Genomic DNA, 122,662 nt, shown 5'->3' on the forward strand with positions numbered 1-122,662 from the left:
AACCCCCTCACCTAATGAACATGCTGTGTGTAATGACAGCACAGCCGTTTGGTATTTCAAAAGTGTTGATAGTAATACTATCAAATAGGCTACAACTTCTATCGTACAACAATGATGATGCAACAGGTGGTAGTATCTACCCAAACAGGACCTGTATGGTATCCACAGCTGAGTCCAGTATAGACACTGGTCCAGAATAATAAGATTTTAATCGGAATTGCATCTCATGCACTTACTGTATAAACACACAAAATCCCTCTAGCATATACACAAGGAACCTACTTTGGGGTAGAGTGGGAAAAGTGAAGCAACTGGGTCAAAGGATTTTGCTGAATGGGTTCCACGAAGCTTCCATCACATGATGCACCACGATAATCGCGCCAGTGAGCTTTCCTATGGCAAAAGTCATGTACTATGAACATATATACGTTCTAATCACCTAGCTAAAACATGCAATTGGACCACTTGAACACCTTGATTAAATACAAAAGAATTTTTCAGTTATATCTCTTGCGTTTGTTTTTTGGGAAGACATTATGGAATAGTGCTACGTGTGGCGTCAGACTCACTCACATGAACTCACATGAACAGTTTGTTATGATGTGTGTTTGTTAATTATAATGTCACATTAGTTTGCTTTTGGTTGTTATGGGTCACGGGGGATTGGGGTGCTGAGTGTGGATTTGGACTCGCTCCTTGAGCTTAGGCTGTGTATTTTCACCTGTTGAGAGTGGGCTGGGGAGTTGCCTCCCCTTTGTTTTTCTTCCGGTTTGTTCGATAGGATGAGATGAAATGATAGTGGTGTAAAGTGGCTTTTGCTAGAAATTTCCAGAACTGTATAATAGGTATATTAGGAATGGTTGTTGAGATGTATGACGGGACTACTGTGGATTTACCCTCGTCTGTCTGCTAGCATCGACGTTTCAAGACATATATCTCAAATGGCCTCGTCTACATTGAACTTCCAACAGCCCTGTGGTCTGGCTGAAATGTTTGGGAGTTTCATACTCTGATTTAAGGCTTATGATATTGATGGTATATTTACTCGAATATCCACAATCTGATGCAAAGGATGGAGTCATTTTCAGAATTGAAATATCCACGGTATTCTTGATAGACTGTATAATTGTGCTGAGCCCCTTTCAGCTCCAATACTCACCTAATTACATTTTAAGAACGACGATGGTCCTCATAATATCTTTACGCCCAGGGTGAACATCGTTACATCTTTAGATTCTGTCAGTCCAGATTTGAGGAGGTCATTTTGAGGTGATGATGTTGTACTGACCATGCAAGATATACTCACGAATTATTGACAGGTGAAGCTCCTCCATTTTGTATCCCTTGTGATAAGAGAATTAAGCATCCCTTGCTTGGCTGTATCGATTTTTCAACTACATGTATTTCAAAGTTTCATCCATACAGGATCTTTTTAAAGTAAATTCGGTTTTAATTCTTGTTTGTTTTTAAAAAAAATAAATGAAATGAAATTGCTTCATTACACAAATTTGATCAATATTTTGTATATGATAACAAGTTTTATGTAATCGGTGGGAAAATTGAAAGCTTGGGTTGTTTGTGGCTGTATCCATGAAGGGGTTGACGTACTGTAGAATTATTGGCCCCTTGACAATATTGTAACTCGATTTCATTCAAGGTATTTTATCGACCACTGTTTTTAAAAGAAGAATAGTTGTCATTATATTTTTGGATCAAATTCCTAACTATCGCCAGCGACTAAAGGGATGATGTAAATCCAGCTAGGGTCCATGCAGGAAGCAAATGTACTGTATGTCTCCATAGTCCCAAGTATGGTGATCTACCTTCAGTGGATGGTAATCTATATCCCGTTTTCATACTGTATTGTCCTGAATAGTACTATTATTTTAAGGTTAAGTTGTGGTTTTAAAATCTATAGTGTGATATTCTAGTTGCTTTATGGTCCTTTGTCGACAGATTTTACAATCAAACTTTATTTATGATCAACATATGACTTGTTTTAGTTACATTATGGTTGGAATATTGCTGACGTAACTATAACCCACTCACTCACTCACTCACATATCCTTAGATTCAATATAGACATCACTACATCTTGAACCTCACCATACCCTTAGATTTGCCGTCTTTACAACACTGGACATCCTGACTGATATGTTTATGATTGACTTTTCGAACTACAGAATAAACATTTCGTATGGTGACTTTTCTGTGACCTCATTATATTTCTAGATTCAAGTTATACGTTCATGGAAGACTTGATTGTCTAAACCTGGACAACTCATTTTATAACATTCAGATGACGAGCAAGGTTTGATGCTGATAAACGCTTTTTCTAAATATTCAAGATGAATTTTCTACCACCCTAATTGTTTCTCTAAATATTCCAAATTCTTCTAGTATTACAAAGGTGTAGTAAACAAACACGTTATGCTCATGTCAGTATTTATTTCCCAATAATGCCCGGTAATGATTCGCCCTTTGCAAGATACTTGCTAAGATCAATCTCTGTCAGCTGGTAGCCACCTCCTTCCTTGGCCATAATCTCGTTGATGTTGTCAAAGTAGTGGTTGATGGACGTCCCACCTCCAGCACCGCCTGTTGTGAACACGAACAAAAGAGCTAACTGGTCGTCGATGACGAAGAAGGTGGGGTTGCCACTGTCACCGCCGATCTTGCGTTCATAGTAGTCGTGTCTGATGGAGGTGGTTAGAGGAACATGTAACCCTGCATTAGTGGAGGAGTAATAGTAGAAGTCGTCCACGAGAGCCTTCTCCTCCTGGTCTGTGCTCACGGCTGGAATGTGCGTACTGTAAGGCACGCGGAAGCTGGTCAGGTTTCTGGGCATCACTTTAGCGAAGGAAATGGTGTTGGGGACGTCACTGTCCAGTTCACCCACCACGATGTCCTGGCCATAGAATGAGTGGAGACTGGGTCCAGATACTGTCTGGGTCTTCACGACACGGCGATCAACTACGTTGTTGTTTTGGTCAACAAACCTGATAGTGGAATTGACCTTGATGCTGTAGTGCCTAGCCCATAGGGCGTGTCTTGGAGAAACCAGAGTTCCAGCCTTCCTGTTGGCCAGGTTGCTGTTCCAGGGAGAGATGGAGGTCAGGTCAAGGTCATAGGCCCAGCAGTCCGGGTTGCGGACGTACACTTTGTTGGCATGATCCTGTACAGTGTACACCTTCTTGGCATCAGCTACAGAGATGTTTTTGGCCTTGACTGCCCTCAGCCTGTCATCGATACCATTTGTTATGGCACCAAAAAGACCAAGCTCAAAATGGGACGGTGGAGTCTGAGTTGGGTGCGTTCTCTTGGTGCAGTTCTCACCGTTGCCGACCACGTGGATGTGGTACTCACAGTAGGCGAGTATATACTCACATCTGAAGCCAAATATAATGTTGAAATGTATCAAAATTAAACCATTTTAGTATATAACAAGTTGGATTGCATATCTACAATGGATATATCTGTAATTCAAGGTAACTATGAACAACGGGAATCATCATCGGGATATATCTTAGAACTGAAACCTCAGATCCTGGTACCTGTACAGAGCTAGAATCATTATTGGGATGTATCTTAGAATTGAAGCACAGATTCTGGTACCTATGCAGAGCTTGAATCATCATCGGGATGTATCTTATAATTCAAACCTCAGATTCTGGTACCTGTGCAGAGCTAGAATCATCATCGGAATATATCTGAGAATTGAAACCAGACTGCGGTACCTATGCAGAGCTTGAATCATCATCGGGATGTATCTGAGAATTGAAACCACAGATTCGGGTACCTGTACAGAGCTAGAATCATCATCGGGATGTATCTTAGAATTGAACCACAGATTCTGGTACCTGTACAGAGCTAGAGTCATTATCGGAATATATCTGAGAATTTGAACCACAGATTCTGGTACCTGTGCAGAGCTAGAGTCATCATCAGGATATATCTGAGAATTGAAACCAGACTGCGGTACCTATGCAGAGCTTGAATCATAATCGGGATGTATCTTATAATTCAAACCTCAGATTCTGGTACCTGTGCAGAGCTAGAATCATCATCGGAATATATCTGAGAATTGAAACCAGACTGCGGTACCTATGCAGAGCTTGAATCATCATCGGGATGTATCTGAGAATTGAAACCACAGATTCGGGTACCTGTACAGAGCTAGAATCATCATCGGAATATATCTGAGAATTGAAACCACAGATTCTGGTACCTGTGCAGAGCTAGAGTCATTATCGGAATATATCTGAGAATTGAACCACAGATTCTGGTACCTGTGCAGAGCTAGAATCATTATCGGGATGTATCTTAGAATTTGAACCACAGATTCTGGTACCTGTACAGAGCTAGAATCATTATTGGGATGTATCTTAGAATTGAAGCACAGATTCTGGTACCTGTACAGAGCTAGAATCATTATCGGTATTAATATCTGATAATTAGTGCCACAGATTCTGGTACCTGTGCAGAGCTAGAGTCATCATCAGGATATATCTGAGAATTGAACTACAGATTCTGGTACCTGTGCAGAGCTAGAATCATTATCGGGAGAAATCTTAGAATTGAACCACAGATTCTGGCGCTGTTTGGTGAAACAATCCAAGACCATTACGTTTTGGCCGATACTTACGCGCCATGATACTTCTTGCCGTCACTGCCACAAAAGATCTCGTTATCGGCGAAATGTCTTTGGCAGGTACTGTTCATCGTTTTCTCGCAATACGCTACAGTATGATTTGATAGAGCGCCATCTGCAAGTGATTGCATGCTTTATGTAAACATAGAAAAATTGGATCATGTTCTCGTTAATCATGTATACCAGTTCAAATTTCCCGAATTTTCTTGAAGATTCGTGTTTGGCTTAGATGAACAGTTTTGATTTCGAGTAATGAGAATAAACAAATTAAATTGATTTCTAAAATGGTGTGTTCTTTACCAAGGATAAGGAGAAATGTCTATGTTAGAGACGTACAGATGTTTGAAAGGGAAACAGAAAACGTTTTAACCCTAATGCTCATTGATAGCATCAGAGTTTTTTCCGATCAGTCTCCTCTGTGCATACAATTGAGAAGACAACCGGTCTATTTTAAAGCCGGCATGTCTATATTAGCAAAGATATTTTTTACGTTAAAGCTTCATATAATTCATTGAAAAGAGGGAAACTAATTATTATTGTATATTTTGATATTTGTTGTTTGATTTTAAAATCTGGATCAAATTTTGGATGTAGATCGTAATTTTTGCTTCGTAATCCACTATTTACAACATTTAGATAAAATCAAATCAAGCTGACCTGGTTTTAATAAGAGTGCAAGGTCTAAGATAAGAAAAGGTTTCATTATTTGACGTCGGAATTAAAATTCAGGGTAGCGGAAGATGGGAAACACAGAATAATAGGCGAACAACCTGTTGCTATATTCTTCTAAATACATAATTTGTCCCATATGATATCTTAGCCACTTCACAATACACATGAAGATTATGTAGGTTAATCGTGACAAGATAAACAAAACATTCTACAACTTCTCACAAAGGAAAAGATGATTAAAATTGACTAGATAAAACACACTCATTTCGTTCAAGAGGAGTGGAGGTTCACAAACCTGACAGCGTCGCACCAATGACAACAAAGGCGACGACTACAAGAGACATCATCGTGAACAGTTCTCCAGATGTTGTGTTCCAGACCAAGACAAGACCGCTTCTCCTCTGACGTGCCACCAACTGATTTGGTTTTTATACTACTGTCCACATTTGGTGACACAGGTGTCTGTTTTCCCACTTTCGGCTACAATCAGAAATTGCTTCGTGGTTTCATATACACCACCCGCAAGGCCAGACATTTAGGTTAAGAAACTTTGAATATGTATATCCGTACATTGTTATCTTAACACCGCCTTTGAACCACGTATTTTATACTGGGCTCTACCATTTGTGACGCTGGTGCCAAATGATCACTATAAGCCACATTCAGACCTACTTTTGCTGTTCTTTTTTTTCAATTTAAGTCTTTTATAATTATTTTCCCATTTTCATGTATAACAAAATAAATACTAGCCACATAAAGAAACTGTGCATTGTCAAAATATTATCCCAGTTGATAAGTACGATAACAATGTCAAAGGTACATATAAACGTTAATGGAGGGATCATGAGACCATATCAAGTCGGGGGAATTTCAATTGAAAAGTTAATCACAATGACGTCACGAGTCCACAAGCGGGACAGGGGTCAAACGACCATGTCACAAGCTCAATAACGGGTATGTCCACCATCGGCATTGAGAACAGCAGTGCATCAACGACGCATAGAGCCTATCAAACGTGCAAGGAAGGCTTGTGGGATCGTGTCACGCCATATTATCTCAAGTTCTGTTGCAAGGTCAAGGACGTTATCTGGCGGATGAGGAAGACAGCGTAGACGTCGAACCATCTCGTCCCAAACATGCTCTATCGGGGAGAGATCTGGTGAATTCGCAGGCCAAGGCAGTAAGTCAACGTTGTGGTGTTGCAAGAAATCCATAGCAACCCTTGCCGTAAGAGGGAGGGCATTGTCCTGTTGGAATGTTAACTCAGGGCCATGACGTTGCAGAAAAGGCATTGCCACAGGTCGAAGAATCTGATCCCTGTAGCCCACACCAGTTAAGTTGCCCTGAACAATCACCAAAGGAGTTCTTTGGCTTGCTGTTATTCATCCCAAAATCATCGCGGAACCACCACCAAAGCGATTCCTCTCCAAGACACAGGCCTTTGCATAACGTTCTCCCACGCGTCTATAGGCACGTTGACGTCCATCACAATGGGAAATATTAAACCGGGACTCATCTGTAAAAACAACATTTCTTCACCAAAACAAGGCTCCGCGGACATGATTTCGGCACCACATTCGGCGAGCTTGTCGATGACGTTGTGTTACGATAGGCCGTATAGCGTGACGTCGTGGTCTGATCCCGTGATGACGTACACGTTGTCGAACTGTGTTGGCGTGGATACGGCGAAGTCCTGGGATGGTTCGGGCAGTCATCACTGCAGTCTAAAACCTGTGTCGAAGATGTGTCACCCTTATCCATCTGTCCTGTCTTGGCGTTGTTACACGTGGACGTCCAGAACGTGGCCGATCGATGACGTCATTTGTGTTCTGGTAGCGTCTCACCAGTGCAGAAATGGTGTTCCGGTGGCAGTGGAAATGTGCAGCCACTTGTCGTTGAGACATTCCCCCACGGACCAGCCCAATTGCCTCATGACGTTGTGCAGACGTAAGCCTTGGCATGCTATGCGTTTGAATAGCCGTTTAATTTTTTGAACGATCGCAAGGGCAGGGGTTGAGCTTTCCAAAGTGACAGTATTATGTGGCATTCATTTGCTCTGTTTCTCTTTCCCAGAATGCACGTGCAACAACGTATTGCACGTCTCAAGGACGAACCCACTGACGTCACGGAACGTGGCACGTGCATACATGCTGGATACATGTCACTAATCTCTGAGTTTAAATCCTTATGTGTCTACACAGGTTTGATAAATTTAGATTTTAAATTTTTGTATGCACAGTTTCTTTATGTGCCTAGTATAGCATAAACAGTAACATATATAACAATACATAACAGCGTTTGTGGAGCATGGTCGCATTTTAAGTGAGGTTTTTCAATTATGATGTACAAATAGCACTAGGTACATACAACATGGATGGCACAAATAAAGTGCCAACAGATGGCACAAAATTTGTTATACAAATTATAATATGTTATAATTATTCTTTTGACTTGCAGTGATGTACAGAGAATACCGATAGTTGTGTAGAGTATTTGCCAGTTTCAAGTTTCAAAAAGGAAAAATATTTTTGGGATAATATACCCCTGGGGAAGATTTGTTCAAGTCTCTGCAAACAAAATATGAAATGATAAACAGAAATTAGAGAAACTTGAGAATTGACAATTCTGAAAATAATACCTTGTTTGGCAATAATACTGATCAATGGATTGTTATGTTTCCCTTCAAATCCAAGAATAGCTTTTTCATTTGTGAAACAAATTCTTCCTACAGTTACAGTATTTAACCAATCCGACAAGTGACTCCAGAATCTTTCTGAATGTTCACATTCACAAAACAGATGAATCACTGTTTCAGGTTCAGCTTCACATAATGTATACAATGGAGAGTCTACACATGTAATCTTACGTAAATTTGTGTTTGTAAAAAGAATGTAATGTACAGGTTTGACTGACTGACTGACTGAGTTTTGGTTTTACGCCGCTTTTAGCAATATTCCAGCAACATCACGGCGGGGGACACCAGAAATGGGCTTCACACATTGTACCCATTGGGGATTCGAACCCGGGTCCTCGGCGTGACGAGCCAACGCTTTAACCACTAGGCTACCCCACCGCCCCTGTACAGGTTTGAACTGAAACCAGTTCTAGTTGACACTCTGTGTATACAAAATTGAAATCTTGAAACTGATAAATTTCGACATTTTTCTTTTTCGGTTTAATCAAATAAATTTACAAGTATATTAAACAGTGGTAAACAGTTCACGTGCAAACCTTGACTTTGGCGCCTATAAAGATGAAAAATACAAAATGCACGTGTGAAAAGCTCATTCATGTGGTCATTCGGTGCATGTTTGAACTGAACACGCACATTGAATGTGAGCTGGAAAAACAAATCAAACTTTTCATTTTAATCTTTGTTTGGTAATGCCAAGCCTTTCAAATCAAGAACATCAACGTGCTAAGGGGGAGGATTGATGCTGGTCAGTCTGTGGTCGCTGTTGCAAGAACCTTTAATTGCTCACAACATACAAGTTTTAATCTTAGGATAAGACTGCATCAAAACCGGAACTGTTGCCGACCACCGGGGAAGCCGGGGGCGTCACGTGTCACGTCACTCCGGGAAGATCAAGCAGTACGATTATGTCATCATCGGAACAAATTTGCTACTGGAACTTCCACAGGTAGGAAGATGTTTGGTGGAAGGATAATTGCACAAACTGTCAGATATCGATCGCTTGCCTGCTGCTGGACTCCGCGCCCGAGGACACCATAATGGACCAAGTTTAACGCCTCTTCGTCGCCGCAACCGACTGGTGTGGGCCCAAGACACATAAGGTTCAATTAAAGACAGTGGAATTCGGTTGTCTTCAGCCACGAATCTCGATTCACATTGAGATTTGCCGACGGCAGGGTCCGAGTGTACCGCAGGCGAGATGAACGTCACGCTCTAGTCTGCGTCTGTGAAGTGGACAGATTTGGTGGCGGAGCGTAATTGTATGGGGTTCATTTTGCGCACAGGGAACAAAAATACTGCCCAGTACAAGCATTAGATTTTGCAATCCGTCCTGCTTCCATTTATTCAGAGACATGGACTGACGTTCCAACAACAGAACGCTTGACTGCATACGGCTGTTCTTACACAGAATTTTCTACGAAATGCCGGTATTCAAGTTCTGGATTGGCCGTCGCGTAGCCCCGACCTCAATTGGGACGAGCTGGGTCGACGTGTTCGTCTGCAAGTCTCAATCCACCACAGACGTTGCAAGATCTCAAGAACAACGTCACCTTGTAGAGCAATTGCGACGTCTTCCTCGGGGTGTGTCTACTAACGTTCTAAGATCAACGAGGAGACGTTATGTGGCTGTAAGAGACGCTAGAGGAGGCCACAACCCTTACTGAAAGAATCAGTCGAATTGTTCTCCGCGCTATGAACTTCATTTTGAAGGGTACCTTGACATCATAAACGTCATCGTTGTTAAAGAGTTTCGGCGAGTCTCTTTGTATTGTGTCCCTTTGATGTCTAGATGTTCTAAACTTATTGTCTTAAATATAATATTTAAAACCTAGTCCAAAAAATCCCGAGTGTCAAGTTTTCAGTTTTGCTCAGTATATTTGCAGGACACTATCTATGGAATGTTTGGAATAAGATAACGTTGAAAATCTATTTATATGGCCGTTCAGGGTTTTTTTGTTTTTGTTTTGCTGCCCTTTGTACAACAAGTGCAAGTCTTAGAGCTGGTAGTCATACTCTGACCCACATTTGTTGTTTCTTCAAAACTATTCCCTACATTTACAGAACATTAATTTTGAACATAGACTGAAGATAATTTGCTCACGATGTCAGTCACTGGATTGTCTGGTCCGGACGCGATTATTTACACACCGTCGTCATATACCTGGGATAGTGCTGAGGGCATGAAATATTGATTGGATAAAGGTACACCGTAGGCAGCATTACAGTGTCGTGGAGTAATATGACCTGGAACAGACAAACCAAGGGCTGACAGTGTGAGCACCAACGTATACACACAGTTGGGTTGAGCGTTGTTGGCCTTTCAAGTGCTATGAAGTTACGAAGACCTGGCATTCCCAGGGAAACGAATCGAACATGAATCTATTTTAAACAGTATTTCATATATATCAGCTTGTAAACAAGCTTCAGGACCACTAGCCTCTTGGCTCTTGGTGCGAGGAACTGACGGAATTGTTTGTTTTTCGTCCGTGCCACTTCCTTCACATAAAAATCAAGATGCTTATAACGAACTTCGGTTAAAACGAGCGAGTGAGTTTAGTTTTACGCCGCTTTTAGCAATATTCAAGCTATATCACGGTGGGGACACCAGAAATGGGCTTCACATATTGTACCCATGTGGGGAATCGAACCCGGGTCTTCGGCGTGACGAACGAACGCTTTAACCACTACGCTACCCCACCGCCCCCGGTTAAAACGAACTAAAGTTAGTGGTCCATTTGAGCTCGTCATAACCGTAGTTTACTTTACTGTAAAGTAAACGTTGGCCAGCATAATAGTTCTAAAACATGTATTGCGATTTAGGCCTTCAAGAAATGACTCGAGGACTCACAATCCAGATATGTTGACATAGAGGTATGATTGTTTGGTTTTGCGAAGTTTTTGTTTGCTTGTTGTTTAACACCGCAATCAGCAACGTTCCAGCTATATGGTGACGGTTAGTAAATAATCATGCCTGACCAGACAATGCAGTGATCAACAGCATGAGCATGGATGGGATACAATGACTTGTGTCAAGTTAGCAAGCCTGACCACCCGATCCCTTAAGACGCCTCTACGTCAAGCATTCGTGGGTGAAGACTAATTTTAATCCTGATCTTCACGGGTCGGTTTTGCGAGGTCATCGATGGTAGAGAAATTACTGCATCCTGTAAATAGACGCGCCTTGGTTGGCAAAAGAGATGGTTGATATTCCAAGCATTAATTTTAACTGTGAATGTCCAACGCCAGTTTATTCAGTTCAAAAATGTAATAGGAAACAAACTTCACCATTAACTTATAATATTTTAACGAAAACATGTTTAACAAGTAGTACGCATTTTATGTGTTATTCGGGAAACGAAGTTTCTAAGTTGTCCATACTTTTTTCTTTGTTGCTAATGTGAAATAATAAAATGTTGACTTTTTCCCTGCTGCAGCAAAAAAATCTATCTATCGTCGGCGATTGACAGGATGATATAAATCCAGGTAAGGTCAGTGTCCCCATGGTCTCTAGTATGGTGATCTACCTTCAGTTGATGGCGATCTATAGACCGTCTGTATATTGCATTGTGAACTATGAACGTCATCATATGTTAAATTTTATATCACCAAACATTTTGTATGGTGATTTTTCTGTGATCTCATTATGTTGTTAGATTCAGGTTATACGTGTGGATTCATGAAAGTCTTGATTATCTAAACGAGACAACCCCTCTTATAGCATTCAGACGACGTTTACTAATTTGGTAAAACCTACGAGCACGGTTTGATGCTTTTTCACGTTTTCTATATATTCAAGATGGATTTTCTATCACCATGATTGTTCCCTCTGAATATACATTCTTCTGGTGTGACAAACGTATAGGACCCGTGAAGTCCCGGGTTAGAATTGATCTTCAGTAACCCATGCTTGTCGTTAGAGGGGACTAACGTTATCGGGTGGTCAAGTCAGGTGTCATCGGCTCCCAATTGCGTAGATGCGGCGTAAAACTAAACTCACTCACTTACAAAGGTGTAGTAAACAAACACGTTATGCTAATGTCAAGATTTATTTCCCAATAATGCCCGGTAATGATTCGCCCTTTGCAAGATACTTGCTAAGATCAATCTCCGTCAGCTGGTAGCCACCTCCTTCCTTGGCCATGATCTCGTTGATGTTGTCAAAGTAGTGGTTGATGGACGTCCCACCTCCAGCACCGCCTGTTGTGAACACGAACAAAAGAGCTAACTGGTCGTCGATGACGAAGAAAGTGGGGTTGCCACTGTCACCGCTGATCTTGCTTTCATAGTAGTCGTGTCTGATGGAGGTGGTTAGAGGAACATGTAGCCCTGCATTAGTGGAGGAGTAATAGTAGAAGTCGTCCACGAGAGCCTTCTCCTCCTGGTCTGTGCTCACGGCTGGTATGTGCGTACTGTAAGGCACGCGGAAGCTGGTCAGGTTTCTGGGCATCACTTTAGAGAAGGAAATGGTGTTGGGGACGTCACTGTCCAGTTCACCCACCACGATGTCCTGGCCATAGAATGAGCTGTGGCTAGGTCCAGATACTGTCTGGGTCTTCACGACACGGCGATCAACTACGTTGTTGTTTTGGTCAACAAACCTGATAGTGGAATTGACCTTGATGCTGTAGTGCCTAGCCCATAGGGCGTGTCTTGGAGAAACCAGAGTTCCAGCCTTCCTGTTGGCCAGGTTGCTGTTCCAGGGAGAGATGGAGGTCAGGTCAAGGTCATAGGCCCAGCAGTCCGGGTTGCGGACGTACACTTTGTTGGCATGATCCTGTACAGTGTACACCTTCTTGGCATCAGCTACAGAAATGTTTTTGGCCTTGACTGCCCTCAGCCTGTCATCGATACCATTTGTTATGGCACCAAAAAGACCAAGCTCAAAATGGGACGGTGGAGTCTGAGTTGGGTGCGTTCTCTTGGTGCAGTTCTCACCGTAGCCCACCACGTGGATGTGGTACTCACAAAGGGCGAGTATATACTCACATCTGAAGCCAAATATAATATTGAAATGTATCAAGTGTAATGAAATCATTGTTATCATGTAACAAGTTGGATTGCATATCTACGATGGATATACTAGTATCCGTAATTCAAGGTAACTATGCACAACTTGAATCATCATCGGGATATATCTTAGAACTGAAACCACAGATTCGGGTACCTGGGCAGAACTAGAATCATTATCAGGATATATCTTAGAATCGAAACCACAGATTCTGGTACCTATGCAGAGCTAGAATCGTCATCGGGATGTATCTTAGAATCGAAACCACAGATTCGGGTACCTGTGCAGAGCTAGAATCATTATCGGGATATATCTTAGAATCGAAACCACAGATTCGGGTACCTGTACAGAGCTAGAATCATTATAGGGATATATCTTAGAATCGAAACCACAGATTCTGGTGACTATGCAGAGCTGGAATCATCATCGGAATATATCTGAGAATTGAAACCACAGATTCTGGTACCTGTACAGAGCTAGAATCATTATAGGGATATATCTTAGAATTGAAACCGCAGATTCTGGTACCTGTACAGAGCTAGAATCATTATCGGAATATATCTGAGAATTGAAACCACAGATTCTGGTGACTATGCAGAGCTGGAATCATTATCGGAATATATCTGAGAATTGAAACCACAGATTCTGGCGCGGTTAATCCAAGACCATTACGTTTTGGAAACAGTGGTTCTTTTTTAGGCCGATACTTACATGCTATGATACTTCTTGCCGTCATTGCCACAAAAGATCTCGTTATCGGCGATATGTCTTTGGCAGGTACTGTTCATCGTCTTCTCGCAATACGCTACAGTATGATTTGTTAGAGCGCCATCTGCAAGTGAGTGCATGATTTATGTAAACATAAAAAAAAATGGGATCATGTTCTCGTTAATCATTTATGTATCAGCTCAAAATTCCCCACTTTTCTTGAAGATTTGTATTTGGCTTTGATGATCGGTTTTGATTCATCTGATTTCTATAAGGTTATGTTCTTTACCAAGGATAAGGAGAAATGTCTAGGTTAGAGACGTACAGATGTTTGAAAGGGAAACGTTTTAACCCTAATGCTCATGGATAGCATCAGTCTCCTTTGTGTATACAATTGAACAGGAAATCGGTCTATTTCAAAGCCGCCATGTCTATATTAGCAAAGATATTACTTACTTTATAGCTTCATATTTAATTAATTGAAAAGAGGGAAACTAATTATTATTGTATCGCTGTGTTGTTTGATTTTAACATTTGGACCAAATTTTGGATGAAGATCGTAGCGTTTGCTTCGTAATCCACTATTTACAACATTTAGACAAAATAAGATCAAGCTGACCTGGTTTTAATGAGAATGCATGGTCTAAGATAAGAAAACGTTTCATTATTTGACGTCCGAATGAAAATTCAGGGTAGCGGGAGATGGGAAACACAGAATAATATACGAACAGCCTGTTGTTATATTTGTCTGAATACATAAGCACATAATTTGTCCCATATTATATCTTAGCCACTTCACACTACACATGAAGATTATGTAGGTTAATCGTGACAAGATAAACCAAAAATTCTACAACTTCTCACAAAGGAAAAGGAGATTAAAATTGACTAGATAAAATACACTCATTTCGTTCAAGAGGAGTGGAGGTTCACAAACCTGACAGCGTCGCACCAATGACAACAAAGGCGACGACTACAAGAGACATCATCGTGAACAGTTCCCCAGATGTTGTGTTCCAGACCAAGACAAGACCGCTTCTCCTATGACGTGCCACCAACTGATTTGGTTTTTATACTACTGTCCACATTTGGTGACACAGGTGTCTGTTTTCCCACTTTCATCTACAATCAGAAATTGCTTCGTGGTTTCATATACACCACTCGCACGGCCAGACATTTAGGTTAAGAAACTTTGAATATGTTTATCCGTACATTGTTATCTTAACACTGCCTTCCACATATTTTATACTGCGTTCTACACTTTTTGGACACTTGTGCCAAATGATCACTATAAGCCACATTCAGACCTACTTTTGCTGTTTCTTGATCATTATTAATAATACATACACCCAGCGAAAAAGAAAACCTGACACTGATAAATTTCGACATTTTTTTCTTTTTCTGTTTAATCAAATAGCTTAACAAGTATATTAAACAGTGGTAAACAGTGTGAATGCTTTAATTTCGTCAAATTGTAAGTTCACGTGTCAACCTTGAATTTGGCGCCTATAAAGATGAAAAACACAAAATGCACGTGTGAAAAGCAAATTCGTGTGGTAATTCGGCGCAACCGACTGGTGTGGGACCAAGACACATAAGGTTCAATTAAAGACAGTGGAATTCGTTTGTGTTCAGCGACAAATCTCGATTCACTTTGAGATTTGCCGACGGCAGGGTCCGAGTGTACCGCAGGCAAGATGAACGTCACGCTCAAGTCTGCGTCCGTGAAGTGGACAGATTTGGGGCGGAGCGTAATGGTATAGGGTTCGTTTTGCGCACACGGACGTTCACCCGTTGTTGTCGTTCGAGGGAACAAAATGCTGCCCAGTACAGGAATTAGATTTTGCAATCCGTCCTGCTTCCATTTATTCAGAGACATGGCCCTGGACTGACGTTCCAACAGACAACGCTTCACCGCATACGGCTATTCTTATACAGAATTTTCCACTAAATGCAGGTACTTAAGTTCTGGATTGGCCGTCGCGTAGCCCCGACCTCAATCCTATCGAACACGTCTGGGACGAACTGGATCGACGTGTTCGTCAGCAAGTCAATCCACCACAGACGTTGCAAGATCTTCAACGTCACCTTGTAGAGCAAATTCCTCGTGGTGTGTTTAGGCCTACTAACGTTCTAAGATCCATACAGAGACGTTGTGTGGCTATAAGAGACACTAGAGGGGGCCCAGCCCTTACTGTAAACCTCAATCGAATTGTTCTCCACGCTGTGAACTTCATTTTGGAGGGTACCTTGACATCATGAACGTCATCGTTGTTAAAGAGTTTCGGCGATATTTGTTTTTTGTTTTCCTTTGATGTCAAGATGTTATGTGGACAGCATAATAAAATTATTGTCTTAAACCTAATATTAAAAGCCTAGTCCAAAAAATCCCGAGTGTCAAGTTTTCAGTTTTGCTCAGTATATTTGCAGGACACTATCTATGGAATGTTTGGAATAAGATAACGTTGAAAATCTATTTATATGGCCGTTCAGGTTTTTTTGGGTTTTTTAGCTGCCCTTTGTACAACAGGTGCATGTCTTCCAACTGATAGTCATACTCTGACCCACATTTGTTGTTTCTTGAAAACTATTCTCTACGTTTACAGAACATTAATTTTGAACATAGGCTGGAGGTAAGTTGCTCATGACGTCAGTCACTGGATTGTCTGGTCCAGACTCGATTATTTACACATTGCCGTCATATAGCTGGTATATTGCTGAGAGCATGAAATATTGATTGAATGAAAGTACACCGTAGTTGGCGGTGGAGTAATAAGCCCTGGAACAGACAAACCAAGGGTTGACAGTGTGAGCACCCAGATATGCAAACAGTTGGGTTGGGCGGTTTTGGCCTTTCAAGTTGTATGTAGTTACGACGACCTGACGTTCCCATGGAAGCTAATCGAACATGAAACTATTTTAAACAGTATTATATATATATCAGCTTGTAAACAAGCTTCAGGACCACTAGCCTATTAGCTCTTGGTGCGAGGAACTGACGGTCGTTTGTTTTCCGTGCCATTTCCTTCACATTACAGTCGAGATGCTTATAACGAACTTCGGTTAAAACGAACTAAAGTTAGTGGTCCATTTGAGCTCGTCATAACCGTAGGTTACTGTACTGTAAATTAAACGTTGGCCAGCATAATAGTTCTAAAACATGTATTGCGATTTAGGCCTTCAAGAAATGACTCATGGACTCACATTTCAGATTTGTGAACACAGAGGTATGATTGTTTGGTTTTGCGATGTTTTTGTTTGTTTGTTGTTTAACACCGCAATCAGCAACATTCCAGCTATATGGAGACGGTTAGTAAATAATCAGATAGGATACAACATATGAGCGTGTAAACAAGTTTCAGGTGTTGAATTCCACTAGCCTATCAGCTCTTGGTGCCAGGAAACTTTGAGAAGGAGAACATTTTCGATATCGAAAAGTCCAGAGTAGCAGAGGTCTTCAATCCTGCGCAAACCACACTTGGCCATGTTTAGTCGCTTCAGTTGTGATTGTTATTGAGACATATACTATTCACTTTGCTAAGGATCATCATTGATTCAACAGAAAACTATGATGTGGGGTCTAATTTGGTTTAAATATCTTAGCTTATTGTAAGCATGGATCCTAGGTTTCAGTGTGTCACTGCATCTTGTGGATCCCATACCTGCTATTGACGGGTGTTGTGTACTTGTCAATGACTCGTTCCATGATTTGCAAAATGGTTGATTGGTGCCATGAAATCCATTTTTTATGGTTACTCGTGTATCAAGTGCATATGGTTAGATTAAAGTGGCTGTTTGCCTAAAGAGGGGTTGTCATACCATTATTTATCTAGTTTAAAATGGATACAATTTCAAATTATAAAAATATGTTTAAGTAAAGTTGTGTCCTTTTATGATCCTTAGCAAATTGTGTGTAGTATATATCAGTCACAGACCTTATCTGCCCAATGCCAAGCATATTGCACCTACCTATTGACTGGCTTGTTAGTAAACAGGGTCTGTGTGAGACTGATGCCGTCGATGATACGGTCAGAGGGTGGGGTCAGGCCAGCCAGCTCCACCAGAGTGGTGAACAGGTCCATGAGGGACCCCAGCTGATGGGACACCTGGTGTTGGGGGGGGACATCAGTGTTACGTAACCATACAAACACTGTGTGATGCATTTCAAAAAGACTGACTGACTGAGTTTGGTTTTACACCGCTTTTAGCAATATTCCAGCAACATCACGGCGGGGGACACCAGAAATGGGCTTCACACATTGTACCCATGTGGGGAATCGAACCCGGGTCTTCGGCGTGACGAGCGAACGCTTTAACCACTAGGCTACTCCACCGCCCCTCAAACGAAATGTGCACATCAAAATTAGAATAGGCAATTTTTAGATTGATAGGGACAGGAAACTTTCTGCATGTTTTTTTTTTGGACTGAAGACATCATTACTTTATGAGAAATGTTATCATTACCCGTTCCATGAGGTAATTGTCAAATGTAACCGTAAATTCGGACTTTTTGATTTGAACCATGAACTCGGCCACTCTAAACTGACCCTCGTCCTAAACAACCATTATGCCACCTAACGCACATTTTACACGTGCTTTCCATGGATGTCATTGTACGCATGCAAATTTTCACAATAAAAAGACAAAACATTTTCAAATATTAAGATGGTCAGACGACAGCTCAGCATCCAAGACAGAGGAAGGGCAATAGGTTGGCCTGAAGATGGTCAATCCCAAAGAAGTGTTGCTAGGCCACTAACTGTAAGCCAGAGTGTTATCGGGATATTATGGCAGAGGTTCAGGACAACAAATGTTGTCCAGAATCGTCCCCGTTCCGGAAGACCTCGATCAACAACAGCCCGTGATGATCGCTACTTGATGATTATGGCTTTGCGACAGCGATTTGTGACCGCAAGACATCTTCGGGATCAGCTGAGAGTTGGCCGTGGCACCAACATATCCGATCAGACAGTTTGAAATCGTCTACATGTCCGGGGTTTGCGTACTCGACGTCCTGCAGTCAGACCACCACTACTTGAGCGGCTGAGAAGAGCTCGCCGAGATTGGTGCCGACGGCATGTTCGTTGGAACCGTGGTCAGTGGGCACAATCTTTTTTGATGAATCCCGCCTCACACTCCAGTATAATGATGGTCGTGCCCGTGTTTATCGTCGTCAACGAGAGAGGTATGCTGACGTCAACGTTGCCCAACGTTTACCATTCGGAGGCGAAGTGTGATGGTCTCAAGCGGGTATCTCAGTGCACCAACAGAACTGCTCTCTACATCGTCAATGGGAATTTGACCGGTCTTCGATATCTCAACGAGATTATCCAACCTCTGGTAATGCCACTTCTTCGTCAACTTGGACCAGGGGCCTGGTTCCAGGATGATAACGCTAGACCGCATCGTGCCAGGGTGGTGACAGACTTTCTGCAGCAGCAGAACGTTCAGCACATGGTGTAGCCTGCTTATTCACCCGACTTGTCACCAATTGAGCATGCCTGGGATGAGCTAGGACGAAGAATTCGAGCTTTGGCTTTGTGTGAACTCTGATTTTAGGGTACTTGACTTCGATGGATTGTGGAATAAAGTCGTGCCTTATCAATTCACTTTTTGTTTTCGTTTCTTAAGAGCTTGAGGTTTTGTTTTTGTCATTGGTTGTCACCATTTTATTTCCATATCTTATACTTATATTCCAAAATACTTGTGACCCTTTGACTTCTTTTGAGGAGTATAATTTTAAAATACATGTATGTAGATATATTCACTAAGAAACAGTTAGCAACAGGAGTGAGTGAGTTAGTGAGTATGCTTACGCCGCTTTTAGCGATATTCCAGCAATATTTTGGCGGGGGACACCAGACACAGTCGCTTGATTATTGGAGTTTGTTCTGTTCGGTTACATACATATACTATCTTTTTTAGTAGTATAGTATACTTCACTTATAAACTGATGGATAAAAATTGTTTGTTTTCGTCCGTGCCACTTCCTTTACATTACAGTCGAGATGCTTATAACGAACTTCGGTTAAAACGAACTAAAGTTAGTGGTCCCTTTGATTTGTCATAACCGTAGTTTACTTTACTGTAAATTAAACGTTGGCCAGCATAATAGTTCTAAAACATGTATTGCGATTTAGGCCTTCAAAAATGTCTCACGAACTCACAATCCAGATATGTAGACATAGAGGTATGATTGTTTGGTTTTGCGATGTTTTTGTTTGCTTGTTGTTTAACGCCGCAATTAGCAACATTCCAGCTATATGGCGGCAGTCTGCAAATGATCGAGTCTGGACCAGACAATCCAGTGATCAACAGCATGAGCATGGATGGGATACAATGACGTGTGTTAAGTCTGACCACCCGATCCCCTTAGGCGCATCTTACGACATGCATAGACCAATTCTAATCCTGATCTTAACAGGTCGGTTTTGCGAGGTCATCGATAGTAGAGCAATTTCTGCATCCTGTAAATAAACGTGCCTTGGTTGGCAAAAGAGGTGGTTGATATTCTGAGCATTAATTTTAACTGTGAACTTCCAACGCCAGCGGAGAACCATGGCAGGCAATGGTCGAAAGCATCGGGTGTAGTCAAGCAACAATCCTACGACAATTTTCTCGCAACCGACAAAGTGGACCCATGAAAAACGTTTCTATTAGCACAAAATGCACACAAAACACGTTTAATGAACTTCTTGGGTTTCACAAAATACCTCTAAGGGCACAACACTTGTTAACAACCTTGTCCATCTGCATAAACCTCGCCACAAGCGAAAAACATGCTCACAATGAAACGCTCGCTATTCTTCACATAGAATAATGAAAGCCTCCATTTTAGTTCTCTACGATTGATTTCAGCGATCCCCGAAGTTGGTCATGAGCAAGTTAGACTTTGGATCTTAACTTTACGATCGACTTGGGTAAGATCGGTTAGTGGAACGGCATGCCGATCGTAACGTCACGCTAAGATTGGGAATTTTGGGTTAGTGGAACTGCACCCAGATCCGCGGCGCACTTGAATGAAGGCCATTGAGATGAGGTGATTTACCAGTAAATATACTTAGTCTACATTTCAATTCAGATGTGGCATTTCATATTTAGCTTAATAAGCTGGCTAAATATCCTGCCCTGACCTGCCCCGCCCCTCCTGCATACCCCAGGTCAAGACATGTGGCATCATGGTCGATTCGTATTTGTAACGAGTAATTTTACAGAATAAATCAGTCCGTGTGTCTTGAACTCTTATCAGGTTCAGGCTGGAAAGAGGTCGGGTCACAAAACACCAAAGCCTTTTTGTTTCGGTGCTAATTCTAACATGGGGGAAAATTATACTTTTGTGAACGCTGAAAGTGTATCTACACCAGGGGCGAATATAGCTTTTTGAGAAAAGGGGGTGCACACTTTAGTTTCCCCGGGGCTCGGCATCTCTTGGCCAGGAATTTAGGCAGTCCCAAATGACATGGGCACCCCAATACGTGATGAACTCGTTAGCAGCACAGTGAGGTGAGGTGTAATCTGGTTTAACGTCGTACTTAAGAATAGTTCGCTCATATGACGACATGCATGGGTGTGTATGTGCGGCTGCTTGTACTATCCCAGACTGAAGCTGGTTTTATAGTGCCAGCTCACTTAGATACCATGCCGCAGTTAAGCATGAATACCCCACTCAGACACATTAATACTAAATCAGAGCCGACCTGTCCTGGTTTTATCCATTAATGCCGAACGCCAGGCAGGGACCAAAAAGTACCATATTATAACGTCTATTGGTATGACGCGGACGGGATTGAACCTCCAACCTTCCGCAGCAGGGCCTAGATTTTCGAAGCTCTCTTAGCGCTAAGATGAATCGTAAGTTAATGTTAATGTATGGCACTTACGACTATCTTAGCGCTAAGAGAGCTTCGAAAATCTAGGCCCAGCACGGTAATCCCGTGACCAACGCAGTTTACCCAGTGAACGAAGCTGGACTATTTCCCCATACAGACGAATGTTGTGTGTGCCTCACGTTACAAATTCATACGCCAGTATGAAAGCCTTCCAGAGGGGCTGTTTGACGTGCCCAGAATATTACGGTTTGGTCGACAATGGGGAAAGCCAGGGCGAAAAGTGTGATGGAAAGGGGAGAGTGGTGACCAATCAAAGACCTCATGATTCAGTTAAAAAAAAAAATAGACAACAAACACCACCATTAACTTACAGTGATTAACCCAAACATGTTCAACAAGTAGTACACATTTTATGTTATTCTGGAAATGATTTTTTTCTTTATTAAGCTGCCCATACTATTTTCTTTGTTGCAAATGTGAAATAATAAAATGTTCCTTGCTGCTGGGCAAATCATGTCAGCTGCGACAAAAATGTAATTATTAAAAGATGGGACTTTATTGCAAAGAATCAACTACCTGGTCAACCAGATAGACAGTTCCATGTACCAGCGCTATCTACGATCCTAGGACCAGAGGACACCCAGGACTTATCCTTGTGTCCTGTCAGAGCCTTGAAGATATATCTTCAAAAGACTAAAACAAGGAGAAGAAAGTTCAAGCGCCTATTCATCCCTTTGTCGACGGAGACATCAGTGGAAGTCTCAAGAACGACAATATCATTTTGGATGAGAACCGTTATACTAAGAGCCTATAAAGCAGCAGGATTAGAACCTCCAAGAGCTTCCAACCCACACGAAGTCAGAGCACTTGCGTCAACACTGGCTCTGCATGGAAATTGCTCTATATCATCAATTATGGAGGGCTGCTTCTGGAAGTCGGATATGGTGTTTGCCAACCACTACCTCCGAGACATAGCCACCGAAGACGTCTCTGGCATTCACCAGTTTGGGCCTCTTGTTGTAGCACAACAACTAACGGTTCCTCAAAGGCGCTGAGTTGGAAATCTCACCCTTTATCACGTTGACTTGTTGATAACTTTTACTTTGGAAAAAGTTCTAGTTTGAAAGTCCATGCGCACAGTCTAGACTAGGCTAGCATGAGTGATTAAGACTCTGTACGGGTAAAGATCTTACCTGTACGTAAAGGGGTCGCAACTCATTTATGATAAAGATCTTATCATAATCTATGGGTTGTTATAGATAACTAGTAAAAGAAGATACTAGTATATCTTAAGCCACATGAATCTAGAAGATTCACTTGTCTGAGAGAGAAGTAAGACAAGATTGTGGTCCCCCTGAGTTATAACGGAAGTTGGAAGAATAGGATCTAGGAAATGCCAGTTACGCAGTTCCCATGGGGATACAGGACGTATCTATGGACAGCTGTTGAATCCAGGAAGTGGCTTGACCCACCACCAATCCGTAGGATTCTATAAGCAAAAGATCATGAGTCAGGATAAGGAAAAATATGTAATTTTTAAGTAAAATTGATATTTTATACTTATCCTGACTCATGAGGAGAAGCCCTCCCAACCTCCCCGCTGGAAACACTTCGGATTTCACAGTAGATCCAGGTGCATGGGCAGAAAAATCAGGAGAGAGTGACAAGTAAGGCTGGTCACATGACTGTTTGCACGGGAAAAGGGAGGTAACTCGTGGGTGAGTGTATTTTTACGTCCGCTTCGGGAACTACAAAGGATTCAAGTGTTCCACTACCATTCGCAAGGGAAAGGGAGATAAGCAAAAGATCATGAGTCAGGATAAGTATGGGGACCACCATCTTGTCTTACTTCTCTCTCAGACAAGTGAATCTTGTAGATTCATGTGGCTTAAGATCTTCTTTTTTTACTAGTTATCTATAACAACCCATAGATTATGATAAATGAGTTGCGACCCCTTTACGTACAGGTAGGATCTTTACCCGTACAGAGTCTTAATCACTCATTCTAGCCTAGTCTAAACGGTGCGCATGGACGGTGCCCCGTGTCGAATCTAGTTCGTCCAAAGTCCAGCGCATGTATCTCAGACATACGAGCTGCCGTGGCTAGGGCAAGCAGGAACAGAGTTTTCTGCGTGAGTAGCTCGAAGGTAGTCTGCTCTCGAGGTTCGTAGGTATCGCTCATGAGATGACGTAGAATTACATTCAGATCCCAGGCTGGTGCTCTGAATTTCTTTTGCTGGTCCTCAAGTTTAAAAGATCGCAGCAGAGCTTGTAATTCTGGTACTTTCGTCAATTTGATGCCTGACTTCATAGTGATGACTGTACTAATGGCTGCCAGATATGTAGATAATGTTGAACCTTTCAGATGTCTTGTATATCTAAGGTGACATAGATATTCCGCCACTTGAGGATGCGATGCTTCCATAGCCGTGAAGCCTTTCTGCCTTGCATTTTGCTCAAATTTCTGCCATTTGTCGTCATACAAATTGCGAGTAGATATGCGTAACGCTAGGGTTACTGCTTTCGCTGCTCTGGTGGAGTATCCTCTTTTTTCAGACAGGTTTTGATACGGTCCACACGTGTAGCTGGAACAATGTTGGGTTCCTGTGGACTTGCTTGGTGTGCGGATGTCTGAGTAGGTTCGGCCATTCTGGTAGTTTGAGGGTTGGACTTCCGAGATCTTCTATTAGGTCTAGGAACCAGACTCTCGCCGTCCAATAGGGCGCGACCAAAGTCAGTTGTAACGCTTGTGTCAGTTTGATCTTCAACAGTACTTTCGGTAGTAAAATCGGAGGTGGAGAGCGTAAGCGTTTAGTCCTTCCCATGATATGCTCAGTGCATCTGTTGCCCTGGCTTGGGGGTCTGGTACTGGTGAAACAAACGTCTGTAGTTGTTTGTTGAACCTCGTGGCGAACAGGTCTATGCATGGGGATCCTATTTCCCTTATGATGAGCCGCATCCATTCCGTGGGTGATGGGTGCAGTGGTCGGGAAAGAGCGTCTGCTAGTACGTTCTTGGCTCCCGATATGTGACACGCCTTTATCCAGATATTTGCCTTCTCTGTGATGTTGAACAACTGGAATGTGAGCTGCAATAGGCTTGGTGATCTCGTTGATCCTTGCCGATTTATGGAGAATGCCACTGTAGAGTTGTCCGTGTGGATCATCAGCATTCAGTTGCTCAGCGAACTCGACCATAGTTGTACAGTGTTGATCACAGCTTTCATTTCTAGCAGATTGATGTGAAGATGCTGTTCTGCATTTGACCACTTCCCTGATGCAACTTGGTTGTTGAGATGTGCACCCCATCCCTGTAGCGATGCATCTGCGTAAAGATGTGTGTTGAAAACCGGCTCTTGTACATAGGTCCCTCCGCAGACATTCGACCTGTGAGTCCACCAAAGTAGGTACACTTTGAGATGTTCTGGTAGCGAGATAGGGTCGCTGCTGTCCAGATGTTTTGCCAGGAATCGTTGCAATGGTCGTAGTTGTAACCTTCCTGTGCGAGTCAAGTCTTGTGCTGAGGTAAGTAGACCGAGTAGACATTGCCATGTTCGTAGTGTTAACGGAGAGATGACTGCTTGAGGAATCATGGCTTGTATCTTGACCAAACGATCTTCTGGGATCACAATTCGATTCTGTGTTGTGATAATCTTATCCCCAGAAATTGCAGATCTTGTTTTGGTTCCAACTGGGACTTCATCAGGTTCACTAGCCATCCTAGTTGCGTGAGCAACTTGATTGTGAAGTTCAGCTGAGTTGATCTGCTTGTTGATGCGTCTTGATTGCATTGTCTAGGCAAAATGCACTGCAAAGTCTCCGCTGATGCATCAGTTGGCTTCGTTACACATGTAAATAGTCCCGGGGCCGAGGAAATTCCAAAGGGAAAATACCCTTCATTTCTGCAACAGGCAAACAAGGGACGTAACTCTATCTTGACTTCATGATAATTATAGCCAAATACCATACACAGTGTAAATTTGATAAATAGGATCTAATATAAGGATATCTGCTTTACACGGGACTCCAGTGCTCGCCCAAACGGGCAGAATATCTATGTCACCTTAGATATACAATATACAAGACATCTGAAAGGTTCAACATTATCTACATATCTGGCAGCCATTAGTACAGTCATCACTATGAGTCAGGCATCAAATTGACGAAAGTACCAGAATTACTAGCTCTGCTGCGATCTTTTAAACTGGAGGACCAGCAGAATTCAGAGCACCAGCCTTTGGATCTGAATGTAATTCTACGTCATCTCATGAGCGATGCCTACGAACCTCGAGAGCAGACAACCTTCGAGCTACTCACGCAGAAAACTCTGTTCCTGCTTGCCCTAGCCACGGCAGCTCGTATGTTTGAGATACATGCGCTGGACTTGGACGAACTAGATTCGACATGGGGCACCGTGGTGCAGTACATCTAGGACTTAGATGGGACTTTATTGCAAAGAATCAACTACCTGGTCAACCAGATAGACAGTTGCATGTGCCAGCGCTATCTACGATCCTCGGACCAGAGGACACCCAGGACTTATCCTTGTGTCCTGTCAGAGTCTTGAAGATATATCTTCAAAAGACTAAAACAAGGAGAAGAAAATTCACGTCTCAAGTCTCAAGAACGACCATATCGATCTGGATGAGCGCCGTTATACTAAGAGCCAACAAAGCAGCAGGATTAGAGCCTCCAAGAGCCTCCAACCAACATGAAGTCAGAGCACTGGCGTCAACACTGGCTCTGCTTGGAAATTGCTCTATATCATCGATCATGGAGGGCTGTTTCTGGAAGTCAGATACGGTGTTTGCCAACCACTACCTCCGAGACATAGCCACCGAAGACATGTTTGGGCCTCATGTTGTAGCACAACAACTAACAGATCCTCAAAGGCGCTGAGTTGAAATCTCACCCTTTATCACGTTGACTTGTTGGTAACTTTTACTATGGAAAAAGTTCTAGTTTGAAAGTCCATGCGCACAGTCTAGACTAGGCTAGCATGAGTGATTAAGACTCTGTACGGGTAAAGATCTTACCTGTACGTAAAGGGGTCGCAACTCATTTATGATAGAGATCTTATCATAATCGATGAATTGTTGTAGATAACTAGTAAAAAAAGAAGATACAAGTATATCTTAAGCCACATGAATCTACAAGATTCACTTGTCTGAGAGAGAAGTAAGACAAGATGGTGGTCCCCCCGAGTTACAACGGAAGTTGGAAGAATAGGATCTAGGAAATGCCGTTACGCAGTTCCCATGGGGGGGGATACAGGACGTATCTATGGACAGCTGTTGAATCCACAAAGTGGCTTGACCCACCACCAATCGGTAGGATTCTATAAGCAAAAGATCAGGAGTCAGGATAAGGAAAAATATGTAATTTTTAAGTAAAATTGATATTTTATACTAATCCTGACTCATGAGGAGAAGCCCTCCCAACCTCCCCGCTGGAAACATTCCGGATCTCACAGTAGATCCAGGTGCATGGGCAGAAAAATCAGGAGAGAGTGACAAGTAAGGCTGGTCACATGACTGTTTGCGCAGGAAAGGGAGGTAACTCGTGGGTGAGTGTATTTTTACTTCCGCGGGAACTACAAAGGATTCAAGTGTTCCACTACCATTCGCAAAGGGAAAGGAGATACGCAAAAGATCATGAGTCAGGATAAGGAAAAATAACACTCTTAACCATGCAATGTTTATTATAAAAAAAACAGGTCAGCCTGATCACTCTCCTATATTTAGAGGAAAATTTGTTTCTGTATCAAAACTGCAAATATAAATGTGTCTTTAATACGATAATATGTGACACATGATACAGTTGTTAAGCAAACAACTTATGTTTCTTAGGTGTTAAAAAAACCATAATCGAAGCATACAAAGGTCAGACAATGTGAAAAGACAACCTAACTCTCGTAAACAATGTATACCTTTTGTTTTTATTAAATACATCACATTAATCACTTCAACATGATAGGAGGGTGGAGCACCCACCCAGTAGCACAGGGTAGTTCTAACAACAGCCATACGTCACACATTTACACAACTTTCTCCATCAGGCAGAGGCACTCAGACTCATCCACCAGCACTTCAGCTGCATAATCAGGTGGTAAATATTGCCCTGTAGTCGTACAGTGTCGTTGTCATGTAATCGTTTCAAATTTTATTTAAATCACATATCTTATCTAATATCGTGAGGGTTTTCAAAACCTGATGTAAAATCTGCTGTTTTAGACAACATCTGTGGTAGTCAAGCCCATTAACTTAGTATTCTTGGGGAACTCTTATTTCTGACAGAGACAGAATATTCCTTTGGTCACTGCTTCAAGACATATGAAAAAACACATTTCAGAAAGAAAGCAGCCAAATAATAAGTGTCTTTCCATAACACACTTTCTCCAGCCATAAACATTGTCCTGGTCCGATGTACAAAACAACCTTAGACTTAAGGTTGTGCCAAGTCTAATCGGCACAAAACAACCTTAGACTTACGATTGTGCTAAGTCTATCGTAAGTCTCTGTAGAGGTATGTGACTTTTGATTACCTTAGCGCTAAGGTTGTTTTGTATAATGGCACCCTGCTACTTATGAGTAAAATCTGAGGTAAAATGATGTTTTTCTTGTTATTGTAGAAGTAAATCCATGTTTTGTTCTTTATTGTTGTTCACAGTACATATATTCTGATTTCTTATAGTTAAGATTGTCTTAACAGTGACATCAAAGATTATTTTTTCAAATCCGATATATTTTTATCAAAATGTTTTTTTAATATGTGCTGTATGATTTTCTGTGAGAAGGTAGATGCCATTTTAGGTTATACCCAAATGGACTAACACCGGAGTTGACCGCAAAGCCAGTGGGGAAAAAAAATCATTAATTCTACAATTCCTGAAAAGTGACTACAATCTGATGACTTGTCTGTAACCATGGTAACAAATATACATGACAACTATGACACAGGCTTTGAAAATCAAAGCCAGCTTATGCGGCACAAACTTGCAGAATGATTTCAGAAGTCTTCAACACTTCATATGGTAAGTCTTGTACGGGATCACGGTCACGTTTCAATTTATACAAGACAGGGACCCTTCAGTGGGTTCAGCTGTGACAGGATGTCTCTAACCAAGGTAGACAACTCCAGGAGATCCACCTGGCTAGCTGGCTGCCTTCTCTGGTTTTTCGGGGGTCTCAGAGTCTTTATTGTCACGTTCTTTGTTCCAGCTCTCTAGACCTTTGGGCAACGCTGTGTCCTCTTCAAATGACCCTGACCACAGATAAAACAGGACTAGGTTAAAATCTTAAAGGGTGGTGGGGTAGTAGTGGTGGTCAGATTAATTGAAATCGAAGATTGGTCGCAGTGATTAAACAACCAAGCAATCGATCATGTTTTTTCATAATCGAACGCAAACAATTCTGGAACATTTCTTGGCATTTATAATATTTTTCACAAGGCTGGTTTTGTCTGTCATTAACTTTACATTTCATAATCACTACAAGCTCGTTCCATGTCATGATTGAATTTATCTTAAAGACTTCAAGAAATTTATGTTCCTAACATACTAGTCATCCTTTAAAGATGTGAAATTTACAAATGCATTTTGTGCAATTTGCAAAAAAAAAGAAGAAGGCCTACATGTTTTTTCTTCTTCTTTTTCATTAACAAAAATAACCAGGAAAATTTCACAAATGACGCTAACCAATTATTTTTGATGATTGATCGGTTGTAATGAACCAATCATCAATTATGAGATTTTAACCAATTCCCAACACTATGGGGTAGCCCAGTGGTTAAAGCTTTTGCTCATCATGCTGAAGTTGGTTGGTTTGTTGTCTAACGACGATTTGTTGTTTTCCCTGCCCCATGTCTAATTACACCTCGACATTGCAATGTTGCCGAAGATGTGTACTTTAATTAATTCGCTATTCCGTTAGAACGTAGCATGTGACGAGAATATGATTTGGTTGGTTGGTTGTTAGACGCCGCACTCAGCAATATTCCAGCTGTATGGTGGCGGTCTGTAAATAATCTAGTCTGGATCAGACAACCCAGTGATCAACAGCATGAGCATCGATCTGCGTAATCGGGATAGGATGACATGTGTCAACCAAGTCAGCGAGCCTGACTACCTGATCCCCTTAGTCGCCACTTACGACAAGTGTGGGTTGCTGAAGACCAATTTTAAGCCAGATCTTCACAGGATCAGGATTTGGGTGTGTCAGGATTGTTCCCAACACACTCACCTGTTCCCTCCACAAACTCTTCATATGTTGACTTCTCAGCAAATGGACGAGCTCCAAGCAGTTCCACCATATCATCTTTGTCCAGTTTTTCTTTGGCAAGAAGCCGAAGAGCAACCTGTGAAGAACATTATCAAATAGTACAAAACTTGACAGCAACAACCTGAGTTACTCATATTGAACCCTAAAATGACTAATGCATGCAGTTTGAACTCCACCTAATGTTTCATTTTTAATTCATAAATTTCAGCCATTCATAAAATCAATACATGACTGAATATGAATTTATGAATACAAGGAGACAGAGTTAGGTTTAACACTACTTTTAACAGCATTCCAGTTACATTATGGCATGGCAGCTTACTGTAGGAGGAAAATCACGAGTCATTTAGGTCTTTGACGTTACCACTTTGGAGTAAGAGTAGCATCTGAGTGAGTGTCTGAGTTCAGCTTCAAGCTGCTTTTACCAATATTCCAGAATTATCACAGTGGGAGACACCAGAAATGGGCTTGACACATTGTACCCATGTGGGTAATCGAACCCAGGTCTTAGGTGTGACGAGCAAACACTTTAACCACCAGGCTACCCCACTGCTCCTTCAGATCTGAATTCACCTGGCTAAGTAATGTCTTGAAAACATGCAAAAGAACTGTTTTCCTGTTAACATCAATGGCAGAATGATGGGAACATTCAAATCTCCTTTTCCCAACACAAGAAATAACCTGATTGGTTTTCAAAGAACAAAACTGACCCTCCATTTACTGAACCTACCTTCTCTACTTCTGCTTTGTGCTTTGTCAGCAATTCTAGCGTCCGCTTGTAAGCATCCTGTACGATGTTTCGGACTTCTTCGTCAATGATCTGAGCTGTCTGTTCACTGTAAGGCTTGTCAAACACCATCTCTCCCTGGTTGGGCATCTGGAAGGACAACTGACCGACCTTCTCGTTCATACCGAACTGGACCACCTGCAACAGAAAGGTATCTTTGGTATGATTTAAACATAAGACAGGACGGAAGGATATGCGTTGAAGTGAACATCATGGTAGTTAAACCATGGCTTCAAGTGGATCTCTCACCACTTCCACATCTACAGTGTTAATGTTGGCAGGGGTGGAAATAACCCATTGCCTGATGTCCGAGTCCAGTGCTTTTTCTGTCGGGCAAGCAAATTTGTATATCACACTGTACCGGTGTCCAGTTGACTTTCCAATGTTAATTATGTTGTTTATTTATAAAAATCAACAAGAAAATGTCCGGTATTGTGGAAAAATTATCAGGGCAAGTGATTTTACATGTGCCACTGTTTCGGAGTACACTAGCAATTTTAAAGTTATTCCACCCCTGTGTTGGATGTGTGCATCCTGCATGTCCAGGTTCCATTGTCTCATTTCAATGTGACCCGTGAAGATTCGGGTTAGAATGGGTCTAGCAACCCATGCTTGTCATAAGAGGGGACTTACGGGATTGGGTGGTCAGACTCGCTGACTTTCTTGATCCATGTCATCATAATTCATATCCCAATTGTGTACATCGGTGCTCATGGTGTTGATCACTGGATTGTCTGGTCCAGATTTGATTACTTACAGACTGTCGCCATATAGCCGGAATATTGCTGAGTGCGACATTAAACAACAAACCAACCAACCAATCATTTCAAAGCTCACTTAAGCTAACCATGCTAAATGCACCCTTCTTGATTGTTCAGCCTGGCTTTGTCCAAACCAAAAATTACAGAAAGACTCTACAATCATGAAAAACAATGCCTTCTTTCAGCAAACCATGAACTAATAATGAAACTGGGAACTCTTGTTATGGTACATAATTTGTCTACTGCTATATGACTGAAGTCAGAAGATCACTAATACTGAACCACCATAGATCAATAACTGATGAACAATATCTGACGATTTTTCAAAACCTTGTAATCATGGCAATTGGACTAAATACTGTTAAATACTGTAGAAAGTATGACAAGATATACCTGTGCATATGCATTCTGTGTGACCTTCCTCAAGTCATCCTGGGCACCTGTTGTGATCCTGTTGAAGAAGATATGTTCCGAAACTCGGCCACCAAGGGTCATGCACATTCTGTCCAGCAGCTGGGGAACACAATGGAAAATGTCTCATGTCTGATGTACAGTGAACATAAATTTCAGCTTTACAACAATACATACTGGTCAAAATTGGTTAGGAATGTCTGATTTTATATTACTATAGTTAATCTGTTATGGCAGTTCAGGCGTTCCTCCATTTCTTTTGAGTAGCATATCAACACCATATTTGGTGTTAAGCAGTTAGACAGTAAAATTGGACTTGATGTGAAAACATACCACACAGTGCTTTACAATAACACCTCTAGGTAACACATATATACACTGCAGTACTACTACTACTACTACTACTACTTTTAGTATGCGAGACTACTACTACTACTACTACTTCTTCTTCTAGTAAGAGACTACTACTACTACTACTACTACTACTACTACAACAACTACTACAACTACTACTTCTTCTAGTACAAGAGACTACTACTACTACTTCTTCTAGTACAAGAGACTACTACTACTACTACTACTACTACAACTACTACTACTACTACTACTTCTTCTAGTACAAGAGACTACTACTACTACTACTACTACTACTACTACTACAACTACTACAACTACTACTACTTCTAGTACAAGAGACTACTACTACTACTACTACTACTACTACTACTACTACTACTACTACTACTTCTAGTACAAGAGACTACTACTACTACAACTACTACTACTACACTACTACTACTACTACAACTACTACTACTACTTCTAGTACAAGAGGCTGGTAATGTTTCTGTCGAACTAGCTCAGCTGATAACAGCTCCTATGTCAACATCACTATCCACTAAAAATGATGCATACAACCCAGTTTCAGAAGAAACATCAAGAACATCAACATGACCCATCTGTGACAAATGTAATCTGAGAGACACCTACCTGTTCTTTAGTGTACAAGTATTGTTCCTTGGGAAGATACTGTGCATAGCCGAGTCCCTTGCCGCGGGGGATGATGGACACTTTAAGGAGAGGGTCAGCATGCTCCAGGTACCACCCAGCTACTGCATGACCTGCCTCGTGGTACGCCACAGTCTTCTTCTCTTCCGGCTGTAGAACCTGGGTCTTCTTCTCCAAACCTACATGGGAAACCACAATAGAACATGCTGCTGTTCTGAAAACCTGATATGTAAATGTAAGGGCTGAATTTTTGCCTTGCTTTAATTTTAGCAAATTTGTTAAAGGTCTAATTCCAGTCTCTTTTGATAACCGACTAGAAACTTGAAACCCAGATCAAGTTTGTTTACAAGAGACTACTACTACTACTACTACTACTATTACACTACTACTACTTCTTCTAGTACAAGAGACTACTACTACTACTACTACAGGGGCAGACAACTCTAAATCAAAGTGAACGAATCTGGTACTTCCTGTATTTTGAGCTGCGCATTTATGAACGGAAGTCAGTTACTAAACTATCGATAGTCACACATACTATCGATGCATCGATAGTTTTTCGTTTCTACCATCGATTAATTGCTATCAGGGACTCAACAATTGCAATCCATCAATAGTTCGATGCATCATTACAGCCCTATTATTAACAGCCCATGCGAAGTACTGCCATACAACACTGTACAGTCACCGTCATTTATTTGACATCCGGAGTATTATCAACTGAACTACCTGTAATGGGGTTGAGCAGGACGTAAGACTTGTGTAAATCTCAGACTGAAACATTGCAGTGAAAGTAGCATGATGAGGGACTCTGAGAAACCTCTTCACAAACCTGCCACAACTCTCTCAATGGCCTGCTCGAAATGCATTATGTTGATTTCAGTGTTCAGATCTCTTGCTGCTATCAAGGCTGCCTCGTTACAAACATTTGCTATGTCAGCACCTACAAAACAACAGGGAAACATGATACTGACAATAATATAACATGTGTACAGCATACAGGGCAATATACATGCTATAATCAAAACGCACATTCTTGCAAGTAGCGTCATAACATGGAACAAAATCAAACAGACAAAACCGCTATACATACAATGACCAATGTCTCATGCCATCGGACCTATCAAAGATAATCAGGGTATGAAATGGACTTCAACCTTCCATGCTTGTTACACAAGGCAAAACTATGCTTGAGGACCTAAAGGCAGATCCAGGATCGGGTGGTCAGGCTTAACTGACTTGGTTGACAATGTCATCAGTTCCCAACGGCGCAGATCGATGTTCATGATGTTGATCACTGGATTGTCTGGTCCAGACTTCGCTTATTTACAGACTGCCAGCCATATAGCTGGAATAGTGCTGAGTGAAGCGTAAAATAAACTCACTCACTCACTCATGCCATCAGACTTTATCAACCACATAATCAGTTATGAAATGAACCTAAACCTTCAGATGGCTCTTACAACAAGCAAAACAATGCTGAGGACCTAAATTCAGATCCAGGATTAAAATGCTCTTCTAGGACTGACTGACTGACCTTTTGGTTTCCAGCTTTTAGTAATATTCCAGCAACATCACTGAGGGGAATACCAGAAATGGGCTGCTCTTCTGGAAGACCTTGGTGATAGTTGTCATGAGCCAAATGTTCATTTTGTATCTCTGTTCTTGTTTTGTTTGTTGCATAATGCTGCACTCAACAATATTCCAGCTATGGGAACGCATTTGGTAAATAACTGAATCTGGATCAGACAATCCAGTGATCAACAGCATGAGCATCGATCTACTCAACTGGGATACTAAGACATGTATCAAACACGTAAGCAAGCCTGACCACCCGATACTGTTAGTTGCCTCTTACGACAAGCATAAGTTGCTGAAGACCAATTCTAACCCGGATCTTTAATATAGTCCATTGATGATAGTTTTTAGTACAGTATAACTGTTTAACTTCTTCAAGTCCAAGTACGGCTGAAATGCTGCTGATGGGATGAAGACTTTAACTCACTAACACACACTACGATTGAAACCATACCTGAAAACCCTGGTGTCAATGCTGCCATTTTCCGGGCAAGTTCTTCCTTGTCTACCTGTGTCTTCAGGGGTTTTAAATGCACTTTAAAAATTGATGCTCTGAAAATAGAAATCAATCAAAGATGAAAACAGAAAACTGGTCCTACTCAGCACACTTATTTTTGACATACAGTGGAAGGTGCATGAAAGTTACATGGAATATAACGACGTTGCGCATGTGTGTGTATGTGTGACTGTTTGTACTAGCCCAGACTTAAGTTGTTTTATAGTGCTAACTCACTGATACCATGCCACAGTTAAGCATGATTACAACACTCAGACACATTATACTGACTCGAGCTGACCAGTCAGTGTTGTACCCATTAATGCCAAAAGCAATATTTTAACATCTTTTGGTATGACACAGCCGGGATCGAACTCGAGCTGACAGTCTTCTGCACTACACCACAGAGGTGGTCAGGAACTCTTAGGACTCTTAGGTGGTGGTGGAATTGGGTTTAACGTCGTAAGTCTATGGAAATGACAACAAGTGTCGAATCTTAGGTTTTGGTGGAATTGGTCTGTATGTGTATGTGCGGCTGCTTGTACTAGCCCAGACTGAAGCAGGTTTTATAGTGCTAGCCCACTGAGACACCATGCCGCAGTGAAACATGAATACCCCAATCAGACACATTATGCTGACTCCGAGCCGACCAGTCCTTGTTGTACCCATTAATGCCGAGCACCAGGCAGGGACCAACAAGTACCATATTTTAACGTCTTTTGGTATGCCGCGGTCGGGGATCGAACCCGCGACCTTCCGCACTCCGGGCGGACGCTCTAACCACTACACCACGGAGGCGGTCCTTAGGACTCTTAGGACTATGTTGAATGTTTGCTGATATTTGTTGGTATTTTGTGTAAAACTTAATACTAAAAATTCAGTAACAACAGTGTTTCAATCATCAGCTTAGAGCATGAAGTGGGGAAGATGCCAGTCTGAAAAAGCCTTGAGACTTACCTCCCTTTGATGTCTGGAGCCGGTACAAAGATCTGCCTATCAAATCTGCCAGGCCGTAAGAGTGCACCATCTAGAATATCTACTCTGTTTGTCGCCGCTAACACAACGACACCACTTTGTGTGTTGAAACCTGAGAAGCAGAGAAAAAACATGGACAACTTTAGTCAACCATACTTCCATCAAACCTTGGGTGAAATCAGGAAATCAGCAAAACAATGTTCAAATGAATATGACATTTTTTCCATAAAATGTATTGACAAAACAAAAAGACAAGTACAATCTCAACATCTTGATCTCCTTGAGAATTTGTTTCCATTTCTTGAAAACCACAATCTCAATCAGGTCTGAATAATAAAAGCATCAAAATATCGAGAGCAAGTAGTTTTGACCAATGCTGACCATTTCCCTTAAATTCTGTAAATTTGTAAATTGCTGTAAATTGAACAACACAGGTGGCCACATACCATCCATCTCCACCAGGAGTTGGTTGAGTGTATTTTCCTGCTCACTGTGCCCACCAATACTGCGACCTCCTCGCTTCCGTCCCACAGCGTCAATCTCGTCAATAAACAGAATACATGGAGCATTCTTCCTGGCCATGGAAAACATGTCTCGCACCTGCAAGCAAAACAAACTGCAATTCACCAAGAGAGTAAAAATGCTGAAATTCAAAATTTATAAATGATTCATCCACTCATCCCAGCTTCAGCCTACATACGAGGTTGTTCCAGGTGGATTTCCTCAATAGAGAGTCTTTGTCTAGGCTCCCAAATTCCCAGTATGACTGAGTTTGGAATTCAAGCCAGCATACTTGATGTCTTGAATACCTATATAATCAGTAATGGCCAACTTCTTATTGTGTGAATATTATCACATCCTGTCTTTCCTGAGAGCAATGGCAACTCCAACCAAAAGGGCGAACAACTGATGGCACATTTGAGTTCTGTGGCGGTTTTCCTTTCGCTAAGATTGAAATGTCCAAATTGAGCTGTCAAAGAAATGAAGCCCAAATGTATTAGAAATACATCTGGCCTTTCTGTTTTGTCTTACCCTGGAGGGACCAACGCCAACGAACATCTCGAGGAACTCGGATCCTGACACGGTGATGAAAGGCACATTGGCCTCCCCTGCTGTAGCCTTGGCTAGGAGGGTCTTGCCTGTACCTGGGGGCCTGTCAGTATGGCTCCCTTAGGGATCTTGGCTCCAAGGTCAATGTACTGCTGAGGATTCTTGAGGAAATTGACAAACTCCATTATCTCCACCTTGGCCTCTTCACAACCAGCTACATCCCTGAAAATAAATAAACAGTCTTTTTGTGTAGCTTAAATCTCTAAAATCTCCCTAAGTCCAGTCATGAGTTTTAGCTGCTAGTATGAAGCTTGAGCTTAGTAAAATTTATACAAACCTGTAGAGGTTATGAATTCTTTGAAGAAAGTACTCATTGGGGTACATATAAGCACTAAACTGTCCATTTTAAAAATCTACGACAGTTGTAACTATATTTTAATAAAAATATTTACAAAACAAAAAACACTTTTTTGTCTTGTGAGACCACCCCTACAGGACCCCCGAGGGGCCCCCTACCGGCAAGAGCAGATAACTCTAGCCAACAACCTCGCACCTCACTTTTCATGCTGAACGTATCAGACAGAATGAGGGGAGGCGGGTGGGAGAGAAAGAAAGAGGAATAAGCCTTTGTGTACGTAACCCATACAAATCGAAGACACAATCCATCTAGATAAAGTTAGTGTAGTAGCCAAATGACCGGCCTTGCCACCGCCATAGCAACAGAATAACTGTGCTGAGATGCTGTTCTTTTGATATACGCTTTAAGAGTCTTGCGTATGTCTTACAGGTGCGATTGGTGCTTTGTGTTACCAGACGAAGCAGGCAGCATAAAGGCGGGAAGATCAATAGGTGCCACCAAAAAAGCCATTTTCCAACTCAATAGTTGTAGAGACAAAATCAGACATATCGTAAAAGAGATGGCTGGAGAGCCAGCCTAAGACGATGGACAAATCCCATGGGAGACTTATCCGTCGGACGGCCGGACACACTCTGTCCACACCTGTTTTAGCAACGCTGGACCAAAGGGTGTTGTCCCAAAAGAGCACCCTCGGCAGGAATGTGGAAGGCTGAAATAGCCGTGGAAAAGCCTCGGATAGTAGACGCGGCTAGGCCGGCTTCTAACCGAGACTGTAAAAACTCCAACACCTCAACTACAGTCGAAGAAAAGGGATCAAGTATCCCTCTGTTTCCACACCAGCACGCATAACGGGCCCATCTATCCTCATACTGTACGTTAGTCGAATCCCTCTGCGAAGCCAGAATTGTGTCTGCAACTGGTGCAGGAATTCCACGCGCTTGGAGGCGACTCTGGACAGTGGACAAGCCACCCACTGAATCCTGGGATCCGGGTGTGGCTGGCCCTTCCGGGATAGAAGGTCCGGCCGCATTGGTAATAGTACAGGTGGCTGCATGAGCGACCGGAAACCAGCACTGAGATGACCACAGAGGTGCAAGAAGCACAAGTAGTCGCGCTGGTTGGGTGGCTAGCTGTGATAGGACCCTGGAGATCAGGGGTATCGGTGGGAAAGCCCACAGAACCCTGTCCATGCTGGAAGGCATCGGAGGCGATTGCTCACGGATCCGTGAGCCGTGAGCAAAACATCGGAGTCTGGTTCGTCACCCCAGAGGCAAACAGATCCACCTGGAATGACCAAAACAACTGGGAGATAATCCCGAATATCTCCCAGTCGAGTAACCACTCGTGAGGGGCTCGGATACGACGCGAGAGCGCATCTGCTCGTACGTTGTCCTCCCCCGGGAGATAAACGGCCATAACCTGTATGTTTAACTGATCGCACACAGTAGAAACTGCCACGCCTCCTGAAGGAGTGACGGAGCCACCGTACCGCCCTACTTCAGGATGTAGGACATCGCCATTTGATTGTCCATTTCTAGAAGAACCACACGGTTCCGAACCGGCTCCACGAAGCATTCGAACACCAACCGAACCGCTCTCAATTCTAGCACATTGATGTGCAGGGTCGCCTCGTTTTCGGACCAAAGGCCGGAAGCTGTGAGGTCGCCCTTTGGAAATGTGGTCCTGAGACAGAGAGACTAAACCCTGCTGTGTCTCGAATCTTGCCTGCAAGAAAACCAGACCTTGTGTTGGAACCAGCTCTGATTACTTGAGGTTGATAATCCAACCCAACTTGGTGAGAATATCCATCACTGCCTGTGTGGCATCCCGACTCAAGTGGGTGGCGAGTGCCCTGAGAAGCCAGTCGTCCAGGTACGGGTAACAAAAGTTGCCCTTTGCCCTGGCGACTTGAGCCGGCACTAACATGAGTTTTGTGAACACCCTTGGCGCCGTCGAGATGCCGAAGGGGAGTACACGAAAGTTGATAGCACCTCCCGTCAAAGGAAGACCAGAGGTATTTCCTGAACTTGGGGTGCATCGGTACGTGGAGGTAAGCGCCCTTGAGGTCGATTAACGTGAGCCAATCCCCTGGCTCCACAGATGAGATCACTGAGCGCAGTGTCTCCATCTTGAAGGATGGTACCTCCATCAAATTGTTCAGGCCCTTTAGATTGAGAATGGGCCTGAACCCTCTGTCCTTTTCGGTAACCAGGAAATGCTTGAGTCAGGGCTTTGAGTCCTTAAACTGGCTAACCGCCTCCGCGGCCTCCCTGACTACTGTCAAAGCCCCCAGGAAAAAGGTCGAACCCATCCTGAAGGGCAGAGAGAGTAGTGCCTGCTGTGTAGCCGGAGAGGACCTGGCAACCGACAGGCATAGCCTACGGAGGCTCATGACTGCACTCATCATCTGGCTTGCGCACGACTGTATGGCGTCGAGTGCCAGATGTGAGTGCACCTCCGTAAGCTGCCTCACTAACGAAGACGACGACACGGCGGCGCCCACGTCCTCCGTGTCAACCAGCTTCCTCTGCAGGGCCGAGAGGTAGGCCGAGTGAACGGTAACCCTAAGCTGCTGCACGGCATTGCAGAATCAGAATCAGATTGTGCTGAAGTTGAGGGAATAGGGGAAGGAGGTTTTTCCGCTGTCTTGGCCCGCCTACCCCCGGCCCCATTAGCAGACGAAGAAGAACTCTTCTTGCCTTTAGTGGATTTAGAGGGTGGGTCCTTAGCCCATATGTCCCACGCCCCCACCAGCAAATTAGTGTAAAACAAGTAGTCGGCAGAATGACGCTTGCTAGCCCTGGGGAAGACTCAGAAACGTGTTTTTTGTTTTGTAAATATTTTTATTAAAATATAGTTACAACTGTCGTAGGTTTTGAAAATGGACATTTTAGTGTTTATATGTACCCCAAGGAGGACTTCTTCTGAAAAAGAATCTGTCCAGTCATCTCATGCAGGAGCAGATCCAGGATTTCGGGGGTGCACATATATCATGAAGTCCAAAGGTTAGGGAGAAAAACCATGGACATTTTTTCCATGGGAAAGGGGGTGGGGTGGGGTGGGGTGAGTTGTGTGTGTATGCACACCCCCACACCCCCCCTTTGGATCCGCCCCTGTAAGATGAGCTAATAATACTTAAATCAACAGCAACTGATGATGAGAGCAATATCCTGGCTAGCAGACCAAACATTATTCGACACTGACAGGTATCTTACAATCACAGACTGTGAACATCTGTAATTGCGTGTTATGAGATCCATTTGAAAAAATAAGGGACCAGTCATAATTTATAGCTAGGGGGGATTATGATGATTTTTATAGAGAAGCATGTACAATGTGAATGCCCCCCCCCCCCCAATTTATGTACAAAGTAACACACACTAACACGTCATGTATAAAATGTTCATGGACATACAACAATATGTTAACATGTACTTTGTACTCACTTGAATTTGACACCAATGTCTTCTTTCATGATTTTAGCTGTTGTCTGACCAAAGCCAAATATCCCCCCTCCTCCTCTTCGAGTCCCACCCTGACCACCCTGCAAAAAGAATATTCAAAGTTAGAAAAGACATAAAACTTTGAACAAGTACACACGGTCCGACATAACTGTGATGTTTACACTACATTCCTCCATCTGTCATGCTTGTGTCATCACTCAGCGATATTTTTTAACCAAATGATAACTAGAGCTGTGACGATATATTGTAGTATCGATAATCGTGATACTTTTTCTGACAATAAATATATCGATACTTTTTTTCGTATCGTGATATGTATCGTTGTGAATTTTCACTAGAAATTGACGGTTATGTCAAAATTTACACTGTTACTTGTTATCAAAATACACATTTTTAAAGAAAATAACTAAAGATAGCATATCGTGATACCCATCGTATCGAATCGTATCTTTCCAAGATATCGCGATACGTATCGTATCGTGAAATTTCTGTATCGTCACACCTCTAATGATAACCTGCTTGCTGTGAGAGAGAACCCAACAAGGCCACATCCCTGAGACCATCTACCCTACACTTAAGGCCAAAGAAAAAATGTTGTGGTTCCGATTACACCACTTTAAAATTTAGGGTAGGTAGGTAGGAATTCTTTTTTTTTTCACATTGTTTTTTAAAAGTAAAGTATGAACAAATAACACATTTATCAATGTGCAATTGTTTATTCAATCAAGCTTGCGGCCATCATGTCGACTTTCTCTATCAGAATGACCAATGTCCGTTGGTGCCAGCAAAATACAATGGTATCTGAAAGCTTATTTTATTCATACCTATTAAAAAAACTAGGGTCGGCACCAGAATTCAAGGGTCGGTCGGGTAATCAGATCCACAACATTTTTTTTTTTAGGCCTTATGTCTGGAAGTGGTATGGATCACAGAGTATCTATGTACTGCTCTTTTACTTCCGAGAGTTATACATGGCTTAATTCATCTGACCATTTGACCAAGGATCATAACTGGGTCCAAGCCATTATCAATGGATCCTGACACAAGTAAGGGACATAACTCAGCAAAACGTAATACCTTCTTTTCTGTAAGAAATCTGTACTCCAGTTAAAGGAATAATAATGTAAGGCCTCATGCTTCACTCTCTCCTGATTTTGCGAGCCCAACACTTGAATTTACAGGGAAATCCAAAGTGTTATGTGGGGAGGATGGGAGGCTAACCTCATGAGTCAGGATAAGTATAAAATATCAATTTTACTCAGAAAATTACATATTTTTCCTTATCCTGACTCATGCTCTCTTTGCTTGTAGAATCCAATCGGAGAGGTGGTGGGTAAACAGAATACTTTGGATTAATTAGTGATTTAAGTAAGTGATATTGTAATAACTTCATGGAACTTCATAAGGCATTGAGACTTAGGATATTTCCTTATAATAATCCATAGATATATACACTATAAGTGGGGTATTACCTTACTAATATACTGATATATCAATATATATATATAAACTGCTACTCTAACGTAGCTGTACACTGAATATAACTCAGTATGAGCTTAAGGTTGAATAACCTAAGCTAAATATGTACATAGCCCTAGAACTCCATGGAGTTATAAGCTAGTGAATATATGTATCATATATCTAATAATCTTCGTGGGGGGTGAATATTAACCCTCACGAGGGACTGTCAATTGCTGGCGAGGACCAAAGGACCGAAATGATGAATGCCAGAGACGCCCCTCGGTGGTGATATCTCTGAGATAGTGATTAGCAAACACCATGTTAGATTTCCAAAAGCATCCTTCCATAATTGTATTCAATGAACAGTTACCATGAAGGGCGAGGGTGGATGCCAATGCCCTGATTTCATGGGGATTTGATGCTGTTGGAGGGTCCAGTCCTGCTGCCTTATAGCGCGCAGTAAAATGACAGTTCTTATCCATATTGATATGGTGGTACGAGAGACTTCTGTCTGATTTGTAGGCGATATAACGGGATGAACAATCTTCTGAGCGATCTTCGCCTTTGTTTTGGAAACGACGTAAATAGATTATGAGAGCCTCGTGACTGGGCATAGAGATAAGTCCAATGTATCTTGAGATCCAAGAATTGAGGATAAGCGCGGGATGTGAAATAACCTGTCTGGTTGACCTGGTAGTTGATTTTTAGCGATGAAATCCCATCTTAATCCCAGGTGCTGTCTTTGATTTTCATCAAACTGTATCCTCTCATAATCTAGAGCATGAATTTCAGATATTCTGGCTGCCGTGGCTAGCGATAACAGGAAGACTGTTTTCTGTGAGAGAAATTCAAACGTTGTTGATTCCAATGGTTCGTAATCCTCACTTGTGAGGTGTCGTGAAACTACATTCAGATCCCAAGCTAGTGGAATTTCCGCTTTGGTCCTCCAATCGAAAGCACGTAGTAAGGCCAGTAACTCTGGTGTTCTTGTTAATTTAACACCCGCTCTCATAGAAATCACAGAACTAAGCGCCGCAAGATATGTTGACAATGTCGAGCCTTTTAAATGTTTGTTTTGCCGTAAGTAACACAAATAGTCTGCCACTTGAGGATGCGTGAAGCATCTCTCGCTGTAAAACCCTTGTTTGTTGCATAATTTTCGAAACTTTGCCACTTGTCATCGCATACAAGTTACGTTGAGTATCGTGAAGGCAAGCGTGACCGCTTTTGCCGCCCTGGTAGAATATCCTCTCTTGTTTAAACACATTTTAATACAGTCCATACATTGAAGTTTGAATACTTCTGGGTTTCTGTGCACCTGTTTGGTGTGAGGATGTATTAACAGGTTTGGCGCGCTTGGGTAGTTCTAGTGCCGGTTGACCGATATCTTGTATTATAATGGAAACCACGCTCTGGCCGCCAATAGGGGCGACCAAAGTGAGTTGTAGGCTCTGCGTTTGGTTGATTTTCTGTAATAATTAGAGGTATTATTGCTGGGCGGAGGAAGCTGCGACGCGCGTGAGGCCTTCCATGAAATGCTAGAGGCGTCTGTTGCCCATGCTTGTGGGTCTGGCACTGGTGACACGTAATGTCGGTAGTTGATTGTTGAACCTTGTGGCTAATAGATCTACTAGCTCCTATTTGCTTGATTATCTGTGCAAATATCTCTGTATTGAGCATCCATTCTGTCGGACGGTAGATGTGGTGGCGAGAGAGTGCGTCTGCTAGTATATTCCTGGCTCCGGGGGAATGTGGCATGCTTTGACATGTAGATTTAGATCTTGGATTAATTCGAACAGTTGAAAGGTTAAATTCAAAAGGTTCGGCGATCTCGTTGAGCCTTGTCTGTTCACATAAAACGCCACTGTCGAAGTTGTCGGTATGTATCATCAGGTGCGCATTCTGTAGAATGTTGCTCCAATGTCTTATGGCGCTGATTACAGCTTTCATCTCTAATGCGCTTATGTGGAGTTTGCTTTCTAGCTGAGTCCATAACCCTGATGCCGTCCGGTTGGAGAGATGAGCTCCCCAACCTTGGAGCGGCACGCGCCTACATATAGATGGGTCTTGAATTCCTGCTCTGCTAAACAAATCCCTTCGCAGACATTCATTTCTTTGTCCACCATAATAGATGAGGTCTGAGATGTATCGGTAGACTGAATGGTTGTAGGTCGTCGAGATGTGTATTGATCGAAGACCTGTAACGGACGTAACTGTAATCTGCCTATGACTGTCAAGTCTTGGGCTGATGTTAGAAGACCCTAGTAAGCTCTGCCATTGTCAGTGGTAGCGGTGACAGTAGAGCTGGTGGAATGATCTGTTGGATCTTGAGCCAACGGTCTTCTAATACGACTATACCTCGGTTGAGATTGGTGATAAATCGGATTCCTAGGAATTGCAGATCTTGGCGATGGTACTAGGTCCGACTTGTGTAAGTTTACTAACCATCCCAGCTGTGTTAGTAGCTTTATGATGTAGTTTAACTGTAGTTTGAGATGCTGTGGATCTTGATCTACTTGTATCCCGTCGTCGAGGAAGAACGCACTCGCGTTAGCCCTTGACGATGTAGATAGATAACAATCGGTTTCGTTATCCTCGTGGAATAACCATGGGGCTGATGCTATTCGAATGGGGAGTACTTTCCACTGGTAATGTAACCCGCCTAGCGTAAACCCGAAGGTATTTCCTGGATTCGGGATGTATTGGGATGTGCAGATAAGCATCTTGTAGATCTATACTGCCCATGTAGTCCATGGGGCTAATCATCTACCGTCAGAAGCTGCGGTAGATGTATCATAGTGAACCTGGGTGGTTTGTTTAAGTAAGTCTTGTTGAATAAGCTCATGTTGTAAATGAGTCTGTATTTCTCCTTGGAGTTCTTCTTGGGTACTAGGAAAACTGGGGAGTAGAAACCTGGTTCGATGTTTCCTTGCTCTATTACTTCTATGGCCTGCTTGGTTAGGAGTAATGTAACATACTCTCTTAACTTTAGTAGTTGTTGTGCCTCTACCTCGAACTTGTGAGGGTTGACTGTTAGTGGAGGCTTGGCCTGTAGTGGGATCACTAAATCAGCGTTGAAGAATGTTGGAGACATAGGTGTCTTGAAAGTATTCCCCAGTTTTCCCAGTGTAGTTGAAGACGTCCACCCACTTGTGACGGTTGTACTGGAACGGCTGGGGTGGAAGACTCCAGTCGTTCGAACCTGTCTTTCAGCGTTTATAGTTGAAGGGGAACCTCTGGGTGTCCTGCCCTCGCCCCTGACCCTCTCTCTATAGTTGCCATATGGGCGACGATTTAAAAGAATCTCTTCCCCTGGAACTGGCAATCTTCCTGTCTCTAGCTCTTTGTAGGCCCGTGAATTTAGATCTCCCTGAGTATCTTTGTGAAGTCTGTCGAATGACACTGGCTAAGCGTGTCCATCGATTTAATCATCAGGACTTCTCTAGAATCCTTGGTGACTTCTTTGGAGACTGTGTCTATTCCTCCGTCAAATATGGATGGGGAAGACCACGGGCTGTATATAGTGGAGCTGTAAAGTTCTCACCCCAGTTGCAGGAAGCTAGGAGGCCTTGACGACGAGCTAAGGTCAGTGCTGCTGAGACAGGCGTCAGATGATCTGTTAAAACTGCTGGTCCTTCTTTTGCATCAGTAGGGCCGAGTAAATCATTCTGTCATCTTCAGAGGTCGTGTTCGAAATCTGGAGATAAGTGTCTCATTTATTGTTCTAGATCTATTTAGACCCGAAGAACATACGCCTCGTCATGGTTTCTATCTGAACCAATTTCCGATCATCAATCTTGTAGTACTTGTTCTTGGCATCGGAGATCAGCTTATAGTTCTCATCGATGTCTTGGCGCTTTGAAGAAGGGTTCCATATTATCGTGGAGAACTTCTTGGCTGAAATTTGGCAGATGTGGCGTCTGAACCTTTGTTGGCTTTGTTAAATGCTGTATCTAGGTTCTGAGGTACCGCCGCAATCGAATTCGATTGGGGGTAGTGTAATAGCATCTGCGCGTCATCTTCTTTCATCAGATAAGTCTAAGCCTTATTGCCACTCTTGGAAGGTGATGAGAGATCTAGATTATTGACCATCCAATATCTTATCTCTGCATCTGAAATAATTCCTCCATCATCTTCCATTCCATCATCATAGATAAGAGGTTGTTGCTCTTCTGATGTAGGGCTGTGTGGCTCTATCTCTATATCGTTTGACGCTTGTGGAGATCTAGTTGTAGGCTTATGTGCAGACCTGTGAGGTGATCGGCGTGGTGATCGGTGAGGTGATCGTCTTGGTGATCTATATCGATAGGTTGACCTTCTTGGCGATCTATGAGGGGACTGATAGCCCAGCGAAGCTCTTGTGTAGTCCCTTGCTGATCTTTTAGATGAAGACGATCTGGGTTCAGGTGTCGCCAGCGAGCACGCCAGCGAAGCCATTATCGTCGGTCCTGGGGGAGCGATGATATGACCTTCGCCGAAGGCTTCATGCGTGTGGTCTGGTGATCAGATTCCATATCTGAGTATGGCGCCGAAGAAGGTGATGATTCTTCCCGCCATGCGAAGGCCTTCGAAGGCTGTACATCTGGGTCCGCCGTCGAGGTGGTCTGTGACTTCCCTTCGCGAAGGCTGCATTGTCGTGGCTGCTACGTTGACAGATGGTGCCCTGGGGGTGCTGTCTCACGTTGGAGCCTTCGCGAAACTTCGGACCCTGGGATGGCTGCTTCTCCAGTCTATAGTGGCCTTCCATCATAATCATGATCTGTTTCATAAGATCGTTTGGGATGATCTGCGGCGTAGTAGATGGTGCCCTTTCTGCTGTGTTAGCGGTGGGGCCCTCAGCGATCTCGTCTGACATCAGTGTAGAGGCATCAGGCTGCTTGTTGATCTCTGCTGGCGTCACTGTCGCTGTCACTGGTAAGCTTCTTTGTATGTATGTCGGGTATGATGATCGGCTGGTCATCGAGGCCCAATTCTGCTGCTGGAAGCGATCTCGCCTGAGAAAGTTCTCGATGACCGTAGATTTCCCTTTGGAGGAAGACGCTGCCCTGGGGGTACCGAAGTCTGCGTTGAAGAAGACGTTGAGGCCCTCTTGGACTTTGTCTGCGATGACTGGATGTCTGGAGAGGCGGTCGCTTCTTAGAGGTGACGGACTGCATCCCACGTCCCTCTTCCGATGGGGTCTCAAGCAGAACACCAGGCGGGGAGGGATCACTCGACAGCAGTTGACTGGATGGGCAATCCGGCGTATCGGCCATGTCTACACCTAGTTTGCGTGACCTATCTGCAACACGTCTCAAGACGCAAAGATGGTATTTATCAAAGGCAGAATTGGTTAAATTTATGCAGTAACTGCAAGCGTGAGTCAAAGCGCACAAAGCGTGAGTACAACTAGGGCATACCACATGCGGATCCGCAGCGAAAAGCGTAATCTACAAATAGTACAGTTTTTCATCAATGTAAAACTAGCTGAACAATCCACGAACTCACGTGAATAAACAGTAGAAATACGATTAATTATTAGCGCCAAATAACTGAAGGATACTAGCTATACCTTTATAGTAAACTATAAAAGGTAACTAACTAAGAAAAACCAAAGGATATAGTGTGTAAGGAGACACAGGCGCTCTCACATCCTGCTCACTGGGCGAAGAAGGAGAGAGTGAAGCATGAGGCCAGAGGGTGGCGACACCTGTTCCCGCGCTCACGGCAGGGGAGGTAACTCGTGGGTGAGTACCAATTAGTGATTTTACATTGAAGGGAGCTTCAATTAAGGAGATACAAGTGTTCCACTATGTTCGCAAGAGGAAGGGGACAAGCAAGCAAAAGAGCATGAGTCAGGATAAGGAAAAATAAGCAAAGCTTTCACTATGTCTGTATCATGATTTTGTAATATATTACCTGAAACATGTTTGATGAACGTCTTATGAGCCATATTAAAATGGCGATGGGGAGAATGATGTTCAGTGCAGAATATGCAACGGATGCTCTGAAATACAAAGAATGCTGATCTATACAGCTGCCAGAACATAAGTACATTCATACATTATCATACTTATAATGTACCCAGTCCATACTGGTATGTGCGTGAATGAAAATGAAAAAGACTACTTACATTTCTGTTTCTGTTTTATAAACAACATTGACAAAGTTGGATGGTTCAATATTCATTTCTAGCTGTGCATTCTCCAGGTTCCTTTCAAAGGCTTCAACACTGCCTATGTTGAACCATATCATACTCTGCAACAAAAGAAAGGCAACATATCATACTCATTCTGTCAGGATGGGGCTTACATGTAAGTCAGCAAGAAAAGCTAGATGAAAACCACATTGCTCTGTAAACCTATAGTTCATCTTTTAAGATAGTTTATGTTACACGTTATTCTTCTGTATGCATATGTAACTGTGAAACTAGATACAGTAGAGATGTGAGTGAGTGAGTGAGTATGGTTTTACGCCGCTTTTAGCAATATTAGAGCAATATCATGGCGGGGGACACCAGAAATGGGCTTCACACATTGTACCCATGTGGGGAATCTAACCAGGGTCTTCAGCGTGATGAGCGGACGCCTTAACTATTAGGCAACCCCAATGCCCCCAGTAAAGATGTGCCATGTGCTTTAATTTGTTTGTTGTTTTATGGCACAAGTAATATTCCAAACCAGTGGATAAACAAACCAGTGGTTGATGTTATGAGCAAGGTGAGAAGCAATCAACCTGACCACCCAATCCACCAGTTTGCCTGTTAGAACAAGTTTCTGTAGACAGGAAAGTTGTCACATAAGGAGATTCACAGAATGACGAGGAATGACTTACACTCTACCATTGCAATGATATTTACTTATTTGAACTGTATTGATTGGGTAGAGGTAAGAATACATAATGGCAGGTCTCTCAAGATACAGCAAAACCTTTCAAGTCTGGAAACTGATAATCTGGAAAATTCTGGACAGAATTTTGTCTTGGCACTATTAATGGTAGTTACAGAACATTACTACTTACCAATAATTGTTTGTCAGGAATAGGCCAATGGAAATGGCAATTCAGAACTGATGTTTCACTGTTTACATCAAATCACAGTCAAGCATACCGATAAGGCTCTGGAATTGTACACTGTGTGTAGCTGCAGTTCAACTCACCGATCCATCTACTTGTGTGCCCGGAATCAGCTTGATCCTCACCCACTTCTTATTGACTACTTCTAACTTTTCAACCTTGAAACACAAATTATATATCAATTAATGCAATGGTTGACACTGGAAAACCTCATCCTGATGTTCAGCTGGCATTCTTGGTACTGATTAAATATGCATCTTAAAACCATACAAATCGAGTCAATTTTGTTTTCAGATATCAAGTGAGCGAGAGAGTGACTTAGTTTCAAGCCACTTTTAGTTTTAGCGATATTCCAACAATAACAAGGCAGGGGACAACAGAAATAGGCTTCACACATTGTATCCATGTGGGGAATCGAACCTGGGGCGTCGAGCGAACCCTTTAACCACTAGGCTACCCCACTGCCCTTTCAGAGATCAAGACAAAGAGAACAAACTCTGTAGAAACTAAAACTGTTTCAAGAATAGTGACGGGAAATCATATACCCCTTCATTATTGCTGTATTGTGTAAAGAAATCTGAAATATACAGAAGAAAATATGGACCTACAAGTACATCTTCTTTGTAGGAGGCATTTATAAAACTAAGTTCATGTTGGTCGGAAGATACCTACTAAAGGCGGTAAATTGTAAACATTGCAGGACACCATACACAGTACCTTGACAACCACAACTAATCATGATCATATTTTTTAACACAACCCACTATGATCCAGATACCATGGTTACTACATGTACAACAGTTGCTTTACAATCATGACGGTAAGAGGCGACTAACAGGATCGGGTGGTCAGGCTCGCTGACTTGGTTGACACATGTCGATCTGTGCAATTGGGAACCGATGACATGTGTCAACCAAGTTAGCAAGCCAGACCACTCCTTCCTGTTAGTCGCCTCTTAGGACAAGCATGGGTTACGGATCACAACTAATCATGATGATATTCAAGATTGAACACTATCCATAATAATCCCATTACCGTGGTTACGTGTAAATGGAGGCACTACTTACACTTCCCCTTGAGAGGTAGTTGGAGACAAACTCCTTCCACGTGATCTCCTTATACTGCGTCTGGTACAGTCCAATCAGTCCTACAATACTGACACCAGTGATGAGGCCAATCAGCAGTCTGGTGTTGGGGTCATTGGGGTCACCAAACGGGCTCCTCCCCCTGTTAAAGTACACATACACCAAGTCAAAGTGAGTGAGTGAGTTGGGTTTGAGACCTGCTAAAGTGTCTCAGTTGTCAGTTTCATCAAAATGTGTTAATGGACTGTTTACTGTTTAGGAAACAGGATGCAGGTTTTAGATGTTTATTACGCGTCGACAGGTTGTTCTAAAGATATAAATCTCACCTATCAGACTCATTTAACTTTATTGCACTTATATATGGCAGCTTTTGATAGTCCAGACTAATGCTAGTTTTATAGTGCTAGCCCACTGAGATACCATGGCAGTCTAAAATGACACAGAAAATACACTCAAAGGTCCTCAGCGTGATGAGCTGACATTTTAACTATTAGGCTACCCCACTGCCCCTCTTGCTTTAAAATACAGGTGTCATTGATAAATATAAAGATTAACATTTAACACTAACTAACTTCCTGTATACAGATACATTACTTACTTTCCAATTTGAAAAGAAAACTCTACTCTTTTTTCTGATCCTTGTGACGGCTGTGAAAACCCAGATTTGGGAGGAGGGGGTTCTGAAGGTTTGACTGGCTCTGAAATGGACAACCATACTTAGTAAGACTACCACCATGGCAAACACGCCTGTAACGAACTGATGTATATATAGCAAACAGTCTTTTGGGTTGTGGCCACTTTCTGTAGTCGAATAAGGGATTTTATAACTAGTCCCCAATGAACACAACACAAGCCCATTCTAAAACTATGGTAATCCTGAACATGACGAATAATATAGTAATCTATGTAACTGCATATAGCTTTCATGCTACTAACTTATCTACAAATTTCACACCTTTAGGTTTGGTCGGCTGTTCTTTCCCTGCTGCTTTCTTGCCTCCTGGAAAGTATTTCTCAAATCCTTTTGGCACATTCTGATGAAATACAGACCATTCACGCAGTAAGGGACCTATATGTTGATGACTAGCTAACCGTGTGAATAAATGAAGATTCCTTTGCATCTGAAACAGAATAAGAATGGTTTACCAAGAATACAATCTACACTGATCCATTATTAATATTAATTAGCATTTAGTTTTGTTTGATGCTTAACACTTCTAATGATGCACATAACAATATTCCATCTAAATGACAGTGGAACGTACATGACCAATAGACTCGACCAGATGATCCATAGAGTCAGTGTATGCTGACCAAGTCACCAAGCCTGACCATTTAATCCATAACCTCTGACCCATAAATGACCACGGTAGAACAGGTCTTCAGCAACCCATGCTTGTCGTAAGAGGCATCTGAGAGGATTGGGTGGTCAGGCTCGCTGACTTGTTTGATGCATGTCATCATATGCCAACTGCTTAGCTCAGTGCTCATGATATCAATCCTCAGGATCCTTGGACTGTCTGATCAAGACTTGAATATTTACAGACCACTGTCATATGGCTGGAAATTACTGACAGTGGTGGTAAACAACAAACAACAATACACATTAAATCCACTCTTAAGACGAGCAGTTGCTAGGGAGCTTTTCTAATAATGAAATCCACATAGTGCATATTAGCAAGGTTAGGCCATCATCATCATCAGGAAACTGATGCATTCATACTATTTAAATAATGTAAATCATGAAATTAATGCAAGCATTTTAGTAATGCAAAAAATTCGTCTGTACTCTTCTCGCATTATTATAATGATGCATTTCAGTCTGACCACAGGGCTCCAGATAAGGGCCGTGTTGGCGTATGTACGGATTAAAAATATGCACGATACGGTAGGAAATAATTTAGAAAACGTAGCATATACGCACTACAGCAATGGTGCACGGTCTTAGAATCATTTATAGACGTATTTATCTGAAAAAGTATTGTATTTTGTTTATTTACCTGTTTACACAAGAGTAGCAATGTTGTGGTGCATATATGAAACGAAACACAAGATTACTGATACTCCATTAATTTCCATTCAGTACTCTAAATGTACTCTTATTGTTTTCCAGTACTCCTAGGCCTAAAAAAAAGAAGCTTGTGGTTCCGATTTCCCGACCGACCCTAAATATTCCCGTCGAGCCTAACAATTTTACTCACCACATAATAAATTAAATTTATTTTCTGACACATGAGTAATGTAAAAATATTTTGCAAAAAAACCCAAAAACCTACCTACCTACCCTAGTTCTGAAATGTAGGAAATCGGAACCACAACATTTTTTTTTTGCCCTATATTAAAAAAAATAAGGAGTACGTATTCCTGATCATGAAAAATTATTTGGAGCCCTGGACCATGTCTACTTTTGAGAACTTAATGATAGACAGAAAACGTAAATCTCTTGCCATCTGTATTGTCTTCAGGTTAGCATTCATCATAACAAGACAGATTATAACAACAATTTAGACATCTCTCATAAATCCATTGACGAATGAGCGCTAATTTCCAAGACACCACTTTATATCCATTGAACTTATTCATCGGCAAATTATGTAACAATAGAGGAAGTGTTGACACTACACATTACACCAATACAGGTCACTTCCTCATTACAGGTATCTCAAGTCACATGTAATTATCATTGGTTACAATCAGTGGTCATTGCTTAAAGTCACTCAAGCACATCAGCCAGATCGGACCTTCTCCAACCATGCAGGATCATTTCGCGATCTTTGCTCACCTTTTAATTCGGATTACGTTTATATATGTTGTAAAGAGTAGTAGCAAGCAATCACGTGATCAAAACATGGCAGCGTAATCAAAACATCGCCAGCCCATTTCCATTCATTGCTTAACAAGCTCAATTCAGGTTTTTTTGTAAATAACAAGTGTGACAAAGAAATGAACAACATCAAAGATTCAGAGTGTCACATTTTATCATCAACACAGATTCCCGATCTCGCATTAATTTTGTGACACATTTTAGACTACACCCTCGCACTCGCATTAAATTTGTGATGAATTTATTTCATGATTTACAATATACATACTTTTGAAAATCAGCAATCAACTTTATGTGTAATAGAATAATAGGAACATCCCTATCATATATTGTGAAATCACAAATGAAATTATTATTTGTTTTCAGTTTTAAACCATGTTAACATGTCTAACTTCTTTCCAATGAACAATTTTCTCTCTTCACTTAATGAAATGATATAAACTGGATAAATCTGGTGAAAGTATAAGTTACCATTGTTTATTTGGTGACTTAACCCCCTGCATTTCCAACAGTAGTGGTAATACTCTGCTTGTCATTCTAATTTTGATTACGATGTAATTGTATTCATTATAACTTATGTATTAACATGAAATTAGCTGGATAACAACTTCTTGTTTATTGCATAGAGCGACGTTTCGGTGTTGATTCTTAAACTGATTTCAAGCAAAAAGTCACTTTTAACTCAACCCAACAAAAGTACTAGAATCTGTACTTTACAAAGAAAGTGTAATCCCAAATATAACATATGTTATAAATGTTAATATGGTTAATATCGTGATTATAATCACTCTGCAAGTTTGTAAAGTATTTCATCATCCACGATGACAGAGCATTTAAGACAGTGCCAATCAGTGAATTTATCTAACTTCACTAGTCCCTACATTGATGCAAAATAACTTCAAAATACCGTTACCTTGGTCATATATTGGATAAGTAGCAATGTCAATAGTTTTAGCAAATTGCAGCGCTTACATAATCATGATATTGATAATAAGGAAACGGTGCTCTTCCAGTCACAGTGTCGTGAAGTAAAGAACGAGAATAATACGGAATACACATCTTGCAATAAATCTGAATACTCAATTAAATATTTAGGAACTAACATGGCCTGTTTCTGCAGCTGATGCACGTTTGTTTGTACATTGATCTGGTAATGCAGAGAAGAAAACTTCACAGAACTGAACAAATGCCTGCAAGGTCATCACCACTTACTTCTTGAAATGAACAATTAGAGGTCACAAGTCTTTGAAGAATTCTTTGCCCCTTCCTGGCAATTGAAACATATCTGTATGCCATTTTCCAGGGCGATTGAGTGTAATCATACAGTGTCAGACTTTGGGTAAATATGCCGAGCTTCTGGCATTACGAAAACAGCAAGGTGCTCTTACTTGAGCCTAGCTTCCGGTAGTTTCGTATTCTACTGTTACGTTGCAAAAAATGTTCTCTGTACAGAAGATGCATTCACATGTCAATGTGCGTCTCTGTACTGTATATGTACTAAATAATTTTGATAGCATGTGTCACTTATGTGGTTTGAAAATTACATTTAATTATGCCAAAATATCACTAAGAATGTGAAAATATCACTCTGGCTGTAAACTTCCGGTTTGTTTCTCAGCACGTGTAGTAAATAGGCCTAGTGACTGGGCAGCTGTGAATTTGGATGTGAAAACTGTTGTCATTTCTCAATACCTATGTACAATGAATCGCAGGAAGCCAAACGAAAATAAGTCAAGGAAGAACAAGCTTGGTTTTCTCAATGACCACACCTTAGATTATTACAGAAGAGTATTTGAAACACTGACAGATATCGATGGAGAGGAGAAAGGTGTGTGTTTTGGCATGCTGACAGGTCCACAGCGTGTTTAACGAAATCAGTTAACAACAATCCAGTCACTATGCAACTCCTGGAGTATGTCGTCAAGTCCATGACTTTATTTGTTACTGGGACAAAGGGGAACTAATAATATAACTAATTTGTGCACAAGCGGTAATTTTGGGATAAATGGACTTGGTCACGTACACCTTGGTACACTTTCGTTTTACACATGTGTCTAACTTAATTTTGTGATTATGGGTCACAGAGGGTGCGTGTGAAATCGTCCCAGCTACAAAATGCCCCAGTAAATTTGGTCAAATTGCCCCGGATTTTTGGTCACATTGCCCCAGGGGTTGTCAAAATGCCCCAATTTATTCAAAATGATTAAATATATTACCATAAATGCATAATTTTTGTCAGCTTCGATATTATAATCTTTTTATGATGTTATATAGTAATATTTCTGATAAACTGTTCCCTTTGTAAACATATCCGTGAAGATCCGGGTTAGAATATTGATCTTCAGTGAGTGAGTTTAGTTTTACGCCGCACTCAGCAATATTACAGTTATATGGCGGTCTGTAAATAATCGAGTCTGGACCAGACAATCCAGTGATCAACAGCATGAGCATTGATCTGCGCAATTGGGAACCAATGACATTGTGTCAGCGAGCCTGACCACCCGATCCCGTTTGTCGATCCTTATGACAAGCATAGTCGCCTTTTGTGGCAAGCATGGGTTGCTGAAGACCTAATTTACCCCGGATCTTCACGGGTCTTGATCTTCAGTAACCCAGGCTTGTCGTAAGAGGTGACAAACAGGATCAGGTGGTCAGGCTCGCTGACTTGGTTGACACATGTCATCGGTTCCCAATTGCATAAATCGCTGCTCATGCTGTTGATCACTGGATTATTATCATGATTATTTCATAAAATCAGGGCAAGTGGAAAATTAGTCAGGACAAGTTACTTTCTTAAAGTCACTTGCGCTGTGGCAAGTGACTTTAAACAAAAATTTTGAACCCCTATGAATGGTGATGATTGCTGACGTGGTTTGCCTCTTGGGTTGAGGGTGGTCTTGATGGTTTTGTTGACTAGGTTGCCTGGATACTGATTAAGGCTTATGAAGACATGACAAATGCATTCAAAGTCTGCTTCAAGTGCTTGGCTTGTGGAGCTGATGTTCTTTGCTCTCCTGGCTGTTTGCGATTATTCATCTCTTAACTTTTGTCTATCCTGTTTCTATCCGTCTTCAAAAGTGTTCCTCTTCATCATACCAGCTTCTAAATGCCACTCAAAAAGATGAGGCGTAAGACTTGGTAATTGAAATTTATGTATGCTAACCTGATTTAAAGAAATCTGTCATATATTTCAGATCTGTTCCTCAACAATGTCTTCTCCCAAATGGAATCAGAGGCGATTAAAGTTTCCCAGAACCAAACAGTCAGTCGATTTATTGAGAGATTTCTAGAGCATGCTAAACCGCACCATATCCGACAACTACTGTCAGCACTAAGCGAGGACTGGAGTACTGTGTCAACAGACAGGTTTGCCAGCCATGTGTTACAGAATATTATTGCTCTGTCTCCAAAATGTGTCCACCAAGGGGGAGACAACTCAGACACTGAGGAGGAGAAATCTGTGAAAGAAATGCTGTTGGAGTTTTGTGAATATGCAAGTGAAAACCTTGAGACAATGTTGACGGATACCTATGCTAGCCATATTTTAAGAGTGTTGCTGGAAGTCTTGGGAGGTGTGGATGTCTCAACTGATATTATCAGAAGTCGGATGTCTCAAGCTCAGGCTAAAGGTGTGTGTGCAGTTTATGAAACATGTAAAATGAATAACGGATGTAACAAATATATTTACAGTAATACTATTTCATTCTTCTCCTTCCTGTCAGTTTTAGATTAATGAATGCATAAGGTAAATTATTGTGAAAAATTGTTTTCAGAATACTTGTGTACTCCCCCGTCTCATTTAAATCAAATCTTTTTCACTCTCTGATAGTGATACTTCTGCAACATATCTATTTTAAGGTTAAAAGAACCCGGTCCACAACTAACTAAACTGTAAGAGGAGTCTTCCTCTTTTATTCATGGGGGCGGTGTGGTATTCTAGTGGTTAAAGCATTCACTCATCACCGAAGACCCGGGTTCGATTCCCCACATGGGTACAGTGTGTGAAGCCCATTTCTGGTGTCGCCCGCCATGTTATTGCTGGAATATTGCTAAAACAGGGTAAAACTAAACTCAATCACTTAATATTTCATTCATTAAAACCTTCACACTATGACATAAGTAAGACAGGAGCGGTGGGGTAGCCTAGTGGTTAAAGCATTCGCCCGTCACGCCGAAGACCCGGGTTTCGATTCCCCACATTTGTAAAACATGTGAAGCCTATTTCTGGTCATCCTCGATAATCTCCAGGGTATAAGTTACGATCACTCTCCACTATACCCTGGATGCATCCACGGCTTGGCCCGATGATTTTATTACCTCCCTTTGCTGTTTTTTTATCCAATCAGGTGTCTACGCTGGAAAGTTGAGCGAACCAATCACAACTCACTTTCGCTTCTTAAATTATCTAACCGTTTAAACTTGGCAACACAATTGATGCAGAGGTAATCTGAAAGAGGTAGAAGGAGTTCTTTCATATATTTTTAAAGTTTCAGATCTGTCAATTTGTCTGTATGATTTCCCCAAAAATCTGAGTGGCACTGCGAACAAACCTTCGCGGCTGCGACCGCTATCTTTGTTTGACACTGGCAAGCTCGGATGTAACGGCAGCTTAACTGATTGGCTACTGTGAGAATGCGGAGCCAGCAAAGGGAGGTAATATAATTATCGGGCCAAGCCGTGGATGCATCCAGGGTATAGTGGAGAGTGATCGTAACGTATGTCCTGGAGATTATCGAGGATGATTTCTGATATCCCCCAAAGTAATATTGCTGGAATATTGCTAAAAAGTAAAAGCAGCGCAAAATTAAACTCACTCACTCATAACTAAGACACTTTCTATAGACAAGTTAACCCTTTATTCTGATCTCCTTGTATGCTGTCTTAATCTTTCTTAGAAATTTAAATTTTACCCAATTATACTACAAAGGACATTTTATCACATCTTTTGCTGCCACAGATGAGAAAATTTGGCCAAAGAAAACCAATCCTCCTGAAGAATATGGTCCATGGTTTAAGAAGATTTTCAAGAAAGTATTCTCACTTTGTGATTATTCAGGTAAGATTACAAGCTTCTGCTTTCATGGAACCTACTTCTTATATATTGTAGTCATGATCAGAGTGGTGGGGTGGCCTAGTGGTTACAGTGTTTGCTCTTTCATGCTGATGGCCTGGGTTCAGTTCTCAACTTGAGAATATTGCTTCAAAAGGTGGTAAACCACTCACTCACTCACTCAGGATCATCATACAGTAATGTATGTGACTAAGCAGGATATGAAATACTGTAAGAGATAAGTAAGGACTAACTTGGTTCTTTCAGGAAGCTAGTTCTGTTGAAAGAAAATGGAGGTGGGGAAGGACGTCTTCATGATAGGCAGGGGTCTTACATATTCATCATATATTTGCTTGGTATTAAATATCTTTATCTCATGAGAATCAGTTAGTTTACTCGTCTTTGATTCCACTCTGTGAGAACTCTACTTGCTGATCAGAAATGAAAGGGTGCCTTAAATATCCATAGCCAGGTAACAATACAGTCAGGTCTTGTTTAGCTGACATTTTCCGTTGCACAGCAAATTGTCAGATTAACGAGAATGTTAGATTATCAAATTTTGAGTACAGATCAGCATTGAGAAAGTCACCTGTCAACATGCTTGCACCATACACTGTATTGACAGCTGTGGAAATTACTGCAATTGATTTCTCGGTATCGGTGACAAGATCAGTGGTCACTGATAGGGCTTCCACGGGTACTCGAGTACTCGAGCACGGGTCTGGTTCAGCTGGACCCGAGTCTCATTAATCCGACAGTCCTGCGTTCCGACTTAGACAGGCTCAATTAACAACCAACTGTCGGAATCACACATTAATAAGTCCTGTTAACCCGACATTGAGATTAGCAACGCGTGTGATCAATTACCCGTGAATACACTGCCACATGTCACACGTGAGGAACAATGAGGATTATGAACACAGTGAGTTACACAATTCACTAATCGTTACAAACTGTAAGTGAAGGCAGGCAATCTCTTCAGGAAGTCCTCGCTGACTACAATCCTTGTGACAATTTTAATTGTGATGAAACTAGCTTATTCTACAAAACTGAGCCAAAATCGACTTTGAGTACTGTTGCAGTTTCTGGTAAGAAACAGCCTAAAGATCGTGTCATCTTAATGCTGACTGTAAATGCAACTGGCACCGAAAAGCTGAAACCGTTTGTCATTCACCAGTTCAATCGGCCAAGATGTTTTTGTCATTGGTATGTCAACAAACAAGCATGGATGACATTGTTAATTTCCTGAATTGGTTTGTGAACTTGATGTCAAATGAGATTGCAGAGACGCCGATTCTATGTTAGATAATCACCCTTCCATGCTAGAGTGACTACAGAGGATGTAACTTGTCACTTCTGACGTATAAGCGCTTTATCTAATAGCGCCAGATTGTCAAAAAGACAACTAAAATTAGATTTGATAGTTCCTATATTTTATCTCACCATTTTGAACTACTACTTCCTTCTGGACCCTGCTTTCGATTACCCCTCTCTCAAAACAAACAGAGCTCGACAGTCTTTCATACCACCCAGTATTCGAGAATTTAGAAGCTTCAACACTGATGTGACCTTCTGTGGAGGGGTTGTTAGGTCTTCATGCAGAAATGTACTGGAGTAAAAGACCTGAATGAGGTTGTTAATCAAATCAGAATGATGTATTACAGATCACCTGAAGGACGCCAGTTCTAGTCCAGTATTCCAGACCATCCTACTCATCTTAAAACAGAGAGACCCAGAGTCCTGTCGCAAATATGTCAAGAAGATTTTGAAGAAGAGTGGACTAACCCAGCCAAAAGAGGAGGAAGAAAGTGGAAAGGAGGAAGAAGCAGAAGTCATGTAAGAAATGTAGCATGACATTTTTTATCAAAGATTAGGTTTTCTTATCAGCATCTCTTTCAAATGGACCAAAATTGACTTGTTTCAGTCATCCCCTCTCATCTGAAGTTTAGTCATGTAGCTCTGTCTTGTGATAACTGCTAAGGTCATCCATTCTTTCATGTGTGTATCTCATCATGAAACACTGCCTCAGAGATTGCATGGGGGCAGAAGAAAATGTTTGAAAATAATTATACAAAACTCAGTCTTTTTGTACAACCACCAGAGTGGAAAGCTTATGAACCATGTGGATGATGTCTGACATTGAAATTCGTCTCATTTGCTGCAGTTGTTTTGAGAGTTTGAAATATGTTACAATTTGAGGGTTGATGGCAGAAATAGGGAAAATGTATTTATGAAATGGAATTTGATTAATTTTATTTTCAGAGTGAGCCAGTGTAGGATTACGAAAAAAAGTGGAATTTATTAACCATGTTAAGATGATTACAATCTTGGAGATGAGCAATACACTGGAAGATGCAGACAGCTTTACAAGTCAACACATGTTGAACTTTCACCAAACATAAACAACCATTGTGGTTTGTTTTATCCAACTAAATCTTTATGTCTAGGAGGAGATCACCTTATCTATAAACCTAAGTTGATAATAACATGACAATCATCCTTTTCTTGGATATGTTAAGATGATATATAATAAACTCACAATGAATCCCACATGGGTTTCATCAGGTTATTTTCTTGGACAGTATGTTAAGATGAATGACAGAATATGAAATCATGATAATTATTGCTGCATTTTCTGAAAAAGATATCTCTTAAAAAAAATGATGTAAATTATATTAACAAGAAGTACTTTCAATGAGTTTATGATTCTCATTCATTCAGAACCGCGTCATACCAAAAGACGTTAAAATATGGTACTTGTTGGTCCCTGCCTGGCGTTCGGCATTAATGGGTACAACAAGGACTGGTCGGCTCGGAGTCAGTATAATGTGTCTGAGTGGGGTATTCATGCTTCACTGCGGCATGGTATCTCAGTGGGCTAGCACTATAAAACCAGCTTAAGTCTGGGCTAGTACAAGCAGCCGCACATACACATACACGTGCATGCACGTCGTCATATGAGCGAAATATTCTCAAGCACGACGTTAAACCCAATTTCACCTAACCTCATTCATTCAGACAAAATTTAAGACAGCTCTAATCTTCTCAGGTTACCTGCATTAGTGCGGAATGAAGTGGGGGCCTACTTGGTGCAGCAGATTGTGGCTGTGAGTCTGGGAGATGAAGGTGAAGGCAAGGTGTACAAGGTCATATTCAAGGGGAGACTACTCAACTATGCTGTTGACAGAGCAGCCAACTACATTCTGCAGACACTGATTGACAAAGTCACTGACAAGGAACTGGTAATGGAACTTTATACATATTTTGGTCACATGACATGTTTTCGTCAATTTAACACTCATAGTTTTGAAATATCAGTACATGTTTGATGTTTACCACTGTATACAGAACTATGCTACACATATATTCAACAAGGTTAACACAGTACTATCAAAATGTGGTTACAGTGCTAATTAGGATTTAGACGTGTAAGGTCACTTTTAGCAATATTCAGCGATATCAGGTCAGGGGACACCACAAATGGGCTTCACACATTGTACCCATGTGGGCAATTAAACCATGGTATTTCTATGAAAACATGGGTAATACATTAATTCTCACATGTTTTATAAAGTTAGCATAATACACATGCAAGTGTAATAATTTCTTCATTACCCATTATTTCTTGAAAAAAATGTACTGATCACAAAATGCTGTCTCAGAAAACCACAATTGTCATGTGACGTCAACAATCTTCTGCTGATATCATTTTTAGAGTGATGTCATTCAGGCCTAATGTCACATTAAATCTGAATGACATCAACAAGGCCATCCAACGGCCTAAACAAAACACTGGTGCGTTTGAGATGTACAGACAAGTTTTATGGACTTGGTTATTTCTAATACACAGAAATATGTTGTGAGTTTTGTCTCTTTTTGTCCTAGTTCGAGGAGATCTTTGATGAGCTGACGAAGTATGTGGAAGACATCTTGGCAATGCATCACGTTGGGCTGCTGTCCAAGCTAGCCTCAGGCTGTGAAAGAAATCGCACACGACAAGATGAATTTGTCAGAGTAAGTTAACAAGTGACTTTAAAACTGTTGTTGTCTAAACTTCAAACCAGTCATGAAAACCATCCACAGCGTTCGAAATACCTGCCTGCCTGCCCGACCGCCCGGGACAGGTTATTTTCAACACGGACTGCCAGATTCTCAAATTCACCTGCCCGATGGTTGGGTTATAATTTAGGCATGCAGATGTATGAAGATATTTTGTGTGCAGGTAAGTTTTGGTCAGGGCTGGCAAGTTTTACATTTAACCAGCCCTGTGTTCTGGCTGAAAGTTTTGGGAGTTTCATACCCTGCCATCCAATGGTGTTTTGATATCACATTTATACAGTTCTGATGGATTATCAGCAGCTATTTTTTAGGAATCAGTATGTGGGCTGTCAATTTATTTGTGATAGGCCTCATTAGATATATTATGGTAATTTGAAAATTAATAACTCATTTAAACCAATCATAATCAAGCCTTCTTTGTCATAGTAGAATTTACCCTCACAAAATGTTTCAGTTACATTAATTAGTTAGATGTCATTTGACTCTTAAAATTGCCTTGAAAATTCTGGCAAAAAAAAGTGCTAATTAAAAAATTGCATTTGCTTTGTAAGGAAAGTATAAGTCACGTTTACATTTATGCATCTAATGTGTATAGTCCAGGATTTAACTTTTGCTAAGTTGTGTTTTTCATTTTGACTATTGCTTAGCAGGGTATGATTTATCTTTTTCCTAAGTCTTTTTTCCTTTTCAGGATAAAAGTTTAATATATGCATATATTATATATATGTATGGTGTAACATCTGATGTACAAGGACATTGTTAAAAGAATTCATGAAACAATTGTAACTACCAATGTAAGATATCATACTAACAGTGCCTACTGATAACTGTAAACTTACTTGAGTGAGTCAAAGCCACTTTGAACAGTATTCAGGTTATGTCATGCTGTGAAACTAATATGGAAGGAAAGCATGAAGTGGTACCGATTTTGGACATCTTGGTCTTGGACAAATTTAGCAGTTACCTCCTACTGTTTGACAAACTTAATACATTATTAAGGGCCAGGGTGCCATTGTACAAAACAACCTTAGAGCCAAGACTACCTTAAGTCTGTGTTAAGGTATGGGAGTTACACTACAGTCACCTTAGAGCTAAGATCGCTTTGTACAATGGCACCCTGGTAACTGTGAGTAATTTATCCTTGTTAAATAACCTTGAAACCATCATTTTCAAAATGTTCTTTTGTTTTGATCACTGACCTATACACTAATGTCAATGCACACTGCATCTGCTGGGTCTCCCTTAGACTAACAGCTAGTCTCTGAAATGACCTAAGTGTAATATTGATTTCAACACATCTGAGTTTAAGGCACCAGGGTTTGACTGTTAAATGCATGTTTTGGCTAATAGTGTACTCAGTGTTGGAGCTGATTCTTGCCTTGTGTTGAACCAGGCGTTGATGGAGGCCTTCCACTGTGCAACCCCCGACAGCCGACAGACAGCGCTGGCTCCCCTGCTACTGTCTCTGTCAACGTATGAGGTGCTTTATAAACCAGAGGAGTCGGAAGATGAGCAGGAAGAGGTAGGGTGACAGACAAAGAATAACATGGTGCCCATTTTCTACCCAGCTCTAGACATTGTAGTTCTAATTGCATTTGAAATAGTGAAACAGGTTTTGTGTCTGTGTAGTTAAGGTAATCATTAACATTTAATAGTAGTAACTAAAGAGTGAGTGAGTTAAGTTTTACGCCGCTTTTAGCAATATTTCAACATCACAGCGGGGGGCACCATATATGGACTTCACACATTGTACCCATGTACCGGTCTTCATGGAGGAGCTAACGCCTTGACCATCAGGCTACCCCCGCCCCAATATAACTAAAGAAGGAGATCAGGCCTTTTTTGGGTCCATTGGTAATATCAGATATTCATGTTATGGGAAACTTTGTATTGATGGTACAAAAATCACAGTCATGTTCATATAGTGGACAACTAACTGTTTTGTATTTTGGGCCTTTCCAGGTTGACAAAACTGGCTTAATGAGGTTGATTTTGACTTCAAGAGAAAATGTAATTGTCTTTTTGAGCATGCCTGAAGAAGACAAGCCTGTTTCAATGACTTTCTCATGTTTAAATATTTACAATATAGTGCTGGAAATGTCTACAATCACCATTTTTGACTCATCTGAGTCTTTACATACATATGTGTTGTTGTAAGTACAAAATAAACGTGTTCAAATGATCCAAAGTGTTCTTCTCTCACTGGCTTCATGTATAAATTATTTAGATCCTGTAGGCCAGAGAGGGTCCTAATACTTTTTATCCTTTGGATGAACTTTTAATAAAAATATCACATTTGTAGGTCTGCAAGTAAGCTCTAAAATCCAATCACAGCCCACTCAGATTAGGATAGCTTCCCAATATCCTATGCTTGGATGTTAGCTGAGAATGTTAGGTCAAATGGTATGTTACTGTGACTTCATTGTTTGGATCTTGTTCATTCTTACAGCCAGAGGTTCCTATGTAACAATGTCTTTTTGGAAGAAAAGGGAGATATTTGCAGCAATTGTCATGAACAATTTCCAAATGTTTCATTTCACTAACTTTATAACACTTGATGACGATGTTGCTTCAGAAAACCTCCCCATCAGCAGCTACTCCGCAGCAGCTCACCACCATCAACTACCACGGCTCTGTCCTCATGCAGAATCTTCTCAGGTTTCGCAAGCCCAAACTGGTTGTGACCAGTTTGTTGGAGCTAAAACCAGCTGAGCTGAAATTAGTGGCAAGTGATCGGTGTGGCAGTCATGTCATCGACATATTTTTTGAGAGTGGAACTGTTGGAGAGAAGATGAAAGACTCACTTCTGCAGAAGATGAAGGTTGGTGACTAATTTCAGGGAATCAGGGTTTATGCAGAAATATGAGTCCAAGCCCCTGAACCACATATCGTTTGTAGGATTGTGACCTATCGTAACTCTATACTTTATCATGGGCTTATGAACTGTGTGGATAGAATGAATGCTAAAAGGAAGAATATGTTGCATCCCGAATTTGTTACAAGACATACAAGATTTACTTAATCAGGGGCGTAGGTACCGTTATAGAAAAAGCCCGGGCTTACACATGATTGTTGCTAAAAAGGTTGGGCAAGCCCTCAGTACTATCTACATATAAAGCTTTGCCACCTATCGGGCTTATTGAAAAAACTGGCTTGCTACACTGTTAATTCGAATCTTACAGCACAGCAGTGCACAACACTCTATAATGGACTGCACCTCTTTTTTTCACTAGGAAATATATTTTCCTTGTAGCCCTTGATATATACTCAGGGTTTTTTTAATCTTGAAGAGACTAATTGTTCTCTGGATAAGAAGAAAGAATACATGCTGGATTATCTCTAACGAGAGAAGAGAATGTAAACAGATCATGTCTAGTGTTTCAGCCTAGCTATAAAAGTGGAGTGGTCGGCATGGACTCGGTTTGTATTTAACAGTAGTAGAGATCCTAAATGTCGTTTGAATGTTACCATGGATACTCTTTCTGACAGGGCGTGTTCCTTGACATCAGTTGTGACCGGAATGGAAGCAGAACCTTGGAGTCAATATGGAGGAACTGCTCTGCCCAACAGAAGGTTGTGATTGCGGAAGAGCTCTCAAAACATGCAGATAGGCTCCACAGTAACAAGTTCGGACACTTCGTCTACAGGAACCTAGCCATATCTCAGTTCCAGACTCACCGCAAACTGTGGATGTCGCAGCAAGGAGTCACTGCACAGAAGAGAAAACTCTTCAAAGATTTCTTCAATGATTCAGGTACTTTTCTTCCTGTTTTCAATTGAAATCTTTTGGTAGATTTGACATGACCAAAATTCAGAAAGTTCTGAAAACATGGCACAAGACAGAATTCACAATGCCCATCCCATTGAGTTAATGCTCAAGAAGACAAAGTTGACATACAAATTTTAATACAACATGGTGTAGGTGCTGGTTCTGTTATCAAGCAAGTGCTTGCTGTCATCAAGTCTGTCTTCAATACTACAGCTTTGAAAATCTGTGCAACCTTGATACACTCAGCAGTACTCGAGCTGTATGATGTCAGTCTGTAAATAATCACGTCTGGACCAGACAAACCAGTGATTGATATCAATCTGTGCAATTTGGATACGATGGATGTATCAACCAAGCCATCATCCCTGACCGCCCAATCCCATAAATAGCCTCTTACAACAAGCATGGGTTGCTGAAGGTCATTTCTAACCCGGTTCTTCGGGGTGACGAGCCAATGCTTTAACCACTAGGCTACCCCGCTGCCAGGTACCCACATATAATGAAACATAGAAAACATTACATGAACATATTCACACTTCTAATATTAATGTTCAGTAAGTACTTGAGTGAATCAGGTGTCACCTTGCTCGAACAATTTGGCTTCATCTTAAAAGAAGTGAGTGAGTGAGTGAGTTTAGTTTTATACCACACTCAGCAATAATCCAGCTATATGGCAGCAGTCTGTAAATAATCAGGTCTGGACCAGACAATCCAGTGATCAACATCATGAGCATTGATCTATACAATTGGGAACCGATGACATTTGTGTACCAAGTCAGCAAGCCTGACCACCCGATCCTGTTAGTCGCCTCTTACGACAAGCATGGGTTACTGAAGATCAATTCTAACCCAGATCTTCACAGGTTTTATATCAACATGATCTGAAGGTGCATCTTAATGCTTAGGAATGACTGTATTAAATATCCACCACAATATGGTGGCACTATGTTTATGTACATTCTGAACAACCTTGGTGCATGTGAACCCTGAGCAAACTTTTACTGTGCCTAATATGAAAGTTTCATATGCTTTCTCTTGAACAATCTTTACAAAAATGATCTAGATAAACACACAATGATGGTCAGGAATGACAACAAATACAATATCCAGCACAATATAATGACACTGCCATATTTGTCTATATTCAGAACGGGGCATTATTACTTGTTTTGGGGATCAAGAAATCAGATAAATAATAGGCGTCCAAGAATTTTTCATTCATTCATACCTAGAATTTAGAAACTTAAGGTGCAGATTGCCTGTTGACAAGTTCACTGACTGCATTGCATGAAGGTGTATCTTTGTGCAGAGGTATCCCATCAGAGTGAAACATCTTTAACAGATTGAACATCATCTGTACAACAGCCATGTTTTTCCTTCCCCAGGTCCAGAATTCCCCCAAGAAGCCCAGACCAGACAAGTCAGAAAGCGGGGACAAGATGTCAAGCCAGACCAGGGGCCAGCCCAGATTATTGCAAACAAACCAGAAGGACTGGACCAACAAGCCGGGAGATAACAGGAAACAGAACAAAAAGAAAGCTGACAAACCTCAACCTCAAGTGTCATCAGATGATGATGTGGGGCAGACGGTCACAGAACAAGAGGTAACATTTGAGACGTGCTACTGGCACCCAAACTTAGCTCAAGCACCAAAGTCACAGATCACCTGACTGAACCAACTGTCAGACTGTCAATTTCATCTGTAAACATTTCTTTATCACAAAATCAAGAAAATGGAAATATTGTTCTTTGACGTCTTTGCCGATTCTCTAAAACAAATGCCTGAAACCATATTTATTTCACTTTTTTTCTCAGCATGTGTTTTCAAAGTTGACATTCATGTAATTTTTGTACACTGGGACTGATATTGGTAGCGCTTACATACATATTTGTGGGACATATTTATTGGGTCATGCATTGGTGGTCGAAACAAGAACCAGAATATTCTGATGCGTAGCTGACATATCTAGATAATCAGGCATTGTTCATTGTCTGTGTTTGAAGTAGAAGTAGAGGTATGTTTATTATCAACATGGTGGCCAGTAATATGACTATGAGTCTGTCACAACAGGTGCTAAACAGTGGTTATTATCATGGACATCTTAAAAGATTTCACTGTATGATGACATTTTTCCTGGCGTGATTTTTTCAATTTCATTGACGAGAGGTGGAGGTGGGGTAGCCTAATGGTTGAAGTGTCAGCTTGTCATGCATAAGTGAGTGAGTTTATTTGTACGCCGGACTCAGCAACATTCCAGCCATACATAATTAAGTCTGGACCAAACAATCCAGTGATCAACAGCATGAGCATCGATTTATGCAGTTGGGACATGATGACATGTATGAACCAAGTCAGACCACTTGATCCTGTTGATCTTATGACCAGCATCGGTTACTGATGATAAGTTCTAACCCGGATTTTTACAGGTCACCATGCTGAAGACACAGGTACGATTCCCCACGTGGGTACAATGTGTGAAGCCCATTTCTGGTGTCCCCGTCATGATATTGCTGGAATGTTGCTAAAAGCTATGTAAAACCAAACTCAGTCATTCATTGATGACGAGACATTGCCGGTCCCTGAACCTCCGTTCCTGAGGCCTAGCATGGTGTTTATCACCAGATATCAGCCCAACCAAAGTCTCCGATCTGAAAATTTTGGTATTCTTGTTGTCCCACACTTTAGGTCCAGTACCAGGTTTGGGGACCGATCATTTCAGGTGGCAGGACCCACTCTCTGGAATCAACTTCCACTAGAGTTAAGGACAATAAACAACCAGAAGATTTTCGAGTCTAAACTGAAGACATACCTTTTTAAGAAAACATACAGTGTCTAACTTTTCTTTCTCAAGTTGTTCGGAGAGAGGTACTGAGCAGTACATTTGGACTGGAACTGGGGCTATATAAATGTTTTTATGATAATGATGATTATGGCTCTAGGATGAGGATGCTTTGAATCTTCTGGTCTGTTCGTCTAATGTAGCATCATGTTTATTTGTTCCATCATGTTTATTGTTCCAGGACTCCGAAGACGAGGATGCTTTGAATCTTCTGGACAGTCTGGTGAAGAAACATGGCCTTGAGGAAACAGAGAAAGAACCAAAGAAGAAGAAAAAGAAACAAAAACAGAAATCTGGAGAAAAAGCAGGACATGCTGAGAATGTTGTATCTAAAAAGAAAGGACGAAAGGGGATAATCAAATGAATGTTTGAAATCCAAAAGATTGTTTGTAAATATATGTACAGTTCAATAAATATTGTATGTCAGCAATATCCTTAGTATTTGTTCTCTTTTTGAACGCATTAGTCTAATGTTTAACATGTTTTAATAACACTTCTACTGTTAACCTGTCCCTCAGCATGCTCAGACCCATGAAACTCTGGGTTAGAATTGATCTTCAGTAACCCATGCTTGTCGTAAGAGGCGACTAACGGGATCGGGTGGTCAGACTCGTATCCATCCGATGTTGGGATACGATGACGTGTCACCCAATTGCATGGAACAATGCTCATGTTGTTTATCACTGGATTATCTGGTCCAGACCTGATTATTTACAGACCACCACCACATAGCTTGAATAATGCTGAGTGCGGAGTTAAACAACAAATCAACCAACCATGGAAGGAAAGTGTAAAAAAATGTAAGGCCAGTAATGTTGGAATTGAGATGTGTGTATTTTTTGGTCATTATTGAGTCATGTATGGACTTTTTTTGAGTGAGCTTCGTTTTCTTTATACATACTACAACAACTTCATGCCCTTCAGCTGGTGAAAGATACAAATTGTGCATAGCTTTGTATTATGACTGACTGAGTTTGGTTTTACGACGCTTTTAGCAATATTCCAGCAACATCACCACGGGGGACACCAGAAATGGGCTTCACACATTGTACCCATACGGGGATTCGAACCCGGGTCTTTGGCGTGACGAGCCAAAGCTTTAATCATTAGGCTACCCCACCGCCCCTCTTTGTATTATGAAGAAAATTAGAATAAAATTTTCACTGGCACAATTGCTTTTCTGTGTACATGATATAGATAGAAAAATTTGGATCAATCCGATTGTAACCTGTAACCTGCAACCTGAGTGGAGAAAATGGCAGTGCGAAATGTTAATTTCGTTCTTTGTTCTTAATTGCCACTGTATGACGATCAGATACTACTGAGACCAGACAAACAGTGATTAATATTGAGTTATTTTCCACATCACACCATAAGTCCGAACACTTGATACAATAAGCTGCCTAGTAAGACAAGAAAAGGTTGCTGGGGACCTATTCTAACTATGTTAGCTTTGACTTGTGCTTTTCTATAATGAGTTATTGAAAAGATCTGATTGATTAACACAATCTTGATAAAATACTTCAGGTTCTGCCTGGGAGGGAAATACATTTTAAAGCAGGAGACAATATCCCTTCCACATGATACATGGTTGCACATAGCCTTTGAGTACTTGAAAGTAATGACCCAGCACAAGTTAACCTTGGCTAACACAAACAGGTATTGCCTATCAATTTGCAGTTTGTCTACAATAGAAGATTGAAACAAGTTTGCAAGATAACTTTGTTGTCGTAGTGTAACTGGCTTGTGGTATAGAACATACAACCACAAGTTCCCTGAGTTTAACAACTTATATTCCTTATATGTGAAATGAAATGTCCAAATTTGTCGCAATAGAATCACACCCTGATACTGCAGTGTACCAGGGTGCCGTTGTACAAAGCAATTTTAGTGCTAAGGTGACCGTAACTCCCATACCTTAACATAGACTTAAGGTAGTCTTAGCTCTAAGGTTGTCTTGAACAACGGCACCCAGGTTACATGCTGTGGACTTATATTAGTAGTGGTCTCATGGTAATCAAGTGTCCTGTCTGGTGAGTGGCCTTACGCTGTATTTTAAGCAATAGAAGTAGGCTCCACACATTTTACACATGTTGGGAATTGAACCTAGATTGTTGGTGCGATGAGTGAATGGTCTAACCCAGCACCCCAACTAGACTTTAAAACCCTAGGGCTAATGTGATGGGAATCAGTGACAAGGTTAATATACAGACAAACTTTATGGATAAACAACTTCTTTATTCTCTCCAACTTCTAAACAATGCCACTCAAAGAAGTGACAAGATTCATCCTCACTGTCCAGTGTTCGTGGATGTGGATGTACGTCTGATGTAGAGCTTAACACAACGTTCCTACAACTGATTCATCCTCACTGTCCAGTGTTCGTGGATGTGGATGTACGTCTGATGTAGAGCTTAACACAACGTTCCTACAACTGATTCATCCTCACTGTCCAGTGTTCGTGGATGTGTATGTACATCTGATGTAGAGCTTAACACAACATTCCTACAACTGATTCATCCTCACTGTCCAGTGTTCATGGACATGTTAATACATCTGCTTAAGAGGTTAACACAACGTTCCTACAACTGATTCATCCTCACTGTCAAGTGTTATGTACAATTGGATGTGGATGTACGTCTGATGTAGAGCTTAACACAACGTTCCTACAACTGATTCATCCTCATTGTCCAGTGTTCGTGGATGTGGATGTACGTCAGATGTAGAGCTTAACACAACATTCCTGCAATTGATTCATCCTCACTGTCCAGTGTTCGTGGATGTGGATGTACATCTGATGTAGAGCTTAACACAACATTCCTGCAACTGATTCATCCTCACTGTCCAGTGTTCGTGGATGTTTATGTACATTGATGTAGAGCTTAACACAACATTCCTACAACTGATTCATCCTCACTGTCCAGTGTTCGTGGATGTTTATGTACATTGATGTAGAGCTTAACACAACATTCCTACTGATTCAACCTCACTGTCCAGTGTTTGTGGACATGTTAATACATCTGCTTAAGATGACGTTCCTACAGCTGGTTCCTCCTCACTGTCCAGTGTTCGTGGACATGTTAATACATCTGCTTAAGATGACGTTCCTACAGCTGGTTCCTCCTCACTTCCCAAGTAGTGTTTTGTATCTGGGTGTACACATACACCTCTTCCAGAGCTAGTGACACAGCCTCCTCGATGTAGTCTACCTGGTCAGGTGGGCAGTAGTCATCGTCACTCGACCTGACACAACACACAGACAATCATTCAGTAACAAACATTCGAATGAATAGAAGTCTAGAGCACTTTACACTAAAACAGCCATGTTGGATACAAGCTAATAAGCAATATCGTAACCAATCCTTTCGTAACAAGTTTTAGTCAAATGTCACAAGTATGAGGTAAAGTCTTAAAATGCCATTTAGAAGTGGCACACATAAATGTATGGATGTCAACTTCAGTAATTTGAGGAACTTCATCAGGTAATTAGTAAAAATATACTCTGAAACTAGCGTTTAAAATTTGCCTGGACCATCGAACGGTCAATTTTCATCTGTGAAATCAAAAGTAGCCTTCGGGTGGTCTGGTAGATATTTTTAGTAACAGTAAATATTCTCTAATATCAGACAGGTTCTCGTAATGTCAGTTTAGGTGTTTAAGGGACTTTAAACTACATACGATTGTACAGTTCATGTTACAATAACCAATCATCCATGTACTTTCAGTTTACCTAAACCTGTGATTGCCTGTTAGGTTTATCATTGTGATGCCTACAAACAGTAAATGGAGCTATGTGAGTTGGAAATGGCATCACAGTTCTTTATTGATGAAAACCGGACAGGCAAAGTTTCTATCAGGCTGGTATTTTTAAAGTTACCACTTGGAATTTTTGGGAGTTATAAACAAAGAAACATTTTCATATACAAGGGACTTTCTCCCCAGAACCTCCATGGAAACCTGGAACAGGTTTTCAATAACTTTTTAAACTGCATGAAATTGTGTGTGATTATTCAATACACTTTATAAAGTTTATATATTCTGTCCATTCAAGTACTTTCAAGTATTCAGTCTTTAAATCAGTACATTTCCCAGTCTCGAGTGATGCCAGTTTAAGTGCTCACCTGGACACTGTGATGAGAGCCGGTCTTGGCAAAGCCTCCAGTATTTGTTTTGTTTCCTGTACCAGGGCACATATCTCCTTCTCTGAGCTCACATGATGCGGCAACTCTGTGTCGTCCATTGTACACCCAGCATCATGTAATATATCAAAGTCAGGCTCACAACTCTGGAAACTTGTCACAAGCTCGCGCACCATCTCCAGTCTGTAAAATGTGTAAAAACAATTTTTCAAAGATTAAAAAATGCTCATCTCCTTCTACCTAAGGGAGATAATGCATTTGTCAAACTAGGTTAGTTTTCCATAACTATAGTGCTCATTCTCAGGCTATCAACAGCCATTACATGTACACTAACTCTGGGAGACTTAACTCACAGAACACATCAAAGGCATTTGAAAATATCAAACAATAAGCATAAGTCATGGTGATGAAAATCACAGATGAATATATATCAGTTTTAATTACTGGTTGGATGCTTTTAAAAACATAAACATGTCAACCAAGTCATGTCTCTGCGACTTGTTTCCATACGGTCTGACAAGCATTCTCATTTAGTGTAGTGGAACCTGTTGATGAGTAACGATGACATGTGTCAACCAAGTCAGCGAGCCTGACCACGCGAACCTGTTAGTCGACTCTTACGACAAACACGGGTTGCTGAATACCAGTGCTATCCCAGAATATTCTTGCATACAGGTTTGATGTAGGAGGAAAGCCTTAAGGGAGGACCAACGTGTTCTATTCTTTGGTGAAACCCAAAGTAATAGTGTGCAGCTGCCAAAACCTTGGAAATAACAACTTCTCCTGGGTATACACTGATGATCATCTGGTATACCTAAGGGACATAACTCTGTACAGCAAGGGTGGAAAACATGACAAGAGGACATTTCCCCTGTGTCCCTATCATTTCCACTGCAACAAACCATACCTTGCCACTTCCATTTCCACCTCTGCAGAAATATCTTTAGATAGAGTCATGATGGCCAATTTTAGGTCTGAGAGCTGTTTCTGTCGCAGAGATACACATCTCTGTATGGCCTGGAAAAAGAAATGGCCCTTGTATATTGTTGTACAAATGTTCTAACTGGAATGAAGCATAGATACGAGTGCATAATAATATATGCAGAAAGAATATATACAAAAGAATTTATTCAAGAAACTCAAGAAAAGGTTACTCCTAAAAACAAAAATACAGGCACCTTTACTTTGTAAGTTTTGTGCTGGAGTTGCCACGTTACTGGTTGAGAGAAAGATTTTCTGAATATGTATTGTTACACTCAGTCGTCAATAATCAGTCTTTGTTTTTGGTTGTTGTTTAACGCCGCACTCAGCAATATTCCAGCTATATGGCAGTGGTCTGTAAATAACCAAGTCTGGACCAGACAATCCAGTGATCAACAACATGAATGTAATTGGGATACGATGACGTGTCAACCAAGTCAGCAAGCCTGACCACCCAATCCCGTTAGTCGCCTCTTACGACAAGCATAGTCGCCTTTTGTGGCAAGCATGGGTTGCTGAAGACCTATTCTAACCCGATCTTCATGGGTATCTTTCATCAGTCAAAAATGTCAACAATGATGCTAGCCCATGCACTGTACAGTAAATTATGGTTGTCACAAATGCAAAAGGACCACGAATTCTTAGTTCATTATAACTGTTGTTTGTTACATGCATTTCTACTCAACTATACAAGTGACAAAAAACCAAACAGATCATTATATCCATCAGTTCATTATAAGTGTTTTCGTTACAGTTTACTCTATCTTTACCCCTTACACTGACCATCCCACCTGGTATTACCATGACAACATTCAACATACGTCCATGACATCACAATCAAGACATCTGTAACTAAAAACACATGATCACACATAGTACACTGTGTGATATGTAACAAACTGTCTATCATGTCTATATACAAGGGAACATTACCCTCATATCTCTCCATACATACCACTAGTAATATCTAAACCTCAGATCAGCACATGATAACACATGTTACACTATGTGAGATAGAACAAATTGTCTATATACAAGGGAACATAACTCTTGTAGCCTATGCATTCCACTAGTAATATCTTAACATGAAAACAGCACCTTACATCATTTATGCGTGTATACAATATCACACCTGGGAAATACACAAAACACATGGCACTCAGTTTTTTCAAGGTCAATGTAATATTTTCATACATTTTCTAATCCTCAGAGTGAGTGAGTTTAGTTTTATGAAGCCTTTTAGCAATATTCCAGCAATATCATTCGGGGGACACCAGAAATGGGCTTGACACACTGTACCCATGTGGGGAATGGAACCCGGGTCTTCGGCTTGGCGAGTGAACACTTTAACCACTAGGCTACCCCACCGCCCCTCTATGCCTCAGTAGTACACAAACACACAAAGTATTGATGAAGCCACAAACCTGACTGGTCTTCTCTTCAGGACCTGTATACTTGTATAGTTTCTTCAGCAATGTCATCTGTTGCGCTGTGTACATTCCCTGAAAAGGATTCTTGGTGGAGTAGAAGTCTAAATCAATATCCAGAATAAACTGCTTACTGCCTAGACTTTCTGAGAGTTCTTTAAGGCACGAATATAAAGATTTATTGAGTTCCGAGCATAAATTTTCGTCAGTGTAAACATTTAACGGCTCATCAGTCTTCCTCTGTTTGGGTGATGTTGGTGAATCTGTGGACTCATCCTTGGTGTCTGTCTTTACATCTGTTGACTGGCTCTTGTCCAGGATACCTGATGCTGTTTCTTTGTTCCTGCTAACTTTAGAAGCCTCTGTTCCCATGGCAATGTCAGACCACTTTTCTGGCACAACAGTGATGACAGTTAAAGATACTAGTTTCTTCTCCACTAGTTCTGATTCAGGAACATAAAGAGTCTCACTCACAAAGTAGCTTTCTGTGCATGTGGTTCTGCAAGATGGTAAGCATGGTAAGGTGACACACTTTTGATATTTTTTAACTGACTGGTTCAAAGATTGGAGCCAAATTTCACAATTGTAAATTTATTATTATTTACAACATAGCTCTATTTCTTACAGCCTGCAAACATAAAATTGGCGTAGAAGTCAATTCAACCCATTAAATTCTGTACACCCTAGCAGTGCCAGAGCTTGGACGTGAATATTGCTTAAAGCTGTATCAGCAAATTTGCAGCTAATTGCAATGAGACAAGTGACAGATATAACTCCAGTGTATGAAATAAGGCCCGTCCTACCGCCCGAGACGGGCTAGATTTCTGATGGACGGTCCAAATTTACAGCTAGCCAGCCCGATGGTCTGGTAAAATTTGGAGATGTTTCATACATCTGAGTACATTCACCAGATCTTGGTGTCTGGTCTAGTTAAATCCATTGTAACATTTTGCAGCCTGGGTTTTAGGCTTAATTCATACACTGATAACTCATAATTTTTAAAAATACCAACTGAACACTGGAATGTTCAGAACAAGAGTGAGGCACTGGATAACTATCCTGCCCCATAATCCTGACAATAAGTTCGATTGTTTGTTTGTAGTTTAATGCAGCACTCAGCAATATTCCAGCTATATGACGGTGGTTTGTAAATCATTGTGTCTGGACCAGACAATACAGTGATCAACAGCATGAGCATCAATATACGCTATTGGGATATGATGACATGTGTCAACCAAGTCAGCTAGCCTGACCCCCGATCCCGTTACTCGCTTCTTACAACAAACACATTCAATGTAGTGATTTAACCCGTTTGAGTCACCTTTCGACAATCATATGGAAAGGGACTTTTCATCCTGTTGTGTCCTATTCAGTGGCTACATACCTGATGGTTCCAGTGTTACAGCATTTGCCAACATAAAACGTGATATGCTTGTCTTGTATCTGAGTGCACCAGGGCGGCTTCAACCAGTAGATGTCCTTGATGTGACCAGCATGCGCTAGTGGAAGGATCCAGTTCTCTATACTCAAAGCACTGTAACCATGGTAACATAATCAACAACTTCATATGGGAACTAGTGGAAACAGCTTTATTAGAATCAATAAAACAACAAAATATAATTAAACTATGGATTATTTTATCTGCATTGAGAAGTCATCGGGACATGTTTTACCTTGGTAAGGGACAAAAAAGAAATTTTCCTCAGAATATTAAAGAAACATCTGTATTATGTTTCAATAAATTTGCATTATGTTACCTTTTTTTCAAAGGTGACAATATCTAGTCTATGCCGAGATTTTGTAATGAGTGCCATGTGTGATTTTCTCTGTAATCAACATCATTCATTTTAAGATTGAATCCAATGATTCATCACATATCCTGTGTTTGCAGAGAAGAAAGTTTGGCTTAACGCAACTTTAAACATTTATTCATTTATGAATCGCAGCATGTCAGCTAGATGTGGGAGTAAAGTTGAAATTGACAGGTCCAGGATGTTTACCACTTCAGAGAAAACCCATGAATGTAGAAATGGTGCTGTTAAACCTTGAAACACAACCAAGGAAAAATCAAGGATTCTGGCACACCTACAACAACATAACAGGCCACTCAGCATAGTAAGGATGTCACAATACAGGTGTTTAACCACAAGATACAATCACCATATCTTGATACTGCGATCATGAGGTCATGATTCTGTGAAATATCACAACATAAACAGTAAATAATTTACTCTCAGCATAGTAAGGACCTTGCAGTTTGCAGAATGTGCAATGTAGTATCAGAATGTGCAATGTAGTATCTTAGGCAAAAACGAAGTTAGCAAGACTTGTTATCAATGCAGTCTCACGTTCGTCATAGGGACAAACAGATTATAACAGGCTTTAGTAAAAGTCTTTATATGAGACATTGGGGCAGCATCAAAATAATAATCAATATACATCAAAATATGAATCGATAAGAAAGCAAATGTCTCCTTTTGTGCAAAGCTTGGAGGTGATGCACCAGTGCATCAGTGAATCGTGACATTACTACAGCATTGGAGTGAGTGAGTGAGTTATTATTTAACGTCACATCGGCAATATTTCAGCCATATTGTGACGAGAACATATTTGATTTTGAAATGAAATATATGTATATTATCATAAAAATTACTGCCAGCATTGGAGGTGATGCAAGGACAGTAAAACAACTAGAATATCACAGATATGTATGTAAAACTAGTAATGAAATCTAAAACGCATTTTAACTATAGGGGAAAAACAATACAGTATAAAAATGGGCTATAAATCGCCAATAACTGAAGGTAGATCACCATACCAGGGACCATGGGGACTTACATTACTTTTGCTACCTGCATGGACCCTAGTTGGATTTACACCATCCCTTCAGCCATTTGACATTACTACAGAAGAGAAATCTAGCCATAAATTAAAAGCACATGCACCATATTCTACTACAGCATTAAAACCTGGTACACATTTAAATTGACTAAATGTTTTGGGACTTATGTACCCTCTCAGGTACAGCATTGGAGGTGATGCACCAGTGCATCAGTGAATCGTGACATTACTACAGCATTGCAAATTGCATTGCCTCAGATGACTGGGCTATCCGTGCAGCAACGAAGGAAACTTCACTGTAACCAACACAAGGTACTTACTCATATAGTGCTTCCTTCACAAAGACTGTGTCAGCCTGCATGTCCACAGGGATAAGCATATCAGGATGAGAGTCAAAATGGATCAAGGTTAGATCGCTGAATGGGAGATGTTTCGATCCAATATCTCGATGGATGAGAGGAACAACCTGAAATACATGGTACAAATAATCCTTTGGAAATGAAATGAGTGGTTATCTTTCAACAAGTTTAAACTGAGCATTATAATGGTTCACAGAAAACCAATTCAAACATTGAAATAAGTCACTGTAACTGGAACAGCTTGTCAAACCATGAAATTACAGGATTTCGTTTATTGCATACCCTCTTCTAGAAACCTTGGGCAGAAATTAATTTTGAAAAGCTGTTGACACAGAATCTATTATTTGTAAAGGGCAGTTCTTCTGCAATGTTGGTGTTCGTAACTCATGTATGAAATAACTTAAAATTGCCAACTCACTACTGAACTCAATCCCTGTTTCTACAGTCATACAAAAGATACATTTGGAGGACACGGTTGTGGTAGAGTGAAGGAAGTAATCATTACATGCTGAAAGGTAATGCATAGTTCTGACTTCCGAGCCAAACTCCGCCCACCTTGGTTACTGTTGCTACATCCCCCAAGCTTTGGGATGCCGAGCTGTCAAAATGGCGGATACACTGTCAGGCACCATTTGTCTGTTGACAGTTCCGACACAATATCTGTTGCATTCTTGCCAGATCATTCTACTTTGACGCAGAAATCGCAACAGAAAGGCTTAAACTATTTTTTCACTGGGTTATAGCCATGAGATACGAGTTTATAGCCATGACAACACCTCTGACATTGATGCCATGTGCTGGCGTTCAATGTCGAAGAATCGGAGCCCGCATACCCTCCATTTGAGGATTGACACAAGCGCCGAGAAGATCATTCACAGCTATTGTTCTTGTAAAGCTGGGTAAGTATGTCACTGATAAGAAATTGGTAAATCCTCATATAAATCACTTAAAATCAGTGAATCGAATAACTAGTTCCATCAAATGATGGACCCAGCCTATATTGATGTCCTGCAGTCTAACCGATGCCTAGCATCCATTATTTGGGCACAGCATAAGATTTAAAGTAGGAGCAGGGGTGTATAGGATTCACAACGTTTCAGATAGGAAATTTTGGTATCTTCTTCACACTGACCCAACTTCTACATGGCGATAAATAGAGACATGAATCTGCTGGTTTCACATCTTTAAAGAGGGAATATAGCATCTACTTGACGCTGGCCCAGGTTCTATTCACTTCTTTATTTTATTTTTGACTGAGTGTAAATTTAAGACATGGCGATAAATATTTGAGACAGCCATGTATGGTATTTCTGCCGATTTATATAGGATAAACGGTATCTACTTCAAGCCCCATACATTTACTACATGCAATATTAGCGACGTTCAACAGTACAATTCATTAAACATCATAAGTGAATATGTAAAGTTCTATGAATAATATTAATAAAGATATATCAGATACATCTACTAACCTCATGATGATTCTCAACAATGAGAACTGGAATGTTTTTTCGACTTTTAATTTTAGACATTTGTCTGAAATATTTTGTTCATGTATGGTCGCAATATCTCTAAGCTCTTCCCTGAATCATTTCAAACATTCCCGCGTTAGGTCACTCTGTTTAGCAAAACATGTGTTTCATGGGCGCTGACATTTTTCAATTCAGCAGTAAATGTTTCCGTCTTTGATTAAAGAGGAAAGCTTGACCGCACACTTCATATTAATTTAACGACCATATATGGTCTACAGTAAGAATTTACGGCCTACAGAATATTTGCTTTATTTTATTGTCATCCAGACTGATGATAACTATTTACTAGTTCCACACTGAAGATAGTGTTGAGTGTGGGAAAGAAAATGCCAAAAATGTGTGCACGTCTTTCGTGTGGTAGAGATTTCCATTGCGTTCCAGACATTAATACAGCCCTCGACACAGCATGCAAATCTGGGTAATTAGATGTGGATAGAGACATGTTATGATTAGTCTTAATTTTCGTGGTAGAGTCCTTCAGCTGAAAACTCTGCTTTCGTGACACCTATTTTCGTGAGTGCGATGACATTTAATTGCTGCCCGTAGGATCATACAAGAATCTTTGTTAATGTTGATCTGTTAACTGTACAAACCACTTTCTGTCTGTGGATTTCGCTTTATGAGGATCAGGTATACACTTGCCAATGTTTTTATTTTGTTCAGTGTCGTGTCAGCTGATTCGATCAAAATAATAGCGACAACAAAATAAAGCTGATGAGAATTGAATTCAGTTGTTGTTTTTTCTGTTCGTAACATTTCACTTTCTCCATAATTGTTTTCATATCTTCACAGGTTTGACTTTCTATGTCTTCCACTTGTAAATCCTCGGTATCGACGAGAGTTTATAAATGGCCCTGCGAAGAAAAGACCTGGTGCCCTTACCAGATCTGACATGGTGGTCTCCAGTCAAGGTACGAATCCTTGTGAGGGAGGTAGTGAGTGAATGTTACCATGGTTACAGTAACATTTGTGTCGTGTCAGCATGCAAATAAACAAGTCTGGACCAGACAAACCAGTGATTGACAACATATTCACCAGCATTTTACTAAACCTGCACTCCTGGATCCATTTGAATTGTTTTTGCACCCTTGATTTTCATTTGCCATTTTTATTTACTACATTACTCAGTCTAACAGACAAATCGGAATGAGAGTAACAGACCAGACTCAGTGATGGACTGGCAGTGTCAATGATATGGCAGTAAGTCCCACTGAATACATGGATGATTAGTATGGCTGAAGGGGTCCTTGTCGGTGCAGGTACTACAGAGATGTACCCTAAACGAAGTCAAATTACAGAAATGTACCATAGATCGATGCTCATGATGTTGATCACTGGATTGTCTGGTCCAGACTCGAATATTTACAGATGCCGCCATATAGCTGGAATATTGCTGAGTGCAGCTTAAAACTTAACTCACTCACTCACAAAATATTTGTAACTGTATATGCTCGTTTCTGATATAACACAATTAAATGCATCTAATACAGCAGTATGACAGTTCAAATCAAGAAAACAGCACAATGCGGAATGGGGTACGTTTCTGCATTCTGATTTTGGCTGGGGTACATTTTCTATAAACAGAAATGCACCTGGGGTACAACAAGTACCTGTGCCGGCAACGACCCTTCAGCATTATTATGATGAGGGGCGGTGGGGTAGCCTAGTGGTTAAAGCGTTTGCTCGTCACACCGAAGACCCAGGTTTGATTCCCCACATGGGTACGTGTGTAGCCCATTTCTGGTGTCCCCCACCGTGATATTGCTGAAATATTGCTAAAAGTAGAGTAAAACCAAATTCACTCACTCACTCATTAGTATGATGAAACACAACCAGTCTTTCAGAGCCTGAATATGTGATTCAGTATTTACCACATTTACCTTGTTTACAATGATGTGATGGGGCGCCTGGGTGTGTGGGTGTTCCTCTGTTCTTTTTCCAGGTTTCTTCACAAGCTTTGTATTGCACTGTGGGTGAAATTCTGGAAGGGAATATTGGGGCACCTGTACTTTCAGCTGTTCCCTTGTTTGTTTCCATGAGTATGTAACAGTTTAAACATGAAGTGGAAATTGAAGTATTACTCTTAAAAATGTATAGAGTGTTGAAAATATGTTTAGCATGAAGTGGACATTGAAGTTATACCTTATTTGACAATGTATCAATGTATGGAAAAATATGTATAACATGAATGGGAAAAAAAAGGAACAAAACAAATGATGTGATGGGGACCAACTGGTACACACACAGACAGAATGTATTGATTAATTTGTGAGGGCTTCATGTGGGAATAGAGATACTTCTCCCTCCTCCAACTTGCTTATGTGTGTGACTTTATGTTAGTTATGGACTTGTGTGTAAGTGTAAATTTGGTCTGATCGCTATATGGCTGAAATAAGGCCAATGCAACGTAAAACCTTCACTCACTCACCATAGATAATCTTGTTTCCTCTCTAAATAATTATTTTGTTTAAATTGGTATTTTTGAAGATATTGTCAGTGTTATTGTGTATTAATACTTGTCAGTATTTTTAGTTTTAACTTGGCAAATAAGGTATTTAAATAGCAAAGTGTAATTCATTTTAATATATTTGTGTTGCTACCAAGAATGAAGTATTGATGAATGTTGTTGTCTCCTTCCAGACTGGAGCAGCCTTATCGTTGGGAAAGTATCACCATGGTTACAGAATGATTCCAAAATAGATACCGTGAGAAAGAATTCTGATGCAGTAAGTCATTTATCAAGCTTTTATATAAAGCCGACAATTGATTGTTCTAGCCAAAACTGGGCATATTTCTGGTGATTTTGATAATTTTTCCTTAACCTGACTCATGATCTTTTGCTTATCTCCTTCTTCTATGCGAATGTTAGTGGAACACTTGAATCCCTTGTAGTTCCCTAAAGCGGACGTAAAAGTTCACTCACCCACGAGTTACCTCCCTTTTCCCACGTAAACAGTCATGTGACCAGCCATACTTGTCACTCTCTCCTTCATCAGGTGCTTTGCCAAGTACGTTGCAGGGGCAGTCGTCTGTTGCTGGGTCTAAGAAGAGGTCTTCGCAACGACCTCGCAGAGTAAGAAGAAGATGTCTTCATCGTCTGCGACACAGAAGAAGTCATCTTCAACTAGATCCTCGTTGAAATCAACTCGTCCCAGTAAGACAACACATCAGAGGTCGTTTAATGAAGAGATTGTGCTTCCTGACGAAGCAGACGTTTTTGCTGACCCTCCGATACTTCTACCTGAAGTACCTATTAGATCTGCTAGAATGGTGACGCAGTCGACCTCCACGACGACACAATCGTCTCCTGCAACTACGACAGCTGCTCAGCTGTTTGACGTCGGTCATCAGAGACAACATCAGCGAAGTAGACACACACAACACCTCAGCGTTCACGAACGCTTCATCCACACCACATCAGTTCCAGCCTACAGCGCAGAACTTCGATCCAGGTGACTTTATGAGGCAGTTTACTACGGAGATGATGGCCATGATGGAGCATTGGTTCGCCGAAGAAGCAGCAGCACGGCAGAACCCCACAATGGCAGACAATGTTCACAAACCCTCGGACCTTCGCGAACCTGAAAGATCTACATCTATGCCTCACAGGTCTACTACAACTAAAGACAACGTTCACGAACGTCTACAAACGTCCACATTCGCTAAGATCCTAACACTCTGATGACTCAATTAGCCCCGACCCCTTGGGGAGGAGTTCACCCGAGCACTGGCTCCGGGAGCGCTCAGACCCTGGGTTCCACAGCTGTCTCGAGTCTCGGCTTTTGTTCAGCATCGTTTCCCGGCGCAGGGGATAAGGGCTTTACCCTTCAACCCCTTAGCGCCTTGGCCAAAGGGCCGTTGAGTGTGCCAGGGGTACTGGTTGCCTCGGCGACTCGTGGCCTCCTTAGCGATGGTAAGTCAGGTCTTGACCGGATGCTTCTGCTGATGAGTTGTCAGGTGCACTGAGCTCGGTCGCTCTGTCACTACATGGCCATCTCGGGTTCCGGGACCGAGCTTAGGGCTCGACTAGGGGGCATGGGGAGTCAAATGCGTCAGCGCTTGTGCATCCCTTGTCATTCTCATTGTCCTCATCAGTGGCGGACTCAGAGGTATCCTCCTTGCGAGGATAGTTATGCTTCTGAGGATCGTGACATAGAGGCGATGGAAGATGATGAGGAGATGGAAGATGCCTTTGAGGAAAAGTTCTCCTTTACGTCTTCACTGAGGCAGGTACGCGATGGGATCGCTACTGTCCTGCCTCAGGTGGCGGTCCCTGAGTCCTGTCCGGATCCCTCGGATTTCAGCTTGCCTGGGGATGCTTTTGCTCCCTGCAAGGCTCCTGGGATGCGTGTTTGCGTATTTTGCTGCCTCTTATTACGGAAATTGTTAATCCACTCCTTATGGGCACACGGGCTAGGTTTGACTTATCAGACCTGAGTAGCCGTTATGTCATGGGGGAGGAGGATATATTTGAACCCCCAGCGGTTGACGAGTGTGTGTTCACATCAGGGTCACCCTGGGGGTTTGTCCACTCCAACATTCACCTCTACCAAACAGGGTCGGCGCCTACCGCCCTTGCCGGCTAATGGCTCTACACTGTGGGCAGCTTACCGTTCTTTTGAAGAACAATGCCGCAATGCTGCCCAGCAGTTGCGTATTGCGGTTCATTCAGCATACCTCTCCACTATGCAGCGGGAGCTGGTGAGCCAGGGTCGAGTCCCGATGATATCTTGTCTGTGACTCTCACACGGCTCGTGACTGCATACATTGCTGTGCGAGCCAGCTTATGTCTTCTGTTATGGGCATGCGCAGGTTGTGGATGTCGGTTTCCCGGTATTCCCCAGCCACTCATCAAGCCTTACTTTCACTCCCCTTTAGGTTGGGTGCTACCTTGTTCCCAGGGGTTCTGAAAGTTATCCGTGAGGCAGCGGAGGCGGTCAGTCAGTTTAAGGATTCAAAGCCTTTACTCGAGCACCCCTCCACTTCCCGCCCTAAGCCCTCGGTGATTCCTCCCCCTCTTCCCACCCACCTGCTTCAGGTAGGGGGTCTGTTCAATGGCTAAATATCCCTCGATTACCTCAGGTGTCCCCGGCTCTGGTCGGCATTCAGTCGGCAGAGCAGACAGGAGAAGATTCGTATCCACCTGGCGGCCATGCCCAGTCGGTTCCCGGGTACGACAAGTTTCCTACCATGGGGGTTCACTGTCTATTGCCTCACATCCCTGTCGGCGGCCGGCTTTCCCTCTTCCTGCCGGAATGGGAGAAAACCACCTCAAATCCCTGGGTCCTGTCCACACTCAGGGAGGGCCACTTGCCACAGTGGAAGCGGGACCCCCCTTCTTTCTCAGGAGTTCGGCACACCCAGGTGCCGGCCTCCCGGGAGAAGGCAGACGTTCTCCGCGCCAAGGTCCAGTCCCTGCTGGACAAGGCAGCCATCGAGGTGGTTCCAAGGGGCCAAGAAAGCATGGGGTTTTGTTCCACATATTTCCTGGTTACCAAAAAGGACGGAGGGTTCAGACCCATTCTGACTCTCAAAGGGCTTAACAATCTTATACAGGTACCGTCCTTTAAGATGGAGACACTATGTTCAGTCGAGGCAAGGGATTGGCTCACGTCAATCGACCTCAAAGACGCGTACCTTCACGTTCCTATTCATCCCGATTTCAAGCAGTACCTTCGGTTCTCTCTTCGACGGAAATGCTACCAGTTTCGTGTGCTCCCCTTCGGCATATCCACTGCGCCAAGGGTGTTCACCAAACTCATGCCAGTTCCAGCCCACATGGCCAGGTCACAGGCTCGGCTGTTGCCACCAGTACCTGGATGACTGGCTTCTCAGAGCTCTCGCCCAGCAGTTCAGTCGGGATACCACTCACGCAGTGATGGATATCCTGATCAAACTGGGCTGGATTATCAACCTCAAGAAATCAGACCTGGTTCCAACATGGGATCTAGTTTTCTTGGGTGCGAGATTCAATACAGAGCAGGGTATTGTCTCCCTGTCTCAAGACCGCATCGTCAAAGTTCACAGGACTGTTACTCAGTTTCTTGCATCCCCCGTGGTGTCAGCCCGGACATGGCTCCGGTTGCTAGGCACCATGACAGTGACAGTGGATGTGGTTTGGCGTGCGCATCTGAGGATGAGGCTGATACAGCAGGCTTTGCGCCAGCTGTGGTCACGCTCGGACAGTCTCGAGGCTCAGGTCGTGCTGCCAGAGTGGTTGATTCCTCACTTGCGGTGGTGGACAGAAGTCGGGAACTTTTCCAGGGGGATCCCTCTGGAGTTACCGACGCCAACACTCTCAGTTCAGACGGACGCCTCCCTCACAGGGTGGGGGGCATGTTCTCGGTGACCGGACAGTCTCGGGCCTGTGGTCGTAGCACAAGGTCAGTCTACACAGATTCCCATTCAGAGGTCAACACTTCCAATGGAGCGTCCTACCGTTTGGAATATCGTCGGCTCCGGGGTTATTCACACGAGTGACCAAGCCCATCGTCACCTATCTACATCGTCGAGGTCTACACAGTGCCTTTTATCTGGACGACGGGATACAGGTTCATCAAGAAGCCAGTCAACTCAGAGTTGGAACCAAAACAAGATCTTCAGTTCCTGGGAATAAGATTTATCACAACACAGAATCGAATTGTGGTCCCAGAAGATCGTTGGGTCAAGATACAAGCCATGATTCCTCAAGCAGTCATCTCTCTGTTACCACTATGAACATGGCAGTGTCTACTCGGTCTACTAACCTCAGCGCAGGACTTGACTCACACAGGAAGACTACAGCTACATCTGTTGCAGCATTTCCTGGCAAAACTTCTGGATCCCGCCTGGACCTGATCTCGCTACTAGACAATCTCAAGATGTACCTGCTATGGTGGACTCACAGGTTGAATGTCTGCAGAGGGACCTATTTTCACGAGCCGGTCTTCGACACACGCATTTACGTAGATGCATCACTACAAGGATGGGGAGCGCATCTCGACAACAAAGTAGCATCAGGGAAGTGGTTGAAACAAGAACATATTCACATCAATCTGCTGGTAATGAAAGCTGTGATCAACACCTTACAACATTGGTTGAGCTCACTGATCAACAGAATGCTGATGATTCACACGGACAACTCAACAGTGGCATTCTCCATAAATCGGGAGGGATCAACGAGATTACCAAGCCTACTTCAGCTCACCTTCCAGTTCAAAATCGCGGAGGAAGCAAACATCTGGTTAAGGGCGTGTCAGATTCTGGGAGCAAAGAACGTACCAGTAGACGCTCTATCTCGTCCACTTCATCCGTCACCTACGGAATGGATGCTCCACCCAGAGGCATTTCGGCTCATCATAATGGAAATAGGATCTCCCTGCATAGACCTGTTCACCACAAGGTTCAACAAACAACTACAGACATTCGTCTCACCAGTACCAGATCCTCAGGCCTGGACTACAGACGCACTGAGCATGTCATGGGAAGGACTAAACACATACGCGTTTCCGCCTCCGATTCTACTACCGAAAGTACTATTGAAGATCAAATAGACCCAAGAGCTACAACTGACTTTGGTCGCACCCTATTGGTCAGTGAGAGTCTGGTTCCTAGATCTAGTACAAGAACTCCGAAGTCCAACCCTCAAATTACCAGAATGGCGGAACCTCCTCATACATCCGCACACCAAGCAAGTCCACGGGAACCCACTAATGTTCCAGCTACGCGTATGGACTGTATCAAAACTGAGGATACTCCGCCAGAGCAGTGAAAGCAGTAACTTTAGCGCTTCACAGATCAACTCGTAACTTGTAAAACGACAAATGGCTGAAATTTGAGCAATATGCAAGCCGGAAAGGCTTCACAGCAATGAAAGCAAATCATCCTCAAGTGGCGGAATATCTATGTCACCTTAGATATACAAGGCATTTGAAAGGTTCGACATTATCTACATACCTGGCAGCTATTAGTACAGTTGTCACTATGAAGTCAGGCATCAAACTGACGAAAGTGCCAGAACTACTTGCTCTGCTACGCTCTTTTAAACTGGAAGACCAGCAAAAGAAATTCAGAGCACCAGCCTGGGATCTGAACGTAATTCTACGACATCTCATGAGTGTTGCCTACGAACCTCTTCGAGCTACTCACACAAAAATCTCTGTTCCTCCTTGCCTTAGCTACGGCAGCTTGAATGTCAGAGATACATGCGCTGGACTTTGGACGAACTAGATTCGACACCGTGCTGCAGTACATCTAGGACTTAGATGGGACTTTATTGCAAAGAATCAGTTGCCTGGCCAACCAGATAGACAGTTCCACGTCCCAGTGCTATCTACAATCCTCGGACCAGAGGACACCCAGGACCTATCCTTGTCTCCTGTCAGAGCCCTGAAAATATATCTTCAAAAGACTAAAACAAGGAGAAGAAAATTCAAGCGCCTATTCATCCCCTTGTCAACGGAGACATCTGTAGAAGTCTCAAGAACGACAATATCGTTTTGGATGAGAGCCGTACTGAGGGCCTACAAAGCAGCAGGATTAGAACCTCCAAGAGCTTCAAACCCACATGAAGTCAGAGCACTAGCATCTACACTCGCTCTGCACAGAAACTGCTCAATATCATCAATAATGGAGGGCTGCTTTTGGATGTCGGATACGGTGTTTGCCAACCACTACCTCAGAGACATATCCACCGAAGACGTCTCCGGCATTCACCAGTTTGGGCCACTTGTTGTAGCACAGCGACTAACAGTTCCACAAAGGCGCTGAGTTGGAAATCTCACCCTTTACCCTTACGTTGACTTTTTGATAACTTTTACTCTGGAGAAGTTTTAGTTTGAAAGTCCATGCGCACCGTCTAGACTAGACTAGCATGAGTGATTAAGACTTTGTACGGGTAACGATCTTACCTGTACATTAAGGGGTCACAACTCATTTATGATAAAGATCTTTTAATCTATAGGTTGTTATAGATAACTAGTAAAAAGAAGATTCTAGCATATCTAAAATCCACATGAATCTATAAGATTCACTTGTCTGAGAGAGAAGTATGACAAGATTGTGGTCCCCCCGAAAGTTTATAATGGAAGTTGGAAGAATAGGATCTAGGAAGTGCCGTTACACAGTTCCCATGGAAGGGATACAGAATGTATCTAAGGACAGCTGATGAATTCACGAAGTGGCTTGACCCACCTCCAATCCGTGGGATTCTATAAGCAAAAGATCATGAGTCAGGATAAGGAAAAATATGTAATTTTTAAAGTAAATTTGATATTTTATACTTATCCTGACTCATGAGGTCAAGCCCTCCCAACCTCCCCACTGAAGACACTTGAGGTTTCACAGTAAATCCAGGTGCATGGGCTAAATTCAGGATAGAGTGGCAAGTATTGCTGGTCACATGACTGTTTGCGCAGGAAAAGGGAGCTAACTCATGGGTGAGTGAACTTTTACGTCAACTTTAGGGAACTACAAAGGATTCAAGTTTTCCACTAACATTCGCATAGAAGAAGGATATAAGCAAAAGATCATGAGTCAGGATAAGTATAAAATATCAATTTTACTTAAAAAATTACATTTTCTTAAATTGTGAGTCTTTGAACATGAAGATCCAGTTTAGAATTGGTTTTAAAACAACCCATGCTAGTTGTACAGACGCCACCATATAGCTGGAATAATGCTGAGTGCAGCATTAAACAACCAACAGAACAATCAATCTAGTCATCTCCCATTGCATCCTTTGCAAGAACTGACAAACTGTGGAAACGTCACTGTCTGGTGATCCACTAGTCTTGGCCATCACAATTTGTTGTGCAGAGTTACATCTCTCGACCGAGGCAAAAACTTCCTTTATGTTTTGAAGCCTGATTTGCCCTGTTTATGTGTCTTTGTGTCGTCAACACCATACCAGGGGCTGTAGGGTAGCCTAGTGGTTAAAGCGTTTGCTCGTCATGCCAATGACCCGGGTTCGATTCCCCACATGGGTACAGTGTGTGTAGCCCATTTCTGGTGTCCCCGGCTGTGATATTGCTGAAATATTGCTGAAAGCTGCATAAAACTAAACTCACATACACAACACCATGCCATCACTTGTTGGTTTCACCTGTGGTGAATGTACCCCAGGCCAACATTACTTTAGGTCTTCATCCCATATGAAGCTGCCATGCTGTGACATAACCGAACTGCCATTAAAAACATCTCCCTTAAAAACCCGACTGACTCCTTCTATTTCCAGGCTCTGAGGCAGGAGCTGAAGTATGCTGCTCATCTGGGGATGCCGGCCATTATGGTGCCGCTGAAGAGTCGAAACATTCTCAACCTGGCCCGCTGCCTCAACGAACACATGCTCTGCAGCTACTTCCAGCAGGTACTACAACTCCGTAGTATAGGCATCACAGGAGCCATACAGTCCGTTTGAGTCAGAAACGGACCGATGAATTGCAAATTTTATCATTGTACAAAATTGCCACATAAATATAAATAGTACACATTATTATCATTTACTAATACCCAACAGCTTTCTTATATTTGAAAATTTTCCGGACTCCACCAAAAAAGTTCTTTAAGAAACTATCATTAAAATTTTGACACAGTTCACTATTTGTTATGAGGGAGGAGTGCAGAGAAAGGGACAGCCAGGTGTTAGAGAAGCATGTGCACAAGTGCCCACCAAGTTATTGATTCATTAGCCTGTGCTGTGCCGTCTCCATCCTTTCTCGCACACCTGGCGAAATTTTCAAATATAAGAAAGCTGTTGGGTATTAGTAAATGATAAACATGTGTACTGTTATATTTGTGTGGCAATTTTGTACAATGATAAAATTTGCAACTTATCGGTCCATTTCTGACTCAAACGGACTGTAGGTTATGGTATAGAACTAACAGGGCCCTTTGAATACGACGTCAGTTAAACAAGCACTGATGAAGGAAGAGTTGAAGTCATGATCAGCTTTGGTAGAGGGCATCATTAAGAATGAGATCTTTTGTAATGGAGTTGTGTTTACGATATTTTGAAAAATGAAATCCAGTACCAATTTTTGGAGACAGTATTGTGAATTGTCAAAATTGCTATCAGCTGTAATTCATGAAGGAAACATAAAAAAATATAAAATTATGAAAAAACTCATTGGTGACAGTAGGACATCTGAGATGAAGGATGAATGATCGGGATTTATGATGTTATTTTTACAAGTTTACTGAGACTTGACACTGCAGTCTTCAACTTCAACAGTGTCGTTATACTGTGTGTATATTTACACTACTTTGTATGGATATCTGTTGTGAAATAGGAGCATCATTGTAGCATTTGGTAAAAGCAACTATTTTACAGAAACAAGGGATGAATCCATATGAATTACATTGACTTGATCAAGTTGTTGTCATGGTAGTATAATAATGTATTGTCCATGTTGTAGCAGTTCTGGATGCAGGTGCCCCTGGTGGCTCCGTGGGACCAGCGAGATGATGTGATCGAAGGACTTGATGGTGGAGATTCCCCCACTGAAGATACATGGGAATGGTATGATACCTTAATAGCCTGTGATCATCGAGTAGGCTGAAAGACATCCTGTTACCCCTGTGACCATAGAGTAGGCTGAAAGATGCCTTGTTACCTGTGTGACCATAGATTAGGCTGAAAGATGCCTTGTTACCTGTGTGACCTTAGATTAGGCTGAAAGATGCCTTGTTACCTGTGTGACCATAGATTAGGCTGAAAGATGCCTTGTTACCTGTGTGACCATAGATTAGGCTGAAAGATGCCTAATTACCTGTGTGACCATAGATTAGGCTGAAAGACACCCTGTTCCCCCTGTAACCTTGGAGTAGGCCATATGACACCTTGTTACCACTGTTACCTCAGAGTAGTCCATTAGACACCTTGTTACCACTGTAACCTTAGGGTAGGCTGTAAGACACCTTGTTACCCTGTAACCTCAGTAGTCCATATGACACCTTGTTACCACTGTAACCTTAGGGTAGGCTGTAAGACACCTTGTTACCACTGTAACATTAGAGTAGGCCAAAGGACACCTTGTTACCCCTGTAACCTTAGGGTAGGCTGTAAGGCACCTTGTTACACCTGTAACCTTAGGGTAGGCTGTAAGACGCCTTGTTACGACTGTAACCTTAGGGTAGGCTGTAAGACACCTTGTTACACCTGTAGCCTCAGAGTAGGCTGTAAGACACCTTGTTGCCCCTGTAACCGTAGGGTAGGCTGTACGACACCTTGTTGCCCCTTTAACTTTAGGGTAGGCTGTAAGACACCTTTTTGCCCCTGTAACCTTAGGGTAGGCTGTAAGACACCTTGTTACACCTGTAACCTCAGGGAAGGCTGTTAGACACCTTGTTACACCTGTAGCCTTGGGTAGGCTGTAAGACGCCTTGTTACACCTGTAGCCTTAGGGTAGGCTGTAAGACACCTTGTTACCACTGTAACCTTAGGGTAGGCCAAAGGACACCTTGTTACCCCTGTAACCTTAGGGTAGGCTGTAAGACACCTTGTTACACCTGTAACCTTAGGGTAGGCTGTAAGACACCTTGTTACACATGTAACCTTAGGGTAGGCTGTAAGACGCCTTGTTATGACTGTAACCTTAGGGTAGGCTGTATGACGCCTTGTTACACCTGTAGCCTCAGAGTAGGCTGTAAGACACCTTGTTGCCCCTTTAACCTTAGGGTAGGCTGTCAGACACCTTGTTACACCTTTAACCTTAGGGTAGGCTGTAAGACACCTTGTTGCCCCTTTAACCTTAGGGTAGGCTGTAAGACACCTTGTTACCCCTGTAACCCAAGTGTAGGCTGTAAGAGGCGTTGTTACACCTGTAACCTTAGGGTAGGCTGTAAGACACCTTGTTACACCTGTAGCCTTAGGGTAGGCTGTAAGAGGCCTTGTTACTACTGTAACCTTAGGGTAGGCTGTAAGACACCTTGTTACCACTGTAACCTTATGGTAGGCTGTAAGACACCTTGTTGCCCCTGTAACTTTAAGGTAGGCTGTGAGACACCTTGTTACACCTGTAATCTTAGGGTAGGCTGTCAGACACCTTGTTACACCTGTAGCCTTAGGGTAGGCTGTAAGACGCCTTGTTACACCTGTAGCCTAAGGGTAGGCTGTAAGACACCTTGTTACACCTGTAGCCTTAGGGTAGGCTGTAAGAAGCCGTGTTACGACTGTAACCTTAGGGTAGGCTGTAAGACACTTTGTCACACCTGTGGCCTTAGTGTAGGCTGTAAGACACCTTGTTGCCCCTGTAATCTTAGGGTAGGCTTTAAGACACCTTGTTACACCTGTAACCTTAGGGTAGGCTTTAAGACACCTTGTTACACCTGTAACCTTAGGGTAGGCTGTAAGACACCTTGTTACACCTGTAACCTTAGGGTAGGCTGTATGACACCTTGTTACACCTGTAACCTTAGGGTAGGCTGTATGACGCCTTGTTACACCTGTAACCTTAGGGTAGGCTGTATGACACCTTGTTACCCTTGTAACCTTAGGGTAGGCTGTAAGACACCTTGTTACCCTTGTAACCTTAGAGTAGGCTGTATGACACCTTGTTACACCTGTAACCTTAGGGTAGGCTGTATGACACCTTGTTACCCTTGTAACCTTAGGGTAGGCTGTAAGACACCTTGTTACCCTTGTAACCTAGAGTAGGCTGTATGACACCTTGTTACACCTGTAACCTTAGGGTAGGCTGTATGACACCTTGTTACCCTTGTAACCTTAGGGTAGGCTGTTAGACATCCTGTTACCCCTGTAACCTTAGGGTAGGCTGTAAGACACCTTGTTACACCTGTAACCTTAGGGTAGGCTGTATGACACCTTGTTACACCTGTAACCTTAGGGTAGGCTGTATGACACCTTGTTACCCCTGTAACCTTAGGGTAGGCTGTAAGACATCCTGTTACCCCTGTAACCTTAGGGTAGGCTGTAAGACACCTTGTTACCCCTGTAACCTTAGGGTAGGCTGTAAGACACCTTGTTACACCTGTAACCTTAGGGTAGGCTGTAAGATGCCTTGTTACACCTGCTACCAGAGTGTGTGGCAAGACACCATTTTGCCCCTTCCAAGACATAGTGACATCCTTTGCAATTCTTCACTTTCCAATTAGCCTCCTTAGGGCTATTACTTTGGAAGATAAATCCATGTCATCACCAGCTGTTTACATCTACAGGTGGCATCTGTTTCGCACACTGTGTGACTGCAACAAGAGACTGGGCATTTGTCTGGAGATGACCGCTGATCTACCCAGTGAGAGTGTCCTTGAGAGGTGGCTGTCCGAACCCATCAAAACAGTCAGCATGTCCACAAACCTGTTCCTCACCAACAAGAAAGGCTATCCAGTTCTGTCAAAGGCTCATCAGTCCTTCCTAAGGAGGCTGTTCAGGGTACAGTGACACAAACAACTTAACAACCTCAGGGTCTCATTTCTTTCTTGATACAGCTGAAGGGGCGGTGGGGTAGTCTAGTGGTTAAAGCGTTGGCTCGTCATGCTGAAGACCCGGGTTCGAATCCCCACATGGGTACAATGAGTGAAGCCCATTTCTGGTGTCCCCCACCGTGATATTGCTGGAATATTGCTAAGAGCGGGGTAAAACCAAACTCAATCAGTCAGTCAGTTGATACAGCTGAAGGAGTTTTCAGAGATGATGTGCTGGCCAAACCAGAAGCAGTTTACCCAAGACAATCATATCTTATAAATAGCCAGCTGTTTGACCTTGGACAGGGCAGGGTGGGATGGTTGTGTAGTTTTGTAGACAAGTAGCCTATAGGTTACCCTTCTTTAATGTAAGGAAATGCAATTAATTCAAATCAGCTGTGGTACTCAGATAATAACCAGTGTGTAAAGATATCACAACCCTTCCACAGGAACCTACTCATGAGTCAATCTGTTTCAAGGCCTCTAAGTTCCTTCTATGCAAAGTTAGGTAGCCACTTCCAAATGTAAACAATAAAGGCCATGCGATGATAATTATGTGGATATTTTAGGTGTCCTGTCGTTTTTTGATGCCATGGCATATACGTCCATAATCAGTACCATTTAATAAATATTTTTGCTCTGCATGGTTATCTTTTGTTAAAATGTAAGTAAAAACAAGTCTTAGAGAAGTCTGATTGACTTCAGAGCCTCATGATACTACATTTAGATTAGGTGGGCAAAGTTTCCTTGGAATAAAAGTATACGGTGTGATTATAGAGAAATTGCAGGGAATACAGATATTCGCAGGAAGATTCACATTTTTCTTCTGCACAGTAGGGGCGGTAGGGTAGCCTAATGGTTAAAGCGTTGGCTCGTCACGCCGGGTTTGATTCCCCACATGGGCACCATTTCTGGTGTCCCCCGTCGTGATATTGCTGGAATATTGCTAGAGCGACGTAAAACCCAACTCACTCACTCACTCTTCTGCACAGTATGCCATCCCCTATAGATTTTTGAATCATTGTGTATGACCTTGGTTTGTATGTTTGCAGTTGGATGTACAGCTGATTCTGACAGGCGTGGACCGACACCCAGACAAGGGCATCCGGGCGTACCAGCAATATCTGGACCATCTCTGGCAGGTCAGGACTCTTCATGTACCTTGTACCATGTGTCATGTACCATGCCATACCATGTTTTGTACCATGGTGTGGTCTTGTACCACTGTTTTGTATCTGTATCATGGTGAGGTGTTATCTTGGTGAATTCCTTATGATGGTGAGGTGTTTTGGTATTGTACCAAGTTGAGGTGTTCGTACATCATACCTCAATGGGGGCGGTGGGGTAGACTATTGATTAAGTGTTCGCTCGTCACGCCGAAGACCGGGTTCGATTCCCAACATGGGAACACTGTGTGAAGCCCATTTCTGGTGTCCCCCGCTGTGTAATTGCTGGAATATTGCTAAAAGCGACAATTAACTCACTCACTCACTCACTCACTCACTCATACCTCAATGTGGTACAAAACATGGTAAAACATCTCAACAAAGTACAAAAGTTGTTTAGTACTATAGTGAGCTGTCCATATTATGTTTGATGCACAGTTTAGTTAGAATTGTTATCCCCCGAAAAACGGGGTTTTTTGGGGTGTGGGTGTGTGTGTGTGTTTGTGTGTGTTTGTGTGTGTTTGTGTTATTAAAATGGACTCCGTCCGTCCGTCCGTGCACATTTGTCTTTTCCGGCGCAGAACTCTAAATCGTTCAATATTTCTTCACCAAACTTGGCACATAGATAGATCTGGTGGTGTACTGGTGCTTTTTGGTAGTTTTGGAATTCTGAATAAAATAGTTTTGGCGTTTCCATGGCAACAAGTTTGACTTAGCCTTAAATTGGTGGTAGTGCTCTTTTCCGGAGTTGAACTCTAAAATCGTTCACTATTTCTTCACCAAACTTGGCACATAGATTGGTCTGGTGGTGTACTGGTTCCTTTTTAGTAGTTTTGGAATTCTGCATAAAATATTTTTGGCATTTCCATGGCAACAAGTTTGACTTAAACAGAAATTAGTGGTAGTGCAACTTTTCCGGAGCAAAACTTTAAAACCGTTCAATGTTTCTTCACCAAACTTGGCACATACATAGATCTGGTGGTGTACTGGTGCCTTTTGGTAGTTTTGGATTTCTGAATAAAATATTTTTGGCATTTCCATGGCAACAAGTTTGACATAGACTGAAATTGGTGATAGTGCTCCTTTCTGGAGCAGAACTTTAAAAACCTTTCAATACTCTCCTTCCACTTTTCTATATACACCCCTAAATATTTGACAAAATCATAACTCGTAGACATAATCATGAAGAGTATTTTGCCATTGAGGGGGATATTGATGACTTTGTCTTCTTGTTTAATTTGAACTGGAATACAAAAAGTGTGCTCTTGATAGTGATTAGAGAGTAATAAGTTCATTTCCTTTTGTGTCCAGTAGAAGCAGTGAGGGCTTAGTTGGGCCTGGGTCATCTTGTGGTTCCTGTCCCCCCAAAGTATTATAATAATAAATATCAGCATGATTCAGTTGCTGATGAACCTGATGGCTTTGTTTATGTCCAGAACCAGACTCCCCCAGATGCTATCAGCCAGTTCGCCAGGGGATACGAGGACTACCTCCAGTCTCCACTACAGGTAAGTTGGAACATGAGAAACACTCTTGGCAGAGCATCACGAAGGAACCATCCTTCTATTTCTGAAAATCTGTGAAGATCTGGGTTAGAATTGATCTTCAGCTAGTCATGCTTGTCGTAAGAGGTAACTAAAGGGTGGTCAGCCACGCTGACTTGGTTGACATATGTCATTGTATCCCAACTGCGTAGATCGATGGTCCTGATGTTGATCACAGGATTGGCTGGTCCAGAATTACTTATTTACAGACTGATGCCATATAGCTGGAATATTGCTGAGGGCGGCGTTAAACAACAAACCATCTTCTGAATCGAAAAGGGAGTGAAAATCTCCCAGTATTCCATGTTTGCTGTTGGTGACATGACATAAAGAGAACTAGTTTTGTCTGGGCCCTGTAGGCTGCCATGACATGTCAGATGTTTCATTATGATACGATATCTGTTTTTACTGTGATGATCTGAGGGCACCGTCATTATTAACCTTTCTCATCATCCGTGTTGATGCTTCTATATTCTTGGTACACATAAACTCTGTTTCCAGATCACAGAAGTAAGGTTTATCAACCAGTTCTCTATGTACAATATAAATCTTCTATCGAGACCTGCCAATGTCTTAACAAAAAGGGGTATTGTAAGATCGTAAGTATAGATCAGGGCTTTCAGAAGTGGAAGCGCCCGCTTTAATTAATGCTTTGTCAGGAAATGTTCATGTGAGGTGTTTACGTCAGGACAGTCGCACATCAGTCATAAAACTCCCATACTTTAACGCAGACTTGCGACTGTGATCGCTTTGATGAACGGGACTCTGATGCGTTATTTATACACTGTCTTGATGTACCTGGATTGTGCCTGATTTCTGGAATCAGGAATATATTCACCCATATTTTCACTTATTTGCAGCCACTGATGGACAACCTGGAATCTCAGACATACGAAATTTTTGAGAAGGACCCAATAAAATACTCACAATATCAAAAGGTAAACCATTTACTGTACATGCCATGCTCTTGTTCTGTAAGTCGCTTTCCTGTGAATAAGTGCAAAATTGCTGATGTACAATATTCAATTGAGCCCTATGTGCCTGATAGCCATCAATCACTTGATCGCCACCACGATTCAGCTACCGCCTCCGTGGTGTAGTGGTTAGAGTGTCCGCCCTGAGCGTCATACCAAAAGACGTTAAAATATGGTACTTGTTGGTCCCTGCCTGGCGCTCGGTATTAATGGGTACAACAAGGACTGGTCGCTTCGGAGTCAGTATAATGTGTCTGAGTGAGGTATTCATTCTTCACTGCGGCATGGTATCTCAGTGGGCTAGCACTATAAAACCAGCTTAAGTCTGGGCTAGTACAAGCAGCCGCACATACACATACACACGCATGCACGTCGTCATATGAGCGAAATATTCTCAAGCACGACGTTAAACCCAATTCCCCACCACCACTACTGTAAGCGTATTATATTTGGCGCGCAGGTTTTATTTTCGGCTTTTCGGCAAGCAAAACATTTTAAGCGAAAATTTATACACAGCGAATAAACCTGTCATTCATTCAGTCTATGCGCTCGCCCTGAGTTGTTACCATAACACATCAAGTTTGAAGACAGAAATCTCTACGGAATCTTAAAATGGCGACTGATAGTAGCATAAAGAATCATACTTAACTGTCGCTGTAATGGATTTCCCAAAACATAATTAAATAATGAGCCAAATCCCATCGCGAATTAGCGAAAACAGCAATGTGTGTTGTGGCGCCATGGAAATTGGTCACATGACAGATGGTTTGATACAAAACAGATTACCATGAAGCGACTTCGGAAAGAAATAATACAGCAGTATTTTATTTATTCATTAAGATTTTATTTACCAGTACATCATGAAGCGAATAGTCACTTAACACTCAATCATCTCATTCACAACAACCCGGCTTGTTTGAAATCACAAAGAGCTTCATATACAGTAGAAGTTAATTAGATCAGATCGTCAGAATTGAACATAAGACTGATGTGTTTTTCATCTCTTCCGTGAGTAAACGGATTACTGTGTACTAGTATATCGCACAGATAGGGATTTCCTGTGAGTAAGCAATAAACGCCGCCTGACAGGTTAAGCCACTCTGTTTGTTTTCACTGCTATTAGTGGCGGCCAAAGAGACAGCTGGCAGTTCCGGCAATTACTGATTAGCGAATAATTGACCGCGCGATGTAGTCTAAACTGTCAATTCCGCGAAAATTGCACCACGCGAAAATAAGTACGTTGACAGTATCTTATGTTTGACTCATAGCATATGAATATGATTTATGTGAACATTAACTTACACCAATTATGTTTTCCATTTACAGTATGGACAAAATTGCTTATGAGATCAAACATTGGATTGTCACGTTCAGGCTTGATTATCTACAGAGGTCTGTCATATGGCTGGAAATTTTTAAACTTATCCTATCTCACGGTATGTGCCCATTCATCCGGATTCGCAGAAATTCCTCCGTTTCGTGTTCCAAGGGATCCATTATCACTGGACCGTCCTGCCTTTTGGAATTTCCACGGCCCTGTGGCTATTTACCAGGATCACCAAGCCGATCACCAAGTTTCTTCATCTCCACGGGGTCGTGTTCGAAAGTTACATAGACGACTGCATTCAGGCACAGATAGACCCAGTCGTTCTTCTACGTCAGTTGGAGTTCAGTATGAAGCTTCTTTGGCAACTAGGTTGGTTGTTAAACGCTGCGAAGTCGGAACTAACACTGACCCAGACCCTTCAATTCATCGGGGCAACTTTCGACATGCACCAGGGCCTGATTTTCGTCCCCCAAGACAGATGGCTGAAAATTCAACGGTTATTTCCGTTAGCACTGTCGCAGGCCAGGACCTTACGACAGTGGCAGGAACTTTGGGGCCTCTTGACATCGGCACAGGCATTGACACAGCGGACACAATTGCAACCATGTCCGTTGCAGCGATTCCTGCGTCCATATCTCGTCTCAGAGAATCTCAAGGAGTTGATTCGTCTTACCAAACCCTTACGTCCTTTTCTTCAGTGGTGGCTTGTAGAACAGAACGTTTGCGCCAGAGTTTGTTTGATGCCCTTCATTCCAACGCACTGCTTGTTCGTCGACGCATCGCTCGGGGGGCTCACTTCATCATCAGACAGCCAGGCTGTGGTTGTCCGCAGAATAGGACTTGCACATCAACGAACTCGAGTTCTTGGCGGTTCTTCTCGCCATTCGACATTGGGCGACGGAACTTCGGGGGTCCTCCCTGCTGATTCAGACAGACAACTCCACGGGCGTCTGATACATCAACCATCTCAGGTCGACAGGTTCGGCAAACCTTCTTCAGTTGGTGTTTCGGTTCTTCCATCTGATCGACTCCCTCGCCATCGATGCTCCAGCCAGACACATTCCCGGAGTCAAAAATGTCATCGCAGATGCGGTGTCCTGCTCCGATCGGCCATCTCCCATGGAGTGGCAATTGAACCCACAGATCTTTCTGGAACTGATCTTCCTGTTATCAAGGCCCAAGTCGACCTATTCTCCAGGCAGTTCAACCATCAACTCCTGCAGTTTGTCTCGACGATACCAGACCAACTAGCATGGGATCTTGACGCTCTGGCGATTTCGTAGGAGGGGCTCAACGCTTACACCTTTCCCCCTCTGGCTCTTCTACCCAGAGTCATCCATAAACTCCGGGTGACCAGACAGATTCTACTGCTTTTGGTCGCACCTTACTGGCCAGTCAGGAGTTGGTTTGTCGATATCGCACAGCTCGCAGACCTAAACCCAGTTCCTCTTCCCGATCGGGACTACCTAATGTTACACCCTCACTCGGATCGGCATCATACCTTCGCACCCTGTCTCTGCACGTTTGGCGCATCTGCAGAAGTCCTTAATTGCCAAGGGGTATTCTCGGAGAGTGGCTATGGCCATCACTTCTGCTCATCGGACTTCCACCCGCTCACTTTATGATGAGAAGTAGAAATGTTTTGAGAGATATTGCACGTTGTCCAGAGGCATTACATCTCCCGTTTCTACTTCAGCCTCAAATCGTCGCTGAGTTTCTTTAGCATTTGCGTTCGTCTAAGAAGCTCAAGAGTTCCACTTTGGCCACTTACCTTGCTGCAATCAACTCGGTCCTGGCTACCACCACAGGCTCTAAGGTCTCGACGGTTCCAGAGCTTCAGTATTTGCTCCGGTCTTTCAAGTTGGCCGATCAGTCTAAGAAGTTTAGACATCCTGCATGGGATTTATCTGTGGTGCTGCGTCATTTGGCCTCGGCGGACTATGAACCCCTAGCTCAGAAGGACTTTGAGAAGATCTCCTTCAAGACCTTCTTCCTTGTGGCCTAGGCTACAGCTGCTCGGATTTCTGAACTCCACGCTTTGGACGTTAACAGAGTCCAGTTCGAACGGAAGAAGCATGGCAAAGTCTTCCTTGGTCTCCGTTGGGATTTTGTAGCGAAGAATCAGTTGCCCGGGACAACCCGATCGTACTTTTACCATCCCACCATTGTCCACAATCCTGGGCCGCATGACAATGAAGACCTGTTAGGGCTTTGAAGATTTTTCTTGCTGCTTCTAAAGATCACCTCCATCTCCGCAAGCGCCTCTTCATTCCGTTGTCCTCAGCATCCAGGGTGGAAGTGTCTCGCAACACATTATCCTTCTGCATGAGAGCCACCATCCTACGGGCTTACACCTTCGCTGGATTACCGGACCCGACAGCTTCCAATCCACACGCGTTAGCGTCTACAATGGCTCTGCATAGTAACTGCTCTCTCCACACCATTATGGAAAGATGCTTCTGGTGATCCAACTCGGTCTTCTCCTCGCACTACCTTCCGGACCTCTCAGTCAAGGATGTCCAAGGCCTGTACCAGTTCGGCCCCTTTGTTCTCGCACAATAGCTGTCTACAGCCCACCAACTTGATGTCTGCCTTATGTTTTGATTGCTTATGGGTTAGAACTACTTCACTTAGTATCTCCGTGTCTTAGTATAAAACTACCACCTCGGTGGTTGGATGAATCTGGAGCTCGATTCTGTATCACGATGTGGAAGGGTTCGACATTTCACGTTTCCTGACCTCTACTTTTCGAAGCAATTACGTCAGTGAAGTGTGTCACTCCCGAATTCCAGTGGATTTCGTTGCGTCCTGACTCCAAAGTTGCCAGGCTCATCCTTTGACTAAGCTTATGTAAATGAGTGAGGGTCAATTTGATGTTGACTGGAACTGAACGTTAAAACTGCGAGTTTTCCGAGTTGTGCTTCTCTTTGACCCGCCCCTGGTCGGTGTCTGTGGGGGTCTTCTCGAAGCAGGGGCTGGCCCGATTATTGTCTATGACTTTAATTTAAGGGGTACCTTCAAAATCGTGGCGAAGTGACATCCTTTCTCGCTGAGCAACGTCCTTCTTCGGAGGTTGCGGCCGAACACCACATCACTCGGGAGCACCCATCTCCCTGGGAGACATTGTGCTTAGTAAGCCAAGGAGTTCAGAGGAACTTGTCTCAAGCATAGGAGTTGTGCTAATCGTAACAGGCCTCCCTTGTGCGTCGCTATCTACGGTTGTTACCAGTCTACACAGTTCTACTGTCTGCACTGACAAGACACAGGGTATCTGCGCCCCGACGTCCGACCGTGGGATAAGTGCATACCGTGAGATAAGATAAGTTTTAAAATTTGGAAATTTTAAATATAAATTGTATATTTATATACTTATCCTATCTCACGCTACGGATTCCCGCCCATCTTCCCCGCTATGCAGATTCTCCAAGATGGGCAGATGGACAATAGATGCCAAGGGAAAAAAGTTTACATCGTTCCACTCAGTGTGGAATCAAGAGAGAAGTGCATACCATGAGATAGGATAAGTATATAACTATACAATTTATATTTAAAATTTCCAATATTATTGGGGTGGCATGAAACCAACCTTTGTTCAGTTCCACAAAACCAAGTCTTAGCGCTACGATTAATCAAATTTTCTGTTTAAAATATGGGACATAGGGAATAGCCCAGCATGTCATTAACTAGCAGTTGTTAATGGTCCGTGGAGAGCCTATAAATATGCTGCTGTTTCAGGATAGTGATGGTGGTAGGTGCAGGACGAGGTCCGCTGGTCCGGGCAGCCATTGCAGCAGCATCACAGGCCGACAGGAAGATCAAGAAGCTGTATGCCGTGGAGAAAAATCCCAACGCTGTTGTTACGTGAGTAGGCTTTTGTTGACTTGCTTGTTGTTGTTACCAAGTATGGATGTCAACATATCACCTATTGTACCTAGTGTTGTCATGAGTTACTGATTATATGAAAATACAAATACGATTTTCTATCAGAAAATGCACATACAAGCAGAGGAGATGAGATATTAATCCTCTGGTACTTGGTAAATTTCGGGCTACACGAAGTATGTGAGCAAGACTACCAGTTGTCACACTTCCATTTCTTGTGGAAGCTGCCGTGGCAGAGTAGGTTAAGCCATTGACTTTGTGTGCTGGCGATTAGGTGCCTGACTCTGAGAGTATGGGACTTAACCAAACAAAAGTACTACAGTCAGTAAGAGTTCCAATCGTAACCCCCGCTTGAAATGTTAAAGTGTAAATTGGAGTTGTAGTGAAAATATAAATGAAAGGTTAGGGTTAGGGAAGGTTAGTGTTGGTTTGCATCTGAGAGGATACAAACTCAGTAATACTAATGATAAAAAAACGGGGATTACGGGGCAGAAATCTTTCCCTAGAGTCTGTACTTTACTATGTTCCCAAATATAACATAGGTTACATCCTACTAGTGTGTATCTGTGATACAATGGATGAGTCCATCAAACACACCTGCCCATGATATAAAACACATTATGAAGACATTTTACATTATGTAGAAAGTACATCTAGACTATCATTGGCACGCAATACAAGTTGCTGATCCAATTAGCACCTAGACAAAAACACAAACGCACATACAGTAAAATATATCTTGTACACATACACTCGGCACACAGAACACAAATGAAGCCAATTAGCACCTAGACAAAAACACAAACGCACATACAGTAAAATATATCTTGTACACATACACTCGGCACACAGAAACACAAATGAAGCCAATTAGCACCTAGACAAAAACACAAACGCACATACAGTAAAATATATCTTGTACACATACACTCGGCACACAGAACACAAATGCAGCCAATTAGCACCTAGACAAAAACACAAACGCTACATACAGTAAAATATATCTTGTACACATACACTCGGCACACAGAACACAAATGAAGCCAATTAGCACCTAGACAAAAACACAAACGCACATACAGTTAAATATATCTTGTACACATACACTCAGCACACAGCACACAGAACACAAATGAAGCCAATTAGCACCTAGACAAAAACAACACAAATGAAGCCGCACATACAGTAAAATATATCTTGTACACATACACTCGGCACACAGAAACACAAATGAAGCCAATTAGCACCTAGACAAAAACACAAACGCACATACAGTAAAATATATCTTGTACACATACACTCGGCACACAGAAACACAAATGAAGCCAATTAGCACCTAGACAAAAACACAAGCACATACAGTAAAATATATCTTGTACACATACACTCGGCACACAGAAACACAAATGAAGCCAATTAGCACCTAGACAAAAACACAAACGCACATACAGTAAAATATATCTTGTACACATACACTCGGCACACAGAACACAAATGAAGCCAATTAGCACCTAGACAAAAACACAAACGCACATACAGTAAAATATATCTTGTACACATACACTCGGCACACAGAACACAAATGAAGCCAATTAGCACCTAGACAAAAACACAAACGCACATACAGTAAAATATATCTTGTACACATACACTCGGCACACAGAAACACAAATGAAGCCAATTAGCACCTAGACAAAAACACAAACGCACATACAGTAAAATATATCTTGTACACATACACTCGGCACACAGAACACAAATGAAGCCAATTAGCACCTAGACAAAAACACAAACGCACATACAGTAAAATATACAGTCGGCACACTGGAACACAAATAGCCAATTAGCACCTAGACAAAGAGACACAAGCGCACATACACAAACTATATCTTTGTACATACATTCACACACACAACACAAATGAAGCCAATTAGCACCTAGACAAAAACACAAACGCACATACAGTAAAATATATCTTGTACACATACACTCGGCACACAGAAACACAAATGAAGCCAATTAGCACCTAGACAAAAACACAAACGCACATACAGTAAAATATATCTTGTACACATACACTCGGCACACAGAAACACAAATGAGCCGATTAGCACCTAGACAAAAACACAAACGCACATACAGTAAAATATATCTTGTTCACATACATCCTCCTCACACAAACACATTTATATACAAAACTGTCAAATTCTGTCAATGAGATATATGTATTTCCTACAGTCATTTGTATATCACACTCACTGAGAACAACACAATGATAACTTTGACTTCTAAAGTTCAAATTTCACTGATCTTGTCGCTTCCCCTGTGCAGAAAGAAGTGTGAGTAGAAGGAGCAGTGGTGAGAACAAAGGATTAAATTAGGCCACTCACCAATCAGGGAAGACACCTGAGCTTCCCCTTTGATTGACCAAACAAAGATGCCCTGTCTACACTATTTTCCAGTGGACAGACTCCATAGGCAGAACCGTTAAAGCGTTTGCTTCATCAAGTCAAAGGCCCAGGTTTGATTCCCCACATGGGCACATTGTGTGAAGCCCATTTCTGGTGTCCCCCGCTGTGATATTGCTGGAATATTGCTAAAAGCGGCGTCAAAGTAAACTCACTCACTCACTCATAGGCAGAACCAAACAAAAGACTAGAGCTTTACTGATAATGCTAACCTAACAACAACTTAAATATCCTACACAGACTGAAATGAGAAATAATATATAATACATTTATAGAGAGCCTTATATCCACCTCAAAGATGCTCAATGGTGCTAAGAACAATTTATGCGCTGAGCTCAGACATTATTTCCCTGGTTAACCCAAACTGCCTGTGTGGCACCTAGTCATATCCCACTAGGTACCACCCATTCACTGCTGGGTGAACAGAAGCAGTTTTGGACAAATTCACTTGCCTAAGGTGATACCACATGCGTCACATGCATCGTGGGGCAGAACTGAAGTCCTAGAAATTCTTACAAGTCAAGCTTAGAAACACAGTCACCCATCCAAGGACTCTCCGTGACCAACTTAGCGTAACTTCAGCTGATTTGTGACCTGGATAGCCTTGCCCAAAATGATCTTAGCGTTACGATGATCGCAATCCTATGTTAAAGTATGCTCTATGCATAGGACCACACAAAACCACAAGACCAACGTTGTTTATACTGTTTTGTACATGCCTGTGTTGATTAAACATTTTGAGAAAATTATTTTATGGTAAATTTCATTGGACAAAAAGTTTGTTGTCATGTTGATGCTTTACATCTAGGAGCGGTGGGGTAGCCTTGTGGTTAAAACATTGGCTTGTCACGCCCAAGACCCGGGCTCGATTCCCCACATGGGTACAATGTGTAAAGCCCATTTCTGGTGTCCGACAGCGTGATATTGCTGGAATATTGCTAAAAGCTGTGTAAAACCAAACTCACTCACTCACTCACCCTTCCACTCACTCACTCACTCACCCTTCCACTCACTCACTCACTCACCCAGTTAAGGTCCGGGTTAGAATGAGCCTTCAGTAACCCATGCTTGTTGTAAGAGGCCACTAACGGGATCGGGTGGTCAGGCCTGCTGACTTGGTTCCCATGTCGTCGGTTCCCATTTGCGCAGATTGATGCTCATGCTGTTGATCACTGGATTGTCTGGTCCAGACTCGATTATTTACAGACCGCCGCCATATAACTGGAATATTGCTGAGTGCGGCGTAAAACTAAACTCACTCACTCACTCACTCACTCACTCACTCACTCACTCACTCACTCACTCACTCACTCACTCACTCACTCACTCACTCACTCACTCACTCACTCACTCACTCACTCACTCACTCACTCACTCACTCACTCACTCAACATCCAAGTGTTTTTGTTGTTTGTTGTCAGACTGGAGAACCTGAAGGATGAGATGTGGGGGGAACAGGTGGATGTCATCTCGTGTGACATGAGATTCTGGGAGGCCCCAGAGCAGACAGACATCCTCGTTAGCGAACTTCTTGGGTCCTTCGGTGATAATGAGTTGTCCCCAGAATGTCTCGATGGGGCACAGAGATTCCTCAAAGGTGGGTTGTCATGGGAAGGTATGGTAATGTAACTGAATCTGATTTGATGCAACTGCAGTCACAGACAGAGAAGATCATCACTCCCTTTGTGCAATGTAGACACCTGTGTTTGATGTGTACAAATAGTATCTGTGGTTTGAATGTTTTCATGATACACAGGCGGTGTGGTTACAGCGTTGTCTCATCACGAAGAAGATCCAGGTTTGATTCCTTACATAGGTACAATGTGTGAAGCCCATTTCTGGTGTCCTCACCATGATATTGCTGGAATATTGCTAAAAGCATTGTAAAACCTCACTCACTCACTCACTCACTCACTCACTCATGATACACATATACAAATACCATTAATCCACTTGTTTGCAAAGTGTCAATATGTCAGTATTATATGAGGGGCGGTGGGGTAGCCTAATGGTTAAAGCGTTGGCTCGTCACGCCGAAGACCCGGGTTCGAATGCCTACATGAGTACAATGTGTGAAGCCCATTTCTGGTTTCCCCCGCCGTGATGTTACTGGAATATTGCTAAAAGCGGTGTAAAACCAAACTCAGTCAGTCAGTATTATATGACATATTATAGTCCCATTCCACTGCAGAATAAAACTAATGATACCAACTGTCAATTGATCTGAATACATTCTATCATATATTGTTTAACCGACACTTGATCAATAAATTTATTTTACAGACTTTGTAAAATGTGGCAATGCCTTTCACTCACTGAACTGAAAAATACACCCCTTATGCTAAGTCATATTAGGTGTTCAAACTAAATATTTGAAAATTCACACTCATTTTTAATTGCCTGAATCGCAGTTTGTCAATTTATGACACATGACTTGGTAAAGGGAAGATGTTTAACAGGTTGCATTTTTTCTTCTTGGTTTAGGGGGAGGTAGGGTAGCCTAATGGTTAAAGCATCCGCTCGACATGCTGAAGACCCGGGTTCGATTCCCCACATGGGTGCAATGTGTGAAGCCCATTTCCGGTGTCCCCTGCCGTTATATTGCTGGAATATTGCTAAAAGCGGCATAAAAAAATACTCACTCACTCACTCTTCTTGGTTTACATTTTACATTGATACTGGGGGCAGTAGGGTAGCCAAGTGGTTAAAGCGTTCGCTCGTCACGTCGAAGGCCCGGGTTTGATACCCCACGTGGGTGCTACATGTGAAGCCCATTTCTGGTGTCTCTCCCCCCCATGATATTGCTGCAACATTGCTAAAAGCGGCTTAAAACAATACTCACTCACTTTAATTGCCTGAATAGCAGTTTGTCAAGTTAGGAGACATGACATGTTCAAGATGTATAACATGTTGTATTTTTTCTTCTTGGTTTACATGTTACTTTGATACTGTAGTGTGTGGTTGGTACCTAAGGACAAAATGAATCATTGTCTATTGTTGTCCAGATGATGGGATCAGCATTCCTTGCAAGTACACCTCCTACCTGGCGCCCATCCAGTCAGCTAAACTCTACAACGAGGTTCGACAGTGTAAGGAAAAGGACAAGGGGCCAGAGGTTCGTTACTCAGTCTTGAAACTATATCATTTCAATATTCAGTCAAACACTGTTGAAGTTGATTAGACCTACATAATGCTTAGAATTATCCAAGGTTTGACACAAACGCAGAGGGCTGTGGGGTTGCCTCGTGGTTAAGGCGTTGGTCACGCTGAAGACACGGAATAGTTTCCCCACATGGCTACTATGTGTGAAGCCCATTTCTGGTTCATCAGTGTAAAACCATACTCACTCACAAACACAGGATGACTAAACAAGGAATATGCATTGATTAAACTTTTTATTTTAGACAACCGTAAACACGACACATGAAAGTTGAAAACAACTGCTATTTGCTGTAAAGTGACATAGGGCTAAGGGTGTCACTAGTTTGCTATTCTAAAGTATGAACAGCCATAGTGCTACAATAGCTTTGTGAATAGGGACCCTAATGAGTTGCTGATGTGACAGAACACAGAATGTGTGTATACTGTTTGTGTAGTTGGGTAATGTTTACTGTAATAGGGGCGGTGGGGTAGCCTAATGGTTAAAGTGTTGGCTCGTCACGGCGAAGACCCGGGTTCGAATCCCCACATGGGTACAATGTGTGAAGCCCATTTCTGGTGTCCCCCCGCCTTGATATTGCTGGAATATTGCTAAAAGCGGCGTGAAAAAGCAAACTCATTCAGTCTGCCAGTTTACTGTAACATGTCCATCTGCAGGCCCCGTTTGAGATGCCGTACGTCGTCCGCCTTCACAACTGTCAGCTCCTGTCTGAACCACAAAAGGTGTTCACTTTTGTCCACCCAAACAAAGGTATATGTTTTATGTGTCAAATGCCTTTTGGAAAAGTTTGCTGTTTAAATCCGTGAAAATCCTGGTTAGAATTGGTCTTCAGCAACCCATGGTTGTCATGAAGGGCGACTAACAGGATCGGATGGTCAGACTTGCTGACTTGGTTGACACACGTCATCATATGCCAATTGCCTAGATCGATGTTCATGATGTTGATCACTGGATTGTCTGGTCCAGACTCAACTATTTATAGACCGCCATCATATTGCTGATTGTGGCATTAAACAAAAAAACAAACAAAACAAAAATAGTGATGTATGTCATTTGTTAGTCAGGTACTGAAACAGACGTGTTACTCACACTATCAAATACTGTAAACGTACTTATTTTCGCGTGGTGCAATTTTCGCGGAATTGACAGTTTAGACTACATCGCGCGGTCAATTATTCGCGCAATCAGTAATTGCCGGAACTGCCAGCTGTCTCTTTGACCGCCACTAATAGCAGTGAAAACAAACAGAGTGGCTTAACCTGTCAGGCGGCGTTTATTGCTTACTCACAGGAAATCCCTATCTGTGCGATATATGCTAGTACACAGTAATCCGTTTACTCACGGAAGAGAGGAAAAACACATCAGTCTTATGTTCCGAATTCTGACGATCTGACGAATTAACTTCTGCTGTATATGAAGCTCCTTGTGATTTCAAACAAGCCGGGTTGTTGTGAATGAGATGAGTGTTAAGTGACTATTCGCTTCATGATGTACTGGTAAATAAAATCTTAATGAATAAATAAAATACTGCTGTATTATTTCTTTCGAGTCGTTTCATGGTAATCTGTTTTGTATCAAACCATCTGTCATGTGACCAATTTCCATGGCTGACCACAGCACACATTGCTGTTTAAGCTAATTCGGTGATGGGATTTGGCTCATTATTTAATTATGTTTTGGGAAATCCATTACAGCGACAGTTAAGTATGATTCTTTATGCTACTATCAGTCGTCATTTTAAGATTCCCGTAGATTTCTGTCTTCAAACTTGATGTGTTATGGTAACAACTCAGGGGCGAGCGTGGCTAGACTGAATGAATGACAGGTTTATTCGCGGTGTATAAATTTTCGTGCTAAAATGTTTTGCGCGAAAAGCCCGAAAATAAAACCTGCACGAAATATAATACGTTTACAGTATATCAAACGGTGGCTTCTCATTCAATAGTAATGGGGGCAGTGGGGTAGCCTAGTGGTTAAAGCGTTGGCTCGTCATGCCGAAGACCCAGGTTCGAATCCCCACTGGGGTACATTGTGTGAAGCCCATTTCTGGTGTCCCCCGCTGTGATGTTGCTGGAATATTGCTAAAAGCGGCATAAAACTAAACTCAGTCAGTCAGTCAGTCAATAGTAATGATTAAAACTTCACGTTATTCAATCATATGCTATTCACACTTTGCTAAGGATCAAATCATAGATTCAACAGAAAACTATGATGTGGGGTCAGATTTGGTTTAAATGTCTAAGCTTATTGAAAACATGGATCCTGGGTTTCAGTATGTCATTTCATCTTGTGGAACCCATACCTGCTATTGACAGGTGTTGTGTACTTGCCAATGACTCGTTCCATGGTTTGCAAAATGGTTGATTGGTGCCATGAAAACCATCCTATCCCAATGATTCATGTATCAAGTGCATAAGGTTAGATTAAAGTGACTGTTTCCTTAAAGTGGGGTGACCATATTATTATCTATCCAGTTTCAAATGGACACAATTTCAAATTATACATCTACGTTTAAGTATGTTGTGAATTTTTGTGATCCTTGGCAAAGTGTGAGTAGTATAGATAAATGATTGATAGTAATTCATGCCAATTCTTTCTTTCAGATGAAGTAATAGACAACTCTAGGTACAAAAGTTTAGATTTCACTATTTCCAACGACTGTGTCCTACATGGGTTTGCTGGCTACTTCGACTGCGTCCTGTTTGCACATGTTACGTTAAGTAAGTAGATATATTTTTGGTTTAATATTGGTAGGGTCACAAATGTGTGTAAAATTATGTTCCCTTAGCTTTGTTATGGAGACCAAAGATGGTTGCCAGAGGATACCACATGGGAGCAAGGGCAGTCCGTTGACTGGGTATTATCATACTCCGATGATGTGGATCCTTGTAATTACTACCAATAACTTGATTGTCTAGCCAGAGTATTTACAGGCTGCCTTCATATATCCGAGTGCAGCCTTAAACAACAAACACACATACATTTGCTCACTTGGATGGTCAGACTCGATGATGGTTGATTGTGTTCCATCTTATCCCAGTGGCTTAGAATGTTCATCACAATTGCTGGTTTCTGGTTGTCTGACCAAAACTCAGTATTTTATAGGACTGTTTGATGTTGGTGGAATATGGCTAAAGATAGCATTAAATAACATGGTTTTGTCCCATCCAATCCCAATGGCTTGGGACGTTCACCATGATTGGTGATTGCTAGTTTCTCTGGCCCAGACCTAATATTATACTGTCGTTGGGACATTGATGAACAAGGGGTTGAACTACCAAACAATTCCGTGTCTGCATCAGGAGAGTTCTGGTTCTGCTGTGTCTGTGTGGTTCCCCTATGTACAAGTGCTCTTGTGTTGTGGCTATGTTGTTCCCCTGTGTACAAGTGCTCTTGTGTTGTGGCTATATTGTTCCCCTGTGTACAAGTGTTCTTGTGTTGTAGGTATATTGTTCCCCTGTGTACAAGTGTTCTTGTGTTGTAGGTATATTGTTCCCCTGTGTACAAGTGCTCTTTTGTTGTGGCTATATTGTTCCCCTGTGTACAAGTGCTCTTGTGTTGTGGCTATATTGTTCCCCTGTGTACAAGTGCTCTTGTGTTGTAGGTATATTGTTCACCTGTGTACAAGTGTTCTTGTGTTGTTGCTATATTGTTCACCTGTGTACAAGTGTTCTTGTGTTGTAGGTATATTGTTCCCCTGTGTACAAGTGTTCTTGTGTTCTGGCTATATTGTTCCCCTGTGTACAAGTGTTCTTGTGTTGTGGCTATATTGTTCCCCTGTGTACAAGTGCTCTTGTGTTGTGGCTATATTGTTCCCCTGTGTACAAGTGTTCTTGTGTTGTGGCTATATTGTTCCCCTGTGTACAAGTGTTCTTGTGTTGTGGCTATATTGTTCCCCTGTGTACAAGTGTTCTTGTGTTGTGGCTATATTGTTCCCCTGTGTACAAGTGTTCTTGTGTTGTGGCTATATTGTTCCCCTGTGTACAAGTGTTCTTGTGTTGTGGCTATATTGTTCCCCTGTGTACAAGTGTTCTTGTGTTGTGGCTATATATTGTTCCCCTGTGTACAAGTGCTCTTGTGTTGTGGCTATATTGTTCCCCTGTGTACAAGTGTTCTTGTGTTGTGGCTATATTGTTCCCCTGTGTACAAGTGCTCTTGTGTTGTGGCTATATTGTTCCCCTGTGTACAAGTGTTCTTGTGTTGTTGTGGCTATATATTGTTCCCCTGTGTACAAGTGTTCTTGTGTTGTGGCTATATTGTTCCCCTGTGTACAAGTGTTCTTGTGTTGTGGCTATATTGTTCCCCTGTGTACAAGTGTTCTGTGTGTTGTGGCTATATTGTTCCCCTGTGTACAAGTGTTCTTGTGTTGTAGGTATATTGTTCCCCTGTGTACAAGTGTCTCTATATTTGTGTTGTGGCTATATTGTTCCCCTGTGTACAAGTGTTCTTGTGTTGTGGCTATATTGTTCCCCTGTGTACAAGTGTTCTTGTGTTGTGGCTATATTGTTCCCCTGTGTACAAGTGTTCTTGTGTTGTGGTATATTGTTCCCTGTGTACAAGTGTTCCCTGTGTGTGCTCTTGTGTTGTGGCTATATTGTTCCCCTGTGTACAAGTGTTCTTGTGTTGTGGCTATATTGTTCCCCTGTGTACAAGTGTTCTTGTGTTGTGGCTATATTGTTCCCCTGTGTACAAGTGTTCTTGTGTTGTGGGTATATTGTTCCCCTGTGTACAAGTGTTCTTGTGTTGTGGCTATATTGTTCCCCTGTGTACAAGTGCTCTTGTGTTGTGGCTATATTGTTCCCCTGTGTACAAGTGCTCATGTGTTGTGGCTATATTGTTCCCCTGTGTACAAGTGTTCTTGTGTTGTGGCTATATTGTTCCCCTGTGTACAAGTGTTCTTGTGTTGTGGCTATATGGTTCCCCTGTGTACAAGTGCTCATGTGTTGTGGCTATATTGTTCCCCTGTGTACAAGTGCTCTTGTGTTGCAGGTATAGTGCCTGCCACTCACTCCCCAGGCATGTTCAGCTGGTTCCCTATACTCTTCCCCATCAAGGTAGGTCTTCACCCAAATGTCTCTCACAATGTGAATGATGGCAAGTTAACCTGAATTTAGAAATCGCAATTCATCTTTTTCAGATTATTGGATATTCAGGGTTCATATCAGCCTTTGAAATCTATGCTTGTTAGCTAGAGTAGTAAAATGTGCTTAGGACAAGTAAAAATCCAGTTTTTGGTCATCCTTATTGAGTAACACTTAGGGCTAAAATACTGAACCCATTCTCGATGCATCAAGTTATGTAACAAACAGGAACTTAATTAAACTGACAGAAAGTGTAAAAAGTGAATTGGTTTATGTTGTTCACTTAGGGCTACCAAACGACATTGTGGACTTGTCTTAAAAAGACAAATTTCTTTGGCTGCATGTACAATTAAAATGTTTAAGTGGGAGGTAATTTGACTTAAATAGCCCACTGTAAAACTGTCGAATGTTAGTAACAGGTGTAAAATCTTACTTGAACACATAAGAAAGAAGTTACGTTAATACAATATTTATTCTCCTCCAATGCCTGTTTCAGCGTCCTCTCCTGCTAAAAGGGGAGAGCCAGGTTGTCCTTGACATTTGGCGATTGTGCACAGACAAGAATGTGTGGTACGAGTGGGCCGTGCAGGATCCTATAGCCCTCTCCATACACAACCCCAAGGGACGCTCCTACACCATAGGGCTCTAGAAGACTGCAGACAAGGCAGATACACAAACCCAAGGAGTGCTCTCATACTTTAGGACTCTAGAAGACTAGATCTGTGGCATATACACGACATCCATCTTCTATATCACAAGGGCTAGAATTTACACCAAATCAACACCAACCCAGGATCCATTCCTGTGGTTCTTGCAATCACAAATTACCAACCAATGGAATGTTGACACAGGGAAAGGGAGGTAACTTGTATTACTTAGAAATCAAAGCCACAGCCAGTTTGCGGATGGTTTGGCAAATGGAAATCAAGGGCGGATAATTTGAGATTGAAAAACCACAGGAATGGCTGTATTGGTTAATGCAGGTTTACTGAAAAGCAAGCCCTGTAGATATATAGAAGTTGACACAACTTCTTGAGGTGTTCTAGAACTATTGAACACCTTGAGCTGGTGCTGTGGCAGACAATGTTGTAAAACACCCTGTTCCCTCTGAGAATCCTAACTAGTACTGTTACATTGTTTGTTTTAGGGGTTGGGGGTAAGTGTCTGCACCTGAAAGTCTTTCTTGTTTTCAATTAACTTCAAGAACAGGTAATATTGGGCATAATTTTCAAAAGTTAAGGCTTCAAAATGTTTCCACTTTATTGCATTGGTTATATGTAATCATCTTTGCAAGCATGCATTTCTGCTTTTGATGAAAAAGAATTCTGACAGATGGATCGCGTACTTCAAAGATTTGACACAAGTATGTTGAGATGATATGAAAATTCACTGTGGATTTGGACTCTAGAATAGTGACAAGTAATGGAGACATTGTGTCCAGGTATGACATGGTGAATTAGGATTCCAATTCACCGTAACGTCAGAGCATTATTGCATGCCTTCATGCCAGCGCTACCACATTCGAGTTTTTTTTTTTTCAGTCATTTTGCTGAAAATAACTTCCCAAATTTCACTTTACATTTCATATTACGTCAATATAAGCTGCTTTCCAACCTGATTTGTTAAAAGCCTTTGTCCGAGACAAATTTCTATAACTTTTAGCCTTTTTGGCACAATTTAAATGTTTTGAAAAAAACATATATGCTACAATCTTTCATTCTGAAGTAGACATATTTTGCATTTGATAATGATGAAGGTTTAACATGACATCCGTAAGATTGACTTGCAAAAACCACTTTGTTTGTTCAGGTTGAACATATATGTTGACGGTGCCTTGTTTCCACTGTCGAAACATGTTCAGATATACCGGTATGTTCTTTGTTTGTAAAACGCATTTCATGTGTTACATCTGCTATCAGACATGCATTTAACATCAAATTAGTTTCATTATTGATTTCATTAAAGAATGAAGTTTTGAATACGTTTGAATTGAGGGTTTCATGCAGTTTCAGATTATGAATATTGCTTATGATCTGTAATAATATATCATTGTGATGATAATTTCAACAGAAACCCCATTTCAAGAACATTTATGTCTGCTTAGGTTTTATGTACAAAGCATGAAAAACAATATATTACAAAGTTTATTTTGTTTATGTTCACATATTTCCTAACAGTAAAATGTTTTCAGGAAATTTGACCTTTGTTTCAGTTATAGGTTTGTTTCAATCCATTTTACAAAATTTAAGAATCTAAGTTTTGTCCCAGTAATGAACCTGTCAGTGAATTTCACTGGAATTGTAACCGTCTTCATAATAGGGTTTCCTCTAACATAAAGATAAAACCATGATAAATTTGAATCAAAATGGATCTGGACTGTCTGAATTGAAATTGTGTCTTATGATTGAAAATAATCTCTCATTTATACTTAGCAACAGGTTTAAACATCTCATTTTTTCATAATAGAATCAAGTTAAATTATGTCATCTCCCATACCTCATGCATTTGTTTTCAGTTGTAACTATAGGATCAAATCTTTGAAGGGCATTTAGACATGGAATGCATAAGAAAAGAAAGATTTATAGATGTCAACGTCTTTATTGTGGATAACACGACATTTCGGAGTGTATGCTTGCTCCTTCATCAGGTGAATGGTTCCTTCATCATTCACCTGATGAAGGAGCAAGCATTCACTCCAAAATGTCGTGTTATCCATAATAAAGAAGTTGACATCCATAAATCTATCTTTTCTTGTAACTATAGGGCCCGTAAGTCTCACCTGGCGCTACTCTCGTTACTAAGCTGGTTCCCTATGCGCGTGCCAACTTGCGATATGCGAGACGGGGCCCAGCTTACTCCCGGTACCAGATTTCCAGTGACAAGCGTATATTCAAGAACCAGTTCTGGTTCTAAATTGCACGACCACTGAATAGGATTTTCCTAGACCGGATCTAGTGTAAGTTGTTTGTCACCAGAAGTACTAAGGTCTCGCGAAGTGCCGTGACCTACTTATGGGCCCTACACAGTTTCCAGCTCTGTGCTCTGCTGGGTGGTAACATAGGGTTTGCCATGCAATGCAACCACCGTGACCTCATTGCCGTGTCAAATACTTCACTTGTATTACTGCCATTTCTTTAAACAGTGTATCTTTATGTAGATTGTATTCAGTTTAACACAGCCATGTGAACTTTGAAGAATAAAGTTCAGGTATTTAAGTTGGGTGGGATAAACATTTTGTTGTTTGTATTTTAAAAGAAGAAACCCTTGGTATGGTGAAGAGTAGGAGATGATGTTGAAGATACATTTATATATTGATAATAGTGATAATATACTACTCCTAGATTGGGGGCGGTGGGGTAGCCTAGTGGTTACAGCATTCGCTCGTCATGCCGAAGACCCGGGTTTGATTCCTCACATGGGTACAATGTGTGAAGCCCATTTCTGGTGTCCCCTGCCATTATATTGCTGGAATATTGCTAAAAGTGGCGTTAACCCATACTCAATCAATTACTACTCCTAGATTGATAGTGATATTTTTTATCTTTTCATGGATGCTTATTGTTACAAGTGCATATTTAAATAGGATATCTGCAAGTCGAGTAATAAACACTCATGCATGCATGCAAACACACAATAGCTGCTGCAGCTCAGATTTTAAATTTGAGCATGAGAAATATAATTATGGATACTTGTAGTGCACTGATGAACACATATTCATAACACTACATTAACAAAGTCCAGTGAAGATTGACCAGAGAATTGGTCTTCAGCAACCCATGTGTGTCATAAGAGACGAAGGATCATTTTGTCCGGCTTGCTGACTGGGTTGATACATGTCATTGTGTCCGTATTGTCTAGATCGAGGGTCTTGATGTCAATCACTGGATTTTCTGATCCAGACTCGATTGTTTACACATCACAGTCATATAGTTAGAACAAACAATCAACAAGACATAAAATAACAGAAAATCAACAATGGTGAAGACACACTTGGAAACATGGACATAGTCCAAAAAGATGTTTCTTCTGAACTACATGTACTTTGAAATAGGCTACATCTTGATGGAACAGGGGAGACCAGTCCTAAAAGTTGCTGCTGACACATGTTCAGAGGAATTGAGCTTTTGGTACTGTGGGGCAGTAGGTTAGCCTATTTGTTAAGGTCTTCACGCGTCACGCCGAGGACCCTGGTTCAATTTCCCATTTGGGTATGTGTAATGACCATTTCTGATGTAGCCTGCCATGATAAAGTTGGAATATTGCCGTAAGTGGCACAAAACCCTATTCACTCACTCACTTTAACAGTTGCTAACTAGTTCATTCCACAACAGAAACCTAATGCTTCCATGTCAATGATAAAAATTGGGAGGATAGAACATCCTGGCACTAGGACAACTTTGTCACACAGGGTCCTTGCCAAAAATGTTCCATAATACACATTCACTTGTGAGTTAGGTTTAAAGGAGGTATATTTTATATGATATTATCTGAGGGCATAGCATTATCCAAGAGGTACTAAATGACAGATCGGTTTTGTTATTTTCTGCAATTTAAAAAAAATAATTATACCCAATGTGTCGTGATGACCAATATCTTGTTAACCACATTACCCACGTATGAGACATTTTGGAGATGGCTTTGCTAATGATTCCTTCAAAATAAAATGGAAGCTTTACACACATTGGACATCAAGAATATAGTTAGGCCGACTATTTTTTGACCGACCCTCGTACCACATTCACACTTTAGACAATCCATGTGCACCACATTCATTCGTTTGACAATAATATATATGTACCACATTTACACCTCATACAATCCATCTGCACTGCATTCTATAGATAATACATTTGTACCACATTCACAAAATACACAATGAATCTACCACATTCACAGACTAGACACTCAATCTGTACCACATTCACAGTACAGACGGTCCATCTTCACCCGAAACTACACTGTATCATAAACTCTTCCATCAATCAATACCATCTTGATTCTAGGTGTATTCCTTACAAAATCAGCTTCGTGGTGAGGTTGCTGAGGACCAATTCTAACCCAGATCTTCACGGGTTCACAGTGGTAAGACAGTCACATCTGCTATTTCCTTTGTTGACAATGCATTCATCTACATAACAATGGACTTACTGTTATCAGCATTCAAGTTACATTATGGCATGTCAACTTAACATGAATGAAACCGTGAAGATCCGGGTTAGAATTGATCTTCAGTAAGAGGCTACAACGGGATCAGGTGGTCAGGCTCACTGAATGGGTTGACACATGCCATCGTATCCCAGTTGCATAGATTGATGTTCATGCTGTTGATCCCTGGATTGTCTGGTCCAGATCCAATTATTTACAGAACGCCACCATATAGCTGGAATATTGCCGAGTGCGGCGTAAAGCTAAACTCACTCAACATGAATGGCAAGCCCAAAGTGAAGCAGGTGCTGGGCGTTCATCACTTTCATGAAACCATTAAGCATGGATACAATGCTGACAAGCCTCGAAGCATAATTAGGACTGTGAAAAATAGTATATGAGTGAGTATGGTTTTGCGCTGCTTTTAGCAATATCACGGCAGGGGACACCAGAAATGGGCTTCACACATTGTATCAATGTGTGGAATGTAAAAAATGACAAACTCAAATGTGGCATAAATCCTTTTAATGTATAGCTACTACTAAATATATATTCAGTTTTGCATTTTCAACATCAACAATATTGCACATGGGACATGTACCATTTGACATTAAACAGGAATATCCATTATTCAACAGGTGTAAGAGGGCATTCTCAATTGCGGACTAAACAATAGATTAACTATATATATCACAATTTATGCAATAAAGAACATAAAAATATGATCTTATTCTATGACTATCACAGAGGAATGCTTATACTCCTGTCAAGGAAGCATATGAAGAAAGATTTATTGTTCGTTACATATTTGAGATAAATTTAAATCTTACAGGTCAGATAAAAGTTGATCGACTCAAAATTAATCAAAATGTCCTAAAAAATATTATCATATATTTTATGAAAGACAGATTAACATCTAAACAATATGTTTAAAAATATGTGACAAAGTTTGGTTCAGTAATTGGTACCACTATTGTCTGTCGTTGAATGTATGAATTCGTAACCCTTCATCATCAACATTGTTGTGTCTCAAAATTATACAATTTCGCTAATCTTGACTCTATATTCTTTTTTTGTAAATTATTTGTGTAAATTCTTTGCCAAAAAGTTCCAGAATTAATTCTATTTTGCCAGATAATCAATCTAAATAAGTGCTTCTATGGCTCCCACCTCGGTAGATCTGTGTTGTCAGAATTATACAGTATTTGGAATCGGTCCACTATAGATTTAAAGGGTCTGCCCAGTTCCAGACAGGAGAAAAACCTTCAAAACACAGAGGCATAGACACATAGCTGCCAAAAACTTACAAGCATGGACAGGAAAGGTTGTGTTTGAACAGGATCATTATGACACCTTCACAGAAGACAGTTACACAAGTTGTTTATCCGTCCTTATCAGTATCTGAATGAATCCATTAAAATCAAGCATCCTCATCCTTTGGAATGAGTCAAGTGCAGTGTAAGGTCGTGTCAAAGGCCTCCAGATATCTCTCTTTTATCATGACAAACAGGTGGTCTGTACATCAGTGCCAAAGACATTTTTGGTCATGATCTAAAAAAACCCACCAATATTCTTCATGTTTAGAAAGTCTGTATACGAGCGAGTCTTAAGTGATTGAGAACTGGAGTACATCCAGAGATAATGATTTGTCATCAACGATAAATAAACACCCCAGTCACTGCATGATGTGGAGTTTTCTTTCTGTATATAAACGCCAAACTGCTTTACATTCTATCTGTTCAGTGAGCGACTTCTACATCACTGGTATGAACAGCCATGCAATAACAATCTGCAGTATGGGATTTATCCAAGTCTGGTAATGTCACAGTACAAGTTCCAACACTGGAATAAAACAATTCCTCATTCATATTACAGTTAAATTCACCGATTTTGTAGGTGACTAGTATGTCACTGGTGATAAGACCAATAAAGAGAATCTAAGAACATTTATACTCTGTTACATTTGCAGAGTGAGTGAGTTCAGTTTTACGCCGCTTTTAGCAATATTCCAGCAATATCATGGCTGGGGACACCAGAAAGGTGCTTCACACATTGTACCCATGTGGGGAATCGAACCCGGGTCTTCGGCGTGACAAGCAAACACTTAAACCACTAGGCTACCCCACATTTACATTAATCACGTTGAAATGCAATGTTGAAAATTTTGTTTTAATAAAATTTGACCCTTGAAAATAACAATATTGAAAAGAAATAATGGTTTTATTCTTCTTGGATTGCATTTAGTTTTGATTACTTGATAAAACCCCTACTGCAGACTCACTTACAGACTCAGTTTGGGTACTTAAGACCCAGAATGGCATTTTAGCATGGAATAAACTAGTTTTATTTTCAAGATTGGATCCAGTCTAGCAGTCACATATTATCTGTAAAGAATAAAAGAACTACCTATACCTATATGAATCTATTTTCATGCAGAATATGTAATGGAGGAGAAACTGTAAGACATAATGAGGGGTTGAACAAACACCCAAAGGGATCTTAAACTACAAGAAATAGTCAATATTCAAAGAAACACCAAAGAACCATCCCTTTTCACACAACCACAAAACAAGTCATCATGTCAACAAACTCAAGTGAACATCCCATATATCTCTTTAATCCTCATAAGTGAAGCTATTTATCACATCTCGACAACAAATACCACAAAAATACTATATCTGAACTACAGAACTATTGAGAAAATGATATACATGTGTATCTCTCTAGATCACATTCAAGTGAAACAATTATCACATGTGTACATCCATAGTCTGATGCTTTCATTCAAATCATTTGATTTTATGTCATAATATCAATTATTTGCTCGTTTGCAGATGGGTCCTTAAACATGATTAATTAATCCACCTTTTCCAATGAACGTTTGATAATTAAAGAATAAAAAATATATAGAAAAATATGAAAGCAAAATAAATGTTCTAGAACTTCATTTGATTTTTATCACATAATAATTTGAAATCTTTTGGCAGTACATTCATCATTTGCCATTTTATGTCATTGTAAACATATAGAAACAAGTGCATTTGAAATATATTAAATCTTTAGCACCTTCACAGAATAAATGGAACACAATATTTCGGTCTGATCTAAAAATAAATTATCATTGGTCCCAAACGAACATTGAAGCAAGTATAATTTTGGAAAAATTATGCACTGTACCTGAGTTTTTCTCAATAAATGTATTCAACCTGACAACCATCCTTCTACAAATATGGTAAGACTTCTACTGTACATACATACAGCCATATCAAACTGTCGGAAATGGATAAAATGTGAGACTGGACATATTCGTATTACTTTATTAAAATACCTTGGTTATTTATTGGGTCAAATATGGTATTAACACTT

At 41.6% G+C, this 122,662-nt stretch overlaps 6 protein-coding genes across 6 annotated transcripts; 2 read left to right on the plus strand and 4 right to left on the minus strand.

The window, feature by feature from the left end:
- Positions 1–2,433: 2,433 nt before the first annotated feature.
- On the minus strand, positions 2,434–4,734 carry LOC124266371. The gene is made up of 2 exons (XM_046701183.1): positions 4,646–4,734; positions 2,434–3,389 (listed from the first exon to the last, which is right to left on the minus strand). The coding sequence occupies exons 1-2, from the start codon at positions 4,720–4,722 to the stop codon at positions 2,447–2,449; spliced, it is 1,020 nt and encodes a 339-aa protein (XP_046557139.1). The 5' UTR covers positions 4,723–4,734; the 3' UTR covers positions 2,434–2,446.
- Positions 4,735–12,050: 7,316 nt separating this feature from the next.
- Positions 12,051–14,802, minus strand: LOC124266351. Its single transcript, XM_046701156.1, has 3 exons — positions 14,672–14,802; positions 13,738–13,858; positions 12,051–13,006 (listed from the first exon to the last, which is right to left on the minus strand). The coding sequence occupies exons 1-3, from the start codon at positions 14,721–14,723 to the stop codon at positions 12,064–12,066; spliced, it is 1,116 nt and encodes a 371-aa protein (XP_046557112.1). The 5' UTR covers positions 14,724–14,802; the 3' UTR covers positions 12,051–12,063.
- A 12,677-nt stretch (positions 14,803–27,479) lies between these two features.
- On the minus strand, positions 27,480–54,544 carry LOC124266350 (AFG3-like protein 2). The gene is given in 19 exon segments (XM_046701155.1): positions 27,480–28,825; positions 29,803–29,917; positions 30,572–30,766; positions 31,783–31,902; positions 32,791–32,987; positions 33,641–33,751; positions 34,841–34,938; positions 35,840–35,969; positions 36,304–36,457; positions 36,890–37,008; positions 37,011–37,129; positions 40,712–40,809; positions 48,089–48,176; positions 48,303–48,427; positions 49,327–49,401; positions 50,311–50,470; positions 50,927–51,026; positions 51,284–51,449; positions 54,365–54,544. Coding segments are annotated over 19 exon segments (2,364 nt in total). The 5' UTR covers positions 54,449–54,544; the 3' UTR covers positions 27,480–28,715.
- Positions 54,545–54,742: 198 nt separating this feature from the next.
- LOC124266352 (nucleolar protein 9-like) lies at positions 54,743–69,134 on the plus strand. Its single transcript, XM_046701157.1, has 11 exons — positions 54,743–54,980; positions 56,347–56,781; positions 58,110–58,208; positions 59,867–60,038; positions 61,252–61,444; positions 62,088–62,216; positions 63,655–63,783; positions 64,837–65,082; positions 65,751–66,015; positions 67,416–67,634; positions 69,052–69,134. The coding sequence occupies exons 1-10, from the start codon at positions 54,854–54,856 to the stop codon at positions 67,544–67,546; spliced, it is 1,926 nt and encodes a 641-aa protein (XP_046557113.1). The 5' UTR covers positions 54,743–54,853; the 3' UTR covers positions 67,547–67,634; positions 69,052–69,134.
- Positions 69,135–71,647: 2,513 nt separating this feature from the next.
- Positions 71,648–80,264, minus strand: LOC124266373 (UPF0489 protein C5orf22 homolog). The gene is made up of 7 exons (XM_046701184.1): positions 80,090–80,264; positions 78,579–78,724; positions 76,802–76,951; positions 75,415–75,916; positions 73,917–74,026; positions 72,992–73,192; positions 71,648–72,113 (listed from the first exon to the last, which is right to left on the minus strand). The coding sequence occupies exons 1-7, from the start codon at positions 80,147–80,149 to the stop codon at positions 71,978–71,980; spliced, it is 1,305 nt and encodes a 434-aa protein (XP_046557140.1). The 5' UTR covers positions 80,150–80,264; the 3' UTR covers positions 71,648–71,977.
- Positions 80,265–80,450: 186 nt separating this feature from the next.
- Positions 80,451–117,381, plus strand: LOC124266338 (protein arginine N-methyltransferase 5-like). Its single transcript, XM_046701140.1, has 17 exons — positions 80,451–80,567; positions 80,942–81,060; positions 82,790–82,875; positions 90,363–90,494; positions 91,543–91,646; positions 94,304–94,517; positions 95,602–95,691; positions 97,152–97,223; positions 98,120–98,197; positions 99,698–100,839; positions 103,296–103,421; positions 107,332–107,507; positions 108,916–109,025; positions 109,727–109,820; positions 111,674–111,790; positions 114,060–114,124; positions 114,648–117,381. The coding sequence occupies exons 1-17, from the start codon at positions 80,476–80,478 to the stop codon at positions 114,798–114,800; spliced, it is 2,970 nt and encodes a 989-aa protein (XP_046557096.1). The 5' UTR covers positions 80,451–80,475; the 3' UTR covers positions 114,801–117,381.
- Positions 117,382–122,662: the final 5,281 nt, after the last annotated feature.

Source organism: Haliotis rubra, unplaced genomic scaffold (assembly GCF_003918875.1).
Source record: "Haliotis rubra isolate DU_JTF1 unplaced genomic scaffold, ASM391887v1 Scf125, whole genome shotgun sequence".
Lineage (NCBI taxonomy): Eukaryota > Metazoa > Mollusca > Gastropoda > Lepetellida > Haliotidae > Haliotis > Haliotis rubra.

Bases quoted from the DNA above. Each gene is read 5' to 3' on its own strand.
- LOC124266371 (XM_046701183.1), bottom strand. From the start codon at position 4,722: ATGAACAGTACCTGCCAAAGACATTTCGCCGATAACGAGATCTTTTGT. The intron at 3,390-4,645 runs GTAAGTATCGGC...ATTTGGCTTCAG, and splicing joins GGCAAGAAGTATCATGGCGC to ATGTGAGTATATACTCGCCT.
- LOC124266351 (XM_046701156.1), bottom strand. From the start codon at position 14,723: ATGATGTCTCTTGTAGTCGTCGCCTTTGTTGTCATTGGTGCGACGCTG. The intron at 13,859-14,671 runs GTTTGTGAACCT...ACTCACTTGCAG, and splicing joins CATTGGTGCGACGCTGTCAG to ATGGCGCTCTAACAAATCAT. The intron at 13,007-13,737 runs GTAAGTATCGGC...ATTTGGCTTCAG, and splicing joins GGCAAGAAGTATCATAGCAT to ATGTGAGTATATACTCGCCC.
- LOC124266352 (XM_046701157.1), top strand. From the start codon at position 54,854: ATGAATCGCAGGAAGCCAAACGAAAATAAGTCAAGGAAGAACAAGCTT. The intron at 56,782-58,109 runs GTGTGTGTGCAG...TTGCTGCCACAG, and splicing joins GTCTCAAGCTCAGGCTAAAG to ATGAGAAAATTTGGCCAAAG. The intron at 63,784-64,836 runs GTAGGGTGACAG...ATGTTGCTTCAG, and splicing joins CGGAAGATGAGCAGGAAGAG to AAAACCTCCCCATCAGCAGC.
- LOC124266373 (XM_046701184.1), bottom strand. From the start codon at position 80,149: ATGTCTAAAATTAAAAGTCGAAAAAACATTCCAGTTCTCATTGTTGAG. The intron at 78,725-80,089 runs GTTAGTAGATGT...CATGTATTTCAG, and splicing joins TTGTTGAGAATCATCATGAG to GTTGTTCCTCTCATCCATCG. The intron at 73,193-73,916 runs GTATGGTTTGTT...CACATTTTACAG, and splicing joins GTGGAAATGGAAGTGGCAAG to ACTGGAGATGGTGCGCGAGC.
- LOC124266338 (XM_046701140.1), top strand. From the start codon at position 80,476: ATGCCAAAAATGTGTGCACGTCTTTCGTGTGGTAGAGATTTCCATTGC. The intron at 91,647-94,303 runs GTATGATACCTT...TTACATCTACAG, and splicing joins ACTGAAGATACATGGGAATG to GTGGCATCTGTTTCGCACAC. The intron at 98,198-99,697 runs GTAAACCATTTA...CCGGATTCGCAG, and splicing joins AATACTCACAATATCAAAAG to AAATTCCTCCGTTTCGTGTT.